Source organism: Macaca fascicularis, chromosome 10 (assembly GCF_037993035.2).
Source record: "Macaca fascicularis isolate 582-1 chromosome 10, T2T-MFA8v1.1".
NCBI classification, from domain to species: Eukaryota; Metazoa; Chordata; class Mammalia; order Primates; family Cercopithecidae; genus Macaca; species Macaca fascicularis.
The window spans coordinates 36,112,022-36,221,160 of NC_088384.1; the positions used below are offsets into that span (position 1 = coordinate 36,112,022).

At 40.9% G+C, this 109,139-nt stretch overlaps 1 long non-coding RNA gene, 1 other non-coding gene and 2 pseudogenes across 2 annotated transcripts; 3 read left to right on the plus strand and 1 right to left on the minus strand.

Moving 5' to 3' along the window:
- Positions 1-2,269: 2,269 nt before the first annotated feature.
- Positions 2,270-8,123, minus strand: LOC135965318 (uncharacterized). The gene is made up of 3 exons (XR_010578227.1): positions 7,988-8,123; positions 3,386-3,526; positions 2,270-2,434 (listed from the first exon to the last, which is right to left on the minus strand). It is a non-coding gene; the product is annotated as an uncharacterized lncRNA (long non-coding RNA).
- A 47,695-nt stretch (positions 8,124-55,818) lies between these two features.
- On the plus strand, positions 55,819-56,476 carry LOC102124289 (uncharacterized; annotated as a pseudogene).
- Positions 56,477-65,876: 9,400 nt separating this feature from the next.
- LOC102119192 (putative ankyrin repeat domain-containing protein 20A2) lies at positions 65,877-107,954 on the plus strand (annotated as a pseudogene).
- Positions 77,247-77,353, plus strand: LOC123567319 (U6 spliceosomal RNA). The gene has a single exon (XR_006690239.1). It is a non-coding gene; the product is annotated as a U6 spliceosomal RNA (small nuclear RNA).
- Positions 107,955-109,139: the final 1,185 nt, after the last annotated feature.

The window sequence follows — 109,139 nt, forward strand, 5'->3', positions numbered from 1 at the left end:
TTTTTTTATGAGATAGAGTCTCCCTCTGTCACTCAGGCTAGAGTGCAGTGGCATGATCTCAGGTCACTGCAACCTCCGCTTCCAGGTTCAAGCGATTCTCCTGCCTCAGCCTCTTGAGTAACTGGGACTACAGATGTGCACCACGACTCCTAATTTTTGTATTTTTAGTAGAGGCGGGGTTTCACTATACTGGCCAGACTGGTCTCAAACTCCTGACCTCAAGTGATCCGCCTGCCTAGGCCTCCCGAAGTGCTAGGATTACAGGCATGAGCCACCATGTACAGTCCAATTTTAGAATATTTTCATCATTCCAAATGAAAATTCCATTTCCCCCAACAGCATCCTTGGCCCTTGACAATCACTAACTTTCTATCTGTGGGAGGCTAAATAACAGTCCTTAAAGAAATCAGGTCCTATTTCCTGAAACCTGTAAATGTTACCTTATTTGGGAAAAGGTTCTTTACAGGTGTGATGAAGTTAAAGATCTTGAAATGGAGGGTTATCCTGGGTTATATGTGGCCCCTAAGTGCAATTGCATGTATCCTCCTAAGAGGGAGGCAGAAATTCACACACAGAGGAAAAGGCAATGTGAAGATGGAACATAAGGAGAATTTATTTACTCTGTGATGTTGGCCCTGAAGACAGGAGTGATACAGCCACAAGCCAAGGAGTACAGGCAGTCACCAGAAGCTGAAAGATGTGAGGAACAGGTTCCTCTCCTGTAGCCTCCCTGTTGCCACTGTGATTTTTTGCCCATGGTACTGACTTTGAACTTCTGGTCTTGGAAATTGTGAGAGATTAAATTTCTGTTCTTTTAAGCCACTAAGTTTGTAGTAACTTGTTATAGCAGCCACAGGAAACGCAAATTTTGTTACCAGGAGTGGGGTGCCTAAAAATGTGGCAGTGACTTTGGAACTGGATAATGAAGGAGCGATGGTAGACTTGTGAGAAGCATGACAGAAAAGGCCTAGGTTGCCTTCCAACACACTGTTGATAGAAATGTGGATGTTAAAGACTCTGTCACCCAGACTCTGCCTTAAAGGAAACGAGGAACTTCATATAGAAAGTCTGTGTTCTCTTCAAGAACACACACATTATCATAAACTGAATGCTGAGACACATGGACATTAAAGGTGATGCTAAGGGCACAGAGGAAACAAGGAACATGTTATTGGACACTAGACCAAAGATGATCTTTGTTATATAATGGCAAAAATTTAGTTGGATTGTGTCCTATAGCTGTGTGGAAGGCAGAATCATAAGTAATGAGCTTGCACATTCAGCTCAGCAGACTTCCAATCAAAGCATTCACGACTCAGCTTGGTTTCTTTTTCCTGCTTATAGTAAATGCAAGAGGAAAGATAATAGAGGGTATAATAAAAAATATAAAGAATTTAAAAGTACAAAAAAATAGATAAACTGAGGGAAGAATTGTTATGCCAAAGGAACCTAGACTTGATTATTTGGGAAATTCTCAGACTACTTAGATTGGAAAAAACCAAAATCCTAAAACTAGGAGATTCACTGTTAGGAAAGTGTGTTCTGTAGAGGAATGCCAAGGGTGTGGCATGTCTTGCAAATTTCCCTAGTGCCAAAGAGATTACACATGAGACTCCTGAATCCCCTCAATCATCTCACAGAAGTGAGGAAGAGAGACAGAATTATCCAGGAAAGATCTGTGGAGAAACCTCATCTGATGCCATGAATTCCATCACATACGGAGAAGTTCCACAAGGATTTTAGAATGTTCTCCCAGCAGAAACACTGCCAGCTTGGACCAGAAAGTTTAGAGACTAGACAAAATCAAAGAACTCCCAAAACTAGAGAGGCAGGAAATAGGCTGATAGAACTACTCAACCTCAAACACGTGCTACCCTTTAAGAAAAGAAAGATGACCATCAGGGCAGAGCCATGCGCTCAGAGGCCAAAGCCATGGACACAGAGATAGATACGGAACACATGGCTCTCCTTATCGTTGCTGGATTTACTGTGCGCCACGCCAGCTTTCTTCTTGCCATCCTCGCTACAACACAAAAGGAGAGGTTTGCACACACCGCTGAGTCCAATGCTGCGGGACCTTGGCCAACAGGCCCTGCCCCGACTCCCTGTGATCAATAAATGAATAGTCACCCCAACCCGATTCCCTATAATCAATCAATGAGCAACCACCCCACCCAGACTCCCAGTCATCAATGAGCAACCACCCCATCCCGACTCCCTGTGATCAATCAACGAGCAACCACACCACTCCGTCTCCCTAGAACCCCCCCCAGAGAGGTTCCAGAGCCTGTGACACTCTCCTTTCCCAGCCTCTCTGCCAGAGGGACTCACCCGCTATGGACTTACCCGGGGCTTGGCCTTCAGGAACACATGGCTCTCCGTATCATTGCTGGATTTACTGTGCGCCATGCCAGCTTTCCTCACAGCATCCTCGCTGCAACACAAAAGGAGAAGAGAGATTTGCACACACCACTGAGTCCAATGCTGCGAGACCTTGGCCAACAGGCCCTGCAAAGCAGCTGTCCCTGGTGACAAGGTGCTGTCCCCACCCAGCACACCAGCCTGGCTGAGGTCCAGGAGAGCCATGAAGGAAGGGGCACTCAATAGAGAGCAATGACAGGCCACTGAGGCAGGGAGAAAGCGAGCAGGGTGATGAGAAAGAAGGGACAGGAAAGATGGTTGCCATGGAGCAAAGAAAAACCCCTGGCATGAGGAGGTGGGGGGCTAGCCCCTAGGGATGGCTCACAACCCATTCAAGTTGAAGGAAGTATGCATTAGATTACTGGGCAGCAGCTGGCCTTTAGTTCCTAGTTCCTGCTCTCTGAGTGGTCTGCACCAACTCTGCCAGCATGGTACGACCCAGATTCCTCCTCTGTAAAATGAAGGGGCCACATGAAGTCATCATTCAGTCCCTCCCAAGGCAAGGGTCTGTCCCTGTGTGGGACAATGCAGGTTTCATATGTGGGATCAAAGAGACAAGCCCCAACTTCAACAACTTCAAGCTGGGGACAAGAGCAGAAAGACCACAGAAATGTGAACAGTATCTTTAAAAACATTTACCAACAATTCTGCACTAAGAGATGGAATCCTGTGAAAGGTTTTCATCACACTGCTGCTCCGCAGGGAGAGCGAGCCATGTAGGTCAGTTAAGCTGGAGCTCCCTTGATTGCAGCACACGCTGCCCCCAGCATTCACACAGGCAAGACAGGAACAGGTGTGTATCTTTTAGGAAGGCCTGGCCTGTGGCTCCTGCGGACTGGTTGCCTGGTCTGCTCACGCCTGCCTTCTTCCCAGTAGGCGGGGTCTCTTTCCTGCCTGGCCTCCCTGCAATAGCTTTGAGGTGATGGGATGACCATGGTGGTGCAAGACCATGAGTGCACCTCACCTTTGGGCTCAGTGATGATGTGACGGACTCCAAGTCTCTGGCAGACATAATGGAAGGCTTGATTCCCAGGGTTACACCACTGATTGATAGATTCATTCGAGCACGTCCATAACATGTTGTTCACTGAGTCCTAACACGTGCCTGCAAAAACAGCATACTTTATTCAATTGTGATGCCACTAGCTACCTGTACACACATTGCACACAAGCACTGCTCAAAGATACAAGGGCTGTTTAATGTTGAAAACCCACATCCCTACTCCCACAGATTTACATGGCAAAGCCCTAGGCTGGGACTTGGAAAAAGCCAGGATTTAATTTTTAATGTGGTTTAACTCCTATGTGAGAAGGAGTTAAGTCTCACAGAAATAGATAGTAATTGATTTATGTGTGACCTAATTCCAAAAAGGATATAAGGAATTTACATTAAAAATCCAGGTAAGGCCAGGGGCATTGGCTCACGCCTGTAATCCCAGCACTTTGGGAGGCTGAGGCAGGCAGATCATGAGGTCAGGAGATTGACACCATCCTGGCTAACATGGTGAAACTTTGTCTCTACCAAAAATATAAAAAATTAGCTGGGTGAGCTGGCAGGTACCTGTAGTCCCAGCCACTAGGGAGGCTGAGGCAGGAGAATGGCATGAACCCGGGAGGCGGAGCTTGCAGTGAGCCGAGATTGTGCCACTGCACTCCAGCCTAGGTGACAGAGGGAGACTCCATCTCAAAAAAAAAAAAAAAAAAATCCAGATAAAAGAAGACCAATTAACATTAATACACAACAAAAAGCCCTAGTAACTGAGCCCAACACTTAGACATAAGCTTCCTACCAGCCAGGGCAAATAGAAAATCCAATGTATTACATAGTGTTCCCTTTCTCAGAATAACAAATGTACCAGTTCCTTACAGGAAATAAACCTTTTTATGGTATAAACCTTGATAATTTGTTACAGGCGCCATCACACAACCTAATGAACAGTATCTTCAACTGCAGTTTATTCAGAGTGATTTCGCATATGGAAGTTTCTTATACTGGGTCCCAAACTTAAATAGTACAAAAAATTCTTTCTGGCTGGGTGCGATGGCTCATGCCTGTAATCCCTGCACTTTGGGAGGTGAAGGCAAGAGCACTGCTTGAACCCAGGAGTTTGAGACCAGGCTGGGGGACATAGTGGGACCTTGGCCCTATACAAAATAAACAAAACTAACTGGGCATGTTGGTGCGTGCCTACAGTTCGAACTACTCAGGTGGCTGAGCGGGGAGCCCCGGAGGTGGAGGCTGCTGTGAGCCAAGATCACGCCACTTCACTCCAGCCTAGGTGACAGGACACATTCTGTCTTAAAACAGAACAAAACAAAATTTCTTTCTTTTCAAGGAAACTAGAATGCCATAGAGAATTGGCAAAATATTTCAGGAAAAATTTGCTAAAATTTTCAATTTTCCAAAGAAACGTGTTTATTTCTTATGCAATCCTGGTACAAGAACACTAAGGCCCAGTGAGCTCTCAGCAGCAATGAGGTCTACATGACTTGTAAACTGACCATCCAAAATATGATACACCAAGCCAGAGGCTAGGACTTTGGAAACAAATATTAAGCTGTTTAATGAGTTTGGAGATTATTTTCAAAGTTTTTAAGTTTTAGGCTCTTTACAAGATTTTTCTAACAATCACACCCTTTTGTTGTTGTTGCATATTAGTGGTAATTAGTGGTAAAGAGATGGAAAATATACGCGTAAGACCACAGAAAGAAAACTGTCACCACACATCTTCCTAAATTTAACACTGAACCAGAGTTTTCAAAGTGTTTCCAAAATGGCAACTTTTGCATGAAGGCTTTTCCTGATATACATGAATTATCAAAAGGGTAACTGCAAGAGGGGTTACGATCATTAACATCACAAGGTAAAAATGTTTGTAAGAAACACTTTGTAGTTTGTCAGTGCTCAATAAGGTTTGGTATACATGCAAACATAGCTCAGCTGCAATCCTTCCAAATACTAGCTCTAAAACCAGGAGACACCTTGGCCTTTTCCCTTACCACAGGACAGTGCAGCGATAGCATGGACTTCAGGCTCCAGAGGTTGAATTCCGGCTCTAACACTTTTGGGTGGCCCTGGGAAAGTCATGGAGTATCTGTTTTCTCATTTGTAGAGTGGAAATAATAAAAGTACATACCTACCTTATACAGTTATTGTGAAGACTACATGAGTTAAATGTGTCAATAATTAACGATCCACACCAGCATGCATACACACACACACACACACACACACACACACACACACACAAGTTTTGATCATTGATCTTATTCCATTTGCCACTTTCAAACATAACTTTAGCACTGTGTCTCTTGAGTTTGTTTCTCCCGAGTAGCTGGGACTACAGGCGAGCCACCACGCCTGGGTAATTTTTGTATTTTTAGTAGAGATGCTTTTGTCCTGTTGACCAGGCTGGTATCAAACTCTTGACCTCAGGTGATCCAGCCACCTCGGCCTCCCAAAGTGCTGGGATTATAGGAGTGAGCCACTGAGCCCGGCCTGAGGAACATTTTTTTTTTTATACATTATTCCGTTTAACTATGTGCCCATTCTGAAACCAAAAATACACTGCTTTAATTACTATAGTGTGTCTCCTTATAAAAATATATGTACATTTAAAAATAAGTCAGTATTTTAGGCTTTGCAAGCCGTAAGGATGCTGCTGCAACTACTCAACTCCACTGTTACATACATAAAGCTGCCACAGACAACACATAAACAAATGGACACGCCAATGTTACAATAAAATTTTACTTCCAAAATAGGCTGAAATTGGCCAGAGAGGGATGGTTTGCTGACTCCTGCTTTAGACTAATCTAATAAAGGTAAAAAAGAGTGACATACAATTGAAGCATGTAAAGAAGAGGACCTAATCTTACGGAGACTCTTCTATGTGCTAGACCTTTTGCAAGACCCTTTGTCTACAAAATGCATCTGATCTTTTTAACAACTCCAGTAGATAAGCATCATTATGAACATTTTACAAAAATTAAGAATTCCAAGAGGAAAAATAACTTATCTAGGTCATACAGTTAAGGAGCCAGGCTTTAAATCCAGGAGGTCTTTCTCCTCCAAATCTCCATGATCAACATTTATGTTTTTATCAATTCTTCCCTTATAGCCACAAAATACCTCCCTATCCCTTTTTGGAACGAGGTATAAACATTTGTGCATATGACATAATGTTGACTTCAATTCCACACACATTTACCTGGTACATAGTATGTGCCAGGCAGGCATTGTGAAATGTGCTGGAGATTCAAAATTGTAGAGACCATCTCTTTCTACGAGTTGTCAAAACTGTAGCTTGTTAATGTCAGGCTCTGAATTTCAAAGTATGTCATGTTCTTTTTTATTTTGCTAGAACCGCTAATGGTGCTCTCCACCATATTAACGATGTGTCTTCCGTGGCCCCTTCTGCCCTTTGTAAACAACCACAGGTGTGGATTTTGTTTTGTCTGTGTGCAAGGCTTGCTGCTGAGTAGTTTCCCTATTAGACTGTTGCCCACAGCACCAGCTGTTGTTACAAACTGCCGATTCCCAGCCACACAGCTTTTCGTTTCCCGTTTCTTCAGATGGTATAACTCACTGTGTCCTTGAAGCCTGTATCCATATGTTTGGGTCAAAATACCTTCTCATCCTCACTGGACCAACATAATACCAAGAATGCTATTTCTCTAAGTGTTTTTCAGACAGGTTTAAGAGTAAAGACGTGAATATACATGCTGCTTGAGTCCAATTTTTAAAATATCTGCTTCTCTCCGGCATTGTCCTGTAGAGTTTAACCAATAAAAATCTCCTATATTTCTTATCTAGTTATTAAAATTATATCTCCAAGTTAAAAACCAAAAAAAAAAAACAAAAAAATGTTTCTATACATTTTTTCTATATTGTGTGCTTAATAGTTTGTATGTGTCCTAAAACAGGTGTTTTACATGCTTATTTTAATAGCTTTGAAATTCTATCATAGTGAGTAGAGTTCTTGCTGTCATCCGAAAATAATGTGTGAAAATACTTTATTTTCTAAAACTTTGTTGAACTGATTATTATCTCGACTAATTTTACAGGATGAGAGTTTTCAAAACTATACTATTATGTCAACCACAAAAATTGTATTTTTAAATCTTCCTACCTTATATTGATAATTGGTACTATTTGTAATCAGAGCTATTGCACACTTTTTTTTTTTTTTTTTTGGAGACTGTCTCACTTGGTCACCTAGGCTGGAGTGCAACAGTGCGATCTCAGCCCACTGCAACCTCTGCTTCCTGGATTCAAGTGATTCTCCTGCCTCAGTCTCCCAAGTAGCGGGTATTACAGGCACCCAAGTAATTTTTGTATTTTTGTAGAGATGAGGTTTCACCATGTTGGCCAGGCTGGTCTTGAACTCCTGACCTCAGGTGATTCACCCGCCTTGGCCTCCCAAAGTGCTGGGACTACAGGCATGAGCCACCACGCCTGGCCACAAACAACTGTTTAACAAAGTAAGTTTAAAATAACAGGAAAGCCTTAAATTTCAGAATTTGAGATAAATCAAGGAATGAGCCACAAGTAAAAATCACTTACTTTTCAAAGATCACAAACCATCTGTTCCACCAAAAGGACAGCAAGTGGCAAAGCTGCCTGATCCCCCTGGAGGAGGCACCAGCATCACCAAGTTGGTGCCATAGGTATGCGCCTTCTGCAGCACTTTTAGAGAGGCAGCCCACAGTCAGTATTTGCTGCAGAAAGGAATGAAAACGCTAAGTCCAAATATTTGACACAGAAATTAATTTGATTACCAAAACAGATTTGGGTATAATGAGGGAGCCCCAAACTGAAACTAATATAAATCCAGATTAGGAAAACAGAGCAAGAAGTAATAGATAAGGAAAAAAAAAATAATTATCTTCTGACTCCACAGCCTGACCCCAATTATATGGCCTATTATTATATGGCCTCCTATGATATGATCTGAACATTTCTTGAAGGTGTTCCCAATCCTCAATATGCCCTCATGCCTCTCTACAAATTATTCCAAAAAAATTATCACATGGACTAAATCTCAAAATAAGAGATTCTTCTATTTGTGTTTCCCCTAAAAAACCGATATAGGTTGAATACACTTATCTGAAATGCTTGGGACCAGAAGTGTTTGGATTTCAGATTTTTTCAGATTTTGAAATATTTGCATTACACTTAAGAGTTGAGCATTCCTTGGCCAGGTACAGTGGCTCATGCTTGTAATCCCAGCACTTTGGGAGGCCAAGGTGGGCGGATCACAAAGTCAGGAGATTGAGACCATCCTGGCTAACACAGTGAAACCCCGTCTCTCCTAAAAATACAAAAAATTACCCAGGCGTGGTGGTGGGCATCTGTAGTCCCAGCTACTCGGGAGGCTGAGGCAGGAGAATGGCACGAACCTGGGAAGCGTAGCTTGCAGTGAGCCGAGATGGCGCCACTGCTCTCCAGGCTGGGCGACAGAGCAAGGCTCCATCACAAAAAAGAAGAGTTGAACATTCCTAATTGAAAAATCAAAAATCCACAATACTCCTATGAACATTTCCTTTATTTTTATTTATTTTTACTTATTATATCTGAGATTAGTGAAATTATTTCCTTTGAGCATCACGTCAGCACTCAAAACGTTTCAGATTTCAGAGCACTTTGGATTTTTTGCTTTGGGATGAACAACTTGTATTCCAATCAAGATCTTGGGCTTTTTTTTCCATTTTATACAGCACAAATTCTTGACAGGTTTGTGATACTACACTCATTAACAGCTTGCAACATAAAATCAGCCAAAAGTTTCACCCCAATGAAAGCTTTCAAATATTACATAACAGTTTTATACCTGTGTAACTTATTATAACCCTTTATATATATTTTATTTTTCTTTTATAAAGACTCAATGAAATAAACTATCATTAGGAAAATAATTATTGTTTCTAGTGAAGAGGCGCAAAATGTACTTTAATCTCCCTTACTGGCATATCTAAAACATCGAGTGAGTTTATGGATTTTCCGTACACAAGCCTAGTGAGAACTGATGATGTCAACAGAAAATCAGAGTGGTTCACTTAGAAAGTTGTCAGGCTACAAAATATAACTTAATGGCTGGGCGCGGTGGCTCACACCTGTAATCCCAGCACTTTGGGAATCCGAGGTGGGCAGATCATGAGGTCAGGAGTTCGAGACCAGCCTGGCCAACATGGTGAAACCCCATCTCTACTAAAAATACAAAAATCAGCCGGCTGTGGTGGTGCATGCCTGTAATCCCAGCTACTCAGGAGGCTGAGGCAGGAGAATCACCTGAACCCAGGAGGCAGATGTTGCAGTGAGCTGAGATTGAGATCATGCCACTGCACTCCAGCCTGAGTGACAAAAGCAAGATTCCATCTTCAGAAGAAAAAAAAGTAGCCTAGATAGATGAAAATTCATTTTTAAATGGTTTAGATTAGAAAAGTAAGTAAAAATGAATCTGTCTGGTATTTGTTTTGAATGCCTGTGCTTCTAAAAAGCTTCATTTTTTTAAGCTGCATGCCCCAAGATGTATATTCTTCATTCAGGACATAAAGCCAAGAGGATAAATTTCCACTGGTAAGAAACCCAAAAAGGAGAATAACTGAAAAATTAGCAACTTTGTTAGCATAACATTTTTACCAAGATGTTTTTAACAGGCACACTCTTATTAACATAGTAATAGGTAGTAATTTATAAAGGAATAAAAACTTATAGACCTCCTGAATGTTCACCTAATTTTCAAAACTTTATTCAGTTTATAACTGGTGAATTTCAGTGTAGTGACATCATGTTATTAATAAACAGAGAATGCATATAAAAGTACAATCCTCACTTGGGCCCTGGAGTTCGAGACCAGCCTGAGTAACAGAGCAAGAGCTCGTCTTTCAAAAAGAAAAAAAAAATACACTGAAATTAAATGTTTACAAACCAATTTCTACCAAGTTCTAAATATACCCTTGCCTTCTGAAGGCTTTTTTTTTTTTATATTGCACACATTTTCAACAAGCATTCCTTTAGTATTTCCATTTTTTAGAGTAAGATTTAATTTTCTCCCATGGGACAAGCCCAGATCAAGCCTTCAACTTGTCATGACAATGTTTATTCAGGTAAAACAAACAAATTGTCCTCTAAAAAGTATTTTCTACAGTTCAAAGTATCCAATTATGCAAATTATAACCACTATTAACCATTTTATCATTTATATTTGATACAATAGAGGCCTATGAAAATAAAATACTGTTCTTAAATTCTAGTGTGGACTAATAAGTATTTCATTTGGTGTAAGTATTTAACTTCGTAGTCTCATAATGAATTAATCATAAATATTTTCCGTTTCTAGCATTTCCAACTATAAAAGTAAAGCATAAACTTACACTGAATTCATTAAATACCTATTAATTCAGATGCATTTTTCTACATATGGCATCTTATTCTAGCCTTGTCTTTTTACTACAGCTCATGGTTTGTTACAAATCCAGGTATTTTCGTATGTTATGTGTAAACTCTTATGGAATGATGATTTTTAATCTTTTGGGGGGGTCACAGATGACTTTGAAAATCTGATGAAAGTTATGACCAGAAACATATAAAGTGGTATTTAAAACTTTGAGGGAGTGTGTTTCATAATCCCTTAAAGGTTTATGCTGGTTAAGAACTCCTCCTACTTTAAAAAAAGTGCAGTGGGCCGGGCACAGTGGCTCACGCCTGTAATCCCAGCACTTTGGGAGGCCGAGGCAGGTGGGTCACTAGGTCAGGAGTTTGAGACCAGCCTGGCCAACATGATGAAACCCCATCTCTACTAAAGATACACCAAATTAGCCAAGCGTGGTGGTGAGCGCCTGTAATCCCAGCCACTCGGGAGGTTTAGGCAGAATTGCTTGAACCCGGGAGGCGGAGGTTGCAGTGAGCTGAGATCACGCCACTGCACTCCAGCCTGGGTGACAGGGTCAAACTCCATCTCAAAAAAAAAAAAAAAAAAAGGTACGCAACGGCATATATAGTTTGCTACCTTCTATTAAGGTAGAAATTAAGAACATATATAATGTGATTATATTTGCATGAAGAAACCCTGGAAGAATAAGTGAAAACAAATGTGGTTACCTGTGGGGGCAGAATATAGAATTCATCAACAGTGTGGGAATAACACTTCTCTGCATAAACCTTTGTACACTGTTTTGACTTTCACACTCTGTACATCTATTTTAAAACATTAAACTACAAAAATTATGGTAAATTCTAAAAACAAAGTATCTCCTATAGAAAGCTTTTACTTGCTTGGTCAAGACTGTATTTAGCAAAGATGATGCTAAGTATCAGGTTTCCACATTCACAAAGCATATGCAAAACAGGAAATCAACTAATTTATACTAACAGTGATGATGATAAAGTGTTTATAGTTAAAAATGGGGCCGTTTTGCATTCTTATAGGTTCATGCAAATTTATGTCCATAGCTTGCAATGTGTATTGACTGGAATAAAAATCTGGACAATGACTGGAAGAAAAAAGAAGGTCAAGTATGCATAGGTAAGGGCTTTGTAAAGCACAGAGTAAGTGCTCAATAAAACATAGATGAACAGGGCTATACAGGGGAACAAGTCTGGGAAGCTCAGAGCAACATAGCTGTTTGATCCTGTTTCAGAGTGTTGGAGATGGTGGGACCAGCCATGGCAGCGAGTGCTGCTGACGGGGAGACTATCGAGAAAGTCTACTTAGTTGGAAGCATCTAATTAATGCTTTTTGCACACTCGCCCTCTTTTCTCATTAGTATTGTACGTTCCTGAACTGGATTGGCTACAAATACACCATTTTCAACCTAATATATATAAAAAAGGAGGTCCTAAAATGGTGTCTGTTTCCATTCAGTTAGCAAATTTCTACTTCAGGGTATTATTGTGAGTAGTAGTTCCTCAAAAATATTTCAAAAACTGCACCTGAGTAGACATATACCTTAAAACTTCAATATGCTATAGAAACTACTACAAACAAAAGCGATTATGCTAAGTTTGAGAGCTTTCATTTTTCCTAACAGCTCAGATTCTAAATGTAACAAGCCAAGTTTAATAGGTCTATGAAAAATTGTTGATTAAAATTCCTTATACTGGATTCCACAGGCAATGCTTACTACTTACAGGCCCCTGACAGGTCAAAGTGAAAAGAGAGGAAAACAACAAATCAGTCTTTTATTTACTGTTAAGAACAAACATGAGAATAACGTCTTCTCAAAGTATCAGTGACTAAAATCCAAACTCTCTGAACAGTAGTTAACATTAGCACCAGTTGCTCGGCCCCTGGCAGAGTAAGCCTGATCAAAGGCTGACTTTGCTAAAAACACATGTCAACTTCAAGTGGATCTTTGCTGGTGCTTGGCAGTTTCTTCATTCTTCACTTGGTTAGTCCCCAGAAAAACCTTTGGAGTGGTAACTCCAAAACTGCTGCAGCAATTAAGCTTGACTTTCAGCAGCATCGTGGCTTGCTTTTTTTTTTTTTCCAACTGACTTTCTGTATTGCTAAAAAGATCCAGACCACTTACCATAAGCTTATCCCACTCATGTCTCTTCCAACTCAACAATCTTGGAATTCAGCTTCATTTAGCCTCCACACTGACAATTTCAACTTGAACAGCCTCCTGTCACCTAAAACTCAACACGTCCACCTCTTACTTCATTGTCTTACCTCAACGCTCCTGCTAGGTTAACCTTTAGCAAGTATAGCTCCATTTATGTCACACAATTCTAAATATACCTCTTCAAAGGCATCCAAGATAAAAATCAATGATTTTAAGCTTGGCATTCAGAAGCATTATCAATCCGGTCCTCTGAGAAAATCAATGGATACCTTAAAGACAAACAAAATGCTGTATTACTGTAATTGCGTACTTTGAAAAGACTGCAAAGAAAAGCTGATAAAGCACCTGTGCAACACAAGTAGGGCTGAGGATTGCTCCAAAATGGTAAATCTGCTGGGAATCCCTGCTTCAGCAAAGACGCTCTTCAGGGAAAGAAGCTGCTGATTCAGGAAGGAGAGGAAGAGCTGGGAGGAGTGAGAAGGAGTTTGTCATCACAAGGGGCTTTCTTCCTGCCAACCACTCTGGGCCAAGTCAATATCATCTCAAGACAGATGATTGGACCAGCGTCCCAACCTGTCTCCCCACTTCCACGGGCATCTCAATGGTTTCCTCTCTGTGTAGCCAGTGATCATTTGAAAATGTAAATAAAGCCAGGCACAGTGGCTCACTCCTGTAATCCCATCACTTTGTGGGTGCCAAGGAGGGAAGATCACTTGAGCCTGGGAGTTTGAAACCAGCCCGTCTCTACCAACAACAACAAAAAAAGCCACGTCCAGTAGCATGCAGCTGTAGTCTCTGCTACAAGGGAGGCTGAGGTGGGAGGATCACTTGAGCCCCAGAAGTCAAGGCTGCAGTGAGCCATGATTGTACCACTGCATTCCAGCCTTGGCAACAGAGGAAGATCGTATCCGCAGCCCCAACCCCCAAAAAGTAAATAAAACCATATCTTCCCTTGTTTAAAACCCTGGAGCTATTTTCCAAGACAGTTACAGTAAAATCCAAATTACTGACAGGGCCTCAAAAGGGCCAGTATCTGCTGACCTCCTCAGCATCATCTGCCTCAACTCAACCCTCTCTCACTACATTTTCAGCCACACTGGCCTTCTGTCACACCTCCAAAATACCATGCTGCTTCTTCATGTTGGGTCTTGGCACTTGCTGTTCCCTCTCTTCTTGGACTACCCATCTATTCCAGTTTGCCTGGGACTTTTAGCACTGAAAGTCCCATGTCCTGAGAAATCCCTCAGTCCCAAGCAAACTGGGATAGCTGGTTACCTTCTCAGGATAGAGGGCTTATCTTTCAGATCTCAGCTCAAGTGTCTTTCCCCAGAAAGGTCTTACCTGCCCCCCAAACTAAAAGAGCTCCCACCTCCACCCCAGGCGCACTCCCTATCATGTTATCCTGTTTTATATTCTCCCCAGCACTTATCACTGGCTGAAATTATTTTGTTCTGGTTATTTTCTTACTGTCCAACTCCCCACACTCTAATATAGGCTCTGCAAAACAAATGCTTATTAATTCTGCTCCCCAATAAGGCAATATAGTAGGCACTCAATTAATACAGAATGAAGGAAGGGTAGCTTAGTCATCTGGATCATAACTGGAAGGAAATAATAAAACTTTAAGGGAGGAAGAAGGAAAGACACCTAGTGTGTCCATCACTACACTGATAGTATCTTTAGGAAGTAACATAAACAGGAAAAAAGCAATAAAATTGTCACTGAATCTAACCACTTCTAAAACAGCAGTTTATATAGAGCATATGGGGGCAGAAGACAACTCAGAGTAAAACACAAGGATGTTAAAAAAAAAAAAAAAGCCTCAAAAAGGTGAAAAAGAGCTATAAGGCCGGGTGCAGTGGCTCACACCTGTAATCCCCCAGTACTTGGAGAGGCAGAGGCAAGAGCACAGCGTGAGCCCGTAAATTTGAGCCCAGACTGGGCAACATAGTGAGACCCTATTCTTTAAAAAAATTAAAAAAGGAGTTATGGAAGATTCTCAAGCACGTATGTGTCCAGTGTAGAAGTAACCAAATCAGGCCGAAAGATTCCATGCCTCAGCTATTAGCTATTCCATCGTCTGAAAGGCCAGACATCCAAGTGCCTAGAATTTCAAAAGGCCTGTGACTGCTCATGGGTAGAGTGTCACACTGGTGGCCCCTAATGGATGATGCATCCTTGTGTTCACGCCCTTGTTCAGTTCCTGTTCCACATGGAGTCTGGACCTGGTAACATGATTTTTTTTTTTTCATGTTAGAAAGCAACATGCAGCTGGGTGCAGTGGCTCATGCACTGGAGGTCAAGGCAGGTGAATCACTTGAGCTTAGGAGTTCGAGATCAGCCTGGAGAACATGGGAAAACCTAGCCTCCACAAAAATTACAAAAAGTAGCCAGGTATGCACCTGTAGTCCTAGCTGCTCGGGAAGCTGAGGTGGGAGGAATGCTTAAGCCCAGAGTGGGAGTCTGCAGTGAGCTGAGATAGCACCACTGCACTCCAGTCAGTGCCACAGAGACACACCGTCTCAAAAAAAAAAAAGCAAGCATGATGCCAGCAGAGGCCTGATACTCCCTTGTCCTCTTGAAAAGCTCCTTCCTGGAAACCAGCTTCCATGATGTCAAGAGCTTCAGCCTAGATTACTGGATAATGGGTTCCCAGTGGAGAGAGACCCTGCAGAATGAGAAGCCATCTTCAGGGTCACAGCCCAAGCTAGGCTTCCAGTTGAATGAAGCTGCAGATGTGACTTCAGCTTCACCGTGTAGAGAAGAATCACCCAGTTGAGCCCCACCCACGTAGACTCATTGTTGCTTGAAGCCACTTAGTTTGGGGGTTTTCACTGAGTGGAAGTAGATAACTGAGATATCCTCAAAGTCAGAGAAATTCTGTGATTCAAGTGCTAGAGATCATTTTATATTAATAACAGTTTAAGTTCGTGAAGCAGGATAATCTCCACATTCCATTGATTTACATCATGCTCCTAAATGTATTTCTTTTCTTTTCTTTTTTTTTTGGAGACAGGCTTTCACTGTATGGCTGAGCACAGCGTGAAGTGACACAATCATGGCTCACTGCAACCTCAAGCAATCCTCTCGCCTCAGGCTCCTTAGGAGCTGGGACTACAGGGGTGCAGCACCATGCCAGGCTAATTTTTAAAAATCTTTTGTAGAGACAGGGTCTCACTATGTTGCCCAGGCTGGCCTAAATATATTTCTATAATCTACTTTTTATAACAATCAGTTATCTAATTCCACACTTAGTTAATATCATTTTCAGAGGTAAGCTCAGCTAGTTAGACTTTGCTCTCTGATCTTAGTCATTTCAATCCATTAGTTTTCCCCGAGTCTTAGGTACCAAGAGATCTATTTTGTAGATTAAACTCAGCTGATTGTTGTATGAAAAATGACATAATGGGGGGGGCGGAGCAAGATGGCCGAATAGGAACAGCTCCAGTCTCCAACTCCCAGCGCGAGTGACACAGAAGACCGGTGATTTCTGCATTTTCAACTGAGGCAAACAGGGTCTGGAGTGGACCTCAAGCAATCTCCAACAGACCTACAGCTGAGGGTCCTGACTGTTAGAAGGAAAACTATCAAACAGGAAGGACACCTACACCAAAACCCCATCAGTACATCACCATCATCAAAGACCAGAGGCAGATAAAACCACAAAGATGGGAAAAAAGCAGGGCAGAAAAGCTGGAAATTCCAAAAATAAGAGCGCATCTCCCCCGGCAAAGGAGCGCAGCTCATCGCCAGCAACGGATCAAAGCTGGACGGAGAATGACTTTGACGAGATGAGAGAAGAAGGCTTCAGTCCATCAAACTTCTCAGAGCTAAAGGAGGAATTACGTACCCAGCGCAAAGAAACTAAAAATCTTGAAAAAAAAGTGGAAGAATTGATGGCTAGAGTAATTAATGCAGAGAAGGTCATAAACAAAATGAAAGAGATGAAAACCATGACACGAGAAATACGTGACAAATGCACAAGCTTCAGTAACCGACTCGATCAACTGGAAGAAAGAGTATCAGCGATTGAGGATCAAATGAATGAAATGAAGCGAGAAGAGAAACCAAAAGAAAAAAGAAGAGAAAGAAATGAACAAAGCCTGCAAGAAGTATGGGATTATGTAAAAAGACCAAATCTACGTCTGATTGGGGTGCCTGAAAGTGAGGGGGAAGATGGAACCAAGTTGGAAAACACTCTTCAGGATATCATCCAGGAGAACTTCCCCAACCTAGTAGGGCAGGCCAACATTCAAATCCAGGAAATACAGAGAACGCCACAAAGATACTCCTCGAGAAGAGCAACTCCAAGACACATAATTGCCAGATTCACCAAAGTTGAAATGAAGGAAAAAATCTTAAGGGCAGCCAGAGAGAAAGGTCGGGTTACCCACAAAGGGAAGCCCATCAGACTAACAGCAGATCTCTCAGCAGAAACTCTACAAGCCAGAAGAGAGTGGGGGCCAATATTCAACATTCTTAAAGAAAAGAATTTTAAACCCAGAATTTCATATCCAGCCAAACTAAGTTTCATAAGTGAAGGAGAAATAAAATCCTTTACAGATAAGCAAATGCTTAGAGATTTTGTCACCACTAGGCCTGCCTTACAAGAGACCCTGAAGGAAGCACTAAACATGGAAAGGAACAACCGGTACCAGCCATTGCAAAAACATGCCAAAATGTAAAGACCATCGAGGCTAGGAAGAAACTGCATCAACTAACGAGCAAAATAACCAGTTAATATCATAATGGCAGGATCAAGTTCACACATAACAATATTAACCTTAAATGTAAATGGACTAAATGCTCCAATTAAAAGACATAGACTGGCAAACTGGATAAAGAGTCAAGACCCATCAGTCTGCTGTATTCAGGAGACCCATCTCACACGCAGAGACATACATAGGCTCAAAATAAAGGGATGGAGGAAGATTTACCAAGCAAATGGAGAACAAAAAAAAGCAGGGGTTGCAATACTAGTCTCTGATAAAACAGACTTTAAACCATCAAAGATCAAAAGAGACAAAGAAGGCCATTACATAATGGTAAAGGGATCAATTCAACAGGAAGAGCTAACTATCCTAAATATATATGCACCCAATACAGGAGCACCCAGATTCATAAAGCAAGTCCTTAGAGACTTACAAAGAGACTTAGACTCCCATACAATAATAATGGGAGACTTCAACACTCCACTGTCAACATTAGACAGATCAACGAGACAGAAAGTTAACAAGGATATCCAGGAATTGAACTCATCTCTGCAGCAAGCAGACCTAATAGACATCTATAGAACTCTCCACCCCAAATCAACAGAATATACATTCTTCTCAGCACCACATCATACTTACTCCAAAATTGACCACGTAATTGGAAGTAAAGCACTCCTCAGCAAATGTACAAGAACAGAAATTATAACAAACTGTCTCTCAGACCACAGTGCAATCAAACTAGAACTCAGGACTAAGAAACTCAATCAAAACCGCTCAACTACATGGAAACTGAACAACCTGCTCCTGAATGACTACTGGGTACATAACGAAATGAAGGCAGAAATAAAGATGTTCTTTGAAACCAATGAGAACAAAGATACAACATACCAGAATCTCTGGGACACATTTAAAGCAGTCTGTAGAGGGAAATTTATAGCACTAAATGCCCACAAGAGAAAGCAGGAAAGATCTAAAACTGACACTCTAACATCTCAATTAAAAGAACTAGAGAAGCAAGAGCAAACACATTCGAAAGCTAGCAGAAGGCAAGAAATAACTAAGATCAGAGCAGAACTGAAGGAGATAGAGACACAAAAAACCCTCCAAAAAATCAATGAATCCAGGAATTGGTTTTTTGAAAAGATCAACAAAATTGACAGACCACTAGCAAGACTAATAAAGAAGAAAAGAGAGAAGAATCAAATTGATGCAATTAAAAATGATAAAGGGGATATCACCACCGACCCCACAGAAATACAAACTACCATCAGAGAATACTATAAACACCTCTACGCAAATAAACTGGAAAATCTAGAAGAAATGGATAATTTCCTGGACACTTACACTCTTCCAAGACTAAACCAGGAAGAAGTTGAATCCCTGAATAGACCAATAGCAGGCTCTGAAATTGAGGCAATAATTAATATCCTACCAACCAAAAAAAGTCCAGGACCAGATGGATTCACAGCTGAATTCTACCAGAGGTACAAGAAGGAGTTGGTACCATTCCTTCTGAAACTATTCCAATCAATAGAAAAAGAGGGAATCCTCCCTAACTCATTTTACGAGGCCAACATCATCCTGATACCAAAGCCTGGCAGAGACACAACAAAAAAAGAGAATTTTAGACCAATATCCCTGATGAACATCGATGCAAAAATCCTCAATAAAATACTGGCAAACCGGATTCAGCAACACATCAAAAAGCTTATCCACCATGATCAAGTGGGCTTCATCCCTGGGATGCAAGGCTGGTTCAACATTCGCAAATCAATAAACATAATCCAGCATATAAACAGAACCAAAGACAAGAACCACATGATTATCTCAATAGATGCAGAAAAGGCTTTTGACAAAATTCAACAGCCCTTCATGCTAAAAACGCTCAATAAATTCGGTATTGATGGAACGTACCTCAAAATAATAAGAGCTATTTATGACAAACCCACAGCCAATATCATACTGAATGGGCAAAAACTGGAAAAATTCCCTTTGAAAACTGGCACAAGACAGGGATGCCCTCTCTCACCACTCCTATTCAACATAGTGTTGGAAGTTCTGGCTAGGGCAATTAGGCAAGAGAAAGAAATCAAGGGTATTCAGTTAGGAAAAGAAGAAGTCAAATTGTCCCTGTTTGCAGATGACATGATTGTATATTTAGAAAACCCCATTGTCTCAGCCCAAAATCTCCTTAAGCTGATAAGCAACTTCAGCAGAGTCTCAGGATACAAAATTAATGTGCAAAAATCACAAGCATTCTTATACACCAGTAACAGACAAACAGAGAGCCAAATCATGAAGGAACTTCCATTCACAATTGCTTCAAAGAGAATAAAATACCTAGGAATCCAACTTACAAGGGATGTAAAGGACCTCTTCAAGGAGAACTACAAACCACTGCTCAGTGAAATAAAAGAGGACACAAACAAATGGAAGAACATACCATGCTCATGGATAGGAAGAATCAATATCGTGAAAATGGCCATACTGCCTAAGGTTATTTGTAGATTCAATGCCATCCCCATCAAGCTACCAATGAGTTTCTTCACAGAATTGGAAAAAACTGCTTTAAAGTTCATATGGAACCAAAAAAGAGCCCGCATCTCCAAGACAATCCTAAGTCAAAAGAACAAAGCTGGAGGCATCACGCTACCTGACTTCAAACTATACTACAAGGCTACAGCAACCAAAACAGCATGGTACTGGTACCAAAACAGAGATACAGACCAATGGAACAGAACAGAGTCCTCAGAAATAATACCACACATCTACAGCCATCTGATCTTTGACAAACCTGAGAGAAACAAGAAATGGGGAAAGGATTCCCTATTTAATAAATGGTGCTGGGAAAATTGGCTAGCCATAAGTAGAAAGCTGAAACTGGATCCTTTCCTTACTCCTTATACGAAAATTAATTCAAGATGGATTAGAGACTTAAATGTTAGACCTAATACCATAAAAATCCTAGAGGAAAACCTAGGTAGTACCATTCAGGACATAGGCATGGGCAAAGACTTCATGTCTAAAACACCAAAAGCAACAGCAGCAAAAGCCAAAATTGACAAATGGATCTCATTAAACTAAAGAGCTTCTGCACAGCAAAAGAAACTACCATCAGAGTGAACAGGCAATCTACAGAATGGGAGAAAATTTTTGCAATCTGCTCATCTGACAAAGGGCTAATATCCAGAACCTACAAAGAACTCAAACAAATTTACAAGAAAAAAACAAACAACCCCATCAAAAAGTGGGCAAAGGATATGAACAGACATTTCTCAAAAGAAGACATTCATACAGCCAACAGACACATGAAAAAATGCTCATCATCACTGGCCATCAGAGAAATGCAAATCAAAACCACAATGAGATACCATCTCACACCAGTTAGAATGGCGATCATTAAAAAGTCAGGAAACAACAGGTGCTGGAGAGGATGTGGAGAAATAGGAACACTTTTACACTGTTGGTGGGATTGTAAACTAGTTCAACCATTATGGAAAACAATATGGCGATTCCTCAAGGATCTAGAACTAGATGTACCATATGACCCAGCCATCCCATTACTGGGTATATACCCAAAGGATTATAAATTATGCTGCTATAAAGACACATGCACACGTATGTTTATTGCGGCACTATTCACAATAGCAAAGACTTGGAATCAACCCAAATGTCCATCAGTGACAGATTGGATTAAGAAAATGTGGCACATACACACCATGGAATACTATGCAGCCATCAAAAAGGATGAGTTTGTGTCCTTTGTAGGGACATGGATGCAGCTGGAAACCATCATTCTTAGCAAACTATCACAAGAACAGAAAACCAAACACCGCATGTTCTCACTCATAGGTGGGAACTGAACAATGAGATCACTTGGACTCGGGAAGGGGAACATCACACACCGGGGCCTATCATGGGGAGGGGAGAGGGGGGAGGGATTGCACTGGGAGTTATACCTGATGTAAATGACAAGTTGATGGGTGCTGACGAGTTGATGGGTGCAGCACACCAACATGGCACAAGTATACATATGTAACAAACCTGCACGTTATGCACATGTACCCTAGAACTTAAAGTATAATAATAATAAATAAATTAAAAAAAAAAAGAAAAAAGAAAAATGACATAATGGAGGAGTACAGATGGCGTTCCAAGGAGTTTTTTAGTGTTTAGGGTGTTTTTTTGTTTGTTTGTTTTGTTTTTCTAATGATAAAACTGTGGTTACTCTTGAAAATCTGGGGCAATAAAATAAAACTATAAATAAGAAAAGCCATCATTATTTTATCTTTGAAAAGAGCTAATCAGTTAATGTTTTAAGTTCTAGCATTTAAATCAGGTCAGGCATGTTGGCTCCCGCCTGCAATCCCAGCACTTTGGGAGGCCGAGGCGGGTGGATCGCTTGAGCTCAGGAGTCTGAGACCAACCTATGCAATATGGTGAAACCCCATCTCTACACACACACACACACACACACACGCACACACACACACAATTAGCCCAGCAAGGTGGCGTGTGCCTGTAGTCCCAGCTACTCAGCAGGCTGAGGTGGGAAGATCGCTTGAGCCCAGGAGGTTGAGGTGGTAGTGAGCCGTGATCACGCCACTGCACTCCAGCCTGGATGACAGAGTGAGACCTGGTCTCAAGTAAGTCAATCAATCAATCATAGCCTGGGCACAGTTGCTCATGCCTGTAATCCCAGAACTTTGGGAGGCTGAGGCAGGAGGACTGCTTGAGCCCAGGAGTTCAAGACTAGCCTGAGGAACATGGCGAGACACCAACTCTAGAAAAAAAATTTTTTTTAATTAGCCAGGCATGGCGGCCAGCACCTGTGATCCCAGCTATGAGGGAGGCAGAGTTGTGAGGATTGCTTGAGCCTGGGAAGTTTGAGGCTGCAGTGAGCTGTGATCACACCACATCACTCCAGCCTGGGTGAAAGAACAATATTTTGTCTCAAAATAGTAATAAGAAATTATAATTTAAAAAATCAGTTTTGGCCACTGCAAGTTACCACTGGGGTTAATAAAAGTGTGTGTCACCTATTTTTGAAAGAATATATACTGAATCTGCTCATGCAGGCCATGCTAATCTTTTCTGTTTCATTCCAATTTTGATATCTGCGCTGCTGAAGTAAGCACTTATCAGTACACCTAAGTATTGGAGTGAAATCATAATGCCAAGCAAATGAAATTCTTTCCAGTAATTATTATTAACCACATCTATGTAACAAGTATCTGTACTACTTAGAAATCAAAATTAATCATGACTCAGTAGAGAATTTCAGGGCTAGAACTCCATGAATCATTTCATTTGAAGCATTATTTCATAAAGTGTTTTGCCTGGTTTGGCCCAGGCAATTCACAGGTGGTCTATGGCTAAGGCCTTATAATTTGTGAATTTGGAAATAGGTGACTTTATTATCTATTCAATAACTTAAATTATAAAAATAAAATTAAAATATTTCAATGTCCCCACAGTCCACTCCATCAGGCCCCTCCAATTCCTCTCCTGCTTTCACATCAAATCCCTGGAGAAAGATCTGTTCTTCATCTTATCCTCCCCACCTTACCCTCAGCCAGCTCTAACTGGCTGTCACTGCTATTACTCCCCTGAAACAGCTCTTGTTAACAGTGCAGTGGCCTCCACATTACACATTCAAAATACCTCTTTCAATCTGAACCTTGACTTCTCCAGCAGAATTCAATGCTGTTTAACAAGTTCTCCCTTTTTTATTAAAAAGTTACTTTTTAAAACTTTTTATAAAATTCCCATTGTTAAACTTCAAAAACATATAAAAAGATTACTGGTGGAAAGTCTTGCCCCAGCCAGTTCCCTTCCCCAGGGGAACCAATGCTTCCAGTTTCTTTGATGTTTCATTCATTCATTTATTTAGCAAATATTCACTACGCACCTGCTGTGCACTGGGTGCTGTTCTAGCACTGGCAGGGCATGGTGGCTCACACCTGTAATCCCAGAACTTTGGGAAGCAAATGCAGGAGGACTACTTGAGCTCAGGATTTCGAGGCTAGCCTGGGCAACACGGCAAAATCTCGCCTCAGATTAACAAAAAAAAAAAAAAGAGAGAGAGAGGGAGACAAAAATCCCTGCCCTGCTGGAGCTGACATTCGAAGCAGGAGATACAGTCAATAAACAAATAAATGGGTAGAAAGAAGAAAACTAAAGCAGAGCAAAAAGGATAAGGAGGAACAGGATTTTATTTTATAAAAAATTTTTATATAGAATGGTCAGAAAGGTCTTTCCGGTAAGGTGATTTTTCTTTCTTTAAGAGACAGGGTCTTGCTCTGTTGACCAGGCTGGAATGCAGTGCTGCAATCCTAGCTCACTACAGTCTTGGACTCCTGGGCTGAAGAGATCCTTCTACCTGTAGAAGCCAAGTGCTTCTACCTAGCATCTAGCTGATTTGAATTTTTTTTTCGGTAGAGATAGTCTCACTTTGTTGCCTAGGCTGGTGTTTAACTCCTGGCTTCAAGTGATTTTCCTGCTTTGGCCTCCCAAAGTACTGGTATTACAGGCATGAGTCACCGAACCTGGCCCTTTTTTTTTTTTTTTTTTTTGAGACAGGGTCTGTCTCACTCTACTGCCCAAGCTGGAGTACAGTGGTGTGATTGTAGTTCACTGCAGCCTTAAACTCCTGGGCTCAAGCAATCCTCCCATCTTAGCCCTCCAAATATCTGAGACTACAAATGTGAACCACTATGCGTGGCTAATATTTTTTTAAAAAATTCTGTAGCAGTAGGGTCTCACTATGTTGCCCAGGCAGGCCTCAAACTCTTGGCTTCAAGCTATCCTCCCACCTTGCCCTCCCAAAGTGCTGGGATTACAGGTGTGAGCCAGGCACCTGGCCTGATAAGGTGGTATTTGAGCAGAGACATTTAACAAGTGAGAGAAACAGCCATGTGGTTATCCAGAGTCCAATATTCCAGCATAAGGGATCTGAGGAGGAGCATGCTTGGTGTGTGTAAGCCAGCCAGCTGTGGCTAAGTGGCATAAACAAGACAGTGTGGTAGATGCAGAGGGTGTAGGTGCAGCAGGTAGTAGGCAGCAGGTGCGGATGATGTACATGCAGTAGATGTAGGTTCGGGGGTGTAGGTGCGGAGCATGTAGGTGCAGCAGGTAGTAGGTAGTAGGTGCAGATGATGTACATGCAGTGGATGTAGGTTCGGGGGTGTAGGTGCGGAGCATGTAGGTGCAGCAGGTAGTAGGTAGTAGGTGCAGATGATGTACATGCAGTGGATGTGGGTTCAGAGGCTGTAGGTGCAGATGGTGTAGGTGCAGATGGTGGAGGTGTAGATGGTGTAGGTGCAGTGGATGTAGATGTAGAGATTGTAGGTGCTGAGGGTGTAGGTACAGTGGATGTAGATGCAGTGATGTAGGTGCAGAAAGGGTAGGCGCAGAGGGTGTAGGTACAGAGTGTGTAGGTGCAGTGGGGACCCAATCATTCAGCATCTTTACAGAAGTAATGGGACATGGGACACATCTGGAAGATAGAGCAGACAGCATTTGCTGACTAAATATGGAGTTCGGCAGGCAGGGGTAGGCGGAGAAGGCAGAGTCCAAAGTGATGCTAAAAGTCTCTGGACAGCGCTGGAAAGACATAGATACCAGTACCTGAAATGAGAAAGATTTTGGAAGGAGCAAATCAAAGATAACCTCAGGAGTTTGGCTGGGGGCATATTTAGCTTGAAGTGACCATCAGTTTTCCAACCAGAGAAGTCTAATATTCTGTGCACACACAAGCAAACAGTCGCATCAATTAAAAAAAAATCTGACCCCCTGGCTTCAAAGATTATCACTATTTTTTAAACCTATTTGCCTCTAGGCAAATGCATAACACAAGACATGTAGGTATTAGTAGAGATAGGAAGCTGGGAAACGGGAGACTATAACAGACACTTCATGGATAATATTAAGTTGGTGCAAAAGTAATTGCAGTTTTTGCCATTGAAAACAATAGCAAAAAACACAATTACTTTTCCACCAACCTATAGTTCTGTCCAGATCATATACTATGAAACAATAAGAGGGTACTAGGTCCCAAGAGAATTAGGGCAGTTAAAAGGCAGAAATGGAGACGTGAAGAAGCAACAAGGTATTTTTCGTTTCTGCCAGGAGTTGGGAATGGGATGAACAAAAAGTAGCGCTAACAACAGACTTCTGCCTAGGGCCAGTATTAACACAGGTCGATGTAGTGGTACCTGGACCTGAAGAAAAGGATTTGTTTTTTCACTTGTTTTATGAAAGTCTGTTATTCTGATGAGAAAAAAATCATAAACTCGAAAATGTGAGGTTATTTTAACAATGCTAATAAGATCATAGCCCACCTTAATATTTGTGCATAAAATTTAAATAATAAGCCAATAAAGTGGACAGCCTTCACAAAAATCCAAATGGGGAAAATGTAATGTGTACTACCTTCCCATAGAAATTCAAATACAGTGCAGCAAGAAAATACTAGTAGTTGCTCTTCAAGCGCACTGCAGTAGTGGACAGCTACCCTACACACTGCAGCTACCCTACACACCCTACACACTAGAGACAAAGTTCACAGATCCACCCAAAGTTCTCTCTCTGCAATAAGAAACCATAATATTCAGATACAGAGGAGCAAAAGTGTTCACAATTTCCAAGCTAAAGTTGAATATAAAGGAAAAAGTTGGTGAAGGTTGTAAAACTATCAGTGCTCCAATGTATAAACCACTTTTTAAAAAATCACAGTGATTAATCATAAAACTACATTTAGCCTTCCAGGGAACCATTAAAATGAATTCATTGAACATTCTAACCAACCAGATCCTACTAGTAAATATCTATTAAGCTCCAAGCAGGTACGAAAATTCTCACGTGAGAGATACAAAAACCACTAGAAAAACAAGTATTCCGTTAACAGTTAAGGGGGGAAAAAAGTTCACATAAAAGTGACATGAAATATTCAGGACCGGGCGCAAGTGCCTCACACCTGTAATTCCAGCACTTAGGGAGGCCAAGGCAGGTAGGTATTTTGGATCCAGGAGTCTGAGACCAGCCTGGGCAACATGGAAAAAAGCTCGTCTTAAAAAAAAAAAAAAAACAAAAAAAAAAAACCAGAAATTAGCTGGGGTGGTGGTGCATGCCTGTAGTTCCAGCTACTCAAGAGGCTGAGGTGGGAGGATCGCTTGAGCCTGGGAGGCAAAGGTTGCAGTGAGTGAGACTATACCACTTCATTCTATTTTGAGCAACAGAGCAGGACTGTTTAAAAAAAAAAAAAAAATTCCGGCCAGGTGTATGGCTCACACCTGTAATCCCAGCACTTTGGGAGGCTGAGGTGGACAGACCACCTGAAGTCAGGAGTTTGAGACCAGCCTAGCCAACATGGTTAAACCTCATCTCTACTAAAAATACAAAAATTAGCCAGGTGTGCTGGTGGGTGCCTGTAATCCCAGTTACTCGGGAGGCTGAAGCAGGAGAATCACTTCAGGAGGTGGAGGGTGCAGTGAGCCGAGATTATGCCACTGCACTCCAGCCTGGGCAATATAGCAAGATTCTGTCTCAAGAGCAAAATTCAGAATAAAACGTGAAAATGGACAAAATGGTACAGTAAAATAGAAAAAAAAATTGAACTAATTTATCCCAACCAAATCAAAAATGGTTTAAAGGAACAAACGTTAAAATCACTTTAGGAATCATTTCCTATACTGTCAGTAACATTGCAACAAAGATGGAAGGAAACCAAAAATCAAATCAAAACTCAGTTTTGCCTGAATTCCTGAGCTAAAATGCTGTTAAAACATGTTTTCACTTGAATTTGGCCAGGCACAGTGGCACACACCTGTAATCCCAGCACTTTGGGAGGCTGAGGGGGGCAGATCACCTGAGGTTGGGAGTTTAAGACCAGCATGGACAACATGGTGAAACCCCATCTCTCCTAAAAATAAAGAAATTAGCCAGGCATGGTGGTTCACGCCTGTAATCCCAGTTACTCAAGAGGCTGAGGCAGGAGAATCCCTTGAACCCGGGAGGCAGAGGTTGCAGTGAACCAAGATTGTGCCACTGTACTCCAGCCTGGCCTGGATGATGGAATGAGACTCGGTTTAAAAAAAAAAAAAAAAAATATATATATATATATATTTTAAAATAAATTATATATATTAAATATATATTCTTATATATATTCATATTTTAAATATATAATTATATATAAATATATATGCAATTTTCACTTGAATTCAATTGAATCCTAAATGGGAATTAGCACAATTTTTTCATTCTTCTAGTGAAAAACAGATCTGGCTATCCAGCTATTTGATATTCTCCCCGGATCAATGGATGGAGCCTCTTACAGCTCATATGGGTATTAGTTAAATCCATCCATCTACTCACCCGTGCCCTTCAATCCCACGATAAATGGATTAGGTAAAGACTTACAAATTTGAATTCATAGCTTTACCCTCCTATCTAGGTACTCAACAATGGTTATGCACAAGGAAAAGTATATGTATAATCTTAAAGAGTTTCAGAGATGATGATGACTCTACTACTGCCTACCACCATGACAGTTCAGGGCCAGGGCAATCAAGGAAGAATCAGGACACCATTCAAATAGGCGAGCATCTGCACATAGCCAGTTATTTGCAAAACTGTATCTTTTTTTTTTTTTTTTTTTGAGATGGAGTCTCACTCTGTCACCCACATTACAGTACAGTGACACAGTCTCGAAGCATTGCAACCTCCTTCTCCTGGGTTCAAGCAATTCTCATGCCTCACGCTCCTGAGTAGCTGGGATTACAGGCATGCGCCACCACACCCAGCTAATTTTTATATTTTTGCTAGAGACAAGGTTTCACCATGTTGGCCAGGCTGGTCTCAAACTCCGGACCTCAAGTGATCTGCTGGCCTCGGCCTCCCAAACTGCTGGGATTACAGGCGTACCTGTACCTGAACTTTTTGGCAGTACTTGACAACCGTGTCTGAAACAATTTGAAGCAATGATGATTGCTCAGAGCAGCCTCTTTGGCATTTGGATGAAACAATTCAGTGTTCAGGACTGCCTCTTATTACCTACCCACTGGAGCACACTGAGCATCCCCACCTGCCACATACTAAATGATGGTTGCAGCCTCTTCCCAGTCACTGTGACAACCAGAAATGTCTCCGCTTCGAGGACCACTGTTGACAAGGTTTCTACCCTTGTCTTATGATATATAACTACAATTTACTCCCTTTTTGACAGTGATATAGCATATGGTCACATGACAGAAATACGGCATTACACCTATGTTTACTAAATAAAAAGAATAAGTGAAAACTTGAGCTATACTATATAATGCCAAATACTGATATGACAACCAAATTATCCACATGTATGTCCATTTATTTAGAACTTTAGAAAGCAGAATTCCTTTTAAAATTGTCTCCCTTACTTATGACACCAATAAAAGAGGAACCCTAAGATTTTGGGGGGAGAGAATACAGAAAATTGTAAGGCAGCTATTTCAGGGGTACCAGAGACTTATACTGCAAGTTGGCCAAATATTGTAGATGCAAACATAATATTTTGTTAAAATCTCTTGCTCATCTGGGGAATAGAGAATGAATAAATATGGGTCCAGGCTCAGCAGCCCATAGAAGGGAAAGCAGGTTAGGGAGAACCACAAATAAAAGACAGGAATTTTGGGCTGGATGTGGTGGCTCATGCCTGTGATCCCAATACTTTGGGAGACCAAGGCAGGAGGACAGCCTAGGAGTTCAAGACAAACCTGGACAACACAGTAAGACCTGGTTTTTACAAAAAAATAAAAAAATTAGCCAGGTGTGGTGGTGCACGCTTGTGGTCACAGCTACTCAGGGACTGAGGTGGGATGATCGCTTGAGCCTAGGTGGTCGAGGCTGCAGAGAGCTAAGACTGACTGCATCACTGTACTCCTGGGGGACAGAGAAAGACCCTGTCTCAAAAAAAGGCGGGTGGGGGGCAATTTCAAACGTACAATTCTTGATGTAATTTAGGCAGAAGAGATTAAACAAATATTTGAGTTTCTTTATAATAGTGGTTCTCAAACTTCAGCTTGCACCAGAATTACGGTAGTGTTAAAACAGATTACTGAGCCCCAACTCCAGAGTTTAATTCAGTAGGTGTAGGGCAAGGCCTGAGATTTGCATCTCTAACAAGTTTCCACGTTATGCTGATGATCCAAGGACCGTATTTTGAGAAGCACAGTCTTGCAAGATGTTTACTACCCACCAATGCTCCATTTCCTTCTAAAAGTGATCAGATGTATATGGAAACAATGTAATAATGAATATGAAAAATTAAAAACAATTTTCCAGGCCTAAAGAAACTTCTGCTCTCTATTCTCCTACCAATGTATGAAACCGCTATAGGGATAAGAACATACAGAAAAATCAGTCTGGGCTCATCTTTTAACTAAGCTAAACACCAGCTATTTATAACTGAAGCTAAGGGGAATTTGAACATTGGTTAGGTATTTGAAGATATTAAGAACTATTGGCTGGCACGGCGGCTCACGCCTGTAATCCCAGCACTTTGGGAGGCCAAGGTGGGTGGATCGTTTGAGGTTATGAGTTCAAGACAAGCCTGGCCAACATGGTGAAACCCCATCTCTAATGAAAACACAAAAATTAGCTGGGCGTGGTGGCATGAGCCTGTAGTCTCAGCTACTCAGGAGTCTGAGACAGAAGAATTGTTTGAACCTGGGAGGCAGAGGTGGCAATGAACTATCATCACCCCACTGGACTACAGCCTGGGCAAGGGTGAGACTCTGTCCAAAAAAAAGTACTATTAATTTTTTAGGTGTCATAATGGTACCATTTTTTTTTTTTTACAGTTGAAATGGGAGCTGAGTTTTGCTTAAAAATAATCAAAGAGAAAGGTGAAAGGTCTTATAGATGAAGAAAAGGTCAATAAAAATTAGCCAGGCGTGGTGGTGCACACCTGTAATCCCAGGTTCCTCCTGCTGAGGCAGGAGAATCACTGAAACCCGGGAGGTGGAGGTTGCAGTGAGTCGAGAGGGCACCACTACACTACACTCCAGCCCAGGTGACAGAGTGAGACTCTATCTCAAAAAAAAAAAAAAAAAAAAAAAAAAAGAAAGAAAGAAAGAAAAAGAAAAGAAAAGAAAAATCTTGCCCAGGCACAGTGGCTCATGCCTGTAATCCCAGCACTTTGCGAGGCTGAGGTGGGCAGATCCCTTGAATCCAGGAGTTCGAGACCAACCTGGGCTACATGGTGAAACCCTGGTCTCTACTAAAAAATATAAAAATTAGCTAAGCATGGTGGCACATGCCTGTAGTCCCAGCTACCCAGGAGGCTGAGCCGGGAGGATCACTTGAGCTCAGCAACCAGAGGTTGCAGAGAGTCCAAATCATACACTAGCACACTAGCCTGAGCAATGGAATGAGATCCCATATCGAAAAAAAAAAAAAAAAAATCTTTATTTCCCCACCTACCCTACCCTTGTCACCATATTAAAGAAAGGTATGAGGGGCCGGGCACGGTGGCTCATGCTTGTAATACCAACACTCTGAGAGGCTGAGGCAGGCAGATCACTTGAGGTCAGGAGTTCAAGACCAGCCTGGCCAACATGGCGAAACCCTGTCTCTACTAAAAACACAAAAATTAGCCAGGTGTGTTGGCGGGAGCCTGTAATCCCAGCTACTTGGGAGGCTGAGGCAGGAGGATCACTTGAACCCGGGAGGCAGAAGTTGCAGTTAGCGGAGATCGCGTCATTGCATTCCACTCTGGGAGACAAGCAAAACTTAGTCTCAAATTAAAAAAAAGAAAGAAAGAAAGAAAGAAAGGTATGATGTTTTTATGTTCACATGATAAGGGGACATAGGATTTTACTTTTTTTTTTTAAAGACACGTTCTCGCACCATTGCCCAAACTGGGTTGCCGTGGCATGATCTCAGCTCACTGCAACCTCTGCCTCCCAGGCTCAAGCGATTCTCTGGCCTCAGCCTCCCGAGTAGTTGAGATTACAGGCATGTGCTACCACCGCCTGGCTAATTTTTCTATTTTCAGTAGACATGGGATTTCACCGTGTTGGCCAGGCTGGTCTTTACCTCCTGATCTCAAATGATCCACCCGCCTCGGCCTCCCAAAGTGCTGAGATTACAGACGTTGAGCCACCATGCCCAGCTGGTTTTTTCTTTTTAAAAACAATTTTGAGAAACACAGCTCTACCCTCCGTGTGAACCTTTTCTACATAAACATCCTGAATAGGCAGTCATTAAACCGCTGCCTGACCTACTCCACTGTCAAGAAATCTATCACCTCTGAAAGTTCTTTATTCCATCATAAGTCTGCTCTACCTCTAATGAGATACTGCCGTCTATCTACCTGTTCCTTGCAGCCTCACAGAGATCTCCTTTTATGTGACAATCCTTCAAATATTGGAGGGGAACCAGAAAATCTTAAGTCTTTTATCCTCCCGGCAAAATATCCCTAGTTCATTTACTATCTCAAGTTGGAAAGCTTCACGTCATCTTGCTTCCTTCACACTTTATCTTCAGTCACCATATCCTATCAATTTTGTTTTCCTTCAAAATATCCTTATTCATTTCCTTCCCAATCCCACCATAACTATCCTAGACCAGGCCTTCACATCTTTGAGGCCACTTCATCCTCCTATCACTAGTCTCCGTCACTGTATATCTCCCAAACCCCAATTCTTTCCTCATGGCTGCTAGACTCATTATTTAAGCACTCCATCCACTGCATCCTCCTTCTTTCCAAGAATTTGCAACGTACATCCCATTGGCAAAGGAGCAGTACCTTTCTTTTCGTCCAGTAATCTCACTCCTATAAATGGATGCCAAGGGAAGAGTTTAAAAATATTCTACATTATGAAGATGCTCGACACTGTTATTTATTCTGACAAAAGAAATTAGAAATAATAATAGAGGCCAGGTGTAGTGGCTCATGCCTGTAATCCCAACACTTTGGGAAACCAAGGTGGGAGGATCATTTCAAGCCAGAAGTTCGAGACCAACCTGGGCAACATAGTGAGACCTTGTCTTTACAAAAAATTTAAAAATTAGCCAGGTTTGGTGGCACACGCCTGTAGTCACAGCTATTTGTGAGACTGAGGTGGGAGAAACTCTTGAGCCCAGGAGTTCAAGGTTACAGTGAGCTATGCCACTGCACTCCAGCCTGGGCAATAGAGCAAGATCCTATCTCTAAAAGGGAGAGAGAAATAATAAATTACTAAATACATTAAGGTACTAAGGACTATGGCGCCACTATTACTAACATTATGACTATGTGGAAACATGAAAATTAGTATGCAATGTTAATTATGTATTCTGATTTTTTAATTTATGTCCACTATGGTTGCAACTGTATGGAAAATGATAAATCAATAAGGACAGATTGAAAAATTAACATTCCAAAATAAATATAACAACATTAGTGTGGATTTGTGGGGACTTTCCCATGCAAAATTCTCCGGTGAAAATAAATTGTTTGCTGATAGGTGTAACTGACCAGGCCCATACAAAACACACTGAAAATGTAAAAATATTTTAATAGACTTTAAAAATACTATTCATTTATTAGACAGAGCTGGGTAGTTAAGCTATACAACAAGACAATAACTAGTTACTACAGGCCTCAGAAAGTAATGTTTAGCTAATTCTACCTTATTTCACATTCCTGTTACCCTTAGTCACTTCCCAATATGTAAGCCCCTTTAGTCACTTACTCTTCCTTGTCTCTATGCTTCTTGTCCCATTTAATTGATCCTATCCTTTCCAAATCTCAATTGCAGTCTCCAGAACCTCTATTCTGTGGTAGCCTAAACATACACCTTCATAGTCTACAAAGTATGCTTTCTCTGTCTTCTTAATCATCTTCTAGCTCACCTTCACCACCAAACCAGGATACTGTTTCCTCTGAATACATTTCCATATCCCACCTTAACAACCAGAAGTAAGCACTGCCCTATACCAAGCTTCCCACTGCTAATGTGGAGCAGAATATAAGCCCCTTCTTTGAGAAGGTAAATATAAAATCAGAAATAAATCCAAGGAAATCAGATTTAAAAGATAATATATAGGCCAGGCACAGTGGCTCACACCTGTAATCCCAGCACTCTGGGAGGCCGAGGTGGGTGGATCACCTGAAGTCAGGAGTTTGTGACCAGCCTGGCCAACATGGTGAAACCCCGTCTCTACTAAAAAATAGGAAAAATTAGCCAGGCGTGGTGTGGGCACCTGTAATCCCAGCTACTCAGGATGCTGAGGCAGGGAAATCACTTGAACTCGCTAGGCAGTGGCTGCAGTGAACCAAGATTGCGCCACTGTACTCCAGCCTGGGAGACAGAGCAAGATTCCATCTAAAAATAATAATAATGACTCCATCTAAAAATAATAATAATGCTAATAACATATAGAAATCAAATGGATCTTCTATTTAATCAGGTGCCACAAAAAAAAAATTGTCTTGTTTAAGAATGTTTACGGGCCGGGTATGGTGGCTCACGCCTGTAATCCCAGCACTTTGGGAGGCTGAGGCAGGTGGATCACAAGGTCAAGAGTTCGAGACCAGCAAGGCCAACATGGCGAAATTCCGTCTCTACTAAAAATACAAAAAAAATTAGCCATGCGTGGTGGTGCACGCCTGTAGTCCCAGCTACTCGGGAAGCTGAAACAGGAGAATCACTTGAGCTCAGGAGGCTGAGGTTGTAGTGAGCAGAGATAGCGCCACTACATTCCAGCCTGGGTGACAGAGAAAGACTCCATCTCAAAAAATAAAATAAAAAATAAAAAGTTTACAAATACTTTGTGAGCTACAGAAAGATCCTCATTAGCCAAATTACTGCTAAAAGCTGAATTTGTTAGGCTAAGATGAAAGACCCTCATATTTTCACTGCATTTTGCTACGGTCAGTTTTTCTCATGACTGTCCCTTGTTTTTCTGAATACAACACAAAAGCTATCTTCAACCCTATTTCCAAACCATTAGTCCTCCTTCCTTGTGTAAAAAACCCTTTCTCCTTTGTTCATACTATCCAGTTACACTACCCTCTATTTTATCTTCTCATATCTCTGCTATCACTTGGAAACTCATCCAGATTGAGGACCTGAGAACTCTGCATCATGTCCTGTCATCAACATCTCAGTGACACCAGTGTCCATGCAAATGAAACCAACATTTCAGCTTCACAGTTCCTTGACTTTGAATCAAAGAACCTTCACCTTCACCCCACCTTAGCTACCCACTCCCACAGACACACACTAGATTCTGTCATAACCTGAACTGAACCACACCAAAATCTCTTACTATTCTTTTCTTTTTACATATTCTTTCTTCAAATCCAACAGTGCAAAGATAAAAATCTAACTCAGCTCTATTTATAATGAGTTTCAAATTCAACAAATGTTATCTACAAAAGGTGTCAGGTACTGAAAAAACGGCTTTTATTTTTGTTTTTGAGACAGGATTTCACTGTCACCCAGGCTGCAGTGCAGTGGCACAATTACAGGTTACTGCACCCTTGACCTCCTGAGCTCAAGTGATCCTCCCTAACATCCTCCTGAGTAGCTGGGACTACATATGCATGCCACCATGCCAGGTTAAGTTTTGTATTCCTTGTAGAGATGGGGTTTTGCTATGTTGCCCAAGCTGGTCTTGAACTCCTGGGCTCAAGCAATCCACCCACCTTGGCCTCCAAAGTGCTGAGATTACAGGTGTGAACCACCACACCTAGCCAATGGATATCTAAATAAATGTTAGTGAAGAGTGGTGGAGTGTGGAAGCAGCAAATGAAATCGTACTTGTAAGAAGGATTCTGCCCTGATGATAGTATCCAGAAAGTTGGTAAATTCTTTTCCAGGTTTATAATTATTCACCTTCTACCAAATACATTCTAGAGCAGAAACATAAGCATCTAGCTGTGCCACAATAAAAAAGTGCAAAAAACATAATTATCACTAAAGTGACAAGTAAATGACAAAGTAAAAAAGCCATTAGTCTCATACGTCCTAGCTAACTCATGACGTAGACTAGAACAGATGTTCAGCAACTTGGTAATATAGGGAAAAGCTTATAGTGAAAACATAAATGGAGAGAATTCACATATAATAAGATAAGCTTTATATCACACAGTAATCCAAGAAAGTATAAACATCTGAATTGAAAGTTTTAGAATACCCTAAAGTTCAATTAGGGAAGGCTAGGTATAATTTAAGAATGATAGAAATTTAGTAAGTGGAAATCTAATAAACTATCATACTCTGTTTAAAAGATTCAGGGTAGGAAGAGGAGAATTGGCCTGGAACCAACTAAAAGCAACTTTAACCATTAGAAGAATCGGGAGTTGCTCATCCAGTAATGAAACACTCAATTTGGTGAATAGAAATATCACCTCCCCACTGCCCTCCACCGTTGGGGGAATGAAATGCTCACGGTTTACTATGGCCTGGATGAAAGACTTCTCACTGCCCTTTCCTTTAATTCTATAATTAAGAAACCTTCCAATGACAAATTTGGCTCCGATACATGCTGATAGCAGGGAAGGAATATTCTAGTTGGCAGATATGAGCATTTTGCTTACCAGAAATAATTAATTTTATTATCAGCTGACAATCTGGCTTGTATGTTAGTCTCCTCTGAGTTTCATTACAATTAACAGGATGACTCTGGGGGCCTAACAGCAAGTTTCTGGACATACAAAGATGAAGAATCCTTGGATTGTGATAGTCATCAAACTAGAGTCACCCAGAGAGTTTTGGTGGCCATCCAGCAGTGTTTCCTTAACAAAATCCCTCTCCCTTCTTATTCCCTTGAAATTACCACAGAAACATTCATGCTCTAAATATATGATTACCACAGACATAATGACAGCATATGAAGGCGCTTCTCATCTAGAATTTGGCACCTTTATAAAAGAAACCCATTTGTAAACTATCTTGTCTCAGCCTCACTCAATTCTTACCTTCTTGTATTGTTTGTCTCAATCACTAGTAAGACCTCAGCAAGACTGGCTCATCTCTGACAGTTAATGTAGTGAAGCAGCACAGCTGTTTAGCACTGAGCCCATCTGAGAGGGCAGCTGCAATGACAGCACAACTGATCAACAGTTAGGTATCTGAAAAGTGGATAGGGGAATCATCATACAGAAAATATATAACAAAAATAGTGTGGGCATGGTGGCTAATGGCTATAATTCCAACACTTTGGGAGGCTGAGGGAGGAGGATCACTTGAGCCCAAGAGTTCAAGACCAGCCTGGCCAATGTATTTTTAAAATACACACACATACACACACACATAGATAGATAGATAGATAGATAGATAGATAGATAGATAGACAGACAGAGAGAGAGAGAAACAGAGACAGACATACTAAGAGACTGAAACTCACTCTGTCAACCAGGCTGGAGAGCAGTGGTGAGATCTCGGCTCACTGCAACCTCTGCCTCCTAGGTTCAGGCAATTCTCGTGCCTCAGCCTCCTGAGTACCTCGGACTACAGGCGTGCACCACCACGCCTGGCTAATTTTTGTATTTTTGGGTAGAGATTTGATTTCACCATGTTGACCAAGCTGGTCTCAAACTCCTGATCTTAACTGATCCACCCGCCTTGGCCTCCCAAAGTGTTGGGATTATCAGTGTGAGCCACCGTACCCAGCCTGATGTAATTCTTTTTTTAATTAGCCAGGCATGGTGGTGCACATCTATAGTACCAGCTACTTGGAAGGCTGATATGGAAGGATCACATAAGCCCAGGAGTTCATGGCAGCAGTGAGCCATGAATGTGCCATGGCCTGGGTGACAGAGTAAGACCCTGTCTCAAAAAAAAAAAAAAAAAAACAAAAACAAAGGCCATGAAGGAAGTTCAAATAGAAAATTCAAGGCTGGGCGTGGTGGCTCAAGCCTGTAATCCCAGCACTTTGGGAGGCCGAGACGGGTGGATCACGAGGTCAGGAGATCGAGACCATCCTGGTTAACACGGTAAACCCCGTTTCTACTAAAAAAAATACAAAAAAAACTAGCCGGGCGAGGTGGCGGGCGCCTGTAGTTCCAGCTACTCGGGAGGCTGAGGCAGGAGAATGGCGTAAACCCGGGAGGCGTAGCTTGCAGTGAGCTGAGATCTGGCCACTGCACTCCAGCCTGGGTGACAGAGCGAGACTCCGTCTCAAAAAAAAAAAAAAAAAAGCAAAGAAACACATGGTCCAGTCACATACCTCTAAGCAATGGATATTGTGTGAAAGTTGGGGGGAGCTTTGAAGCTGTTCTAGTGGAAATGATCCACTTCTATTCAGACAATCAGAAAGACTCATCTTTTTTCCACATTCTTTAGTGTAGCTACTGGAATGGAGCACTAGTATAACTGACAGAAAATTCCACTTCTAACAAAAAGATAATAAAACAGTCTATTGATAGACTAAACAGATTACACACCACAAATATAAAAGCAGCTATTAAAGTGTTTCAAATAAAGGAATCTGAATATGGCTTACATAGAATCCTGGGTAACTGACATATATTTAAACATCTATAATCTCCTCTTAAGATCTGAATGGTTATTATTTTGATTTAACAAAAGAATGCCATGCAAGTTGTTTGGGCTTTACTTACTCACTCTTTTTAGAGGACAAACATTAGCTGGACCTAACATCAACTTCAGAGGTTGCGGAGCCAGGTCCCTGGGTTTCTTTGCTTCAGGGCAAGCAGAGCTGTCTTCCATAGATTCTCTGAATTCTTCAAATAGATCTATAAATTTGGATATAAAGTACAAGAGAGTAGGTATCCATAAATTGGAGCAACATAAAGTCTAACACTCCTCATTAATTGAAAATATAGTATGAAATCCTGGACATTTTATTGAGTGAATGGAGAGATCTAATCCATCTGGCCAGTCAGTTAAGAGAGCTTCTGCCATTTTTGTTGACATGTAATACTGTAATAAACTGACATGTAATACTGTAAATCTCTGTAAAAAAATTTTAACCTAACCTATTTGTTTAAAGGAGATGTTAACAATTCATGCTCCCTTGAACATCTTCATTTTTGCTTTTAGGACAGGAGGGTTCATTAACACAATTACTAAACACACACAATCAGTTATTAAAATAAGTATTATCAAGCGGTAACCAAAAAATTCAACTTAAGGCTATCATACCCAAACTGAAATATCCAGAAGCCAATTTCAGTAATCCGTGCCTCCTTGGCAAGACTGTACGGGTAATACCTTTTCCTTCCGATAGCAAAATGTATCCATTTTTTTAACTCACCTGGTATCAGCTTTTATGCTTTACAGATAAAGCAGACAATGAACATACTGCATAGAAATCTTGAGCTCTTAATTAAAAGGTACACATAGAGTTAAATCTAAATCATTGGCTACAATGATCTAAAATGCACGGTTTTATCTAAATCATTTGCTATGATTATCTGAAACCACTTTTACATCTTATATTAATCACCGGACAAAAACTCTTACACTACCTTTATTTTCAGAACTACAGCCAGTGTTGCTATCTGGTGCAGGCAACCTGTCTTCACAAGGCCATGATACTATGTGTTTGCCCCCAAGCAAACAGGAGGGAGATCCAGGCTCCCCTTTCAAAAGCAACAGCCTAGAAGAGAGAAGGAAAATCAGACACCGAGACGATTCATTTTAGCAAGAAGTGAGCATAAAACAAAACCTTAAAATTAAGCTGTATAATATTTTATATATTATTCACAAAACTTAATCACAGTATTTTTAAATAAAAAATTACAAAACTGTGTTTCTGAAAATGTTACAATAAAATTTCTGCGTGAAAAGTGTATCTATTTTATGTGTACATTTGTGTGTATGTGTGAGAGAGAGGGTTATGAATTAGGAAGCATATGTACCAAAACATTAAAAGTAGTTATCTTTGGGTAATGAGATAACGAATGATTTTCACTTTCTTCTTTATATCTTAAAATATCATCTCAAAATTTACAATCAGAATTCAGTATAAGCTACTGTATTTTTATTTATTTATGTATTTGTTTATTTATTTAGTGAGATATGGTCTCACTCTGTCACCCAGGCTGGAGAGTGCAGTGGTGCAATCTCAGCTGGCTGCAACCTCGGCCTCCCAGGCTCAAGCAATCCTCCCCAACTGAGCCTCCTGAGTAGCTGAGACCAATCAAAGTTAAGTTTTCTTCAGTTTAAAGTAACTTATTATAATTATGTTGTTTAGCCTCATGGTAACCAGAAAACAAAAATCAGTAATAGACACTCTAAACATAAGCAGCAAGGAATTAAAACACACTACCCGAAACAATTACTTCACTACAAATAAAGACAGGAAGGAAGACCAGGAGGAAAGGAAAGGAAGAAAGAAAAAGAGATCAGGGAAGAGAAAAGGAACAAAAAAGTAGCAAAACAACAAGAAAACAAGTAAAAAATGGCAGTAGTATGTTTTTACCTGTTAGTAATAACCCTGAATGTCAATGAATTAAAGAGTGACTGAATGGATTAAAAGACAAGACCCAATTATATACTGCCTACAAAAAACTCAGTTCACCTATGAAGACATACAGAGACTGAAAGCGAAGGGATGATGAAAGATATCCCACACAAATGGAAACAAAAAAGCAAGAGTAGCTATACTAAGATAAAATAGACTTTAATTCAAAAAAATAAAAAATAAAGATTACATATAATGAGAAAGAAGTAAACAGCAGTCTAACAATTATAAGTGCATATGCAATCAACACTCAAACACCTAAATACAGAAGCAAATATTAACAGACCTTAAAGGACAAATGGACTGCAACATAGTAATAGAGAACCTCCACACTCCACTATAACCAACACCCCATTATCGTCAATGAACAGATCATCCAGACAACAAAATATCATCAGTTAAACTTTACTCTACATGAATGGACCTAACAGTTAAACTTTATGTGAATGGACTTAACAGTTTTCCACTTCACAACTGCACAATGCACAGTTTACTGAGTAGCACATGGATTATTCTCCAGGACAGACTATGTGTTACGCCAAAAAACAAGTCACAATACATCTTTAAAAACTGAATTCATATCAAGTATCTTTTCTGACCACAGCGTAATAGGATTAGAAATCACTAACAGGAGAAACTTTAAAAACGATACAAATATATGGAAATTAAAATACATGCTCATGAACAACTGATAAATGAAAAAAATAAAAAGGAAATTTAAATATTTATCAAAACAAATAAGAACAGAAACACAGCATAACAAATCCTGTGGGATTCAGCAAAGGCAGCTGTAAGAGGAAAAGTGCATACCTACAAACGCCTACACATCAGAAAAGTAGAAGGATCTCAAATAGCCGACCCGACTGTACAGTTCCAGTAAAGAGCAAGCAAAATCAAATACTAGAATTCGTAGAAAAAAATATCATACAAATTAGAGAAGAAATTTTAAAAACAGAAACAAGAAAACCAAAAAGTCAACGAACAAAGAGCTGGGGTGTTTCAGAAAACTCAAAATTGGCAAGCTTTAACTATACTAAGGATAAGAAAAAAACAAAATCACAGATGAAAAAGAAGACATTACAAATGACTTCACAGAAATATGAAGGCTTGTAAGAGATTACTAAAAACATCCATATATAAACAAATTTAAAAATCTAGAAGTGAATAAATTTCTAGACACATAATGAATTCCCAAGATAGAATAATAAAAAATACCTGAACAGACCAATAATGAGTAATGCAATTAAAGCAGTAATACAGAGTCTCCCGGCAAAGAAAAACAGAAGAATCATGGTTTTACTTTCGAATTCTACCAAACATTTTTAAAAGAGCTAATACCAATTTTACTCAAAATATTCCCCATAAAATGAAGAGAAAGGAAGGCTTTGAAACTTGTTCTATGAGAACAGCATGACCCTGGTACAAAACCCAGAGCAGGACACAACACAAAAAGAAAACCACTGACAAATATCCCTATTGAATAAAGATGCAAAAAATCCTCAACAAAATACTTGAAAATTGCATTTGACAACACAATAAAAAGATCATCTGCCATGATCAAGTGGGATTCATCCCAGGAATATGAGGATGATTCCATAAGCACAAATAAATAAATGTGTGACACCACATTCAGAAAATCAAGAACACAAACCATATAATCATTTAAGTAGATGCTGAAAAAAATCAACATTGCTTCATGATAAAAACTCAACAACATGGACTGGAGCGGTGGCTCACACCTGTAATCCTAGCACTTTCGGAGGCCAAGGCAGGCGGATCACGAGGTCAGGAGATCGAGACAATCCTGGCTAACATGGTGAAACCCCGTCTCTATTAAAAATTCAAAAAAAAAAAAAAAATTAGCTGGGCAAGGTGGCGGGTGCCTGTAGTTCCAGCTACGCGGGAAGCTGGGGCAGGAGAATTGCATGAAACCAGGAGGTGGAGGTTGCAGTGAGCCGACATCGCGCCACTGGACTCCAATCTGGGTGGCAGAGCGAGACTCTGTCTCAACAAAACAAAACAAAACAAAAAAAACTCAACATGAGTACACAAGGCACATATCTCAGCACAATAAAGGCCATATATGACAAACCCACAGCTAACATCATAATCAATGGGGAAAAGTTAAAAGCTCTTCCCCTAAGATCTGGAACAAGTGTGGCTACTTTTACATCACTTTTATGCATCACAGTACTGGAAGTCCTAGCTAGAGCAATTGGACAGGAGAGTGCAATAAAAGGCAACCAAATCGGAAAAAAGGAAGTCAAAATGTCTCTGTTTGCAGGTGACATGAACATATATATATAGAGAAAGAACCCTAAAGATTCCAGAAAACACCTACTAGAAATACATTTAGTCAAACTGCAAGATACAATCATCAATATATAAAAATGAGTACCACGCCCATGCACCAATAGTGAAATACCTAAGAAATCAAGAAAGTTATTTCATTATGAAAAAACTGATATCTAGAGATAAACTTAACCCAAAAGGCAAAAGATCCCACAATGAAAACTATAAAACATGGATGAAAGATATTAAAGCAGACTCAAGTAAATAGAATGGTATCCCATGTCCATGCACTAGAAGAATATTGTTAAAATATCTATATCATCCAAAGTGATCTACAGAATGAATGCAATCCCTCTTAAACTACAAGAGACATTCTTCATAAAAATAGTAAGAACCATCTTATAATTCACATGGAAATGCAAAATACCTCAGATAGACAAAATAATCTGGAATAAAAAGAAAAGCTGGAGGCATCGCACTACCTGATTCCAAATTATACTACAGATCTACAGTAAGTACGTTTCTATCAAAACAGCATGGTACTATCAATAAAAGGGGTGAGAGGCAGAGAGAGGAATGAAAGACAGACCAGTGTAACAGAATAGAGAAATCAGAAATAAATTCACGCATTTATTGTTAACAAATTTTTAACAAAGGCACCAAGAACACACATTCGGGAAGGACAATCTCTTCAATAAATTGTGCTAGGAAAACCCAAAACCCACTTGCACAAGAATCCATCTAGGCTGTTATCTTACCATACACAAACGTCTCCTCAAAATGAAGATTCAAATGCAGGACATGAAACTATGAAACTATGAAACTACTAGAGAAGAAAATATAGGATAAACGCTTCACGAAATTGGTTAGGACAAGGAATTTTCAAATAGACATCAAAAGCACAAGCCAACAAAAGCAAAGACGTAATTACAGTAAACTTAAATGCTTCTGCAAAGCAGAGGAAGCAATCAGAATAAAGAAACAGCCCACAGAATGGAAAAAAGTATCTGCAAACTACGCCATCAGGCAAGCGGTTAATACACAAAACATGAAGAATTCAAACTACTCAAAAGCAAAAATACAAATCCTCTTATTTAAAAAAAAAACAAAAAACAAAAAAAAACTACCCCAAACCTTTGCCCCCATCATTATTTACCCGCTTTCCTTTCCTGACCACCTTTGCCCCCCTCCCTCTCGCCACCCTTTTTCTTCCTCCATCTACTCCTAAACTTTTTCACCACCATTTCCCCCCACCGTCATTTCGCAAAGCCTTCTCTACTCTCCCGCTCATCACCCTTTTCCCCATCCCACTACCCACTTTCCCCACTGTCTTCTCCCACCATCTTTTCCCCTTCTCCCTGGCCACCCTTTTTCTCCTTCCCGCTCTCATCACCCTGTTTTGCTCCTTCATCTAAGCAAAAACATTCTCCTCCATCTTTTCCCAAGGCCTTCTCCCAACTCCTGCTGCTCACCACCCTCTTTTCCCCCTTCATCTACCCAAAAACTGTTTTCCTTATCGTCTTTCCCCTCGCTCCTCCTTGACATTCTCTTTCCCTTCTCCATCTACCCAAAAACATTTCCCCACCGTCTTTTCTCAAAGCCTTCTCCCTACTCCCGCTCACCTCCCTCTCTCCCCCTCCATCTACCCCCCAAAACTTTCCTCACCGTCCTTTCACAAAGTCTTCCCCACTTCCTACTCGTTCTTCTGTTATCCTGCTTGCCACCCTCTTTTTTGCCCTCCGTCTACCCCAAAACTATTTTCCTGTCTTTTTCCCAACCCTCTTTCCCTGCTCCTGCTTGCCACCCTCTTCCCCCCTCCATCTACCCACTTTTTACCCGCCATGTTTTGTTTCTTCACTTTCTTTTCTGCCACTGTCTTTTCGCAAAACCTTGTCTTCCTCCTGCTGGCTACCCTCTTTTTCCTTTTCCCACTTACTCTTTTGCTCCTCTATCTACCCAAAAACTTTTCTTCCCACTGTCTTTTCACAAAAGCTTCTCTCCCTACTGCTCACCCATGTTTTCTCCCCCTCACCACCCTCTCTTTCCTCCTCCCACTTGCCACCCTCTTTTCCCCCTCCATCTACCCACAAACTTTTTACCCACCGTCTTTCTGCAAAATCTTCCCTCCCTTCCGCCCTCCACCCTGTTTTTCCACGTCTGTCTACCCACTTTTTTCCCCCACCATCTTTTCCCCGCCGTTTTTTGGCAGTGTGTTCTTCTTACTCGCTATCCTTTTCTCCTTTTGGCACTAACAACCCTCTTTAATCCCCTCCATCTTTCCCAAAACTCTTTTCCTCCTCCTACCGCTCCAGGTGTGAAGCAGTCTCCTTTGTCACCACCAACGGCAGCTAGGCGAGCGATGGTGTTGCGGTGCCGCGTCTCTAGCCTCCAGCATACAGCCTAGCCTCCTTAGAGGACTCCTGGTCCTCTAAGCCAGGCACCCAGCAGCTAAACAAGAAGATACCATAACTTGGAAAAGCACGATTTCCCTTCAGCATCTTCATACACTGAGTTATGCAAATGAAGGTTCCTGGACTGCATGTTCTGATTGGATGAGAAAAAAAAACCTCCAGGCTTACTCTGATTGGACTTTATTATCATGTTCTGATTGGACAAGAGCAAGTCTTAAGACAACCAATCACAGCGTGAAAATAAAGTCCAATCAGAATAGACCTAGAAGTTTTTCTCTTGTCCAATCAGAACATGTAGTCCAGGAACCGCATTTGCCTAACTTCAGTATATAAAGCATGCTGGGGGGGTTCAGGGTCATATTAGGCTGTTTTATGTTTCTTGGTGAGTTGTTCCACTCCTGGTTTGGAGAACTAGAAGGGGCCGCCGCTTGCTGCCCGCTGGAGGCTGGGGCCTGGCGCCCTGCTTGGTTGTGGTTGGTGGTGGCGATGGACAGGTAGGAGGGCGGCCAGCAGCGGGACCTTTTCCTGCTGGGCTTGAGGACTAGCAGAAGAGGCACCGCCGCCTTCTGGAGGCTGGATCCTGCGCCGCCGCGGCTCGCCTTGCTGCGGTTGGTGGTGACGTCGGAGACTGCAGCTCAGCCAGGGTGGTAGAAATGTGGTGTAGTAGGTGAGTTATTCGGGGTTGTACTGCCCACCTTTGGGGGAAAGGGTTAGGTGTCCTGTTGAGGCTCACTGCCTGATGCTACACTGCCTGTGGCAGTGGTGTGGTTTTGGGCACTCTCCAGGGTTGCATTGCTGGTGGTGGGATGGGTTGGTTGGCTATCAGGGGCTACATTGCCCGTAGTGATGGGGGTGATGGGGGAAGGTAGGTTGTGTACACGAACGTGTACTGCTGGTGGTGGCAGGGACGGGTTAGGAGCGCTATTTTCTGCTGCACTGCCTGCAGGAGGGGGCGGATTGGGTGGAGTTTTCTGAGGCTACAATGCTGGCAGTTGGGGGTGACTTTGGGGTGTTGTCAGGTGCTTCACTGGACGTAACTGGGGGTGCACCATCAGGAACTGCGCTGCCTGTGGCGGGTTTGGGGCGCTATCTAGTGCAGCAACACTTGTGGCTGGATCAGGTTGTGGGCATTATTGGGTGCTACACTGCCTGCTGTGGGTGGAGGGGTGGCTTGGGAGGGTATTGGGGTTACATTTCCTGCAGCTGCAGGGTGTGTTGGGACTACACTGCCAGTGGCAGGGAGCAGGTTAGAGGTGTTATCAGTGGCTCCATTGCCAGTGGCATTGGCAGGCTGCAGAGGTGGCAGTGGCAGGAACAGCAGTGGCCCCCTTCCTTCCTGGTGGCTTCCAAGAAAGGGACTGTTTTCTTCCAGGACTCTAGACTCTAGAGGGAGATTTCTTCTTGCTCGTGTGATCTTGAGCACGGCAGGGCCCCCACAACCACCGTGGTTCACTGGTGCGAGCCCTCACACTGTGTTGCAGTAACCACTCGGGACTACCAGGCAGAGAGTAGTGGGCACCACGGTGGTGGAGAGGGGACAGCGCCTTTTGTGGGTGGAGGCATCAGGAATAGGAACCAGCACTTGGGTTGGGAGGGCTGACTGGATCTGTGTTTTTCCTACTCGGGCTCCCCAGGGAGTGCAGTCCTGGTGGGCCCAGCAATTCCTGGCCAGCTGGACCTGGCCAAGGGCCGGTTTCAGTGAAGGCACTCACACCCACCCCAGGCCCCAGTTCCTGGCCAGCTTTTGCCAGAAGGAGAGGCTGGACTTTGGAGGGTGGGTGTGAGTGCCTTCACTGAAACTGGTCTTTGCCACCCAGTGGCCAACATGACAAAGTGAGGCTCTAACGCTTCCACTCCCTGCATCCTGTTCTGGGCCTTTCTGGCTTGACTTGTCCAGCTGCTCCAAGCCAGGCTGGAAGAGAAGAGGCACTTGTGGTATACTGGAGCCTGCAGATGGCCTGGCTCTGCAGCTTGCCTCACGTGGTTGGTGGCAGCGGCAGAGACTGCAGCTCAACCAGAGTGGTAGGGTGCAGAGGGCACCCTCAGGGGCCAGGTGATGATAGGAGCCTTGTAGGGTGGGTTGGTGCATTGAGGGCAACAGCAGTTGTATTGGCATCAACACTAGTGGTGGTAGCAGCAGCAAGTCTGGGGGCCAGGAAGGGGGAGTAGGAGCGCTGCAGGGCCCATCCCATCCTGGGGTGGGGAGGAACCTGCAGGTGCTGTAACGTCGGCCTTGGTGGCAGTGGTGGAGGTGCACCTAGGGCAAAGCGGAGTCCTTCCTCTTCTCCTGCAATCTTTGGAGGGTGCCCTCCTGCTGGTGCCTGAGCCAGCTGTGAGTGGCATCATTGTTTCATTCTTAACAAATTTTAGGGGTGACTATTTGTAAATCTTTTTGCTTGTTTTTTGTTGTGATACTCTTGGACTTACTTAAATTTCATAAATTGAGGAAGAGTAAAAGGTATTCTAATAGGCCTTCTAATTCCCACACCTGTTCTTTTTCCTTTCTTCCAGTTTGTATTTTCTTCTTCCCATCTTCTTCTTCCTCTTCATTTTCTTTTGCTGCTGCTTCTATTTCATGTTTCTATTCTTGTTTCTCTTCCTCTTTTTGTTTATGCTAAGCAATGGCCTTATCAAACAACAAGCCAAAACTGAGTTAAAAATAAACTGCTTGTCACTGTGTTGTATTTTTAAAATAACTGGTCCCTTAACTATGTTTTAGAGATGAGGAAAAAAAAAATCAGTTGTATAATTAGTTACTTGAATAGCTATGCTTTAATGATTGTGTTAACCCACTTATGTCTAGTGTTCCATTATTGGAATGCTAAGCATGTGGGAGTTCCTTATATCCTACTGCTCGAGGTCACAGACAAGATAAGCCCCCTAAGGATAATAAAACTGATAACATTATGGATATTAGTCATGTTTGTTTCAGGTGCAGGATAGTAATAGGGTTGTGGTGCTTGAATTCAGGTTGAGTGCTAGGAATGCGGCAGTTGTTAGGATAAAATAAATAATTAGGTTAAAGATGGTAATGTCTGATAGTAGGATGATGGCTCGGGTAACTTCACATGAAACTTGTTGGGTGATGGCTCATAATGTGCCGTTTAGTGCATAGTTTGGATTTGATGCTCACCCTGATAGTAAAATAGAGTAGACGGCCAGGCTCTATGTTGCCAGAATAAATAGGACGCCTAAATTTAAATTAATTAAGGGGTTTGGTGTATGGAGTGGAATTCATAAAAGAAGGGCAATACAAAGGGCTAGGGTTGGAGCAGTAATGTAAAGGGTAACAGTAGATGTTGAGGGTTTTAGGGGCTCTTTGGTAAAAAGTTGTATTGCATCAGCAAATGGTTGAAATAGTCCCTAGGGGCCTGCAATATTGGGTTCTTTGTGTAGTTGTATGTAACCTAGAATTTTTCATTCAGTGAGCATAAGGAATGCTATAGCGACTAGAGTAGGTGCGATAAGTAGTAGCTTGATTATAGGCATGTTGTTAAGAAGAGGAATTGAACTTCTGATTATAAAGTTTTAAGTTTTATGCAATTACTGGACTCTGCCACCTTAACAAACCCTATTCTTGGGTAAGATATGAGGTGATCGTTAGATTAAGATAGTATTATCTATAGGGCGAGGGCACTCTATGAAGTGGGCCCTGTTTCTCTTTCATAAGGGGAGAAAAAATAAAATAGATAGAAACTGACCTGGATTACTCTGGTCTGGACTCGGATCTCATAGGTCTTTAATTGTTGAACAAATGAACCCTTGATAGCGGCTACATCATTAGGATGTCCTGATCCAACATCAAGGTCATAAACCCTGTCGTCGATATGGACTCTAGAATAGGATTGCGCAGTTATCTCTAGGGTAACTTATTCCGTTCATCAAATTATTGGGTAAATATATGTATAGTAATTCACTTAAACTGGTTTAGTCTTAGCATAGATTGCTTGGAGGTTAGATTATGCTCCAAGGTCACCACAACCAAAATTTTTAACGCAGAGACAGTAGTCTAAGGCCTATGGGCTTATTTGAGTTTTGTTTGCATTAATAAATTAAAGCTCCATAGGGTCTTGTCTTATTTGTTCGTGTTTGCCTCTTCACGGGTAGGTCCATTTCACTGGTTAGATGTAAGAGACAGCTGAACCCTCATGGGGCCATTCATACAAGTCCATTCATACAAGTTATTTAAGGAACAAGTGATTATGGTACCTTTGCACAGTCAGGTATTGAACATACTGTTGATATGATATTGAACATATCACGGCCATTGAACATACGTCACCGGGGAGGTGGCGCCTCTAATACTAATAATGCTAGAGGTGATGTTTCTGGTAAACAGGCCGGGTAAAATTTGCCAAGTTCCTTTTACTTTTTTTAACCTTTCCTTAGAGCATACCTGTGTTGGAATAACAGTATAAGTAGTAAATTTATTGGGCTGTTCACTGTCAATGGGTTATTTCAGTCTGATGTAGGCTTATGCAAGGGGGAATGTTTTCATGTTACTTAAACTAACATTATTGCTTCTATAAAATAATAGATTAGTCCAATGTGATACTAGGAGTTCGGTGGTGTGATTAGAATTTGGGATGGCTGAATGTTGCAAAGGTAAAGTAAAAATACAGCATTACAATCTTGTGGGACCACCATCATATATGTGGTCTGACATTGATTGAAACACTGTTGTATGGTACATGACTATATTCTGGGCAATAAATTTACTAATTTTTTTATTATATAAATCTCAAAAAATGTTTTAAAGTTTGTGTGTATTTCTAGGTTTTATACAAAACAGGCAAAACAGGAGGTAACTTTGCTCCAAGGCTCAGGAATGAGTGGGTTTCTGTGTCCCAGCAGAACTCACACCAGGAGACACACTGTGGTTTCATCATTAAGGCTAATCACATATTAAGTTCACTTTACCTCTGTCTGTAGCACATTGTTTGGAAATGCTTCATCGTCTTTAGTAGGTTCGTGGAACTAAAACTAAAGAGGCTCTCCCAGCACAGGAAGTAACAAGTAGCAGAACGTCTTGTTTTCTGACAGATGCAGTTGAACATACTATTTGATTTCTTTTGTAGACCTTGATTTCTTCACCTGTAAAAATGGAATAATAGTGTGATTCCTGTCTCATTACTGTCATGCTTCAATCATATCATTTTATGTAAGTGCCCAGTACTGTGTGTAGCAGATCAATAATGCTTAAACAGTGAGTTCTTCACATATTTTGTGGCTGTTGGTTTATAGGTGGTTTTGAAGCTCCCAAGTGGAAGTTTGTCTAAAAAGAGAGTCAAAATAAAGAGCAGTGTCTCAGAGTATCATCTGAACAAGAAAGGAAGGGGTTCTCCATCCCTTGAAATGGTCTCAGCCCTCTTTTATTGTTTAGCTCTCATGTGAGTCCTCACAGATAACTTCAAGAATTGCTACAACACAAATTGAGAATTAATTCTCATTGAGTTTTAGCTCAGTAGATTCTGGGTCCTAAACTTTACTGATTTGCTTGCTTTTAAAATTTTTCCCATTTAGAGATATTCAATTTAAATCGTCCTTCAGTAAGGAATTAATTACTAACCATAATATTGTAATAAAGTCATAAATAACATTTATTACTTTGGTTTTCCACTCATATTGCTTGCGGTCCACAAGCATACAGCATTTTGGTCCTTCCAAATATCTGAAGGTAAGATAATAAAAATCAAACTAAGAATCCTACTCTGAAGCCGTATCTCCCTAAATAGATTGTATATTTATTGAGGGTAATGAGTACATTTTCTTTTCCAGAAGAACAAAACAAATGCAAGGTTGGGCCGAATTGAATTCAGTGGGGGATGGAGAGGGGAAGGAGTCAAGGTTCTTCATCCTTTTCCATGCTTTGATAACTCTATCTGTGGGATTCTAGTTAAAAGAAAATAACTAGCTAAAGAAGTAAGTGCTTGAAAGGTCCACTGTATTAGGAGACTAGGAATCGTTAGCTTGAAAAGACATAAATGGAAAGAAAACATAATACAAAGAGACAAAATACATGAAATTTGTATTATGGTACACATGTGCTTTGTGATCATGTTTCTGTGTCATAAAAAAAAAAAAATTCTGTAAAGCTTTACCATCCCTCGTGAAGGGGGAGCTGCGTAATGCCCAAGCTTGGTGCCTAACACCCAGGGGAGCTGCCCAGTGCCCAAGCTGGGTGCCCAGGGGAGCTGCCCAGTGCCCTCTTTGACCTCCATCCTTGCTTTGAACAAGGGTCTGGCCTTCTTCCAGAGGCCGTAGCACCTGCTCCCCGGCTCCATTCTTCACGGCTTTCAGAGAAACCAAGGCTCTCAATTGCAACCCAGCCTGGGCCTTCCCCCCAGGTGCTGGGAAGCACCTCAGTTCTCTTGAGTCTAGGTGTGTATAGGGGTTGCTGATCCCAACACTGTCCCTGGGACCCTGCATGAAGACCCTGGGCAGCAAGAGGGTTTGCGGAAATGGAGGATGTCGTGCTGGGGGAGGAAATCATGGTGTGGAAAGAAGGAAGCTGGGTGATGACACAGGGAAGGTAAACAGCTTCTCAGCCTCCACATGTCTCGAGCATCACTGCCCTCCTGCCTCCCCAAACACCCCTGCGCCGTCCAGACCCGGTACTCACCTTTCTCAGTGCTTAGGGAGTCAGTGGCGTGGCACCCTGCATTGACAAGGCCATGGTTGGCACCCATGGCCATCATAGCCCAGTGCACAGTCACACAGGACACCTTTGGAATGTGCAGCTCCTAGCCCAGCTCCCCAATGAAAGACAGCTGCATGGCCCAGACCTGGGGGACAAAGTCATGGCTTAGATGTGGCCAGGTAGGATGCCTGAGGTCCAGGCCCAGGCCACCACTTCCTGGTGGACAACTCCTACGGTCACCATGACTACCAGCTGGCCCTGGGTCCCAGCCGGACTGCCACCAAGAAATGGGGTCTTCCAAGGAGAACTCCCTCCAGCTGCTCTGGAAATCTTTGGGGAGAAGTAGGGGGTCACCTTTGGGAGGGGGAGATGGCAGGTTTGCCATTTGCGGACCTCAGATCTTCTACAGGACTGGGTTAGTTTCCTGTCTGTCATAACAAATGACCACAACAGGTATCTTAAAACAATAGCAGTAAACTCAGTTCTGGAGGCTCAAAATCCAAAATCACTGTGCGGGTAAGCCATGCTCCCTCTGCAGGCTCTGGAGAGGACCCTTCCATTCTCCAGGGAGAAGCCTCCTGAGCACCTCCAGACACCCCTTGGCTTGTGGCTGCATCACTGCGATCTCTGCCTCAGCTCTCACAACCTCCCTTCTGTGTCTCTGTCTTCCAAGGACACTTGTCACTGGATTTAGGACCTTCCCTAGCCCTAGATAATATCATCTGGAGACGCTGATGTTAGTTACACCTGCAAAGATCCTATTTCCAAATAAAGGCACATTCACAGGTTCTGGCGAGTTAGGATGCGTAGACATATGTTTTCGGGGTCATCGTTCAGTCCACAGCAGTGACCTGGGGCAAGCTTCTCACCATTCCTTGTCTGTAAGATGGGGTTGGGAGCCTGGCTTTATCTGTTTCAGAAGCTCTGAGACATGTCTGCAAAGGGCAGGGGGAAGGCGGAAGCACAGCTCAGGGGACACCACCCTGGCTGTGCTTGGTGGGGACAGAGGCATCGGGGAAGGGGACAGCCAGGTGCCAAGCCCGTTGTCCGAGGAGCCCATCACCTACCATTCTGGTCAGCCTCGGCCCAGCACAGGGCTCTGAAGACAGCCATAGCCTCTGCCCTTCAGGGCTTGGTTCGGCCGTAAGCACAACCATGTTCTGGGTGGGGAAGGGGCTGGAAAGCAAGGCCCCTGCCTGGGGTGCCAGACCAGGCTGGCAGGCAGAGCAGGAGATTGCCATCGCAGAGGGGCTGTCCAGGTGAGGGCGCAAAGGCCCAGCACTGGGCAGCGGACATGGTGGGAGGCAGGAGAGAAAGGCCTGTGGGGCTGTGGATACCTGACCGTGAAAGACACAATGGCCCCAAGCCCTGCGGAAGTGACGGTGCTGATTATCGTGCTCATGGGATAAGCTTCATCTCATCCCCCTACGGCCCATGCAATGGTGGGAACACTGTCAATAATGTCCCTGGGCTGAGGCAGACACAGGCTGGGGACACCCAGCTCTGGGAGGATAGCTGGTGTCTTTGGGAGGGTGTGTCCCGCACACCTGCACACCAGGCTAGTACTCAGCCCATGGAGGCCACAGGCAGCCTGGGGGGGTCCTTGCGCAGGAGACATGATTTTCTCTGCACATTTGGTTCAGGTGCGTGCCACGTCCACACCCAGAAACTGGAATCTGTGTCCTCACCTTCAGGCAAGCCCTTGAACCCACTGACTCCCATGGGAAGGCCTGAGTGCTCAGCCCTGGGACCAGAGCTCACAAAAGGAATGCAGAGAGCTGGGTGGATTGCAGGATCCCCGACAGCAGAGGAGCTGATTCCACTGCTGCTCTGAGTGGAAACGCTCGTCCTGCACAGCTCCCGCTGGGATATGCCTGTGGGAAGAAGGGTGGAGCCTGCTCTCTCATCCACAGGAGCAGCTCCTTATAAACCTGACAGTTTAATCATATGACCGCTGAGGGGCTGGATTCTAAAAGCTTTGGAAACAGCGCAAATTTGCTCTAAGTTGCCATTTGCCCACGCCTCTTAAAAAACACAGAACTGACACGGAAAATGTACTGTTGACATTTCCCTGCTTTAGGTCCCTGACAAAGATGGCCTTGTCAACGGGGTTCTAATTTTAGACAGCCTATGGAGGAGCTTGGGGCTCAAAACCAATCTCATTTTGAAACAGGAAAAATAATTTTTAAAGTGCACTTGTCCACAGCCCTCCAATTGTGGATCTCTTATTCAGACAAAGACCCGTCACCCAGCTCAGAGAGAGGGTAAGAGTTCACGGGTGGAAGGAAGGGAGTGGTCCCATCCTTCCTGGCTCCAGCAGCTCAATGAAGATGGGGTCAACTGGGTCTGGGTCTCCATCCTACCCCATGCACAGCCTGGCCCAAGAAACAGTCCCTGAATGAAGGAGGAAAACGGGCCACACCTGCTTTCTGGCAAAGTGAGGGAGTCTGGGGAAATCCAGGGGCCTCTCTAAGTTCAGAATCACTGGTTGTTGAGGCATCTTGCATTTTTCTCCACCAAAGCAGTGAAGTGGGATGAGTCCCCAGTTCTTCCAAGCGGGGACCCACAAGTAGAGGGACAGGCCGATTGAGGACATCTGGAACACGGTCTCCCTTTCAGCCAGGCTTGGGTGGGGACAGCATCTCCCAGTACCCATGGGGGTCAGCTCACTTGGCCTCAGTGCCCTCCTCTGACCCATCAACCAGGGATGGTGTGTGTGTACCAAGCACGTGGTCCCGGCACGTGGTCCTTGGCCACCCTGGCTCAGGTGGGCTCTGAAAGCCCCAAATTGCAAGATGGAACTCCTGGCCATGGATGGAGTCACAGAATTGTGGAAGATCAGCAGGAAGGGCCTAAAGGTTTTGTTTAAATCCTTTCCACATCCTGAAAACTCCACGCAAAAACACTGCTTGAAACTACTAAACGAAGTCAGCAAAGTTGCAGAAAGCAAAGTAAAATGGACCATCACATATGTGGTCACGTAATCTCGACAAGGGCGCTGAAGCCACTCATGGGGAAAGAGTCTCCAACAAGTGGTGCTGGGAGGATCCGATAGCCACGTGCAGAAGCGAGAAGCTGGTCGCTTAACTTACATCATGTCCAAAAATTAACTAGACATGGAACAAAGACATAAGGGTAAGATCTGTGCTGGTAACACACCACTGGGACTGTCTCCTTCCTGAGTCCTCAGTGGCTTCTACAGCCCTGCCAGGCATCACTGTCGTTCAGCACAGGGCTCCCCTTTGTCAATTTCCGCTGTTCCTTTGCTGATGCCTCCAGGGCTGCTGACCAAAACCCTCAGCAGCCTCCGGCGCTGGGCTCCTCTAGAGGCTGGGGAAGTTGCCAGCGCTGAGAACAAGCACGTGTTTCCTGCTTTAGGACAGCTTCAGGCGTGTTTGCGGAGGTCAGAAGAAGCCGCAAAGCCAAGTTGGCATCTCCCATGAGCTCCCACATCCTTGACAGCCAGAGTCCCACAGGCTTTAGAAGCTGTGGGTGTGGAGGTGCCAGAGGGAGCCCTGAACACTCCCTGGGAGGCAGCGACGAGGGACTCGGGCACTGAGCCGGCCCTGCTGCTCAGGCGCTTCATGAGACACACACATCCTTCCTGCAGGAGCTCCCTCTTCCAACACGTTGAACAGATGTTCTGCCACTAGAGCAAGCTTTGGAGGAGATGGTGGAAATGAACGCTTTCTTCCCTTCAAGACTGGCTACAGAACCCAGTGTGGGACCCAGTGGGGCCCTTGTCCAAAGCCCATGAAGAGTTTCAAGGCACTGACAGCAGAGCATGAACCCAAGCTGGGCCCTTCAGGGCAAGGGGTCTCAGGCAACCACAGGGTCAGACCCCAATGAAGCTGGGCTTGCACCTGTCCCAGAGGCCCCAGGAAGAAATCCCCTCATGGATGCCTCCTAAGCTGTCCCTGGGTTCTGAGACTCTGGGCTCAGGCCTTGGCTTTGCTCCTATGTCAGATTCGCAGTGAGACGTCATGCGTTTCCCTGGGGTGGCGCGGGACAACAGCTGTGCTCTACCTGTGAGTGCTTTACAACACGGCTGGGCAGGCCAGGGCAGAGGCTGGCCTTGCTCCTTCCGGGACAGCTGTTGGGGAGAATGCCCCTGTGTGGTGCAGGCTGCTGCAGGGGAGGAGGCCCCCCAAGACTCCTCACCTTCACCCTCGCTTGTGGGAGCCAGGTGCCCTGTGCGACCAGCCTTGCCTGCCCACTTTGGAGCAAGAGGAACAGCAAGCAGGCTCCAGGCCATGGCCCTCCCAGCTCTGGTTCCCTCTGCTTGTCCGTTGGAGGGGCCCATAGGGGCCTGATGCCCAGGAGTCTCCAGGCACCTTGTCTTGGATCTGCTCTGTGCTGGCTTCCAAGAAGGAGGAGCCCCTTCCCGCACCACATCTCATGCCAGCCTTGGAGCAGCTCCGGATTGCTGAGTTGGAGGGAGAGGCTCAGAACAGTGCGGCCCCACCGGACCCCAGCCCGTCACCTCAGCCCCCATCTCACGCCATCCCCAGCAGCACCACTTCAGCTCAGGCCTGCCTGCTGGCAAAATCTCCATACAGAGGGAGGAGGGGGGAGAGGAAAATGCATGATTCCTCCTCAAAATGGAGTCCGCCAGAAACAGCATGAATGCAGAGCCTGAAGAGACTCCTGTGGGAGGGGAGCCTCTGCGGGGCCAGCCACGGGCCGGCCCAATGGGGAGGCTCATCCGAGGGACAAGCAGAGGGATGGACCCCCGTGGTGGACCCCAGCTATGCACCGTGTTGTGGTGGGGTGGGAAGTGGAAAGTGTACTCGTCCCCCAACGGCCTAAGGTAGGCGTAGTTCTAGTCGTAGTAGTCTTAGTGCACTGGCTCCCATGAGGCCAGTAGTAGTCATACTCGAGGACCTGGGAAGAAAACACGTGGTCCTCAGCCTCCTTTCCTTGTCCCTTCCCACTTCCCTCCCCAGAGCAGGGTCCCGCTGAGGCTATGATGGAGTCAGGCCTGGCCCTGCCCTCGGGGAGCCCCTGCAGTGAGTGCAAGTGTGTTGTGGACACGGGCAGGGGGCTCCCATGAGGTCCAGGCAAAACAGCAGTACAAACGAGGCAGGAGCCTCACCTCATGGGTCTGAGAGCCCAGCTGGGGCCCAGGAGGCTGGAGGAGAAGCTGGATGCTTCCCCAAGGTGGGGAACGACAGGGAAAGACGGTTACCCAGGACCTCAGCCAGGGCTGCTCCCCAGAGCCATGGCAATCCCAGGCCTAGCTCCTGCTCTGGGCCAGGACCTGCTGAAAGTGCCTTCCACTCCTACCAGGCATGCCTCTTTCTACAGATGAAGAAAGTGAGGTGCAGAGAAGTGACATCTCACCCAAGGGCACAGACAAGTCCAGGACCGCCCGGGCAGTGGCACGAAGCCAGACAGGTGCGTGGGCTCCAGAGTCCAGCTTCTCTGCCATTGCCTTGGCATCACTGGTATCTGTGCCCCTCTCAGACACCCCATGGCCCCATGGCCCTCCTCGGCCTCTGCTCCTGCAGATAATCCCCCCTACCTGCCCTCCTAACTACTGGCATGGCACAGCTATGAATGCAGGTGCGGGCAATTCTTGCCTCTCAGGGCTGCCAGTCCTGTCCGCCCGCCCCAGCCTCACCTCCTTTTCACACACAGGTGGGAGCCAATGTGAGGTTGTAATGGAGTCAGGCTTTGCTGGCATCTCTGCATAGAGTCTCCTCCTTCCCCAGCAGGGACATCCCACCTGCTGCATTCCTGCCAAGGTGTCCTGGACATGCAGTTTGGCTCCCAGGTGGGGGTGCAAAATCTGCCCATCTTGGGACCTGGGGTGTGTTCCTGACTCTTGCTTTCCTCTCCTCTCCTCTCCTCTCCTGTCCTCACCCAGGGACAGGGGAGAGGGGCTTCCAAGGCCAGATATGACTGGAAGACAGTGGGCTAGGCTTCAAGGCAGGGTCTGCCCAGACCCCTCCTCCCCGCGGGGTTCGTGAAGACTGCATGTCCCTAGGGGCCAGCAGGAGAAGAGATAATGACCAGTGAGGCTCTGAGGACACTGACCCCGGAGCCGAGGCCCTGTTAGCTAGCTCTGGTTCCCATCTCCCCTCCCGATGCCCTGGAGCTCTGGAGCCTGTCCTGGGCTGCGGGTTGCCATGGGGATGGAAGATGGGTGCACCAGAGGGGACTGGTGAGACGCAGCCCCGGGAAGGGGATTTTGATTTCCCTAAATCTGGATCAAATGCTACCCCTCAGCTGGCCGTGAGGTCTTGCGTTGCCTGCTTCCGAGGGCCTGGGTCCCAGGCTTCACTGCAGGGCTGCCTTTGTTCCTCTTTCTGAGGATCCAGGTCCCTGGGAGGCCCCAGAGGATGCCCAGAGTCCAGGCCACTGTGAAACCGAGCACCCTGGGTGCATCAACTCTCCCACTGCCCACTCTCCTGACATGAACCAACACAGTGGCCAAAAGTAGATGCATAGAATTAGAAGTTGCTCCATTCCTCCTGCAACCTGGAGGAGTCTTCTTGCTATCTCCCCACTGCAGGACATAACCTGCTCTGCCCACAGCCCTTCCCACTTGGGCCATGGAAGGTCTGGCCGGGGCGGACGGGGAGTGGGGACTGTGTGAATGGCACAAAGAATGCAGCGAGCCTTGGGGGCAGGTTGGTGGGGCTTGGCTTCGTGTGTGCAGAATAACTGATCACAACAGTGGAGCCACCTGGGGAGGTGGGGTACACAGAGGGGCAAGGGGGTTGACGGGGCAGGGCCTCCCAGCGGCACAGCCCAGCAGATGCTACTCAGCAGAGCTGGGCCTCGGGGATGAAACCATCCCGGTTGTTCCCAGCTGTACCGCTCCTGGAACACGCAGCCTTGTCCAAGGAGTTCCTGAGCAGGAGTGGGGAACAGGCACTCGTCACACACGGCCCGATACCCCTGCACAGGGCAGAGTGCCACATCTGCCACTTTACACCCAAGGGTGCAGAGAGCAAGGAGACCGTGACTCTTGGAATCAGGCCCCCAGCCCAGTGTTTGCAGTTACCCTCACTGCCTCACCCTGAGAATCCCATGCATAGAATTACCATCTGCCTCGTCTGCCCTCACCCCAAGAACCCCATATACAGAATTAGCACCTGCCTCATCTGCCCTCATCCTGAGAACCCTATCCTATAGAATTACCACCTGCCCTGATGTGCCTTTGCCCAAAAACCCCATCTATAGAATTACCACCTGCCCTGAGCTCCCCTTGCCCCAGGAATCCCATCTATAGAATTACCATCTGCCCTGAGCTGCCTTTGCCCTAGGAATCCCATCTATAGACTTACCACCTGCCCCATCTGCCCTCACCCTGAGAACCCCCATGTGTAGAATTATCACCTTCTCTTATCTGTCCTCCTCCTGAGAATCCCCGTCTATAGAATTACACCTGCGCCATCTGCCCTGACCCCGATAACCCTCATCTGTAGAATTACCACTTGCCCTGATCTGCCCTTGCCCTGAGAACCCCTATCTGTAGAATTACCATCTGCTATGGACTGAATCACATCCCCTGCTAAATTCCTATGTCAAAGCCCTAACACCGATGTGACTGTATTTGGAGATGGGATCTTTAGGTTAAGTGAAGTCATCAGGGTGGGTCCTAATCCCACACGGCTGAAGCCCTTATAGGAGGAGGAAGCAATGCCAGGGCCCTCTCCCTGCTGCATGAGGACAGTGAGAAGGTGGCTACCAGCCAGGAGAGCCCTCTCCAGGAACCCATCGGCTGACACCTTGATCTTGGACCTCCCAGTCTCCAGAAATGTGAGAAAAAAAAAGTCTGTTGATGCCTCCCCACCTGCGGCCTTTTGCTGTGGCTGCCCTAGCAGAAAGAGGCACCATATAACTCAGCAATTCCACTCCCAAGTATGCATAAGAGAACCGAGAGTAGGGTTGCAAACAAATTCTGTCACACATGTTCATTGAGCTCTGTGCACAACCACCATACAGGGGAGAGGACCCACGTGGTCCTCAGCTGATGAGTGAATCAAGAAAGCATGGTATACATACACCATGGAATATTATTCAGCCATAAAATGCAGTGAAATTTGGACACATTTTATGACGTGGATGAACCTTGAAAAGATGCTACAGGAATGAAGCCAGACACAAAAGGTCATGTATTGGATAATTCCCTGTATATGAAGTGACCTGAACAAGCAAATTCATAGAGACTGAAAGCAGCTTAGTGGTTGTCAGGGCTGGCGGGAGGGAGATGAGGAAGGGCTGCTTACTGGGGATGGTGTTTCCCTGTGGGGTGATGAGAATGTTCTGGAACTGGGTATTGGGAATGGTTGCACAGCACTGCTAATGCCCTTAATGCCACTCAATTGTACATTTTTGAGCAGTTAAAATCACTCATTTTAAGATCTGCCTACTTAATCACAACAACGAATGTAATGAACACGCTAGAGAAACAGAGTGGGAGATTTCTTTAAAAATAAATTTGGTTTGGGAAAAAAAAGAATCCTTACTCACGGGTCTGGAAGGGCCCTACCCAGGGGCTACCCCATCTGACTGGAATAAGGCCCCGAGACCAGGCCTGAGAGAGCCTCGGGGGCTGCATCTGGTTCTGGATGGGTATGTTTTTCTTACTTAAAATATTACATATGCTCTCAAAAGACATTTTTTACTATAGCTGTTTCAAAAGCACAGAATTGGGTGAGCTTATTATAAAGAATAGTGATGAGAGTTTATTCTCCTAAAATAGTAGTTTCACATTTATTCTAGTATCTCCTCTTTTTGGTATTGTGTATGTATGGTTAGAATTCTTGAATCCACCGTTCGATTTGCCTGTTAGGATATAGATTGTTAGGAATGATAATCTTGTGGATCCTTTAGTTTATAATTCTATCAAAGAGAACAAAGAAAACTCATATTGAGCAAACTTCAAAATGCTTAGCTCAATGGGAATCAGCTCTCACAGACACATCTACTGTACATAGGCTTGTTATGCATGCTGATAATATACTAGACTTATGTGCATTAGTGGAAATAAAGATTCACTCTGGCGAATCATTTCCAGTCATCACTGGTAGAGGTTAATAGAACTAAAATCAAAGTACCCAATAAGAAAATTATGGTTTTAGATAACCTACATTTTGTATGTCCAATATTTTCTATCAATTTCTCAGTACCTGTCTTGAAAATGGTATTGTTACTTTTTTTTCTTTCTTTCTTTTTTTTTTTTTTTTTTGAGATGGAGTCTTGCTTTGTCGCCAATGCTGGGGAGCAGTGGTGCAATCTAGGTTCACTACAACCTCCGCCTCCCGGTTCAAGTGATTCTTCTACCTCAGCCTCCCGAGTGTAGCTGGCATTATAGGTGCCTGCCATCATGCCTGGTTAATTTTTGTATTTTTAGCAGGGACAGGGTTTCACCATGTTGGCCAGTCTGGTCTTGAACTCCTGACCTCCAGTGATCTGCCTGCCTGGGCCTCCCAAAGTGCTGGGATTACAGGCATGAGCCACTGTACCTAGCTCTACTTACTTCTACTGTCTGCAAGAGTGAGAAAAACAAATCACTCATTTGTTTCTAATAGTTTCTACAGTGACTAAGGTAGCCCTGATGCTAGAATGTCCTTCACATTCTGTACAGTGTTCAAGAGCATATACTGTATACTCTGTTCTATTTTGAGTGAGAATGTATATGCCCTGCCTTAGGTGAAATGCAGTTCTGTAATATGTAAAAAGTGTTGTATAATAAATAAGTAATTTGGAGAATGTTGCATATGCTAGAGTACAGTAGAATCATATGGTATTCTTATTCAAATTTTTCTTATTATATTTGCTTGAGAAAAAGGGAGAAATCCATGTAAATTAAGCAGGCCATGCTGCCATTTAACTCAATGAGCATATTGTATGGTTATGAGATGGGAATATTCATGTAGACTTTTTTTTTTTTTTTTTGAGACGGAGTCTCGCTCTGTCGCCCAGGCTGGAGTGCAGTGGCCAGATCTCAGCTCACTGCAAGCTCCGCCTCCCGGGTTTACGGCATTCTCCTGCCTCAGCCTCCCGAGTAGCTGGGACAACAGGCGCCCGCTACCTCGCCCGGCTAGTTTTTTGTATTTTTTTTAGTAGAGACAGGGTTTCACCATGTTAGCCAGGATGGTCTCGATCTCCTGACCTCGTGATCCACCGGTCTCGGCCTCCCAAAGTGCTGGGATTACAGGCTTGAGCCACCGCGCCCGGCCTATAGACTTTTTATTCTTAATAAATTTCCTCTGTAGAAGGCATATTTCCAAACTAAGTATAAACCTGAAAATGAAAACATACTGTAGGTTTTCTTGGCAAAACACAGCCAATGTACTTCTGCTATTTGGCAAAATAAATAACCTTCCATTTGTTATTCTATGTTGGTTTACTAGTACTGTTGGGCAGGAGGGAAATGGCGTTTGGAAATGAAGTTCTGACTCTGATATGACCTCAGCGCATTCTCTTCTTGGTATTTCAAAATGTGCATTCAAGTATTAGAGACTGAAAAATTCTGCATTGTGGAGATCTGGGAAAGGAAATATCTTAGCTGACATGGAGCTGATTTGTATTTCATCTGACTTTCTCAGGAATTTTATTTCGTTGATTATTTGTGCTTTCTCAGTCTTAAGTTTCTTAGTTCTTACCACTTTTAATGTGCCCCATATTGTAAAGCAAGCATGAAGCGCACACACGCATAAAAGTGCACGTGCAAGTTAATGAAATATCACACTCCAGCTGCTTTTACGTCTCGTTTAAAAATAAGTCTCTTTATTCACTCACATTACATCATTTCCCATTCATTTTTTTGTACACCAAGAACTGAAATTTAACCCAGCACTCCCAATAAACCTTTCCATGGCAAGGTTTCAAAAGTCGCTAAATAAAATAGAACATTTTTAATCCTTACCTTGCATATATTTTAAGAATAATTTAACACTGTTAACTTCCCCCTTATTTTAGAACACACACTTAGCTTAGGTTTTATGTTTCCATGGATGGTCTACTTATTTTAAAATTCCATCTCTCAATTAACTGTGCAGATTCTTCTTGCTATACCTGATCCCTAAGTTTTCACAGTTGTTTGTTCTGTTTTTCCCAAATTTTTATCATTCAACACACTTTCCCTCAGTAAACTCAGGCACTCCAGTGGTTTCAAGTTAAATTTCTAACTGTCCTTTTTTCCTACTCTAGAACTATCTTTAAAACAAACATACATTTATATATATTTACACATAAGACATTCCAACTTTTATCATTACAGCAGCAGTAGGGCTGGTTGGGAATGCTATTGGGTGTTACACTGCCTATGGCAGGGTGTGGGTTGGGGCCGCTATTGTGGTTACACTGCCGGCGGCGTAGGGGTGGGGGGACTGATGGGGTGCTGACTGGTCTGGCTTCATTGCCCACAGTGGGGTGAGGGTGCTATCCGGGGCTGCACTGCCCACCGCAGGGGACAGATTAGGGGCAGTATCTGGTGCTACACTGCCTGGGGGGGTGGGAAAGGGGGTGTGTGCAGGGAGGTTCTTGGAGGGGTGGTTTCGGGTGCTATCGGGTGCCAGACTGCCCATGATAGAGGGCGAGTTGGGTGCGCCATTGGGGGTTACACTGCCCGTGCAAGGGGCAGTTTGGGGGCGATACCGCCCGCCAGTGGCAGGCGGGGTGGTGGGGTGGGTTGTGGGCTGCAATGCGGTCAGTAGGGGGCGACTTAAGGGCTCTGTCAGCTGCTGCACTGTTTGTGGTGGGGGCCCGGTTTGGTGCGCTGTCGGGACCATATCTGGGCAACAGCATAGGGGTTAGGGGTGCTGTGGGGGGCTACACTGCCCACCGCGGGGGGGCAGGTGGGGTACGCTATTCAGGGCATCATTCCCTGTGGTTGGGGGATAGTTGGGGGTGCTATCCGCTATGTGGGGCTGCACAGCCCGTTGTGGGGAGCGAGTTGGGGGCCTTAAGGATCTGTGACTGCGCTATTCACTGCGGGGAGCAGGTTGCAGCGCTTTCTGGGACGTCACTGCCCAGCGCGGGGGGGATGGGTTGGGGTCCCATCAGTGACTGCTTGGCCCACTGTAGGGGGCAGTTTGGGGGAGTTATCTGGTGCTGCAACGTCCGACGCGGGTACAGGTTGGGGGGCTACTGGGTTCTACACTGCAGCTGCGAAGGGAGGGTGTTAGGGGCGCTGTCCTGGGACCAACAGCAGGCGGCTGGTTAGGGGCACTATCGGGGGGTGCCCTGCCGGTGGCGGCAGAGGTTGCAGCAACAGCAGTGGTCTCCAAGGAAGGAGTCTTCCTCCTTTCCCTGGACCTCCAGACTCTAGAGGGCGACCTGACCACCTCCTGCTCCTGTTCCTGGAGCGCAGCAAGTGCACAGCGTTTCGGCAGGAATCCTGAGCGCGGCAAGACCCTCATACTCGCGTTGGATTCCCCGGCCCGAGCTCTCTCGCTCTGTGTTGCGGAGACCGCCTGGGACCCCTAGGCATGCCGGACACGGATTAGCAGACACCACGGTGGGCACGGCTCTGTGGTGTGGGTGGAGGCGTCAGGATCCGGAACCGGCACTTGGGTGGGAGGGCTGACTGGGTCTGAGTTTCTGCCCAGGTGCCGCCGCCATCTGAATATGTTTCAAAGACAATGCTGGCCTGGCAACCGGTGATGCCCCACGCCCACCCCGACCCTCACTTCTACCCAAGTAGAGGCAACCCCAGATACAGATGCCTGGGCGGCAGCGGCTAAGTCTGGCAGTTGGCCAGGCGGCCAAAGGACGGGAACTGGCCGCCCACCCCATCCTAGTTTCCACGGAGAAACTGAGCCATCATGGCCTCTGCGCTGTTGGCTCAGGCTAAAGAGGAACAGATCCTCAGTTGGGCAGGCGGTGCACTTGGCGACCCTGAGATCATCAAGTGCCAGCCCCGCCAATCCCCGTAGGTGCCCAAGCTGCAGCTGCCACCTGCATGTGGGCAGCAACTGCCTGGCCACCCCCAGCCCACGACCTCAGCCTACGGATCCTGGGGCCAGATGCCTCAGTGATAAAGCCAGATGGCCCACTCTGCAACCAATCAGTCAGCCCTATCCGCACCCAGGCAGAGTGCTCAGCATCTGGGTCAGGCTTCAGACCACGTGGAAAAGGAGCGGACCCTCAGGCCTGCTGGGCTGTGCTCTGTGTCCGCAACTTTGAGGCTATCCAGGGGAATTCCGCTTTCCCGCGCCAGTGCCTCAGCGGTTGCAGAAAACTGCAGAACTGCAAGTTGCACACAAGCAGAGATGACGGAGCAACCCCTGACCTTCCGCACCACCCACCCTACCCGCACACCTGCCGCGCGGACCCTGGGCCAGTGCCTGGGTCCCAAGTCAGGCAGTCCGCACAGCAGCGGCACCAGGGTGGGAACCTGTTGGTTAATACCATCCCAGTTACCACGAAGAGCCCGCCTCGGCAGCCCCTTCGTTCTTGGAGGAGGCCAAGTCAGAGCACACCTGCGATGAACATGACCCTGAGGACGTCAGGTACCAGGCCTGCCAGCCCCCACTGGCATCGGAGCCGCACCTGCAGCCTAGACGTGGTGCACAGGCAGCAAGTGACTGGACACTCCAGACCAGGCCCGCCCCCCAGTAGCGTGAATCCTGAGGCCAGACACCCAGGCGGCAAAGTCAGGCCATCGGCCCCACCAGCGGTTGCTGTTTCATCGGTGTGGATACAGAGTGCCCAGTGCCAGGGCCCAGGATCCCGAGAGATGTCCAAGAGGAGCTCACCTTCAGGCCAGGTAGGCTGTGCACTCGGCGACCCTGACGCCATCTAGTGGAAGCTCCGCCATCTCCTGCCAGTGCCAGATCTGCAGCTGCAAACCATTCGTGGGGCACTGGCAGCGGTGACGGCGGGTGGGGGAAGGAGCAGCTCCTGACTCTCCATGGCTTTCCCGCTACCCGACACTAGCCACACAGACTCCAGGGCCAGAGCCTCAACGGGAAGCCAGGCCATCCGCGAAGCCACTCAGGTGGCCGGGAGTACTCTTGCCAGCACCCTATCTCCCTTCGGAGGAGAAGCCGTGCGAGCTGCAAGGCCAGACAGTTCCTCCTCCTCAGGCCGGGCTGGCTGCACGCGTGCTATCCTGGGGCCGCCCAGGCCAGCCCAGGAGAATCCTCGAGCCTGGTGGCGCCCGCGGAGAGCTGCAGCCCCACCTGCTCGCGCGGGCCACCTGTGAGTGACTTCCGGGAGCCAGCGGCCACCGCGGTGAAGGCGCGCGCCCAACGTCTTTGCGAAGCTCACTTGGTCTGAGAGGTCGGAGGCTGCGAGTGTCCCTGCTGAAGGCTGTGGTGGACCGGGCTGGATCGCGGATTTTGGAGTATATCATAGATTTCTGATCGCGGACTGGGGGTTGGATCGTGGATTTGGAGTTGGATCGGGACTTGGGGTTGGATAGGGGATTTGGGGCTGGGTCGGCGGGGGCAGGGGCTCCTGGTGAAAAGGTGACAGGAAGCTGCCCCCGCTCGAGAGCCGGTGGTTGGGGGTCTGAGAAGTCACCACCATGAGGTTGTTCAGCTTCGGGAGCCGCAGGCGCCAGACGGTCCTGGGCTCCATAGACCACGACTACACGGGTTGAGGGTACCGAGTCTGGGAGGCCAAACTGCAGAAGATCCACAGGGCGGCTGTCAAGGGTGACGCGGCGGAGGTGGAGCGCTGCCTGGCCCGCAGGAGCGGACACCTGGACGCCCTGGACAAGCAGCACAGGTAGTAGGGGCTCAGCCCCGGGTTGGAGGGGGGCCCCAGGCCCGGCTTCCCCGCAGCCCCTGGGACTGGGCGTTGGAGGGCGCCGGGCACCCTCCCAGTGGCGGAGCCAAACAGGCCCTCAGCTGTTTTCCATCCCTCATAATTCCCTGGCTGGAGTAGGTGGAGAATTTGAGTGATTTAACTCACAAAGTTAAGCATATATGGTGTTATTTTTAACGAACTCCTTTAAAACATGGTTTATGTACATTATAGGAGGTGCCTAATGAGAAAACTCATTCCCCTATCAAAAATACTGTGAGTTATTTTCAGTAGGTGAAAAGTTCTCAGATAAAACTGACCGTTTTACAGCCGTATCCACCTGTGTAGGTAGGTTCTTTACTGAAGTTTCTTAGAGAGAAACTTGGAAGTGGGAGGTGGGTTCTGTGTTCTTGAATGGGAAGGCACATTTTTCTCAAAATGTGAGCCCTTTCTGTGTTTATCAATTTTACATAGACCCAATGAAAATATCAAGGTTTTAATATTTTTGTATGACACCTGCTGTCTTTCACTATTGTGAGGACATTTTTTAAAAATCTCATAATGGAGTGAAAAAACACTTCTCTAGATAGCAAAATGTGCTATAATTTCGACAATAAATCGTTTACTGACAGCTGAAAAGACAAACGCATGGAACAGAGTAGGAAACCCAGAAACACTGAAATTGTGTAAGATAGAAGTAAGGATTGATGAGTAGGAAAGGATGAATTATTAATGAAAAAATGCCTGCTGTTTGAAGAAAACTAATGAAATTTTATGTCACAAGCATGAGTTCCTGATGGAATGCAGATTGAATTTTTTACATATGCAAATTAGTAAAGTACCAGAAAACACAAAAGCTTATTTTACAGGAACATTTTATGTTGACAAAGGCCTTCCTGAGAATGACCTCTTAAGCAGACATTCTGAAGGTTGATTTAGCAAACTAAAAATTAAAACTGCCTGTGTTTCGGAAGACAAATTAACGAAATGAAAGAGAGCTTATGTGAAAAATATTGTCTTTATTATATATATATATTCAGATGAAAACTATGTTTTCATTTTATAGGGAATTCATTATATTCCTTTTTTTTTTTTAATTTTTTTTGAGTCAGAGTCTCGCTTCTTTGCCCAGGCTGGTGTCCAATGGCACAGTCTTGGTTCACTGCAACCTCTGTCTCCTGGGTTCAAGCAATTCTCCTCCCTCAGCCTCCCAAGTAGCTGGGATTACAGGCAGGTGCCAGTATGCCTGGCTAATTTTTGCATTTTCAGTAGAGAGGACGTTTCACCATGTTGACCAGGCTGGTCTCGAACTCCTGACCTCAAGTGATCTGCCCACCTTGGCCTCCCAACGTGCTGCGATTACAGGCATGAGCCACCGTGCATGGCCTATATTATTATATATTATATGATATATATTACTGATATTTATATCATATGTATTATAGATGTTATATATGTAAGTTATATATACACATTAGATGAAAAGTTATATATAGATGAAAAGTACATTTTCATTTTACAGGGAATTATTTCAAATCAAATCATTAAAAACTCTAAAATTGGGCAAAGTACGTTTCTCCAGATCTATAAGTTACTTATGCACATAGGAAAAAGTCCTTTGCATTTCTGGTATAAGAATTGAAATAAAAGAGGAATGAAACAGTTTTTTATCCACAATATTTGTGAGGCTGTTTTATACTCCTGCTTAAAGTTTAAGTTGCTGATTACTTTTCAAATAGATAATTTGGTGGTAAGTACATTTAAAAAATGTGTATGCCTTTTACCCATCAATTCCATTACACTAAAATACTCTTAGGAAATAAAGATACATGCACTTTATTTTTCACAGCACTTATTTTAAAAAGACCCATAGAATGGATCCTATAAATAAATTTCAGTTGCATCCATTGGATGAAATATGTGACCATTGAAGGTAGCAATAGATACAGAAGTACGTTGATGTGTGAAGATGTGTATTTTTATAGCTAGTGTGGAAAAAATCAGTTAAATTATACATCTGCACAAACATACTATGGTCTTGTTTTAGCAAAAAAATATGTACAAAATAAAAACTTGTAATTTCTGAGCATTTGTATTTTAAGTAAAGTTTTTTTCCTTTTTCTTATCTGTGATTACTGCAGTGAGCATGTACAAAATTGTAGTAAAAGTTTATTATTAATGGAATAATCCTTGGGAAGAGGGGAATATGAATCTTGCACTGATAAAAATAATTTCTCACTTTCTATTTTTTATCGTTATTGTGTGTATTGTTCTTTGAACTTTTAGCCTTTTCAGAAGTAAAATGGGAATGTTTTTATCTGTTTCCAGATTTTATCTATATATTTTATTATGTACATTTTTCTTATACATTCATTCCATTTATGCAAACAATGATAGAGTAATCGTTTCATTTTAATTGTATTCTTTAAAAATAAAAATACATATAAATAATTACTGTTGCAAAATTGTTACTTTATAGGAGTTTATTTAAAAATACTGAACTCCCCAACTGTATTTATCCATTCTTTCATTTGATTTATTCGTGAAACATAACCTGAGTACCTGTTATGTAGCAGACATATTCTATTATCTTTCAGGACCCTTCTATCCTTAAAAACTTCATGTTTACCTGCCCTGCCTGCGCAAGCTGAGAGATTTACAATAGGAATATTGGGACTGAATCTCCTTGAAACTTTATCTCCCACCTTTGAAACAAAAGCATTTCTGAAGTTATAATATAGTAGAAGATAACCTTTAACTGCCCTTTCAAAAGTTTGTCAGTCTTAAATACTAATATTAATCATCGGAAAGTCTTATTTGCATATATTCTGTAAGTGTAAGTATTGAATAAAATGAGCCATACATGTATTCATTTGAATCATGAGTTTCCTTTGGCTTCAAGTTGTTTGAAAATCAAATAATTTGTTTAAAAAAATGCATGATTATTTCAGTGCTCTTTTCCCATAGTCCCTTTAAGAACTAAAATGTATTTAAGTTTTAGTTACATGCCTGGAACTGCCCTAGACCTGAGTTACCATATTCTACTTAATGTAAGCTCTCACGGATTGTGTGATGCCCCGTTATTTTATGTATCAATAAGATAATTTTTAAAATGTTACCAATTTTATTTATAATAAATCATGGATTGTAAGTGGCATTCCCATGTCAGAGGTGTTAAAATGTTACCTACTCTTTAAACCATCCTGCAAAGTAGGTATAATTGTATCATTTTACCTAATTAAAATGTGTTTGTTAAGTAGTAGTAATAGTAATAATATCTGGCTGGGTGCAGTGACTCACACCTGTAATCCCAGAACTTTGGGAGGCTGAGGTGAGAGGATTGTTTGATGCCAGGAGTTTGAGACCAACCTGGGCAACAAAGTGAGATTCTTACTCTCCAAAATTTTTTAAATAGCTGGGCATGCTGGTGCATATCTGTAGTCCCAGCTACTCAGGAGGCTGGGGATGGAGGATCACTTGAGCCCAGGCATTCCAGGTTACGGTGAGGTATAGTTACATCATTGCACTCCAGCCTGGGTAAAAGAGTGAGACTTTGTCTCAATAAACAAAAATGTTTCAATTATTAAGCTATTGTAGGAACTATTCTAAATACTTTACATAGATTCTCATTTAGCCTTCAGGATGGTGTCCTATGAGATGGCTACTATTATCTTTATGAATGAGGAAGTTGAGGCACAGAAAGGCTAAGCAATAATTGGTACGTGACAGGGTTTAAAGTAGGACTCAAGCCCTAGTCGAACTGAATCCAAAGCCTGAGCTCTTTCTACTCAAATAGGCTGCTGTTTTCATTAAGGCAGTGAGTAATAAGAGCTAGTAAGTATTGTACTTTCTTCAAAAAATATCATTTGTTTTGAAAGCAGAGGAAAAACATGCTATTCAATTTTTACAATGACATGAATGATGGTAGATTTTGAGATGTTGCACTACAGTTTCCTAAAAAGTCCTCTTACTCTTGTAGAACTGCTCTACATTTGGCCTGTGCCAGTGGCCATGTGAAAGTGGTCACTCTCCTGGTTAACAGAAAATGCCAGACTGATATCTGCGACAAAGAAAACAGAACGCCTTTGATACAGGTATATTAGAGCCAACACTTTCAGCATGACATGGATTTGATGTACACATGTAGAATTAAAATAAATTGATCTCATTTAAATATAACTAGGTGGTGAAACCTGTGAAATGTGTATTTTGATTTCTTAGAATTTACAATCTATTTCTTGGTCTAATATGAACAGGCAGTCCATTGCCAGGAAGAGGCTTGTGCCGTTATTCTGCTGGAACATGGCGCCAATCCAGACCTTAAGGATATCTAAGGCAACACTGCTCTCCATTATGCTGTGTGTAGTGAGAGCACCTCACTGGCAGAAAAACTGCTTTCACATGGTGCAAATATTGAAGCACTGGACAAGGTATAGTTCAATCAACTTTCTTTCCAAAATATTTGTTTTAACATTGACATAGGTAAGGGTCAATTTTTTATATTTGGAAGCTCAACCGTTCCCTGAAAGCAAATGCAAATTAAGTTATTTTGAAATAATTAATTGTCTAAGATTTTATTTTAAATATTGATCTTTTTAAAGAATCATTAAAGGGCACAGCTTTATAAAATGCACTTTGGAAAATATTTGTGAATTTGTTAAAGGTAAAACCTTTTCACTGTTTCCTACACAGGGTTATTCTTTTCCTTCTTTTTTTTTCCTAATTAGTATAAAACAACACAGGAAAGAAAATATGCCCTGGAAATAGGCTTTATCTTAAAACTCAAACAAAACTAAAGCAACTTACAGTAAATGGACATGTTGCTCCTGCTGATAATTTTCTGAAAATCTGATGTATCATTTCTCAGTGGCACAAGGCTTAAGAGGGAAACAGGAAGGGAAAAGGAGAGCAATCAGAAATATGCAGGTCACTTGGAAGTTAGGTAATGAGGGAAAATGACAGGAAGAGGTTTTTTTTTTTTTTTTTTTTTTTTTTAAGTTCTTCTAGTTTATGTGTTGAGACAAGGTGCTCTTTAGTTTTGGGTCTAATAATTTTTGGCTTGAAAATGAGAGTGAGTTGAGTTGAAACTTGCCTGGAGATTAATTTTAGGAGGAGTCTGAGGAAACCAGATTGGCAGTGAATATATGTTGACAAAGTGAGAAAAACTTCAGCAGAAGGTGGAACAAATTATTAACTGACTTATTGCCCATCCTGGCAGAAACAGCCACTTAGATAAGAGTCTAAAGACTCTTCTCAAATCTAGTATGTCTTGGTGGGAAGATGGGAGATAAGGAGCTTATAAATAGCAAAATCAAGTAGGAATTTGAGTTTACTTGTCCCTGTTCTACCCATACCCAGGAAACTTAACTGGAGCTTTAATAAATGACACCATCTCTTACTCTTTTCTCTTTTTGGCTACATGTCCAACTGATAAAGGGAATTAGCCATGCAAGTGAGAGATGAGACTGAAGTGATTGCCGCACTAATTCTCAGAATTGCGCGTTACAGTGACCTGAGGACATTTTGTTAAAAATCTACAATTGTAGGCTTTCCCCTGAGGATTTTGATGTAATAGACCTAATAAGGCCTGAACCTGTTTAAAAACATCTTCTCGAAGCTGGGCACAGTGATATGTTCCTGTAGTCCCTGCTTGAGCCTAAGCGTTTGAGTCCAGCTTGAGCAACATAGTGAGACTCTTGTCTCTAACAGCAACGGCCAAAAAAAAAAAAAACAAAACCCTCAAGGGTTTGTATACACTCCTGATTAAGAACCCCAGAATAGATAAGTGCAATATATAAATTTCTGTATTTCAAAAATGTAAGAAATCTCTAGAAGAGTTTGTGTTTGATAGGTGCTACTTCCTTCAAAGTTTTCCTTTTCAATCTCCTTTTCAAGACTTTATCTGTCTTTCTCTACATCTGTGACTGGGATGTGAAAGGGAAATATTATTGGCAATATCTCTCAACTTACAGAATAACACCTTTCCCTTCCCACCATTAATCATTCACTACCATTCAGAGAGTCTTTAGAAATTTGCTTATGGGTAATCTTTCAATAGGTAGGGGCTGACCCTTTCAGGATTTGATGTCCCTTTGTCGCCATGCAGGTGATTATGTGTCAACAAATATTCATTACAAGTTGGGCTTTCTCAGTTAGAATAGTAGCAAATCCTAAACTATTTCTTTTTGGTTGAAGTTGTATTATGAACTATCTCAGTATGTTTGTTAAGTTTATAGAGCTTTAGCATGACCAAAATGTCAGTTTTAAACACTGAAATCCATAAAGTTAATAAGAATACAGGTAGGAATTCTTACAATAATTTAGTTTTAGCAGTCCTGTGAACCGATGATCTGTTTGGCTAACAATCTGGGAAAATTATCTACCAATATATTTTAAATGAATAAATGTTGGAAAAATTCTTAAAACAAGTATTATAAGTCTTTTTAACCATTTTTATTATATATGAGAGCCTGAATTTTTAGTAAAACATGACACTAGAGAAAGAAAATATTTTACATGCAAATACTTGGATTATACACAACCATTTAGTAATACATTTATAGCAAATATAAAAACACTAGGGCTATATTCTAATGTGGTACACAGATTTGGTTGCCTGTATAAGTTGAATCAACACGTAAAATTTAGAAGACTTGTGTAGAAATCTGGACTTAAGGCTTATCCTAAAAAGTCAAATCTGGTGTCCCCTGAGTTTTTATCACTGTTTGGTCTGTTGTTCAGAGGTTGCCCCTTTGTAGAAGGCGTGTATTCTCCAGTTTGCTACTGTGCCCACCTCAGTACTTCCCTTACTCAGGTGACTTTCCTTTGTCATTGTAAGTATTTGACTTTACAACTCTTATGTTGTAGTATATTTTGATAAATACTTCAAGGTTTTTAAGTCAGCATGTGCTTGTTTATAATATGTAGTCTATAGAGTATATAAATCCCTCAGTTATGGAGTTGAATTTTAGAAGTTTTTAAAACTCTTTTCTTTATATATACCACAAATAGTCATCTTCCCATAAGAATGCCTAGAAGCCTTATTAGGTTATTCCTGGTTATAGTTGGATAATTTATGAATATTGCAGACATTACATCTTTCTCCTCAGCACTCTTCCTTAAAAATGCAAGTGACTTACTGGCTTTCATTATGCTAGAAATAATCTGTATGGATCAGTAAGAGAACTTTTATTGACAAGCACTTATGTTTTATTTCTGATTTATGTTTTCCCTAAAATAAAAAATAATTTTAAATAGCCATTTAAGTGGAAGCCAATAAAAATGGATTTAAAAAGTAGAACTGCATTAGGGTGCCGGGATTACCATTGTAATTGAGAATAGTATTTCTTACTGAGCTTTGGTCTTTTAAGTATTTGTTTTTAAGTTTTTTAAACCTATCTCTCTTACACAGAACATACTGAGCTTTCTAAAAGTAAAGATAAAAATCTATTCTCTTGTATTAGGAAAAAAATCTACGGACTATTTAATAATAAGGAAAATAAGTGCATTTGAAGCCAGTCTCTCTTAATTCAGAGCTCATTTTGATAGTGACCATTTGGAGCAGGAGTGCCTGACATTGGCATCTGGGATCCTGACACCACTGATAGAAGTGAATCAAGCAAGTTTGTACCACCCAGAGGAAACCTCCACCTGTAATGGGGAGCTCTGGCAACTGTTTCTCTGAAACTCTTAATTTCTCAAATGTTAATGTTTGCCACAAATAGTATTATCAAATGGGGATTAGGTAACATTCAAGAGATTTCTTGATTATTGGACATAAAATACAGTTTTGTAATATTTCTCAAATGCAGATGGTCATGGAGTCTTTCTCTTGGGGTATACTTCTGGTAAAGCAAATATTCTTTGGAATATAGTTTAAGAAACACTGCTTTAGAGAGAATAATTTAGATCATTAATTTATGTAAAAAACCCAAAATATTTGCTACTATGTCTTAGGGTTTTGGGGCTATAGAGACAAAAGATACAGCTTTTGCCCTCAAGAAGCTCTTGGTTTCAGTGGGAAACAATGAAATGATTACAATGTACCATGCTAAGTGCTGTGATCAAAGCAAGGATTCTTGGGACTGGTAAATGTTTAGAGTGAGTTTTGGTAATGACCACAGTTAATCTGGGGAGACAGAGGAGGGTTGTTTGCAAGGCAACGAGCAGCACATCAGAAAGTGCAGAGGAGTGAGAAGGAAGGGCCTGCTTTTCATTTACTTGCTTTCTATACTGCATGTTGAAGTTCAAAGCACCTTAGATAAGATTTTCAATTCAGTTGAGAAATACGTAATTTTGTGAATTATTAATTTTTTCTGCTGTTTTATAGGACAATAATACCCCACTTTTATTTGTTGTAATTTGCAAGAAAGAGAAAATGGTAGATTTTTTATTGAAAAACAAAGCAAATGTACATGCCGTTAATAAGCTGAGATGGTACAGTAGTTCTTTTTTTTTTTTTTAAAAAATAAAAACCTGTATATTCTAGAGTGGTAACAGTCAAGTCAGAAATATTAATGAGATTAATGTAATTATTGTCATATAGTGAAAAATACCACCATGAAGAATCAGGTAGACCAGCAAATATTTGAACTGAGTAACATAAAGAACGGTATGTAGTAGAATTCATCTTTTCTTATAATATAGAGTGTTTGTTATTTATAATCTGATGTTTTTGCTAGTGTAATCTTTTATTAGCTAAAGGGTTTTGTATTGGTTTTCTTAATTTTTTTTTCTTTTTTTTTTGAGATGGAGTCTCACTCTGTTGCCAGGCTAGAGTGCAGTGGTGTGATCTTGGCTTACTGCAACCTCCACCTCCCAGGTTCAAGTGATTCTCCTGCCTCAGCCTCCCAAGTAGCTGGGACTACAGGTGCACGCCACCACACCCAGCTAATTTTTATATTTTTAGTAGAGATGGGATTTCACCATGTTGGCCAGGATGGTCTCAATCTCTTCACTTCGTGATCTGCTCTCCTTGACTTCCCAAGGTGCTGGGATTACAGGCGTAAGCCACTGCACTTGGCCAGTTTTATTAATTTTTAAGGTGTGGACTTTTAGTTTACGACTACTAGTATTGTCATTATTATTGTTTTTTTTGTTGTTGTTGTTTTCCGCCTGCAGATAACTCTTATCTGACCCCTAGCTGATTTGAATTATAATATATCAGACTAGGAAAGCAATGGGGAAATCTTCATCTAAATCTTTGCCTACTTTAGATAAGTGACCCCAGCACAATTTCTTGGCCACCAGAGGACTATAAGTTAGCAAGTTGTATTATGTCATACCCCTGTGGGACAAGAGGATTCCTTGTTGTCCCTTCCTTTTAGCCTTGGTGATAATTTACAAAGATGAACACTTGAGCACCCTAGTTGCTTATAGACTCAAGCTAGTACATGCAAATGGTTATTACGTCTACACTGACAGGCAGATATTAAAATAGTAAAGTGTATCAAACTAGCTGTTTAAAAAAGTCTTTATTAAAGTTGTTGAGTGGAGTTATTTCTTTGTTATTTTAGAACAACCCTCACGCTTGCTGTGCACTATGACTCACCAGGTATTGTCAACATCCTTCTTAAGCAAAATATTAATGTCTTCACTCAAGACATGTGGACGAGAGGCAGAAGGTTATGCTCTTTCTCGTGGGTTGACAAAATAAGGGTTTATGTTAAAAGACCAGTTAATACTAAATGGAAGTTTAAAACAATTGCAATTATTCCATCTTATACATTAGGTGAGAGTTCATAGTTTGGTTCTGGGAGTTTGAAATAGCAGTGAGTTTTACCTTTTAGCCAGAAATCAAGCAGAAATCTAGATTAGTTAGAAGTAGAGGGCAAGATTTTTTTCAGGATTTGTAAGACCTTTGTCCTTAGGGATCTCAATGTTGTTCATTTTATTCTAAGTATAATCCCCATGCATGGGATAAAAGGAGCCACATCTTTGACCTCTTTTCTTTTGCTTTTTTTTTTAATAGACACAAGGTCTTGCTCTGTTGCCCTGGCTGCTCTTGAACTCCTCCTGAGCTCAAGTAATCCTCCTGCCTCGGCCTCTCAAAGTGCTAGCCACCATGCCTGGCCTGACTTTTCTAATTAGTTGTTGGATCTCGAAATGTCCAATTGAGCAGAAAATCTTGTATTGTCCCCTGGGGCTATCCCCTGTGTCTTCCTTCTTTGAATTTTCCAAGAAGCTAAGGGCTTTCTTAAGTCCGAGGAAGGCAACCTTTCTTCACAAGTCAGAAGAAGGGGAAAAAGGCCATTCTAATCATTCTGTTGTCTCCAGAATGATCGGGCTCACTTGCTGTATTGTTGCCATTGTAACTGGTCCTACAATCTGATAATGATTGACCTTTGCCACCAGAATGCCATCACTGATTCAGACCCCTCAGTTTTCGTGGTGATTCATACATAGAGTTCAAAGCTACAGTGTTTATTAGTTTATGTATTTATGTTCAATCATTGTCCCCAGCACCCTGCTCTGGCAGCTAGGCCTCCTAGCTTTACCCACACAAACATTGAGCAAGCTGATGCTTGCCCTACACTAAAAACCTTATTTGGAGCCCACCTCTTAGCTAGACTTAGCCTAGGCCTTCATGGTATGTTATCCTTTGAGAGCCATGTTTGTCTTTTCTTTAACCAATATTAGTTGGACTTGTTCTCAACAGTCAGGGATGTTCAAATAATGTTGCAGGAAAAGATCAGAGCTCCCTTTCCCTTTTGCTATCAGATCGGTACCTTGAGGCTTTTTTACATCCTGTGCAGCAGCTTAGGTTAGATAGCAGAAGGTTCCGTGTTACCTTTCCAGCGAGTAGTGGGAACCAACTTGCAGTTGGCCCCTCAAGTAGTGTGTCTTTATAATAATGAAAATCTCCTAGGCTAATCGCAACTCTTTCTCAAGTTTTAAATATGTTTTAAAATTCTGCCTCACAGGAAGCCATTCAATAAAATTCTCTGAATCTAAAGTTAAGTGAGTTGGAGTTAATAGAGCTAAGCCTCATCCATGACTCATGAGTATCCATGTATCAAACAGGACCTTGTACTTGTTTCCGCAGTACATATTTTAAAATTAGGTCAATACAGAGCAGATAAGCATGGCTGCTGCCTAGGGATGGCACACAAATTCAGAAAGCATTCCATATTTTGCATAGCCCCAGGAAGGTCATTTGACTGTTTGTTGAGTAGCTCCAAGGAAGTAGTGTGAGTGAAACCAAAACAGGAGACACCCAATATTGAAATTGTGATTATCAGTATGAAACTATTGATGTATGGTGATCTCTGAAATGAGAAAAGAGCTGAGTAGTAAGGGGATGTTACATGTTGTTAGTACATGTCTTGGGAATGAGAAAATGTCAGCTTGTGTTTCCTTCATGGATCTGAAAAACAATCAAAGCAGGGTTTTGTCTTGTCTGTTAGTTGGAGAGGACCATGGAGATCCAGCATCCTAGCACAGATCTGCTGGCTCCGAGTTTGAGGAGGTAGAGAAGGAGTGGTAGTTGTCCAAGCCAAGTTTTGATACCTATTAGTTTTCTGCCCTTGGTGTGATTGATGAGCTCAGTGATAGGAGACAATTAGATAATCTATTTTAATGAGATCATATATATATGTGTGTGTGTGTATATATATATGTGTATATATGTGTGTATATATATTAGTAATAAGTTATTAATTAGGTAAAATGCCCTGAATTACAAGCCACAATGAATCCAACTAATAACCAAAATTAGCACTTAATAACATTTTCTGAAAACTGCAACATTTGAATATTAGGACTTATAGAAAAACACGCACTGAGCTTTATTTGGGATTCCAAAAATTGTTTCAGCAATAACGTTCAAGAATAAATTATTCCATTGTTTTACTATTTCTCTGAACATTTAAACATGTAATCTCATTACATCTTCCTAACAACCTAGTGAGGTAGGTAGTAAAATCCTTGTTTTTTAGAAGAAACCATGGAGCCTACGAGAAGCAACTTGTCTGTAAACAGAATACCTATTGGTTACAGAGCGAGGACTTATTCTGAGTGCAGGACACTTTGCATGAGGTCCTGCTAACTAGAGTTAATTTACTGAGCTGTGCTTCCTCCATTTATGAGTACTTCACTTTTTTTCTTCTTTAATTATAAGCTTAATCAGCTTGTAAGGTTAAAAAATTTGAAATGTATGGGACATTAAAATTCTGATATTAGGTCTGATATTGCCTGAAATTGTTTTAGAATTTAATATGTTTGGTAAATATTTTTTATTTCAGTATTAAAATAGCAATTTTATTTATTACTTTCATATACATAGAATTAAACAACAAATTTTGGAACATTAAAAAGAAAATACTTAAAAATGGTAATCCAGGTAAGACTTCTGATAGTGAATTTCTTATTTCTCTTGGTGATCCTACTCTTGATAAGAAAATGAAAAGTAAGATACAAGATTAAGGTAGTTAGTGTTAATCAAAAAAAGCCAGTTTAGAAATATGTATGAATTGCATGTGTATATGTGTATTTACATAAGTAAATTAATTTTTTAAATTTAACTTTAGTTTGAAATTCAGATTTATTTAAGAAGGTAGTTGTAGCTAATTTATAATCTCAAACATTATTGTCTGAAAAAATTCATTTATTTAATCATGATCCCTACAATCCTATATAATATTTTTGCATAAATAAGAAAAAAGATTTTTAAGTTAGTATGTTGTAGGTTTCCTCTATAGTCACATTATAACAAATTGAACTTGTTATACAAATGGATCTTCTATTTCATTTTTATAATAAATTTTTTATATTTAGTAAATAAAGAATTACAGTTGACCCATGAATAATGTGGGGGTGAGGGACTCTGATCCCCGTGCAGTTGAAGATCTGAGTATAACTTTTGATTCCTTCACCTTAGCTAGTAATATCCCACCATTGGCTGGAAGGCTTCCTGATAACATAAACAGTTGATGAACACTTGTTTTGTTTGTGCTGCATTATTATACACTGTGTTCATACAATAAAGTAAGCTGGAGAAATGAAGCTGTTAGAAAGAAAATCATCAGGAAAAGCATATTGACCTTTCATAAAGCGTAAGTAGATCCTGACAAAGGTCTTCATCATCATCAGGTTGATTAGGCTGAGGAGGAGGAGGAGAGGTGGATCTTGCTGTCTCTGGGTTGCAGAGGCAGAAGAAAATCTGCATATAAGTGAATCCCTGCAGTTGAAACCCTTGCTGTTGAAGGGTGAACTGTATTACATGTTGATTTGTGTCACTAAGAAAGTAACTATCTTAGAAATGGGAACTCAGCAATCCCTTTCTGGTACCATAAATGCAATAAGAAATGTAAAACTGAACAGCATACATCCATACAAATAGGAGATTATTTTTTGAAGATAGCTACTGAGCACAGAAGACAGAAAAGCAATTCCTTATTGAGAAGCACAAGTTATATTACATATTCTTAACACAAGCAAAGTGGTTTTATCTGTCATACTTTACAAAACACATACACATACACACATGCACATATACACACACACAGTTAAAAGTCTTGCTGATTCTTAGTGACCAAATCCAACTGTTTACAGGGAGCAGTGGATAACACATCCTATAGTTTGGATGCAGTTCTTTGGATTTTTGACTTGTTTTGTGATGAACTGCCTTTAATGGGTGAATCATGTTTTTAATTGTATAAGAAACGAAGAAAAAGATTAGAAGCAGTAAACAGGAACTCTATGATCAGTAGTAGACTATTACAGTATATTCAATAGTCATATGTTTTTCTCCAGTTATACAGTTTACTTGAATGATGCACAATGAATCAATTATTATTATAAGAGATGGGGTCTTTCTATGTTGCCTAGGCTAGAATACAGTGTCTATTCAGCAGTACAATCAGCTCACTGTAGCCTTGAACTCCTGGGCTCAACCAGTCCTCCTACCTCATCCTCTGAGTACCTGGGACCTACAGTCTTGTGTAGTTACATCTGGCCTGATACACAATTATTTATTTATTTATTTTTGATACAGGGTCTCCCTCTGTTGCTGGTACTGGAGTGCAGTGGTACCATCTTGGCTCACTGCAACTTCTGCTTCCTGGCCTTAAATGAGCCTTTCATGTTTAACCTTAGCCTCCCACATAGCTGGGACCAAACAGGCATGCACCATCACACTTGGTTAATTTTCTTTTTGAGGGTTTTCTGTTTGTTTGTTTAATAGATGAGGTCTCACTAGATTGCCCAGGCTGGTCTGGAACTTCTGGGCTCAAGTGATCCTCCTACCTCAGCCTCCCAAAATGCTGGAATTTATAAGCGTGAGCCACTGCACATGGCCTGCACAATTATTATATAAAGGAATGAAGCCCAGTTGAGTTGCAGAAAATTGACCACCTTTTTGTTTTTTTTCTAGAAACATTCATATTATAGGACATATTGTCAATCACCCAGATCCTTTATTTTTTATTTGGTTAAAATAGGATTGCTGCTTATTTCACATTACTTTGTGACATTATTGTTTCGTTTATTTCTTTTATGGCTTTATTCAATTGGATAGATATAGAAATACAAGAATCTCCAAGTCAAACATCAAGGCCAAAAAAGAAAAACAGATTAGGGAAAGTTATTCTGTGAAATAGCCATCTGATTACAGTTACATGTATCATATCAACTTAATAAAAATCTTATACAATGCATATGTGTCCCGGTTTCCCGAGACCACCTCCAGGTTTGGTGGTTCACTAGAAGGACTCACAGGACTCAGCAAAGAGTCATACTCAGATCTTTAACTGATTACAAGAAAGGGGACAAGTAAAATTAGTAGAGTAAAAAGGTGTGCAGTGGTCAAGTCTGGAGGAAACCAGGCACAAGCCTCCAGGACTTCTCTCCTGTGGAGTTCCCAGGATCTGCTTAATTCTCCCAGGCTCACATTTTGACAACATAGGTGCAGTGATGTCTGTCAGTACCAGAGTCTCATTAGAGACTTAAGTACCCAAGTTTTTATATGGAGGTTACTCTCCCTCACAGGTATCCAAATTCCAGACTTCTAGAAGGAAAACAGCTGTTCAGAGTAACCGCACTGTTTCTATAAACACTTTAAACACAGTGAGCCACTCTTCTCAGGGAATGGTGGAAACCCTCCCAATTCCAATTTCCTAAACACCAGCCAAGGGCCAGCCTTGCATGCTGCAGGCCTTTCTAAGGATGGCAGTCTCTTGCCTGCTATATGAAATCTTTTCTGCACAACACTTATAACCCCAACTTAAACTTTGGTGTTGTTTTAAAATTTCATTTTAGTAACACTCAATATTATAAGGTAACTTGGTACTAGTTTCTGTTGTATGATCCATCTGAAGTTGTAAAGCCAGTTGCTTTTTTGACTTTTGGTGACTAACAGGTATTTGCATGTAAGTTACCATAGCAATGTTAGGTAATTATAATCTGTCCTTTTTAACTCATTAATCTTTCAGTAAAATGTTAAATAAGCATAATTTCTGAGTTAAAATTAGAATAAAAATGGTCTTTTATTTTGATTACATGAATAATCTAGTTTTCATATTGTGCTAAATCCGTGTTTAGAATTATGAAATAAGATAAAATATTCAATCATTTTATCAATATTTTCTTACCTATGCATGCAATTAAATTTATTTATTTATCATATATTCTTCAATTTGTGAAATAATGACCACATGCTGTTACTTTGGTCTTCAATGATCTCTAATTTTTAGGGTCACAGTGTCTTGCTTAAATATATTATAACAACAGGTTCAGTGAATATCCTTTATTTTTTGTTTTTATTTTTGAGACAGAATTTAGCTTTTGTTGCCCAGGCTGCAGTGCAATGACACAATGTCAGCTCATTGTAACCTCCATCTCCTGGGTTCAAGCGATTCTCCTGCCTCAGCCTCCCAAGTACCTGGGACTACAGGCATACACCACCATGCTCGGCTAATTTTTTGTATTTAGTAGAGACGAGGTTTCACCATGTTGGTCAGTCTGGTCTCAAACTCCTGACCTCAGGTGATCCACCCGCCTTGGCCTCCCAAAGTGCTGGGATTACAGGCATGAGCCACTGCACCTGGCCATCTTTTTTTTTTTTTTTTTTTTTAATTTTTGTTCTGGAAGATCCTGGGATGCATAGACAATGAATATCCTTTTTTGTTTGTTTGTTTGCTTGTTTGTTTGTTTGTTTTGAGACAGAGTCTCACTCTGTCACCCAGGCTGGAGTGCAGTAGCACGATCTTGGCTAACTGCAACCTCCGCTTCCTGGGTTCAAGTGATTCTCCTGCCTCAGTCTCCTGAGTAGCTGAAATTACAGGAGCCTGCCACCATGCCCAGCTAATTTTTGTATTTTTAGTAGAGACGAAGTTTCACCATGTTGGCCAGGCTGGTCTTGAACTCCTGACCTCAGGTGATCCACCCACCTCTGCCTCCCAAAGTGCTGAGATTACAGGCATGAGCCACCGTGCCCAGCTGTGAATACCTTTTTTTCAAGTCAGTAACTTTATTTCTTAGAGCAGTTTTAGGTTCAGAGCAAAATTGAGAGGAAGGTACAGAGATTTCTCATATGTTCCATGCCTCCCACACATGCGTAGCCTCCCCTATTATTACTATTTTCCACCAGAGTGGTACATTTGTTACAACTGATGAACCTACATTGACACATTCTAATCACTCAAAGTTCATAGTTTACTTCAGGCTTCACTCTTGATGCTGTACATTCTGTGAATTTGGACAAATGTGTAATGATATGTATCTATTACTGTAATATTATTGACAGAACAGTTTCACTGCCCTAAAAATTCTCTATGATATGCCTGTTCATCTCTCACTTTCTCCCTAGCAACTCCTGGCAACCATTGATCTTTACTCTGTTGTCACAATTTTACTTTCTTCAGAAGAGTCATATAGTTGGAATAATACATTGGGTATCTTTTTGAATAGTTAAAAAAAGCTCCATTGTAATTGAATGTAGTCATTTAAGATGTATGTACTTTGTCCTTTTGTTTTTCCTTTGCTTCTTTATCATTGTAAAGAATGATATATGCTGATGACATATTCCTTACATACTTAGAAAACATGATTTGTATAGGTATTTGTCACATAATGGAAAGGGTTGAGGAAAAGGACACCATGCAGTACCACACAGCACAAACTGGGGCCTCTTGCTCTATGAGGTGGGTCCCGATAGACTCTCTAGCAGTGAAAGGGGACAAGTTCCAGGGGTTGTACTTTATAAAACTGGAATCACAAAGTTTTTCTCACTTACCTTTGGTTAGAAATAAGAGCAGACAGTGAATGCTATAGGGTAAATACTATAGGTTCCTCACTGATCCTCTTCCTTTGAGGGATGAGTTTGACAACAAGCTATTAAAATGACACGACTCACCTACAACTAGATTCTGTCATGAGGGATGGCAAGAGAGTTTTGCTTTATGTAAGGTGAAAAAGAATTTTTTTCCCTTACTAGGGAGAAGGGCAAACATTGGAACATTCTGGTAGTAAAAGGGCATTGATATGGTTTTCTTTCTATACATTTTCATGTCATATAGTACTGCCTGGCAGCCTGCCACACCTCCCCAGTGTTTCTTAAGCTTCTCTCTGAATGTGAGGTGTGCCTTGTAGTGGATAAGCTCTTAAAGGAGTGATATTTCCAGTGGTTTTTCTGTGGGAGGTAAAATGGCAGGTGAATTTGGGCCTTGTTATACGTAGGGCAGAGCAAATAGCTACAACTATGTAAACCACCCAGCACCTTCCCCAAAGAGTAGTAGCCAGAGTAACACATTGATCTCTTTTGATCTCTTTTCCACTAGCAGCTGGAAAGTCTTTGCAAGGATTCCTGTTTCTGATCGGATTCCTATATTTTGCTGGCTTCTGGTGATAGGGTGTTTTATCCTAAACTGAACAGTTTGAACTGAAGAGCTAGAGAGGCTGTGTTGTGTTATAACAAAATAAGTACAGTAGTTCCCCCTTAACTGTAGGAGATACATTCCAACGCCCCCAGTGGATGCATGGAACTACGAGTAGTACTGAATCACAAACTGTTTTTTCCTACACATATGTATCTAGGATAAACTTTAATTTATAAATTAAAATAAATCTGATGTTATCTGCAGATAGAGTGTGAAAATTGAATTGTGTCATCAGCAGAAATGATTGCTTGTTTGTTGGTGGGGAAAAACTCTCCACACATTTGGTCACAGAAGCCTTCTCTGTTGATGATTGTTGCTGTGGCGTGACAGCAGACAAAACCATGTCAAGTATGTCTTTCTGCACATATAGTGGATAAGGGGTACTACTGTATACTCTGTTTTAACTGCCCCTCATGTTTTGGTCCAGATATCATGCTCTTTGACACTGTTGACTCATCACACCTGTTCCGCTAACAATAACATTTTTACTCAGTCTCATAGGGTTTGACTAGGATGACTTGTATACTGCAGTTTACTTGTAGATACCAAATTTTAATAAATTTATTCTTCTTTGCTTTTAATAAATACAAAGGGAAGTAACAGTTCTTAATGCATTAATTACCTACCAATAGGTATAATTAATGTTAATTCTAATAAGGTCCCAGGTATGCTCCCAAAGGAATTCTTTGTAACAAAGCATCAGTCATGTGCTTTACAAAAACAAACCAAACCAAAACAACACAACAACAACAGGATCTAAAGCATACACACAAGTGTGCACAATTTTTTTAATGAAGGTAGAGTCTTGCTATGTTTCCCAAGCTGGTCTCCTCAAGTGATCCTCCTGCCTCAGCCTCCCAAGTAGTTTTGATTACAGGCATGCATCACTGCATTTTTTTGCTTTTAATATTCTGTATATTTATGATTGATTTAAAATGCATTTTGCCTTTTTCTTTAATAGATGTTGGAAGTTCTGATGAATCTGCAGTCAGATAGGATTTTATAGATTTAAAAATTATGTTAACTAAGGAAATATAGATGGAAGAAACTAGTATCTGTTGAGTGTCATAGTCTGGGCTGGACATCCTGTTATGGTCTATGCATTTATCATCTTATAAAGCCATCACAACATCTGTGTTTCTATAAGCTACTGTTTATTAAATAAACAACTATGGATTAGAGCAGTTGATTAATTGGCTCATGATTCCATAGTTAACAAAGTCGCTGGCCCACTTTGATCATCAGCCTGCCTGCCTTCCAAATCCCTTCTCTTGCTCCTCAGCATAGATTGATAGACATCTGTGTAGCCCTTGGATCAAGGTATACGTCTGAATCAGATTAATCAGATTCATTAATTTAATGTCTAAATTAATGAGAGTTTAAATACCTTCAACTCTCATTTAAGGTTATCATTAGAATGTGGTTAGTCCAAGAGTTTGTCCTGATAAATTTGACAATTTCAGTGGTAACCAGTATCTTATTTTTACCATCAAAGGCTTTAGGGCAGATCTTACTTAGCTATGGCCATAGGACTGTAAGTTTTACAAAATCAAATTTAGGCAAGCCTTAGAAATTATTTGATTTCCTGGTTTTGTTTTCCATTTAGGCTAGTATTTTTGCTTACTTCCATAATACATTTTTTAGTCTTGTTTCTTTTTCCATGAATTTTCCATAATCTTGTATTGATTTTTTAAAACTTTCTTCTCTGCTTTTTTTGGTGTTTCTTTTATTCTATTATTTTTTTCAAATTCTGCTATGTATTCCCAGTTTTCCTATAGACAGAATCAAAAGCACATAGAATTACAGAATTTTAAGGAATCTTAGAATGAATTAAAATACCTTGTAGTATTTTCACGTGTGTTGAATATTCTGGTGAAGTGATTCTTTAGATAGAGAACTTGAGAATCAAAAAGATTAGGTTTTTTTTTAGACATAGGAATTGGCAGAAATGAGATTTGTACTCATTTTAAAGCCCAGTACTCTTCCTTCTTTTTATATCCTATTGGCGTGTGTTTAATAATACAAACGGGAGTGAGTCTCTTGCACCCAGTGGATAGAAGGAAGGTGGAATTAGCTAGTGAACCCAATGAAAGTGGGTAAGAATGGAATGAGCAGAGGAAGGCCAAGTTTGAAGAGAAACACTTATCAATAAATTATAAAGATAACGGACACACAAGATGTTGGGAATTATCTACAAAGGCACATTAAAATAGATTCAAAGGAGCTCTAAAAAATTTGCTGCTTTTTTTTTATTTATCAAGGACTGACAAACTTGGAAGATTTTTACTGAAAGATGCTAAAACATTTTGAGACACTGGGAGGAGTGTCTACAGCAGATAGAAATGTGGCATCATCTACTTCCATCCTGACTTACAGAGGGGTGCCGTAGAGCCCCTGGAATACTAAGGGACTGGAGACTGCTGAACTACACAGATCTGTGGCCCAGGATAGGTGGTCTCCTCACCTCTGCCTCTTTTCCCAATTCACTGATGTCCTTCCTTTGTTCATGGAGGCTGGATCAGGGGCATGATTGTCTGGCAAATCATTCGTGGAGTTCAGTTGGGACTTTGGTAGTGTGTCTGTGCTGGGGGCAGGTGATGGAGATTCCAGTTAGCTTGTTTTTCAGGAGCAGGGATATAGAGGGCTCCTACACTTGGTCATTTGAGGCCATCCTTTCAGGAATCTGTGCTTTCATAGACTGAATATTTGAAGATTGGAGACTTCTGTGGAGCCTTGCAGAAGTGGAATCTGGAAGCAGGAGCCCATAGGAAGACAGATATTTAGATAGTACTTAGGGAAATAGAGGCACAACTAGCAGGACTCTGTTTTTCCAGCAGGCTCTCTCCTTGGGTGTCTAAGCACCTATGAAAATCTTTAAGGGCTTGCTAGTTTATGTGGATCTGAATAAGGCAGGACCTATAGAGTAGAAATAATGGAATTTTATTATTGTTAATGTTTTAGTCTTTCTGGGCAAAGTATTCTCAGTAAGAACATACACCTTCATTATTTGATTTTTGTACATTTAGCTTTCATACATTTCAGATATTGCAGGGGATTCCCTGTACTGATTTAAGGCAAAGGAAAGCAATATGACCTTCTTAAGTGGTTTCCTTGCTGAGGACTCAAGACTGCCATTTTGAAGTGATGCAGATTAGTCTTTTAACCAGAGGTAGATCATGGACAAGAGACAGTGGATCTGTCTACCTTGTTTTAGGTCATCGGTTTTCTTCCAGATTAGATAACAAAATATATGTCACCCATTAACTGAATTTTAAGTTCAGCTTCAGGAGAGATAATTTGTGAGGGTAAATTATTGTCAGGCTCTGCCAACATATTGACTGTCACTATTTGTTATAGAGCTCAAGGTCAGTTTTCATTGAATATTTTATAGATTTAGACAGGTGGAGGCAGAAATAGGTAACTAAAATCTTTTACTACAGAGGACATATTTTAATTATATCAAGAATCATTATTTAATATGTAGATCACTGACCTTTCCCCAGGTTATGGTTTCCTTTTTTGAGGGGGAAGCTGGATACAAACTGGCATTTAAAAAAATTGTAAAGAAATCAACTTGCTCATTTTCATTGTACATTTTTGCTCTCAAGCATTTTCCGTGATCTGTGTGTAGATTCATTGCCTGCATCGGATGATGAAGACTTGAGTGTTGCTACTAAGGTAAAGTGGTCTCTTGTAAAATTATTTTTCACTCTGAATCCAGTTTTGCATAGTATTTACTTTTAAAACTTAGCAGTGGTATACCTATCATAGTTTTATGGTGGTAATGGAAAGTTGGTCAGAGAAAAACATACATGTGGCTAGTTGATTCAAAACATTTGTTTAACTTTGGTAACTAACAAAGATTGATAAGTCCTGTGACAGGGTGTGAGCTGAAAAAAATGAACTGGAAAGTAAGTAGTGACAGGAAAATCAAATTAGGAAATGCTTTCTCCAATAGAGGAAACATGAAATTTGGTTAAGGTTTATTTGGATAAATACTAACACTTTGATTTTTAAATCATACGAGAGTGACTTTCATAATATTTATGCCTGTATAAATCTTCAGTGGATCAAATTATTTGCAGTAATCATGGACTCCCCCAGGACGTTTTAGTTGCAAAATTGTTGAGCACATAGCATAGAGCTTTTTTTTCCTTGGAAACTTACAATTTTGGTATCATACAGTTTTTAGGAGAGATTGTTTCTCTACTTATATTATTGGTTCTGTAATGAGACTAAAATAGTATTAAAAATTGCAGAGAAAAATCACTTGAGTGTGGTGGTGTAGACTTGTGGTCCCTGCTACTTGGAAGTTTGAGTCAGGAAGATTGCTTGAGCCCAGGAGTTTGAGAAAAGCCTGGGCAACATAACAAGACTATCTGTCTTAAAAATATAAATTGTGGAAATGTGAAAATTTAAATTTATGCTCTCAAAATTTGTATCGCAAAGGGATTTTTGTGTGTTTTATAAGTTGTCCATGAAGAGTTTATATAAAACACTTCATCTAATTGAATAACATGTATTTTGCTGCAAATAAACAGTTCTAGAAGCAGAGACTTGTAATACCAATATGGTAAGACTTTTAACATCATAATTTTGTCATTGTAGTTTATTTAAAATATTTACTTGGCCAGGCGCAGTGGCTCACGCCTGTAATCCCAGCACTTTGGAAGGCCGAGGTGGGGGAATCACCTGAGGTCAGGAGTTTGAGATCAGTCTGGCCAACATGGTGAAAGCTTGTCTCAAAAAAAAAAAAGAAAAAACACAAAACTTAGCTGGGCATGATGGCACATGCCTGTATTCTCAGCTGCTCAGGAGACTGAGGAGGGAGAATCGCTTGAACCTGGGAGGCGGAGGTTGCAGCAAGCCAAGATTGCACCATTGCACTCCATCCAGGGTGACATAGCCAGACTACATCTTAAAAAAATGAAATAAAATAACCACTCAAAGTCCTTATATCACATTCTGAAATTTTGAGTTTCAGAAGTTTTTATGTTTAGTTGTTTAAGTAATCACTGGAAACTCCTGAATACCATGAGCTACTGGAGGTCAGTAAACATATTTGCATGTATCCTGGAGTACGTAGAATACAGTCTTCCATGTAAGAAGCATTTTAATTGTTGTTTTTTGAGATGGGGATTCACTCTGTAACCCAGGCTGGAGTGCAGTGGTAAGATCTTGGCTCACTCCAATCTCCATTTCCTGGGCTCAGGTGATCCTCACACCTCAGCCACCCAAGTAGTTGGGACTATAGACCTGTGTCACCATGCTTGGCTGATTTTTGTAGTTTTTGTAGGGACAGGGTTTTGCCTTGTTGCCCAGGCTGATCTTTAACTGTTGGGCTCAAGTGTTCTGTCTGCCTCAGTCTCTCAAAGTGCTGGGGTTACTGGCATGAGACATTCAGCCTTAATAGTTGCTTAATCTGAATAGACAAATGAATTTTTATATAGTGCAAGGTTATAAGTAATATAATATACCTCATGTATCTAATGATTAAACTTCTAAAATATTGCTTACATTTGCATTATTTTTTAATATTTAAGAATGTGTAAGTTTTGATGTGTTATGTTGAGAAATTATGCCATACATAAAAAGGAAATAAATTAGAAATAGGTCATCAGTAGCAATGAGGATTACAATGTATTTTCAAGTATCATTCAACTGGAATCTTAACATTGTGATTTTAGATAAACATTTCTTGTGCTTTTTATTAGCCCCAACTCATGTTCTATGAAATTTACCTTTTCAAGCCATACATGACTCTTTAGAATTTTGGTGACCATTTCTTTTTCTAGGTGGAAAGTTGAAAGTTCCAGGTTTCTCTCTTTGTTATAGTAATATTCTTTCAGGTAGTGGTAGATGACCATATTTAAGTAATTGAATGTCTTAGAGTAATAAACTCTATCACAGAAGTACTTACAAAAAACTAATTGTAGCATAAATATTAATTAGTATTATTAGGGATATGAAAGACCAAAAGGCTCTGTTATAGATCTGTTTCTCCATTTACTTTATTGTACTTCATGTTGTTTATTTTCTTTCTTGGCTTAAGCTCATGTTTCATTGACCAGTTAGGCTTGTTTTTTGTTTGTATCTCCCTTCTTTCTCACATTTTAAGTCGAAATTTTTGTGGAGTCAGGGTCTTGTTCTGTTGCCCAGGACGGAGTGTAGTGGCATGATCTTGGCTCACTACAGTCTCCGCCTCTAAAGCTCAAGTGATCCTCCCACATCAACCTCCCGAGCAGCTGGGATACAAGCACACACCATAAAGCCTGACTCCTTTTTGTATTTTTGTGTAGAGATGTGTTCTAATTATGTTGCCCAGGCTGGTCTCAAACTCCTGAACTCAAGCAATCCACCCACCTTGGCCTGGCAAAGGGCTGGGATTACAGGTGTGAGCCACCATGCCTGGGCAATATTAAGGTTTATTTAAAGGAATTGATTAAATAAACCTGGCAAAGGGCTGGGTGTGGTGGTGTACAGTGGTTATCTCAACACTTTGGGAGCCAGAAGTAGAAGGTTTCCTTGAGCCTAGGAGTTTGAGACCAGCCTGGGCAATATAATGAGGCTTTGCCTCTACAAAAATAACAATAAAAACGTTAGCCTGACATGATGGTATGCACCTGTAGTTCTAGCTGTTCGGGAAGTTGAGGTGGGAAGATTGCTTGAAGTCAGGAGGTTGAAACTGTAGTGAGCCATAATCATACCACTGCGTTCTAGCTCTGGTTTGACAGAGTGAGACCCAGTTTCATAAAAAGAGATTGATAAGAAACTCTTGATGCAACTTATTATAATTTTTAAAATGGAAACTTTTTCTTGATATTACCTTAGCAGTGTGTCCCCGAGAAAGTGTCAGAGCCTTTACCTGGACTTTCCCGTGAAAAAGGAAACAGAATAGTCAATGCAAAAGGAGGTGAGATTCGTATTTTGTTTAAAAAGTCATTTGATGGAATGTTTCTTTTAAAATATAAGCACTAATATAGTCGAATAGCTAAAGAAAATGTCCCGTTAACTGTATAATAAGTAAAGGAGAAGTAAAATGGTGATAAGTTGTGTCTCTAACCAAGGGTCAGCAGTTGATTCTATGGAATACCACTAAAGGAGCTGAGTTACGAGCTCCATTTTAAGACACTCTAAGACCTGAGGCAAGTCAGGAAAGAGGGAATGGAAATGAATAAAAGAGAAAGAATGAGGAGGGCAGAGTGTACATGGAATTTAAAAAAAAATGCGGGTGTATGTAATGGAGGGTAGTAAACTCAAATTGTTCTGTAGAAGAAGGAAGAACATGGTGTTAGAAATAGGAAAGAAGATAAAGTGAGCTTCCAGTACCAAAATGTGTCAGAGAATTAGAGTAACATTTTCCTACTCTTGCTGTCATCCTCACTACTGGGAAGGCATTAAGGATTGAGGTACTTTACTACACAGACCTGTGTTTTATCTACCATAGATGAGCATCACCAAAAGTGGTCAGCCATGTATGGCTATAATTTAGTTTTATAGAAAATGTTGTAACCTCATGGGATAGTATCATATAGGCCAAATTAACATAATTGAAAAGAAGAGTGTTGGGTGATTTATGGAGAAGAAATTAATTAGAGAAGGTATTGCCTGATTAAAAGTTCATTAGGAACACTATGGCTTATAATGTAGTATTAAATTCAGGGACATAATAGGGAAGAAATTGAGGCTAGGCCAAAAAGGGCAACTAGGGTAAACAAATATGGAAGCATATCAGTGTAGAACAGGGCATTCAAATTCTCATGAATTAGTTGAGGAGCTTCTGCAAAATGCACATTCTGATCGATTCTGCCTTTCTCATGAATACTCAGGTGATGTTGGTGCTGGTCCTTGGACATAGCTCTGAATAGCAAGGGAATAGCCTTCCTTTAGCGAAATCTGGAAAAAGAACCATTGGACAGCAATTTTAAAAATAGCAGAATCAAGGGAAAGCATTAATTTCCTTTTATTTCTGAGTGTGATTCTAGCCATAGGGGAAGGAGAATGAGATGAAAAGAGAGATTACAGGTGTATACTATTGCTGAATACAGATGTAAACAGTGGTCACAATTACCCATAAAAAGCAGTTAGGAAGGGAAGCACGACAGATCTAAAAATCACTTTTTCAAAGGAAGAGGGATTGTGAAAGGACAAGGAGGGAGGAAAGAAAGACATTTGCTGGGGTCTTGGGAGTTAAAGCTAAGTAAAGTTGAGACAACTCACTTCCAGTTGCTTCAGCATATACCCAGTCTCACAAAAGAGGTTATTGCTGTGGGGAGTACTGGAGGCAGGAGGGAGTGCTAGAATTCGGATAAACCACAGCAGCTCATCTCACTTCATAACTGTCAGGTCTCAGAGAGAGACGTCTCATTGACATGAGTGAATAAGATGTGATTAAGTTGCATATAGATACTTTGGCTAATTTTTTTTCGAAACAGTCAGTTCTTTGATATGATAGGTGTTTTATAAAAATCCTTTACAGTGTAAGATATATACCAAACTTAGCTAATTTTAGAAGCAATAATATTGTAAAATTCATTCTGTGAATACCAAAATTGTCATTTTCAATAAATATTGCACTAATTTTGCAATATGAAAGTGTATTCGTATCCAGCAAGTCTGTGGTAATTCAATGTTTTATTTTTTGATAAATGTTTTGATATTGGAAGCTTATTCTACACGGTTTGTTTGGTGTGTTTTTTGGACTGCCTTGCATGAGTGGATCAAGAAGCTCTAATTTAAGGCCAAACGAGGAGATAGGAGAAACGTAGGTGCTGCAGTAGCCCATGCGGTCATGGGAAAAATGAGTATTTTGATTAGCTGTCATTTCATAAGTGTGTATCCTAGCTGATCAATTTAGAACACTCTCTTTAATGAGAGGTGAATTGCACATTCATCCGAACTGTCATCTCAACTGTGTATTCCTCAGTGACAGGACAGGGGAATTTGTTTGTGGTGTGCTGGCAGCCATGCCTCTGATGTGTTGAGTGAAAATACTCTGTACACTCACCATCAGCTTTGACATTGATTCCCTCAGGTTTGATTTGGTCCTCTGTTTAATGGTCTGTTTTCTCCTCATTAGTCCACGTGTTCACGGTGCTATCCATGGTTTTCTATTTTATGTATAGGCATTAGAAACATAATCTCACTATTGAAATGTAAACTGTGTTTTAGGAATCCTATATTCCTATTTTCCTCATATTTCTGTCATGTTGCTGTCCTAGGCAATGAAAAGATGTCAAGAAGAACCTCAAAACCTTAAGTATTTTTATAGCCAGGCATGAAAACTCAGCTTGATAGTAACACTGCATGAATGTTTGGTTGGCCCTGTCATACTCATACTTACATGTAATTGATGACATATCCCCTTTGCTTTGTAGAGCCTCCTGCAAAACATCCTTCCTTGAAGGTAATTAATTATGTATATTTTTTGAATCACTAACTCCATATTGTATAAAATATATATGATTTATGAATCATTTTCTTTTAAAAGCCTTTCAGCCTAGCACTGAAATGGAAGATCCTGCTGTGAAAGGAGCAGTACAAAGAAAGAATGTTCAGACATTGAGAGCAGGTACATTTTCAATACAAATGGAATGCTGGAAATAAGTACATCAAATGATTGAAAGTACTGACATTATTCTTAACCCCTAATTCATTGACATAAATGTTATTTGTTGGTATCTACATTTGAATAAAAATAAATTTAGAAGCATAAAAAAGATTTTAAAAATGTAAGCTGTAACTCAGATGTTTCTAATGTTTTGAATAGCATAAAGTTTTCAATATAAAATTTTTATACTTGTCAGGGATTCAAAGCAGTGAATTTTGAAACTCTAGGATATTTCCAGTGAGTTATGTGCTAGTTGGAGTTCTGATCTTTACCTAGAGGAGAGCTTTGCTTATTAACGTGTCAGTTTCTGTTTTAACTTTAGAGACTTGCTGCTAGTGTTATTACACTGATGATCTGAAGCCAATCAGATGTTCCAATGAGCAGACTGTGTGTGTATGTGTATGTATAGGTGTGTGTATGTGTGTGTTTGTGGCATCTTTGATTATTAAAAATTAGGGAAGTATTTATTCATTTATAACTGGTAGAGTCTTTTAAAAGGGTTATTTTGAGACTTTTTGGTGTTAAGGTTTTTGAAACATGATTGCATAGAGGCTACCGACATCATAAATCGATTGTTTTTCATTTCAATGCCCTTTTGAAATCTTTAACTATATTGTGTGATGCTCAGAAATAATATGCAGAATTTTTTATTTGTGTCCTAAAATGGTATGTGAGTGAGTTATACACTTTACATACCTTTCTGCCACTTTCTTTGGTGTGTTTTGTATTATTTTCCAGATGCATCCACATTGACATGATTATCTCTGGTTTAATTCATTTTACACTTTTCATTGTATTCCCTTAAACCACTTTACCACATTTAGTTAGACTCTCCTGTTGCTGATAAATGAAGAAAGAAAGAAAAATAAAAATAATGTCAGATTAAAAAGGCTTTTGTTTAATCAGGTTGTACCTATTCATGTTTACTATACAAGAGTTTAAAGCTGAAAAGTTCAGAGTGCAAGCATGCGCCACTATAGTTTATAAATGTCCTTAGAACTATGATTCATGAGTCTTTAGCCTCTGAAGTTAGGACAATTCATTTCTCTGAAGAAGTTTGCTGTGCTGTTCTCAGAGAAGAAAACTGAAAAGAGCAAATGGCATTGTCTTATTTGACCTCTTGGACATCCTTGAATGAAACCGAAACTCCGGGGATACTCAGATCAAAATTCAGAACTAATGTTTTGAACAATATATATAGTTTGTGCATGTCTAGTGATCATGAGCCCTTGATGGTGAAATGAACTTTCAAGTTTCACTTTTACATTTTTTTGCTCTTTTCCTTGACTTGTCTTAAAAGCTTAAATTCAACAGTTTTATTTATACAGAAACCGGGAATAGAACTTGTTAAATATATTTCTGTCCTGTCTCACGGCATTGTGTATGCTTCAGATCTAGTGTGAACTAGACTTCTTTTTGTATGGGAACAATTAGGTTTTTGTGTGTTTGTTTGTTTGTGTTTTTGAGACAGTCTTGCTCTGTCACCCAGGCTGGAGTGCAGTGGCTCAGTCTTGCCTCATTACAACCTCTGCCTCTCGAGTTCAAGCAATTCTCCTGCCTCAGCCCCCTGAGTAGCTGATACTACATGTACATGCTACCACACTCTGCTAATTTTTCTCTTTTTATTAGAGAGAGGATTTCACCATGTTGGCCAGGGTGCTGTCCAACTCCTGACCTCAGGTGATCTGCCCACCTCAGCTTTCCAATGTGCTGGGATTACAGGTGGGAGCCACTGTGCCGGCTACAGATAAGATTTTTTAAGGCTATTATATTTTATGCAAATCTTTGGTCTATGTTTAAGGCTTCATATATGAATTCTGAAGGTATTCATGCGTTGAAGGAAGATGAAAGCAGTTTTTAATTTAATGTATATTCATTGAAATGTTTTTTGAAGTTTTTGTCTCTAGTACACAGAAACACAAAATAATGTCATGGGTATTTCATCTTAATGTGTTTATGCACAAAGTTATTCAAATATTTTCTTATCTCTGAAGAATCTTAATTATTAAAAAATTTCTCGTGGAAAACAAAATATATAATAGACATTGTTGAGTGATTCAAAGTAAATTGTAGTAAATAACAAAAGCTCAGAACAAAGTGAGAAATTCTAGTTAAGTAAACTTGTCTGAGTTAATAGCAATTACAGGACTTGTAAAATACATTAGACCATGAAGGAGTAGTGTGTTTGTGGGGTAGAGGACAATATGGTACTGCTTCAGTGAAGAAAGAATTTTTATACTTCATTATAATTTGTATTACTATTTACATTCTAATAAATGAAAACTTGATTTTCAGATGTTTTAGATTATATTTCTACTACTTGAACCATCAATAGTAAGACTTCAAAAATTTGGGAAGTTGTGAGTTGATGATAAATATCACCATCAGTGATCAAAAATCAGACAGCAACTACAAACTTTGGACACACAAACTTCGTAGTTAAAGAAAGGCTTAATCTTGAAGCTGTGTTTCTATCAGGGAATTATACTCTTCATTACCTGTGTGAATCACAGCTATTACAGTAGAAAGAGAGCAAGGAAGGGAAAGGAGCATAGAAAATTTTATTCTAGATTCCCTCGGTTGGCTTCATGCTACCGTAGTTCTGGCTTGTAAAGTCATTTTGTGGTCGAATGTACTTTGTGTTTACTCCCCTTATGCAGCCTACAGCCAAACATAATGCTTCTTAGCAAGGCATTTGTATTCTTCCTTTAAGGAAAGCAACATACAAATAACAAAGAGAATGAGGAGAAAGAGTAATTTCATTGAGGTTAGTATTTAACATAAATTTGTGTGTGGGTACCATGATTATATTTAGAATTTTGGGCCTCGATTGGAAAATGAAGTAGATGTCTACAGATTTCCTACTCAAACACAATTTGGCTTTGATTCATTTTTACATCTCTAATTGTGCAATTATTAGGTATAATTATATGCAGTGTCACTAAAAATAGCTTCCCAAACCAAATATTAAATGATGTCTATGGCTTTCTGTATTATAGTGTTGATTTTCCCAATATTAATGGGAACCATTGAGCATTTGCCTTGTAGTGTCTCCTCGGCTGTACTCACACATTCCATCACCTTGTCTTAATGGATGGATAATCATGCACTAGGAATACGGGTTTTCATCAGAGCTGTATCATTTCAAGATAACACATGAGCATGAAATTTAATTCTGCTAGAACACACAGTCTGTTGATTAACTGCAGAACTATGGGGTCTACTTTACATACAAGTTAAATTCAGTGCCTTTAATCAGTCATATGATCAGGTGAACAGTAATAAATTATGCATTATTTTTTCACTCCTATAGTTTTAATTTCTTTTTCCCTTTATGTCTAGAATTAACATTTTGTTTTATAAAACCTTATGGTAATCTTCTACAGTAGTGATGACAAGCCATAAATCTAAAGTTTCTTACCTATGCAAATGACTTATTTGCTTCTATTTTCTCATGAGCTTCGTAGATCCAGCAAGCAGAACTTTTAAAACAAAATCCCCAAATGTGGCTGGGTGTGGTGGCTTGTGCGGCTGGGCGTGGTGGCTTGTGCCTGTAATCCCAGCACTTTGGGAGGCCGAGGTGGGCGGATAACCTGAGTTTGGGAGTTTGAGACTATCCTGACCAACATGGAGTAACCCATCTCTACTAAAAATACAAAAGTAGCTGGGCATGATGGCACATGCCTGTAATGCCAGTTACTCGGGAGGCTGAGGCAGGAGAATAGCTTGAACTCGAGAGGCAGAGGTTGCGGTGAGCTGAGATCGCACCATTGCACTTCAGCCTGGGCAGCAAGAGTGAAACTCCATCTCTAACAACAGCAACAACCATGACCACCACCACCACAAAACCCAAATGCATTTTCTTGGCACAGTAAAACTGAAACAGAAAAAGTATCAAGTAAATACAAGTAACTGAAACAGTTTATGTGTGTTATTTTACTTCTCATTTGATAATTTTTGTAAAGTAATGAGCAGCATGTATTTCTTTGGGGACCCAGATATATATATTTATTCATTCAATAAAAATTCATTCTTATAATGGCCACTGATACTTATATTCTAAATATTTCTAAAAACATCTCCTCAGACCTGCATCATCTTTGCAACATTGCCTTATGTTTTATCTTTGTTCATTTATTTATATGCCTCAGAATTTTATGCTCCTCACAGTATTTAGAGTTAATTATCTCTAATGTAAATAGATCTGTGAACCACTCCTGAATACCTAATGTCCAAGCATATTAAAGGTTTATATAAGGCTTTCAGAAACTGACTTCTGGGTTGGGCACGGTGGCTCAAGTCTGTAATCCCAGCACTTTGGGAGGCTGAGGCAGGTGGACGATTTGAGGTCAGGAGTTCGAGACCAGCCTGGCCAACATGGTGGAACCCCATCTCTACTAAAAATACGAAAATTAGCAGGTGGTACTGGCACCCGCCGGTAATCTCAGCTCTTTGGGAGGCTGAGGCAGGAGAATTGCTTGAACCTGGGAGGCCGGGTTGCAGTGAGCCGAGATCATGCCACTGCACTACAGTCTGGGAGACAGAGTAAGACCTTGTCTCAAAAAAAGAAAAGAAAAGCTGACTTCTGCCCAAATCTCCATCCGTAGCCCTTTCCCCATCTGCCTTTTTCTCTGGAATTACTGAGCTGCTGGTAATGCCCCTCTCACCATTCCTCTTTTGCAGAGAAATACACATGCTCTTGGAGGCTTCTCTCCCTCTCTTGGTGCTGCCTGGCATGTGCTCATCCTTTCCTGCCCTCTGCCTCACTTAATCTGGCTAACCTTACTCTCTAAGTCTCAGCTCATGCATGATCTTTAGGAAAGCCATCCTTGACAGCTTTTATTTTCCTTCCTTATACCCCAATGCCTAACACTTAACAGGAACTCAATAGCTAATTATTTGGCAAAGTTAAGACTGTTTATACAAAGATGATTCAGAAGATTGTCTTCTACAGTCTAGCAGCAAAGGGGATTGACATGTAAAGACATGATGTGCAGTTGAGGTGGTAAAGTGACACTAGAAAAATTGACAAAGTACTAAGGGAGCCCCAAGAAGCAGAAACGTGTTTATGTGGAGAAAGATAGCTAGAATCAAGGAAGACTTCACATAGCATTCTGAGCCTTTTTTTTTTTTCTTTTTTCTGTTGCTGGAGACAAGTTCTTACTCTGTTGCCCAGGGTGGAGTGCAATGACATGATCGAGACTCACTGCAACCTCAAACTCCTGGGCTCAAGGGATCTTCTCACCTAAACTTCTTGAGTAGCTGGGACTGCAGGCACATATCACCATGCCTGTCTAATTTTTTGTAGAGTCAAGGTTAGCTATGGTTCCCAGGCTGGTCTTAAACTCTTGGCCTCGAGCAGTTCTCCCATTTTGGCCTTCCAAAGTGCTGGGATTACAGATGTGAGCTATTATGCCCAGCCTACATTCTGAGTCTTAAAAGATGAAAATACATTTTTCAGAATTGTAGAACATATGCCATGTAAAAAACGGGGTGCACACTAATTACAGTATAAACAACAATAATTTTGCAAATTATTAGTAACTGCCAACTCAATTAGTGTGTTGTTAAAAAGATACTGTTATGAAGTACAGTAAAGTGTTACATTGTATATTTTGAGTGTATTTTAAAATTTTGTTTTGTTTGCAACACTTTTGTTTATCTACGTTGGGTGGAACAATTTGTGAGTGACCCTGAGATTGTGTATGGCTTGAACCTGGTGGTATCTAGTGTCTCCCCAAGTGGTTTGTTAAAGTTTTGGATAATTAGAAGTATTTCTTAAATAAGTAAATATTTCAGTAAACATTAAGCTTCATTTAAACTCTCAAAATATAAAATACAAAGAAATTTTATTCTCTATTTGTATAAAGATTATAGCATTTTTTTAACTGTTCTTAGTTCATTTGAACTAAACCTATGAATTTTTCAACAGAAGAAGACTTACTAGTGGCTTCAGAGGAAGAACGAGAAAGGCTTGAAAGAAGTGAAAAGACGCAACCACAGGTATATAAAAATTTAAGTTTCTTGTCTAATATTGGTGGGTTTTTTTTTTGCTTTAATAACAAAGTGTAGTCCAAATGACATGACCTTTTAGACTATACCTTTAGAATCCAATAGATCATAATTTTAAATTTAATTTTTAAAACATTTAACCACTTATGAAACTTAAGATATTCCTACCATCTGTGGTAACTCATAGCTGTCTTCACCTTTGGAATTGAGGCAAGAAATTTCCAGTATTATCTCGCTCTTTTATTTTTATAACCTTACTCATAATACAGAAGGTAACATGAAATATTGAGTCATATTACTAAGGAATAGAAATTATGAACAATTTAACAATGATGGCCACTGAGTTAAACTAATGTTAAAGGAGTCATCATTACTAGTGGTTCAAATTTTGCAGTTTCATATTGCTGGTCACCAGTGCTGAGTTTAAATATTTATTCTGTTTTGTGGTTGCCAGTTGACTTCAGTGTTTGTGTTCAGGGAGTGAATGGGGTCATAAAAGTCAACCCAGTTGTCTGTTAAAAGAATTATACCTTGCAGAATGGGACCGTTGGTGTCAGGGTACAAACAATAACTTTATTTCAGCATAAATAAATAGTAAATATTACTAAAATTTTAAAAATCCATCCGCTATCACTAGCAGAACTTAGAATATATTAGAAGTGGATATAAGCAGAAAATCTATCTAGATACATAACACTATCATAGTTTATCATTTGAATTAGAACTTAAAATTTTGCTTCCCTTTCTGATTGGTGTTCAGTTTGGCTCTTAATAATTTTGTGTTTGCTTAGTCTCTAATCTTCTAATCTTCAGAAATATAAATGCACTGTAGGGGCTCACCGGTATGCTGAGGTAACATCTTTTTAAGAGAGGAAGCTTTTATAATACCACATATCATCTTTGAATTCATTTCTGGTAGATTTAACACATAATAAGTTTAGTCCAAACAAACACTGAGAGTTTCAGCTTGCCGATTCATGTTTTTCTCCTATGTTAAGCCAAGGCAAATTATATTTCACTTTTTAGTTACAATCCCATAATTTAAGAGTAGCAACACATAGATTAAGTTTCACAGTTAAATTTATTTTCGGATATTTCTTTGTTTATACTTGATTAAAGCTATTTTTAAAACATGCACTCTGACAGAAAAGACATCTGAGAAACAAAACAAGCAAATTAGTTTTCCACTTGTGCACCTGTGGAAAAAAAATTTCTCAGGAACCAGAACTGGGTAGGAATTGTGATAAAGGGAATATATCTGTATATTCAGGACTTCCTTTAAAATTCATTACAAACAAGTTTAAGCTGAATATTGGTGACAGTTTTGAAAACTCCCAAATTACTGCTTGCCCTGAGGAAGAGCTCCTACATAGTAACTATAAAGAGGGATGAACTTAAAGAGAGTGCCCTCTAATCTGATGAATCATGTCCCTGATTTTGAGGAGCAGCTGCATCTGGAGGGTCTAACTCTGTAGCATTCCAGGCAGTGCCTGACAGAGGAAGTCCATGTCAAATATCTTTTCATTCCATTCACACTCCAGGTCCCTGAAATACAGTTACCAGTTATCTTCTAAGCTTCATTTAAATGAAAATAGATCAGACTAAGAAATGATAACAAACTAGACACATAGCTTGTTTCTAACACAGATGAAGAAAATGTTTGTAATGATAAAAATTAAGGAACCCAGTAATTATGATTGAAAGAAAGAGATTAAGAGTTTAACATGCAAATGGCAAAAAATAGAAAGCCAAATACCACTAATTGGAAATTAGACATTAGGCATTGGCCTCAGTCTAGAGATCTTGAAAGTCTTTTTAATTTGTGGTTTACCCACCCCAAAGAAATGAAGCATATGATTCAGATAGAAAGCCACAGTAAATCTGCTGTTACAGATACGTATAAAAACAGAAAACCAATACAGTGCTTGTTCCAGAAGCCAGTATATGACAATCCCAGTGCTAATAACTACAAAAGCGTGAATCTTGAATTATAAAATGTGAGTTATTCTCTACCACATAGTGAGAGAACATAAAAAGTATAGCTAGAAGACTTACAGCAAGATATTCCAAGGTTTAAGAATGAGGTAGGCATGTTACAAGTTGAGTTCCTGGCTTTGGAGAAAGAGACAGTTCAACTTCGGAAATACAGAGGTTCACTTGCTGCTTCCCTTTTTTCTCTTTATCAATTATTTGATTCAGTCTAATTTTCTATTCAAGAAAATCTCATGTGTACAGTTACAGGGGGTTATCTAAATGTGTAATTATGTGTCAAAGTAGATTAGTTCTCCTATCTAAATAATGGTTCTGGAGATTGTTCTCATCATGTTTGTTCATTAATCAACCTAAGTCTCGTCGTCAGTCTCCCAAGTGGCATATGGGCTGGGAAACTAATTCAGCCGTGTACCATGTGACCTTTTGAACCAGATAAATAAAGAAATTGCTGAAGAAACAAGGTCTAGATTCTAGATTATTTTTTTCTGTATTCATTTAGAGATGAATTACATTATTTAATGATAGAATGAGAATACAATGGGAGGGAAGCAATGACTGAGAAGAGCCACAAAAACACATCTAGCCTTGAGAGTTACAACGACTATTCCCAGCCAAAGGAGTCTGTTTAATGTGTTTTCATGCGTGCAAGTTTATCTGCTTAGCTCAAACTGTTTGAACTTACAGTCCCATCATGGTTATTTCAAATATTTTTGAAAACAAATATATATTTCCACATACTTTAAAACATTACCACTCTCTAATATTTCTGTTGAATCAGACCTTTATATTATGTTGTTTAATAAAATATGGTAAGTTTTGACATGTATGATTTTTATCATATAAGAAGCATAACTTCTCAACCCAAAATTTAGCATTTGACTCTTTAGTAGAAAGTTGAGTTCTGTAGATTGTGTTCTAAAGATGGACAACAATCTGGAGTTTTACTTCTTTCAAAGTAAAGCAGATGAGGCCTTTTTCCACCCTCTGGGGCATTAAATTGCTTTGCTTCAGTTAGGCTTTTAATATATCTAATTTGATAAATTTATCTGGTAATTTATGTAATTCAGGAATATGAAATTGTATCATATTATTTGGTGCCATGAAATGCTAGGGAATGCCACCTTAGGAGCTTTGGATGAAACACTGAATATGTCTTGATTGGTTTGACTCCCATTAGCAGTAGATAATGGGGCTAAAGTAGGTAACTGTACCATATGTTTTCCACCTATAAACTTTTGTGGTAATTGAATGTGAAATCTGGGAAGCGTCTTGTTTTCCAGAATTCTGCACTAGAAGGTCAGCAATGTCATTCTGCTTTTTGTGTTGTGGCAAACTTTTGTTCCCATAGTTCAGAGAGCACCTTTACTTTTTTGATATCCCAGGATTCAAATGAAAAAACAAAAGAGACATGAAAGGCAGTGGGGAAAAGAATAGCTTAGTGCAGAAAAGGGAAAGCTTCTTTAAGCTTCTTTACTGTTCCCGAAGCCCTACAAGGTCACATCCTCTTAATCTGGCTATTTCATGTAAAATCCAGGCGGTAAAGACAGAAGACATATGTTATGTCTGTGTCTTTTTATTTCTCTGTTTCTGCCAGTCAGATAGCATAAAAATTTATATCGGGTAGCAAAGAGTGGATGGGAATAAAAGCACGAAGTGGAGAAGAGCCCTTGTTGAAATTTTGGAAAATTCTTCTATTCACTCAAACAGAAATGAGCAGACTTTACAAAAATATTTCACTGATGAAATAAGAATATCTTACAATTATAATAGTTATGTATAATGATAAAATTAAATTAAGCCCAAAATATTTTTATGATTAAAATGGTGACAACCTGAATCAAGTAAAAAAATCAGGGAAAAAGGTTTTTTTACTGAATAAAATAATTATTTATTATTTTATTAAAGGTCAAAGAAGGAAATAATACAAACAAAAGTGAAAAAATACAACTATCAGAAAGTCTATGTGATTGCACATCTGCTGCTGCTGCTGGCAGATTAACCCAACAAAGAAAGATTGGGAAAACATAGCCTCAGCAGTTTCCCAAGGAGGTGAAGGAAGAGCATAATAAGTAAGCCTGTAGCGGTGGTTTTGTTTTTTGATTTTTTTTTTTTTTGAGATGGAGTTTCTCTCTTGTTGCCCAAGCTGGAGTGGAATGGTGTGATCTTGGCTCACCGCAACCTCTGCCTCCTGGATTCAAGCAATTCTCCTGCCTCAGCCTCCATAGTAGCTGGGATTACAGGCATGTGCCACCGTGCCCAGCTAATTTTTTGTATTTTTAGTAGACATGGGGTTTCACCATGTTAGCCAGGCTGGTCTTGAATTCCTGACCTCGGGTGTTCTGCCCACCTCAGCTTCCCAAAATGCTGGGTTTACAGGAGTGAGCCACCGTGCCTGGCCACCTATTGCAGTATTTAACAGCAGGTAATTGTCATTGTGCTATAAACTAATTCAAAATTAGACTAATATTCTTTATGATTAACAAGTTTTATACTTTTACCAGGGATATTTAGCCCTGTCTGGTAATCAGAAAAATGCAAATTAACATTAAATAAGATACATTTTTAAAAGTCATGCTGATATTTAAAAAGTAATTACTAGTGTTGGCAAATGTGAGGAAAAAGGCATTCTCACACACTGTTGGTATATGAAATTATTAAATTATTTCTGAAGGGTGACTTAGTGCTGTGTATCAAAATTTCAAATAACCTGACATCCCTTTAACTCGACAACTTCACTTCTGGAACTAGATTTCACAGGAAAACATAACTTGTGTAAACATATACACATTTATTAAGGACATTAATTATATATTACACATAATGAACAGTAGGCCAATAAATATATAAAATATATGTAATAGCAAGGTGAATTGAAAGTATTAAGAAAGAAATATAAAAAGTATGGATATGTTAGACCCTTTAGCCTAGTTTTGGATTACAGTAATCTGCAGATAGTTTGTGTGAAAGACATCTGAAGGTGCCATCTTATACCGTCAGTCATAAAGATTAAAATTTATTTCTGGTGAACTTATACACTTGTCAATAAATAGTAACTTTAAAAAATTAGTTCATTGTCAATGATCTTTTTAAATTAGGGAGTAATTATGACTGTGTGATTTAAAAAGGTAATTTTGAACTTGTAAGTTTACTGAATAATCTCCAGTATCCTTTTTTATAATATATACTAGAGGGACTAGAAACACAAACTTTAGCAGAATATTCTTTCCTTACTACTTTTCAAGTATATGCATTCTTTTGAAGATGTTGAAGTGAGAAATTAAATATCTGAGAACTAGAAAGGAAAAATAATCCAGAACATAGAAATTTTGTTAGGATAGTAGCATATGAAGAGGTAGATCAGAAGATGAACTTTTTATTTTTTAACAAAATGAATTTTAAGGTAAATGTCTTTATCTGCAGACGCACCTTAAAACAAGAAAATGAAGAAAAAACAAATATTAATATGCTGTACAAAGAAAAATAGAGAAGAGTTAGAAAGGAAGGAGAAACAATGTAAGAAAGAAGTTGAAGCAAACAACTTGAACCGACTGTTCAGTCACTAGAGATGAAACCGAAGACTGTAAGAAATACTCCAAATCAGGTAAATCAATCTTTGGTAAAAATTCTGTATTTTAAACTTTATTTTAGCAATGTTAGTTATAATATCCCCTTGATTTAATATATATTATTTAGGTCTAAAACAAACCAGAAATGTTATCTCATTTTTAAAAATGAATGATGACTTTTACAGGTACAATTATTAATATTTATTATAAATCTTGGCATCCACATAGAATACTATTTTATTACAAAGAGCTTTTGAAAACAATTATATACCGTAATATACACTTAGTGATAACGTATTGGTAAAAATTTTGTTCCCAGTAAAATTGTTCCTTTTTCTTTCCCTTATTTCATACTGATTACCTAATATAAAGAAGAAACAAATTATTGCAGTCACAAATAATCTCATAATATTCTAAGAAGAGTTCTATAAATTTTATCTTATTTACTATTGGTGTTTTGAAATAAAAGTTTTGTATTGATATATTTACATCGCAGAAGTAACTGTGATCTGTTGGAGAACTAGAAGTAGAGTCAGAAGTCCTGGGGAAAATCCTGTAGCTTGCTTATATATATATATATATGTGTATATATATATATATATATATTTTTTTTTTTTTTTTTTTTTGAGGCAGATTCTTGCTCTGTCGCCCAGTCTGGAGTGCAGTGGCACGATCTTGGCTCACTGCAACCTCCGCCTCCCAGGTTCAAGCGATTCTCCTGCCTCAGCGCCTGAGTAGCTAGGATTACAGGAGCCTGCCACCACACCCGGCTAATTTTTGTATTTTTAGTAGAGATGGGGTTTCACCGTGTTGGCCAGGCTGGTCTAGAACTCCTGACCTTATGATCCACCCACCTCAGCCTCCCAAAGTGCTGGGATTACAGGCATGAGCCACCGTGCCTGGCACTTGCTTATATTTTTAACCTTTCTTTTTCAAAATTGTGGTAACTAGATGAGTTCATCAATGAATGTATATAGGAGTGACTAGTATAATGTCTAGATTTATGATTTAGTAAATGTAATTCTTACAACTGACTATAAAATTGTTAAAAGAGTCAAATTACAATAGAATATTATCAGTGAAACAGAAGTATAATAACTTTGGGAAATTTTATCTGTCCAAATACATGTGAACTAAGATTCTTACTGTAGGGTGGTGAATGGGTTAGATATTAAAGTATAAATGCAATTTTTTGGATATATTTTAATTTAATCAAATTTGTTAATGCATTAATTTCTGCTTTTGGGTTTGTGGTAATTCAGGGAAAGGCTCTTCCAATTCTGATATTCTTAAAAATTCTCTGGTGTGCGTGTGTGCGTGTGTGTGTGTGTGTGTGTGTGTGTTTACTTTTATAAATTCATTGACTTTAAATACATTTCTGAACTTTTTGGAATTTATGCTCTATAAGGTTCAAAGTTTTGCTTCAACTTTTTCTCCAGTTGGACATCCACTTACAGTAACCTTGTTAGTGTATGGATGTGCAGTTTATTCATTCCCTTCAGAGGTAATCATGATACATTATTTTATTGAGTACTAGGTAAAACTTTCTTTTTGTTGTATTTAGGATTTTCGTAATCGTGAAGAAATGAAAGATCTGATGGATGAAAATTGCATTTTGAAGACAGATGTTGCTATACTCAGACAGGAAATATGCACAATGAAAAATGACAGCCTGGAAAAAGAAAATAAATGTCTTACGGACATTAAAATTGTTAAGGAAATAAATGCTTACCTTGAAAAGAGTATAAAACTCAATGAGGAAACTAACAAAACAGCATTCCAGTATTGATACAAGAGCTTCATGATCTCAAGGCTGAGAATACAGGGCTCAATTCCAAACTGTTGAAGGAAAAAGAAAGCAAGGCAAGACTGGAAGCTGAAATTGAATCGTATCAGTCTAGACTGGCTGCTGCTATAAGTAAACACAGTGAAAGTGTGAAAACAGAAAGAAACCTAAGACTTGCTTTAGAAAGAACACAAGACGTTTCTCTACAAGTAAAAATGACTTCTGATATTTCTGAAGTAGAAGATAAGAATGAGTTTCTTACTGAACAACTTTCTAAAATGCAATTAAATTAATTACCTTAAAAGATAAGTTCCGTAAGACAAGAGATACTCTCAGAAAAAAGTCATTGGCTTTAGAAACTGTACACAATGACCTAAGCCAAACACAGCAGCAAATAAAGGAAATGAAAGAGATGTATCAAAATGCAGAAGCAAAAGTGAGTAAATCCACTGGAAAGTGGAACTGTGTAGAAGAGAGGATATGTCAACTCCAACGTGAAAATCTGCGGCTTGAACAGCAACTAGACGATGTTCATCAGAAAGAGGATCATCAAGAGATAGTAATTAATATCCAAAGAGGCTCTATTGAGAGTGGAAAGAAAGACCTCCTGCTAGAAGAGAAAAATAAGAAGCGAATGAATGAATATAATCATTTAAAAGAAAGTGTCTTTCAGTATGAGAAAGAGAAAACAGAAAGAGTAGTAAGTGTCAAGGCAGATAAATACTTTCAAACTTCTAGAAAGATAATTTAAACATTCGGTTCTGGATACATGTCGAACCCAGTTGAATATAAAAATCAATAGATAAAAAGTGTGTTTACCATACTGTATAATTCCATTTACATGAAACATCTAGAAAAGATAAATGTATAGGGACAAAAAGTAGATTAATGTTTACAAAGGGTGGGGCTGGAAGCTGGTAGTGACTGCTAATGGGTATGAGGGATCGTGCAGTGATGGAAATGCTCTAAAGTTGGGTTGTAGAGATGGCTGCACAACTCAGTAAATTTACTAAAAATCTTTTAACTTTATGTTAAAACAAATTCTATAGTATGTAAATTATATTTCAATAAAGCTTTTTAATAAAAAAAAGAAAAAATGTGTTTATTATATCAACTTAGAAACATACCTTGCTTCCAGGAAATAAAAGGTGGAGCTGAGAGATGATTTACTTTGAGAAAAGACATTGTGTCACCTATGAAATTTTATTAGGCACAGAGTCATATTTTAAGGTAGATAGTCCTGTGCTGCTGAAGCAATAATTTTAATGTCTTTATGTTGCCACATGTTAAGACCATGATGAAGGTATAAATGGAAATGTTTACACCTGAAATGAGTATTTTCAAATTAACATTTAAGTAAGTGATTTGCTTTGTCACTTAATTCTAGATTCCCCAGATGAACTGAAGTGTATTGCTGTGTCTTCTAATACCTTCCTTTAAGTAGCTTTTTATATATTTTAGTTGGTATAAGCTTTGTTATTATTCATATTAATTTAACTTAAATCTGAAAATGTGAGTCTCAAATTACGTATTTTTATGACCACATAGTGTTTTAAAGGCACCTACTTGTTATAAAATTACAATTTAGGATAAATGTGGTAGATTTTAGCAAAACCATATTTGATTTGGTCTTCCCACTGGAATTTATAATTTACTTTGAATATTTTTATTAATAATTAGCTCATAATTTTTATTTCAAGACCCAATGACTATCATTTGAATATAACTTTGTCCAGTACAAAGATACTGTAGCTGCCTGTGATTTATGAGTTAGGCATTAGATTCCCATTTTCAGACTAAAGAGGGGTGGCAGGCTTATGTACAGTGGGAATGGAGTGAGCACAGGAGGGAGTTGTAGGAGCTTGAAGTCAGAGAGGGAGGTAGAGGCCTGTTTACCTAGGGCCTCAAAGGCCATTGGAATTTGGCTTTTATTCTGAGATAGGAATCTGTTGGAAGGATTTGAACAGGTGATTGAATATGCTAGGAACTTTGAGGTTGAGTTGAGCTTCTAAGATGATCAAATGGTGGGATGAATCTGTTGTGTTAAGTAAGAGAATACCAATTTGGCAGGAAGGTAACACA